The sequence below is a fragment of the Sciurus carolinensis genome, chromosome 7 (genome assembly GCF_902686445.1).
Source record: "Sciurus carolinensis chromosome 7, mSciCar1.2, whole genome shotgun sequence".
Taxonomy (NCBI): Eukaryota; Metazoa; Chordata; class Mammalia; order Rodentia; family Sciuridae; genus Sciurus; species Sciurus carolinensis.
The window spans coordinates 111,968,383-112,111,102 of NC_062219.1; the positions used below are offsets into that span (position 1 = coordinate 111,968,383).

General features: G+C 52.0%; 2 long non-coding RNA genes across 4 annotated transcripts; one reads left to right on the top strand and one right to left on the bottom strand.

The window, feature by feature from the left end:
• The first annotated feature begins 4,817 nt into the window (after positions 1–4,817).
• On the top strand, positions 4,818–21,654 carry LOC124988902 (uncharacterized). Of its 2 annotated transcripts, none has more exons than XR_007109515.1 (4): positions 4,818–5,085; positions 9,101–9,320; positions 17,202–17,309; positions 21,392–21,654. It is a non-coding gene; the product is annotated as an uncharacterized LOC124988902 (long non-coding RNA). The 2 variants fall into 2 exon arrangements; XR_007109516.1 differs by lacking the exon at positions 4,818–5,085 and adding an exon at positions 5,224–5,482.
• A 2,298-nt stretch (positions 21,655–23,952) lies between these two features.
• On the bottom strand, positions 23,953–71,274 carry LOC124989643 (uncharacterized). 2 transcript variants are annotated; one of them, XR_007109598.1, is made up of 3 exons: positions 71,063–71,274; positions 64,715–64,871; positions 23,953–24,126 (listed from the first exon to the last, which is right to left on the bottom strand). It is a non-coding gene; the product is annotated as an uncharacterized LOC124989643 (long non-coding RNA). The 2 variants fall into 2 exon arrangements; XR_007109597.1 differs by lacking the exon at positions 23,953–24,126 and adding an exon at positions 53,508–54,684.
• Positions 71,275–142,720: the final 71,446 nt, after the last annotated feature.

Here is a 142,720-nt window from a genome sequence, read left to right on the forward strand (position 1 = left end):
GCGTGACCCTCCCCACTGGCGTTAAAAGCCGTGCTTTGCATTTTTTGCTTTTTTTTTTGTTTTTGTTTTGGGGCCGGGGACTGAGGACTGCACTTAGCTTTTTAATGTCAGTGTTTCCACTGGCTCACTCATCCGTTTGGCAAATATTTATCAGGCACCTACTATATTCTAGGCCTTGTGTAGGTCAGTGCTGAGGGGCCAGAACCTGGCCCTTTCATTTTTGAGGTGAGAAAAACTTGGAAGAATTGCACACGCAAAAATGATAAGAACCATAATGAGCATTGTCAAGGGGACGGGAAGAACCATAATGAGCGTTGTCAAGGGGGCGGGGTAGGACGTGGGTCAGGTACGGGCATGGAGATCTGAAGGCAGGTAGCTCTGGAGGCTGGCAAGAGCAGCCTAGGAAGAAGGAATGATACGTGCAAAGGCCCTGTGGCAGGGCGAGCAGCATAAACGAGGTTGGAAGTGCTCAGATGAAGCAGGAGGAGGGGCCTGCTGGACCTGCCCTCGTCCTCAGAGAAGGGACAGAATTGGTTTGTATTCCAGGGCGGTGGAGAGGAACCTGGAGGGGGTTGAGAGTGGTACAGGGACCCCAGCTGCAAGGTGTTGTCCTTAGTGGCTGAGGCGCTGGCCTGCAGTGGGGTGACAGAAGGAAGAAGGGGGTGGGGCCAGCTCTAACCCACGGCTTCATTTGGGGTTCCTCTAGCCCTGTGCTAGAGGCTTGTTCTTGTAGCTAACGCCCAGAGCACCCGGGCTCCTCAGCAGTGGCTGGTGGTTGTTTTTAAAATAGCTCTGTAGGGGGAAAACCTTCACGGTACCATCTGCCAGTTTCTGCAGTGTAAATACCCCACCATGGCTGGCTCCAAGCTGCCCACCTCAAGGCCATGAGTGAGAGGTTGGGCAGGAACGTTTATGGTTGTCTAAGCTGGAGCAGGTTGGCTCCAGCCCGCGCCCCCACCCCCTACCCCTGGCCCTCAGCAGTTCTGGGGGAAGGGAATTTACAGGTGGTCTCCCCCTGTATAATTCCTGGTTCCTGTGTATGTGTTGGGGCGGGGAGAACGGAGAGGGTGGGGGCTGGATGCGGAGGGGGCACGGGGACAGCGGGTGGGTAAGGAATTAGTAGTAAGACCACCCCCACCCCAGTCTTCCCCCAGACCCAGGGGATTGTTATCATCCTGCTTCCTGGTTGAAGAAATTGTTGCTGGGTGAGGTGGCACACGCCTGTAATCCAAGCAGCCTGGGAGGCTGAGGCAGGAGGATCACAAGTTCGAGGATAGCCTCAGCAAATTAACGAGGCCCTAAGCAACTCTGTGAGACCGTGTCTCAAAATAAAAAATAAAAAAGGACTGGGGGTGTGGCTCAGTGGTTAAGTGCCTCTGGGTCCAATCCCACATACCAAAAACAAGAACAAAAAATTGTTGTTCTCTAAGTTCTCATTCTAAGGATTCTATTACGCATTGTAATTTAGCCTGGTCTACTTCAGATTAATACTTGATTCTAGTTAATCATAGACTCTCAGCTGCAATCTAGCTCCTGTCCCTGGCCAGTCCTCTGGCCATTTAGATCACGTACATTCCATCCATATAAACATTACAGTGCTGGGTTTATTGCTTTATACTATCTTTCAAGTCTTTCCAAGACTTTTGAAGAAAGGAGAAAATGTCTTTCACATTAACCCACATATCTACCTTCCTGGTGGGCTCCGTTTCTCCTCAGGATTTGAGGGATCCCTGGTGTTCCCATACGGCTCTGATCACTCCCATATTTTATACTATTATTATTATTATATATATCACATCTTTATTTAAGACCAACAATATGGTTTTGCAATTATTATTTTATGCAATTGTTTTTAATTTGTTCTTTTAGATGTATATGACAGTATAACTTATTCCATGAGGACCCCATTCTTGTGGTTGAACATGATGTGGAGTTTCACTGATTTATACATGAAAATACGAAAGTAAAGTGCGATTCATTCTACTATCTTTCCTATTTCCATCTCCCCTCCCTTCCCTTCATTCCTTTTTGCCTAATCCAATGAACTTCTATTCTCCCCTCCCCTTATTTTGTGTTAACATCTGCATATTAGAGAGAAGAGTCAGCCTTTGGTTTTGGGGGATTGGCTTATTTTACTTAACATGACAGTCTCCAGATCCATCCACTTACCAGCAAATACCATGATTTCATTCTTCTTTATGGCTGAGTAATATTCCATTGTGTATATGCACCACATTTTCTTCATCCATTTATCTGTCGTAGGGCACCTACATTTGTTTCATAGCTTAGCTTTTGTGAATTGAGCTGCTATAAACATTGATGTGGCTGTGTAACTGTAGTATGCTGATTTTAAGTCCCTTGGGTATAAACCTAGGAATGGGTAACTGGTCAAATGGTGGTTCCATTCCAAATTTTCTGAGAAGTCTCCATACTGCTTTCCATGTGGTTGCACCAATCTGCAGTCCCACCAGCAATGTGTGAGTGTACCTATTCCCCACATCCTCACCAACACTTACTATTGCTTGTATTCTTGATAATTGTCATTCTGAATGGAGGGATATGGAATCTCAGTGTAGTTTTTAGCAATTGTTTTTAAAACCAGTTAACAGAAAAACATATTTATAGTGTCTTTTATATTTACCTTTTGTGGTAATTCCATTTTTGTTGCTCTATATTCCTTCATGTGGATTCAGTTTGTCTAGTGTTATTCTTTTCAGCCTGAGGAACTTACTTTCGTATCTCTTGTAAGGTGGATTTGCTAACTTGCCTGGATGTGTCTTTATTTGGTTTCATTTTGAAGGAGTCTTCTATTGGCTCTGGACTACTCCTTGGCAGGGTGGGTTGGTTGGTTGGTTTTATTTGGCTTCTTTCAGCACTTTGACCATGACTGTCCAGTTCCTTCTGTCTCATCATTTCTGATGTGAAATCAGCTGTTAATTACACTGTAGTTCCTTTGTATGTAATGCATCAGTTTTTGTCTTGATGTTTTTGAGATTTTCCCAGTCTCTATTTCAACGGTTTTATTATGATGTCAATGGATTTTTTTGCATTTATCCCACTTGGACTTTGGATGTGTAAATTAATGTTTCCCATCAAATTTGGGGACTTTTTGTCCCTTATTTTTTCAAATGTTTTTCTGCTCCTTTCTCTCTTTTCTCTTCTTCTGGAACTTCCATTAAGTATGTTTGATGTTGTTCCACCGGCCTCTGAGGTAGTGTTTAGTTTTCTTTGTTCTTTTTTCTTTCTGTTCTTCAGATTAGTTGATCTCAGCGAATTTAGCTTTAAATCTGCTGATTCTTTGTTCTTCCAGTTCAAAGATGCTGTTGAATTCCCCTAGAGATTTCTTCATTGCAATTATTGTACTTTTCAAACTCCAGAATTTCTAGTTTTTTTTAAATAAATTTTCTCTTTATTGTTATCCTTTAGTTGATGAGTCATTTGATGAGTATTTCGTAAATTCTTTTACATGGTTTTCTGTTAGTTCTTTGAACACATCAAGAGTGTCTGCTTGGAAGTCTTTGTCAAGTTCAACATCTGGGTACCTCAGAGACAATCTCTATCGACTATCCTTTTCTCTCTGAATGAATCCCACTTCCCTCTTTATTTGCATGTCTTGTGGTTTTTATTGTAAACTAGACATTTTAGGTAATACCTGGTGGCAACTTTGAATTCTAATTCACCACCACCACCACCACCACCAGGTCACCCTTACTGAACTTTGCCTGTGTCCGCTGGTTGGCTTTGTCTAGCAAGTCGCCTAGGCTAGTTCTAAGGAATCTCTCTTCCTCACAGTGTGAGGCTACTGCTATCTGCTTAGTTTGTTTTTAGTTCTTGTTTTTATTTTTGAGTCTGGTCTCCCAGCAATTGCTCCTGGGTTGGGGTAGCTTAGTGATGACCCATGATTGATCAGATTGTGCTTAATTAAATACCTTGATCCAGGAAGGCTTCAACCCTCTGCCAATGGATCTGTGTGTGGGTTGGGGAGCACCGTCATACTGTAGGTGGCCCTGATCTTTACTCTGTGTGCTCAGCTAGGGCTGGGTAGACAGCTAAGGCCCTTCCTGTCTTCCTTGTGTGCATGTAGCCTTTTACCCCAGGGATAGATAGGAGCTTAGCAAGGCTCAATATGACTTTCTTATTCCTGGCTATTCCTACTAGCCATCTGGATGATTTTTTACTTCCTCCAACCAGAATTATACTTCAGGCTAGCTGCAATGTTGGCCTTAACATATGTAAATTTTTAAAAGATTTTTATTCTTTTTAGTTATACATGACAATAGCGTGTGTGTTGACCTATCATACATTCATGGAGTAAAACTTGCCATTCTCATGGCTGTACATGATGTGGAGTTTTGCTGGTTGAATATTCATATGTGAGCATAGGAAAGTTCTGTCGGATTCATTCTGTGGTCTTTCCTGTTCCAACATATGTCATTTTAACTAAAGTAATATACCTCTACTGAGCTGGTGCTGAAGTCGTAGTCACTGACTGAGCACACAGGGGGCTGCATGGGACAGGTTAGAGACTGGTTTCCAACCATCAGCTCTGCAAATGCTGAACTCTGGCTCCGACACCCCTTGGGTGGCGTGTAGGGTGGGGGTGCCCGAGAAGAGCCGGTACAGCAGCTGGATTCCCCAGAAGGCAACGCAGGCAGGTGGTGGTCATCCAAGGTGGTTGGACTTGTCTCTTCAGGACACCCAGCCCTGCCTGCTCTGGGCCTCTGCCCCCAGGGACGCAGGCCTGGCAGCCCTATCAGCAGGCCTGGGGTGGGAAGCCAGGTGCCCTCTACACTGGCTCCCAGTCACCAGAAGCCTGCCAGGCACTCAGGAGGAAGGTCTAGCAGAGCCAAGAGGACGATCAATTCCCTCCTGGCAGGGCTGCCCGCGGGCGGAAGGGGGGTCACTCAGGAAGCAGCAGGCTCCTGACCCAGAAGCAAGGGCCACAGAGCCCTGGGACCAGGAGGAGCCCTTAGACCCCCGGGTACTCACTTAGAAGACAAGGAGTCACAGGGCAGCTTCTCCCACAGGTACTGCCCCTGTCCTTGGTGTGGACATGCACAGAGAGGCCTGTGCCTGTCACTGAAGGTCAGTGTGCTCTGCAGTCACCGTGGGGCGAGGGAGGGGGAGGACGGGAGGACTGGGCTGACAGTCACGTACGCTGATGTCACTGGGCACTCCACCGCTCTGCCTCCCTGAGGTATCACCTTCCTCGTGGTCAAGCCTGCAGCTCCAGGGCCAGTCACGTCCCATCCCTGGCATGGCTCTTCAGGCGACTCGCGGCACTACCGCTGGGGCGCCTGGGTCTGGGTGGCGATCACCAGCACTGCCAGCGTCAGCTCTGCCCCCCAGAGGCGGGGAGAGGAGCCTGGGGAGCAGGAGAGCGGCAGGGACAGGTGCCCGGGCCAGGAGCCAAGCTGAGAAGGTGTCCCAGGAGGCCCGGGGGCTTCGCAGCTTGGGAGGCTGAGCCCAGCTCCTACCCCAGGTGAGCCGGGCGCGACTCAGGAGCTCCCGGTCCAAAGGACAGAGGTAGAACCCTGGCTGCCCAGAGCATCCAGCGAGATGGCGAGCAGGCCTCTCTCAGGAGCCCCCTCCAGCCACACACAGCCACTGGCTGGGCAGAGGGGGGCGGCAGTGGTTGAAGCCCCTACTCGTCTCCTCCTCTGTGTAGGGCTCCCGGGTCACCCAGAAGCGTCGCTCGCAGGTCCCTCCCTGCTACTTTGAGCACCCCGCAGGTGCCCCACATGTGACTCCCTGCGAGGCTGGAGAGGGACTGCCATCACTCCAGTGCAGACAGACGCGGCGTCCCTGTGTCTGAGCTCCTCTCGGGGCTGGGTCCAGCAGAGGGAGCTGCCAGCCAGCAGGAACGGAGGCCAGCTGTCCCTGACCTCTGCGATGGCCTTGAGGGGCTCCTGCACCTGCCCAGGTGGGGGATTCACCCGATGGCTGGACATGGAATGCCTAGAAGCCCACGGAGGGACCCGGGTCACGGCATCCCACCCCGCCCTCCAAGGCTGTCCCCACAGAAACCCCTCTGAGGAATCACAAGCTCTGTACCCAGCCAGCTGAGGCTACGGAGTCCTTCCCTGTGTCCCTGGGTCAGGTAGCAATGCAAGGGATGAGACCAGGGAGTGAACTCTGCTCCCTCGTAAGTGGCTCTGTGACTAGGCAGGTTATGTAACATCTCTGGGTCTGTTTTGTCATCTGTAAAGTGGGCAGGAAAGTGCAGGGAACGTGCCCGAGAGGAGCCCAGTTCTCTCCACTCCAGGTCTCCGGTCGTCCCTCCTGGGAACCTCCTGTGCTGAGGCTGGAAGGCTGGGGGTGAGAGGTGACCAAGGCCGGGCAGCAGGGCTACAGCAGGCTTCCTGTGGAGGTGGCATTTGAGTCAGGTCTGGAGAGAAGCTTCCTCACCTCCCAACACACACAGCAAGCAGCAGCCAGAATGAGGTGACACTGAGGAGCAAGGGGCATGAGCTCACTGGCTCTTCCTTTAGCACCACATGCCCTGGCTGCAGGTCAGCCCCCAGCAGGACCTACTGCTACCTCTTGCTACTCCGCATCAGCACTGAGGCCTGGGGTCCCCTCCCCTTCATATTCTACACATTTATTGAGAACTTACTACATGCCAGGTCCTGTTCTGTTTCTAGAGAAATAGTAGTGAGCAGAAGTGACCTCACAGAGCTGGCATTCTAGTGGAGGGTGACAGATGTTAAACAAATTAAGCATATTAGAGGGTGGCCGGTGCTCTGTGGAAACATTTAAAAGGACAAGAGACAGGTATGAGGGGCACAAGGAGATGATATGGCATTTAGAAGGGAAGTCAGAGTAGGCCACACTAAGAAAGTGACATTTGAGTAAAGATGTGTGAGGAGGAGCCATGCGCACTGTGGAGGAGAACAGGCCACACAGAGGAACATCATGTGCAAAGGCTCTGTGGTGGTAGCACAGCTGGTTTGTATGGGGAAAAGCAAGGAAATCAGTGAGAGGCTAGAGTAGGGGGAGATGAGGTCAGAGAGGGAGAAGGGACTAGGTCCTACAGGCCAGGCGACCATTGTCAGGACTTTCGCTACAGAACAAACACACCCATTTCCCTGATGATTGGTAGGAAGTAAAGAAATGCCACCTGCTTTAATAAAGATGAGCCTAGAATTTCCTAGATCAGCACTGGAAACACCCTCCTGACTGACAGGGGTAGCCTGATCCATGCGGCTCTATCTCCTGGGGATCTCTCTCGGATGGCGCCACCCCACAGTGGTCTTGGGGGAGGGAGGGAGGCTGCTCAAGGGAACCCTGGGAACAGCCTGAGGCAGTGGCCTCCTTGATCCTGCATCCTCAGTGCCTCGACTTATTGGGGAAGGAAGGAGAGAAGGAAGGACAGACGCCGGTCCTGTTATTCCCTAAACACCAGAGTCCAGGCTGGGGTGTTTAAAAGGCCCAGGACAATGAGGTCAGAGAGAAGCAGGAAGCAAGGCCTCCCCTAAACCTACTCCTTTCCCACCCTGGGCTGCTTCGGTTGGCTCCTGGGTGACATTCCTGTGGTTGAAGCCATCTACATCCCCTCCCTAATTCACACACCTGAGCCAGCCGGCAACTTCAGAGACGGCAACCACAAGTCCAGATGGCGCCTCCCTCGCCCAGCATCTTGTCCGAGACCCTTCTCTTTCCTCCTGAGCCACTTTGAAAGAGCCATCTCCTTGGGACCCCTCCACCCCATGCACAGGTGGCAGCCGGGTGGACCTACCAAAGGAGCCTAGCCTCGGTTAGTGTCGGACAAGGGCTGCCCCAGGCAGTGGGGGATGTGGCTTGGGTGGGTAGTAGTACTAATAACAACAGCCACGATGGTGGGGGTCATGGTCATCAAACCTCTGTCCAAACCTGTCACCTGCGTGATCTCATGGAGTCCCACCCGAGAGGCCTCCATGAGCTGTCTGAGGGAACTGGGGCTCTGAAAGATCAAGGGACTTTAAGGTGCCCTTCCCCTGGTGGCAGGGTGGCCTTTCCTGCTGCTACTCACCCACCCTGGAACAGTCAAGCAGAAGGGTTCAGCCAGGACACCCCGATCTCCTGCAAGACCCAAGCTCTGTGTGGCAAATTCTAGCCCTGCCCCACAGAGACAGGTTCTGGAGTTGAGGGAGGACAGTAGGAAGGGCAGCAGGTGCTGATGAGATGGAGAAGCCCCCTCCTGTCCCGGCCCCACTGTGGGACATCAGAGTTGGTTACTGGGGCTCAGACCACCCCCAGGGTGAGCTGCTGCTTCTCCAGCCCACCCGCCTGCTCTTCACCACTGGGGGCTGGGAGAGGGGCCATAGTAGGGGCAGGCCCAGCTCCCACCCCAGGCCAAGATATGTCTCCTGCCTACAGAGCCCGGGTCTGGGGTTCCACATGCACAGAGGAGGATTTCCGAGGCTTCCAGAGCTGAGTCCCTGTCTGGAGGGGTCCTGGGGAACTGGCCCTGCCCACTCCGGACCTCAGCCACCCTGTCCACCCTAGGGCAACTGCCTGCCTGAAGGCCCAGCTGGGGGTGCTGAGGACAAGCTGCAGGACGGCCAAAGAGTGCCCTGTAAGCAGGGGCTGAATCAACCCAGCCCTGCAGCTCCTCTCCCCTCGCCTCTGCACACCCAGAGCACCCACCATCCCGAACCCACAGGGAAGGTGCCCCTGTCCTTAGACTTGGGATGCCTGGCAACCTCTCCCCCTCCCCTTGACTTACATCATCCATGCACGTCTGACTCCCAGGAGCAGACAGGCCTGGGACTGCGGGACCTGGACCGGAGTCCCCTCCACACGGGCCTTGATGTGCGGCTATTTCTTCCTACTCTTTCCCTCCTAGGGAAGAGCAAGACCGAACAGGAAAGGAGAGGCGCATAATCCTGGGGCGGGGGCCTGGTGGAACAACAGAAAGAAGCTGGGCTGGGGTGGCACAGACCTGGTTCCCCTCCTGACTCCCCTCCTGACTCTCCCTGATTGCTCTTTTTTCCACGTCCCACCCTTTGAAACTTGACTGATTCTGCTGGGCTGGGGATTGAACATGCTTGCACACTCTAGGCAAGCACTCTACGACTGAGCTACACCCCAGCCCTTTCTCTTTTCCATTTTGAGACAGGGTCCCACTTGACCTTGAACTCGTGATCCTCCTGCCTCGCCCTCCCCAGATGCTGGATTACAGGCATGTGCCACCATGCCGGACTTCGAGAATAGAAGTGATGACAGTTCTAACCCAGAACGTGTCCGTAATAGTTGATTAATATTCACACAAACAAGGCCAAGATGAATGGGGTCCTTGTCCCCGTGAGCATCCTCTGGAATGACTGTGGCCTTATCATGTGAGTACTCTTCGGTGAGCTCAGGGATGATGGGCATCCTGAGAAGCAGTTCCATGGTAAAGGAAGGAACCCATGGCTTTACACTTTGGAATTCACCTAGCGCCAGGAGGGATAGGAGGCTGGGAAATGGAGGCCCTTCCTGAACATCTTGACCAGGCCAGGTAGAGAGAAGAGGGATAACTGAGGGATAATGGCACAGAATAGCTGAAGCAAACCCCATTTTGAAAGTCCATGTTGAAAATCTAGCAAAATCTTGGCCGAATCCTGGTTGATGGCTCACCCTGCAGAGTTGGGGCCTCAGGATAAAGATCTGGATTGGTGCTCTGTCTTTAGCTCTGCTAAAGGATAAAGTATGCCCAGGCTTTCCTCTCAAGGGGACACACCAAAAGCAGAGAAGGGTAAGCCCAAGAAGTCAATTCCAGAAAAGATAAGAGCAAGTGTTAAGATAGAACTGGCCAGAGGGAATTTCACTCCAGGTTTTGAAAGGCCTCTTGCTCATGAGCACAGCAGTCTCAATTGATGTTAAGTAATTTGCCCCAAACCACATAATTACAAATGGTCAGGATAGGATTCCAGCTCCCGCAAGGGCCGGGGGTTTCCTCTCCAGACCCTCTAGCTGCTTCTGCTAGGAGCAAATGACCCTGGGTTCTCCAGGCTTTGTTCTTTCTCACTGGGAGGCAGGGGACGGGAAGGCTCACTTTTGGCCAGGGGGTGAAAAGGTCTGTTTGGATATTCTAGTGGTGCTGGCTCTTGTGACAATAGCAGGGACACACCTCCCACGACAGCTGATAAATGGATACCTGGAATTCTCTAGGGCTGGCTCCAGGGACCTGATCTTCGGCCCCAGACTTCTCAATATTTTTATTAGTGACTTGAATGGAGGCCTGAGGGTCTCCCTCCCCAAGTTTGCAGATGACCTGAAGCTGAGGGACCAGGCCCAACAGCTAATCAGGATTCCAAATTAGGCTGACAATGCCTGGAAGAATAGGCGAAGTCAACAAGAGAGATCAGAGCAGGCACGAATGACAAGTCCATCTCCTGGGTGAAAAAAAATCCAAGTCAAAAGTAATATGGATGTGACCCTATAGAAACCCTGGCTTATGTGCAGCTTATTAGTGGCATTGCCTTGGATACTGGAGGCAACCTAAATGTCCACCAGTGAGGGATCAGTTAAATACTTTGAGTAGATCACACGATGAAAGACGATGGGGCTGATATAAAGAATGAAGCAAGGAGTTATAAACTGATAGGGAAAATTCTCCACCTTATCTGAGTTAAGTTCAAAAGCAAGATGCATGACAGTGTTTGCTGACAGTGTAGACTCTAATTCTCTTTGTCCAAGCGAGAATTTGTGTTAGATTTGTAAATGTATTTAATCTCCAGAAAGATAGACAAGAAACCAAGTGACTCACTTAAGTCTTCACACTGTGTATCTTTTGTGTTGTATGCATTTATGTGTGTATAAAGTGGTGAAAAAGACCTAGAAGTTTGAGTGATCACTGAGAGTTGACTTTTTTTTAAAAAGACTTTAATGTGAGGCTATATTAATAGAGCATAGAGCCTGGCTGTCGAGGGTATATGTCCCGCTATACCCTGTGCTGGTCAACCTGTAGCACGCAGAGGGTGGGGTTTCCCTGAGGGAGCCGTGTTTGAGGAGAAACGCTGGTAACTAGACCAGACCTTGGGGAAGAGCTTGGCTAGAATGAAGCGGGTTGGGCAGAGAACCTTGACAAGCACAGACAGGCGGTAGGCGTGGAAGGTCATTGAGTTTGGGCAATTCAAGGTGCCCAGGCTGGTGAGGTGGGTGAGAACGATGCCAGCCTTCTCTAGTTTGTCAAGGGCTGGCTTTTGGGAGCAGGAGGGGCCTGGTTCTTTTATTTGCTCTGAAGGATGGGACTTGGATCAAAGGTTTGGAAAGTATAGGGAGGTGAATTTTGGCCTCAGCTTGAAGACCTTTCTAATTAGAATGACCTGCAGCTCATCATAAATGAGCTCCCTGGCATCAGATGTATTCAAATAACCACTGATGATCATCTGTCTACAATGCTGGAGAGAGCCTTAACAGAATCACTGGGACCTCTATTTGGGGGCTCACTGAAGGCCTGTTGAAGCTGAATCTCTGTAGTCCAAGTCTATAAATTGCTCTTCTGATTTATTTTTATCTCAGATGCAGAGATAATTGAATTGATTGGCATTCCTTGGTTCCCAGTATACTATCATTGTTGACCTACTCAAACCCTCTTCAGTGTTCCTTTTGTTTCTTTTTCTTCTTCACCTCATCTCTTATTGCCTACTTCTCACCCCAGAACCAGATCCAGACCCTGCATCTTCTTTGTATACTGGTGAGGTTTTCTGCATGTTTTATACTTTACATGAGGGATATTATGCTGTAATTCTCTTGTTTCTTTTTCATTCAATTTTGCTATTAAGATCTATCTTTGTATATTTGGCTTGCTTCCCTTCACCTCTTGGAAGGGACCCACCCCACCTTACTTACCCACTCCCCCAGTTTCTCTCAACTCCCCCACCTCTCCAAATTTTACTACCATGAACACCCTGTACAAATCCTCTTTCATTCCTCCTGGGTCATTTTTCCAGGCTATAGACCCATTTTTGTGGGATTCTGAGATGCACGGCATACACATCCCTTGCTGAAGACAGCCAGATTGCTCTCAGATGGCTGTACTGGCCTGTCCTCTTGCCTTTGGACCCAAAAGTCCCACCTCCCTGCACGGAGCTTGCTCTACCTTTCTAATTTGTGCCATTCAGGTGGATGTGGAGGAACTTAATTGTGTGAAACAGGTGTCTCTCTGGTCACTCGTGAATTTGTGGATCTCTTCATTTTCTTTTCAGCCGTTGAACTTCCTCTCTTACGACGTGCCCACTCATGTATTGGCCTTTTGGTCCCTATTCCATTTCCTTTTTGTTGATTAACAGGAACTTTCTAAGGTATTACTAATCCCTACCAGGTTTTTAGATTGTACCTCTCTTCTCCTAGTCTGAGAATCTTCCTTCTTATCAGATGTGTTAAGGATTATTTGGGTTTGGGAAGCCTGAGGGCAGATAGACGCTGCCTAATTTCTAATTCTTTCACTTTGTACTTTTTAAGGTTCTTGGGCTTCCTGAGGAGTTACCTTGCCATCTCTGTGGGGGAAAACAAAGAAGGCGGGGAGTAAGTGTGGGCGGGGTGTCATTGTGAATGTGGATGAGGAGCTGGAGTTGCCCCTGCATCTCTAGTAGAGCTAGAGATACTGTGAAGATATCTAAGTGACCCACCGTGGCCAGGTTTGTGGATCCACCTGGCAGAGGGGGGAATGTGTAAAACATACTTCATTTGGAAAAGACTAGAACATCTCATGTTCAGAAGACATCATTGACCAACTGAACTTTTCTTAACAATAGAAGCTCATCTCTTTTATCTCTGTGGAAGTTTTAAATTATGACTGCAAATTTTTTGGCAATGCTCCCACTGAGAGAGAGAGGAGGGTTTCTGATTCCTCCCATTGAATCTGGGGTGTGTTGGGCCTGAGTACTTCCTGTGCCCAGTAGAACTCAGCAGAAATGATGCTGTGTGATTTCTGCAACTATTATGTAACAGGTCATGCAATTTCTACCAGGCTTTTCTTGGACACTCACTCTGGGGGAAGCTACCATGTAAGCCATTTAACTCCCTGAGGCTGCCATGCCAGAGAGGACATGTGTAGATGTTCTGGTCAGCAACACTAGCTGAGATCCCAGCCAACGATCAGCACCAGCTGCCAGGCATGTGAGGGAGATCTCTTGGATATCCTGTTCTGATATCTGACAACAACTGCATGAGAGGCCTTGAGTGGCAACTGCCTGGTCAAGCCCTTCCTGAAATTCTGACCCACAAAATCATCAGATGACAAAGTTGCTGTTTGAATCACTAAGTTTGGGGGTAATTTTCTATGCGGCAATAGTAACCACAACAATCTCCTTGAACATAGTAAGCTCACTTCCTTTAAATCTTTGCTCTTTACTCTAATACAGGTAGCCTATGTAGACCTATTTCTATTGTCTATTATTTCTGATGTTTTTAATAGAATGTTGTCTGACTCCTTTTGTGTATAGTTATTTTTGATTATGTGTTGGACATTGTTTTTACATTTTTTTCTTAGAAATAATGTGAAGTCTTGGATGATACCTTCCTTCAGAGAGGATTCACATTTGTGCCTGGAGCACCAACAATACAGGGTTTCCTACTTTCATTTTAAGGATTGAGTGGAAACTGAGCTATTTCTGGTTCACCCTTAACTCCTAGATGTACCCCTTTTTGGAGTCTCTGCTGAGGGAGAGGGAGTTCACTCAGTTTCACCATTTGGCAACCCTGGAGCTTCAGTCCATGCCCTCATGGTCTCATAATGCTGTCAAAAGAATTGCTCAACTTTTTGGGCTCTCAGGTAACTCTTCTCAAATGCTCCCCAGGGCTTGGGGAGACACAAAATTCCAAATTCCACTCTTATCTCTCTAGGTCTTAATCATGGCCCAGAAATTCTTTACTATCTTGTTAGTTCTCTGATGTCCTTGAGCAGATTTTAAAATATTTTGTTCTGCTTTCCTAATTATCCTCAGTGGTATCAGTCTAAATCACTTTATCTGCCATTACTAACTTTTGTATATTTCTTTAAATACCACAAATATAGAGAAAACTGAAATTATGTTCTCTGAAAGTCCTTGTTTGAAAATGTGTCATATACTCTTAAACCTTCTTAAAAAGAAATTGATCTAATCCAATATTCCACTCAAGAGTGCGGTAATAATTAAAACAAAACCATGTCCCTAAGAGCTAGGGTCTATCATTTGCTTTGCCTCTACCCTGAATAACTCAGGATTGCTTTAGTTTTTTACTTCTTGGATATATTTCTTATTGTTTATGTTTTTGCTGCCTGTTGTGTTTCACTTTCAATAAGAATATCTTAAATAACCTTTACCCTATTCTGATTTAATTCTTTTAGTACATATGCAAATTATATAGTCAAGCTAGCTTCAATGGTGTGTAACAGGAGTACATAATCTCTGATTCAGGTGGGAAAAAAAAAAAAGTTCCAAAGTATAATTGTCAAAGCTTTAAAGTATAATCCCTAAACTCATGTCAGACAATTTTCAGGAATGCCTTTGGTCTGCTCAGCAGTCTCTAGATCTGAGACCTGGGTCCAGATAGTAGAGGTGGTTAAGTATGAGGCCCTGGGTAAGTAAAGTGTCGCGACGCCTGCCCTGACTTAGGTACCCCCTGGAAATGGGGAACTTGAGGACATGAACACCACCCTGCAGTAACTCAGGGGCTTTGGCCAGCCCTAGGCCTCAGTCTCTTTGTTTCTTAGGCCCCACCCTGTCTCCTGGCCAAGGAGACTCAAGAAATCCTGGCAGAGAATGATGCTCCCTGCTGCCCAGCGGAGATGACCACTTCATGGAGAGTGGAGAGAGGAAGGAGGAGGAAAATGAAAAGAAAGGTCCTCTTTCAGACTTAAGACGATGTGGAGTGGCTGCTTCACTGCCTGCCAAGAGCTGACTCACCAGTCTGGGACGAGGTACTACAGGTGCACTCGGACCAGCAGACAATAGGCGCCTGTTGCAAACAGCCCCACACCCCAGAAAGACCACCGAGGTCAGGCGAAGACAGCCCCTGAGGGAGCATGGGGGCGGAAGGGTGGGCAGGAGAGGGCCTGGCCTGGAAGCTGTCACTCTCCAGCTCTCCCAGGGCCTGGCTCTGAGCATTCACGGCCACAGAGACCCTGTGATTTCATGACTGAGGGATAGAAGCCCTGGACCAGAGACCAGGAGCCACCACCTTGGAGTGTGGGTCTCCTTCCTCTCCTGGCTCTGACTGCTGTTGTCAGCGTGCCCTGTGACAGTGGAGAAGGCACACACCTTTTCTTTTTTATAGCATCCAGTGTCTTTTAACAAATTCTGCATCTCAATATTTAGTACACACTGACACGTAAGTTATTGGTATCTATTTACTGCTTGAATAAGTTAATATAATAGCATGTTGGATTTATTTTTTCTTTCCTTTTTTTTTTTTTTTTTTCTTGGTACCAGGAATTGAACACAGGGGTGCTTAACCACTGAGCCACATCCCAAACCCTTTTTTTTTTTTTTTTTTTTTTTTTGACACAGGTTATCACTGAGTTGCTTAGGGCATTGCTAATTTGCTGAGGCTGGCTTGGAACTCCCCATCCTCCTGCCTCAGCCTCCCAAGCCTCTGGGATTACAGGTGTGCACCACCATGCGAGGCTCTTTCCACATTTTTTATTGGTGCATAATAGCTGGACATAATGATGGATTCATTGTTATGTATTTGCACAGGCACATAGTATAACAATATAATTTGATCTGTATCGGTCCCCAGTACTTCCCCACTCCCTCCCCACATTCCACCCACTGGTTCCTTTCCTCTACTGAGCTGCCCATGATTTTCATGAAATTCCCACATCCACCCCACCCCAGCCTGCCTTTTCCTTTTTCCTCTCTAGCTTCCACATATGAGAAAAAACACATGACCCTTGACCTTCTGAGTTTGGCTTATTTTGCTTAACATATGGTCTCTAGTTCCATCCATTTTCCTGCAAAAGGCATGATTTCATTTTCCTTTATGGGTGAATAAAACTCCATTGTGTATATATAGCACATTTTAAAAATCTATTCATTCATGGATGGTCACTTAGGCTGATTCCATAGTTTGGCTATTGTGAATTATGCTGCTATAAACGTGGGTATATCACTGTAGTAAGACAACCTTAATTCTTTAGGGTAAATACTGAGGAGTGGTATACCTGGGTCATATGGTGGTTCCATGCCTAGTCTTTTGAGGATCCTCCATACTGATTTCCATAGTGGTGGTACTAATTTACAACCCCACCAACAGTGTAAAATTTGTTCCCTTTTTTCCACATCCTTTCTAGCATGTATATTATTTGGATTCTTAACTGGTGCCAGATGAAATCTCAGTGTCGTTTTGTTTTGCATTTCCCTAATTGCTAATGGTGTTGAACTTGTTTTCAGATTTGTTGGTCATTTGTATTTCTTCTTTTGAGAAGTGTCTGTTTAATTCATCTGCTCATTTATTTATGAGGTTGTTTGAGTTTTGGGTGCTTACTTTTTTGTGTTCTTTGTATATTCTAGATATTAAGCCTCTGTTAGAGGAGTAGCTTGCAAATATTTTCTCCCATTTGTAGGTTTTTTCTTCATATTCCTGTTTCCTTTGCTGTGCAGAAGCTTTTTAATTTGATGTTGTCCCATTTATTAACTCTTGGCAGTATTTCCTGAGATTTAGGGGTCCTGTTGAGAAAGTCCTTGCCTGGCACACACCCTTTCTGAGCCTCATTTTACCCCTCTCTGAGTTAACATCTCATCTACAGTATCTCATTAAATCTTCCACTGGTCTTTGAAGTAGGTGCCATTATTAGTCCCATTTTATAGACGCAAAAACAGGCACAGATGGTCCAATGATGCAGAGCTGAGAGCTGAGTTTCAAAGCCAGAGCTGTGCCAGTCTAGAGTCCATGCCAACTCCTGCTCCGTGCAGCTACTTGGGTCAAACAGGACCTACCACCCTGCATACTGGCAAACGTAATGCCTGCTCTGGGTTCTTGGCAGAGGCAATAATGGTGGGATGCTCTGGAAGCTTCCTGGAGGAGGGGAGACGAGCAGCTCCTGGCAAGGTGGTGGGCTGCATGGGAGGTGAGGGCAGTGGGGGCTGGGAGCTGAGACTTCTGCATTCTGCAAGTTGGGGGTCTGTGTGGAAGGTCTGTGTGGGTCTTTGGGCCGGGGCAGGCCGTTCACGGCTCTGTCCATTGCTAGCTATGAACTTAGGCATGTTTCTGAGATTTTTAGGGCTTCTGTTTTCTCATCCATAAAATAGGAATGATAACACCAGCTCAAGGGGCGCACATTACAGCAAGTCGTGGAGGGATGGCCCACACGGAGCGCTCGGCACCGCCCGGAGCCCTCTCTCTACCTCTCTGTCTGGGTGAGGCCTCACTTTTCTTCTTTCCTCAGAGGCCTCCTTGGCCCGGTGTTGGGCAGTCTGGCATCCCCTCTGGCCCTCCACTCCTTAGAGTCCACACCCCGAGTGGGCCCAGCTCCTTCTCTCCTTCCCCAGGGTGGATGCTCTGCCAGGAGGACTCCATCCTGGTCCCCATGGGCCTCTTTCTCTGCCTTTACCTCACCGAAAGGAGCTGAGGTGCAAAGACCCCAGAGTTCAATGCCTGGAGAGCCAGCCCCGCTCCAGCTGGGTCGATAGCCCTCACTGGAGTCTCCCCACTAGAGCGAGGCTGTGAGGGGCCCACTCTCTTGGGGGCTCCAGGGAGAGTCCAGACGTTTCCAGACCGCACTGCACCCCTGGGGAAGCGGTGGATAAGACAGACAGAGGTCAGGCAGCCTCCCTTCCTCATCTTGCTGCTGTCCAGAGCCTCCTGGGGTTCTTTGCCTGAAGAAAGAAAACTTGCTCTTGGTGTTGAAGGACAGGGCCTTGATAAGGAATTAAGTGAGCAAATCCAGCCTGCATGTTAATCCTTCCTGCTCAGTGGCCCAGGGATCTAGGATGGGTAAAGGCCCGGCTGGGACCAGTCATGTCTAGACCCAGCTATCAAGGCGGCAGACAATTAGCCAATTAGGCTGGAAGGAACCAGGCCTGGTTTCTGGAGCTCTGGGCTGTATCTCCCAAGGCAGCAGTACGCTCTGCAATTGCAGGTTTAGGTGACTAGGAGGAGGCTGTGGGGACATGCTCAGGGCCCCCAGTGTGCCCAAATGAGGCAAACTTTAGCCCTTATCCACTACCCCAACCTGCATCCTGCATCCGAGCCTGCCATGGCAGAGAGTGTGGTACAAAGCCACCACTTGGTGATGGTCAGCTGCTGTCATTATTATTGCTTTTATTGTCTCTACCATGCACTGAGCCTGTGATGTGACATTTTCTCCAGTAAGTCACATTATTTACCCCAGCTTAAGAAGGGGAAAAAATTGAGTGGTGAGTCAATTCCTGGACTCCAAAAGTACACACCTGAAAGCTAATCTCTAAATATTACATGGTGCTGGGTTGGAGCCATTCCAGAAGAGTCCCTAACTCAACCAGACCTGCCCATCAGGGTTCCTGGGGCAAGGAGAGCTCAGGAGTCTGCGTTCCTAAGGACCTCCTGCCATCGCCATCACAGCTTCCCCCCACAGGAGGTCCATGGGTCTGACTCTGAGCAGGTTGAGGCCATGAGGAGAGCACCCCCTCCCCGTGCACATCCCTCCCTGCTCCAATGAACTCTCAGCCACCCAGAGTGAGGGACAGGAAGGGAGGACACATCTTTTCAGCCACTTGCCTCTTTTACCCACTGAGAAACCCTTAGTGGTGTGACCTCTCCCCAGAGGCAGGGTCATGGCAGGGGTGGTGGGCAGCATTCCAGATTGAGGGGCTCCCAAGCGTGGTCTCTGGGCCAGCCTGGCAGACTCTTGTCTGCCTCCACCACAGGGAAGGCCCAAGGAGGGGCCTCCGCTGCTCTGAGCCCCCCTGGATCCCAGGAGAGAGGCGGGCTCTCAGGCCAACAGCTCCTGCACTTGGGCCACCCACCCCACAGGCAGCTGGGAGGGTCTGTTTCTCATTAGCCTCTCTGGGCCTTGAGGAAACCAAGGCTTGAGGCCGGCCAGCGGCCTTGTGGTTTTGGAAGGAAGAGGAGGCCAAATCCTCAAGTTCCTGGGGTCTCTGCTTTCATAAGCCTGTACAGGCAGACACACACGCACACATCTGTGCACACACATGCACACGAACTGGCAGGCACACCTTCAGACAAACACCCACACATGCACAGTGTGCTCAAGGCTGCAGGCCTGAGGGGAGGCCCGGCCCAGGGTACCCTGTAAGGCCTCAGCAGTCAGGGAAGCAGGAGGATCCTGGTCTCAGAAGGCCTCGTCCTCACTGGCCCTCGAGTCTCCCAGCTCTGTCCCTTCCTCTTCAGGCTGTTTGGTGCTGGCGCAGGGGAGGCCATCAGCTCTGGCAAGGCTCTGACAGGTTGTCCTCTCCAACCTGTCCCAGAAGGCTTTCTAGGCCAAAGAGGGAGACTCATGAGGTGTGAGGAGCCTCTTCATGAAACCCCCTCCTTTCTCTGTCCCCTTGGATATGAATCATAGTCCCACATAGTGAGGGCCAGGACTGGTGACCAAGGAGCACATCTCACCAAGGTCGGATCTTGCTGGGTGACCAGGCAGGCACAGATCAGACCTGTTGACCTCAGACCCGAACGTTCCTCCCTCCCTGGTTAGCTTCAGGGCTGGGTCCTTGGCAGCCATCAGAACTCAGTCTTGCTGGGGGCTGGGATCTTGGTGCCCTGGGCCAGGAAGAAAGGGCATCAGGGTCCTAGGACCTTGGACGCAGACCTGGCCTTCTGCCCTGGCCCTGTTGGGGGCCCCTGTGTTGGTCCTGGGGACAGCCATCGCATCCCTACTTCCCCTCCCTCGCTTGCATTTTGGGGCGTATAAGCTGCTACCAGTCCCACAGCTCTGGGCGCTCGTGCTAGGCTGGGCTGACACTGCACGGCCGGGGCGAGCTCGGTGCCAGGCATGCAGTCAGTGCTCAATGCATGCTGAGCTGCAGGTGCACCAATTGGGCTCCAAATTCCTTTCTTTTGTATCTTTTCGGTTCTCCTCTTCTGTGTCCCAGACCTGGGACGTTTCCCAGCACTGCTTAGGTCCCCCCAGGGCCGTGGCTTGAACTTCCAGGGCCCATAGGAGTTAGTCCCCAAATGGTCCCCGAGATGAGGACGATTTTTCACCAGCCTCACTGGACCTCAGGAAAACTGAGGATTGAGGCCCACCAGCAGGGTATTCGATTCACTGGAGACAGTGTTCCTCGGAAAGGCCTGGGGATGCCATTTGGGGGTCAGTAGTTCTTGCTGATTCATGGTCATTATGGGCAGAGCCTCTGCCCTGGCCATGCCTGACACTGGCCTTTTGCTAACTCTCAGGACCTGCCCGTCTTCCTGGGCAGAGGGCTGGCAGCTGAGAGAGTCCTACTGTGGGCCCATTCTGGGTGCTGGGGGGACTTCAGGCCATGCCTGCCCAAAGTTGACAGTCTGAACTGGGAGATGCCCGCTCTCCACAGAGATGGGTCACAGGCAGCAGGCACGGCTCAGGACAACTGAAGCAGACAGGGCCATGGTGCTAACCACTTCCCTCAGAGACGGGGCTGTGTACAGAGGGACAGACAGTTCAAGGGTCCTCCCAGAGGGGCTGGCAGCAGAGGTGGACCTCAGGGTGCCTAGAGAAACATCTCTGTCTCTGGGCTGTGAGGGAAGCAGCTTTGGGTTTAAGAGTTCAGCCCAGACTGTCTGGGTTTGTATTCTGGTCTGATCCTCATAGGCTGAGACCTCAGGCAAGTTATTTAAGACCTGTGTGCTCCATAAAACAGGATGATAATAGTTCTACCCCGTAAAACTGCTTCATGAATTAAATGAGATATTCCAGATCAAACACTCAGAGTAGTGCCTGGTACACAGTAAGCCCTCAGCCGATGGTAGACATTATCGCTGTGAACTGGGGGTGGGGGCAGTAGGCCAAAACTCACCCTAAAGGGTCTTAATTGACTGTTGACATTTGGTTTCCTCCACTGGACTCTGAGTTCCCCAGGTCCTTTATCTCTTATGCCTGGCACATCTCAGGGACTCAAAAGCATGTGCTGAAAGGAGGAACACATGAACGAGTGAACTAGGGAGAACCGGGCATCCAGAGAAGCTTCTGGAAAGAGGCAGCACTTGGGGAAGGACCCCACAGGGGAGGCAAGGATAGCCGAAGTGAAGGCTGGGAGGCCTCTGGCTGGCTGGCATTCACCTGGGCTGTGGTGAGACTCTTGAGGACAGGAGCCCAGGCCGGCCAGAAGGGATCCAGGTGGGAGAAGGCGAGAGAAATGGAGCTGGTCGGAGCCCACCACGGAAGCTGGACAGTTGTGTCCCCTTCTGGGTCGCGAGGGTCTGGGGTTGGCTGAGGGCTACCCACTGAGGTGAGGATTGATGGGAAAGGGCGGGAGGGGCAGCTGGGGCCCTTCAGCCTGAACCCCTTTCCGTCTCCACGCAGGCACCGGGGACCGTTTATGGAGCCTGGCGTTGGGTTGTCACTGGGAGAAAAGCCAGCCTCGCTCCGCAGACCCCTCGGCCAGAGGAGACACAGTGTTGGAGATAAGAAGATTTTAAAGGAATAAACCCCACCAGGAGGCTTGGAAGGGGAAAGGCTGAGCGTTCCTTCGGCCCCTTCTTCTCTTTTCTTTCCTTCTCTTTCTCTTTCCCTCCCACTCTTTCTTCCTCCTTCTTTCCTTCCTTATTAAAATCAGTCTTTCTGAACAACCTGTCTTCTGGTTTTAATCAACAAAAGTCCCCCTTCGGGATACCACCCCGGCTGACACCCGCGGACCTGTGGACTTCATTGGTCTGATGATGTCCGTGGGTCATCCTGTCGAAGCCTCCTCCAGGTCCAAATGGCCTGTCCTCAGGGAGCCCCAGTCGAAGGGGGCGGTAGAGAGATACACCCCAAGTGTCAGCCTGTTCACGGCAGGAGCAGGGGTGTGGAGTGAAGTGGGCCCCAGAATCCAAACCACACAGGGTAAGGGAGAACTTTCCAGAAGCTGTCAGCTAAAGGACACGGGGGAAAGCTGATACCCATGTGGTTTTCGGGAGCCCGCTCCCCCTCTCTGTCCCCAGTCTATCCTAATGAACAGGGAGGGTCACTGGAGTCCAGTCTCCCCTTGAGACAGAGGTGGGTCTGGGTTGGAGAAGCAAGATGCTGGGACAGGCCTGCAGAGTGGCCCTCTGGAGTCTGCGGGTGAGTGACCACAGGAGATAAGCTGTCTTTGATAAGGGGCACTCAGGCCACCTCAAGTAGCAGAGAGCCTGTCGGTGACAAGCTGAGCCTCGCACGGCCCAGGACCTATGTATGGAGGGGAGGTGAGTAGTGGACCGAAGCCCGCAGCCGGGGTGGGGCCGGAGGGGCCAGAGGCCACGAGATGCAGCTGGCTTCTGTGCGTCCCTCCCCATGTGGGAACACCCCCATTCCCTGCCCGGGAGCCTCCCCAGCATATCCTTAGTGGACAGAGATGGTGGGGACAGGACAGGAGGGGGTGGGTTCCCAGCAGCTTCTTGGCTTCCCCCATCACATCATAATCAGTGCGTGCTGACTGGCCACAGGCACGTCTGTGGGATACTGGCGGAAGTTCCCATGGCCTACAGGGAAGTGGGAGGCTCCAGGGAGGGGAAATACGAGACTCAGATGGCTGCGCTGGCTGTGGCCTTTCCACTGCGGAGGAAGACCCCTCTGGGGACCAGATGATAATTAACTTAGTTTGTCTGCAGGCATTTGCAAACACCAACACTGAGACACCCCTCACAGTAAAGAAGGAGAAACTGAGCACAGAGAGGGGAGGGCACGTGCCTGGAGTCACACAGCATTGAGCGTCCCCAACTCTCCCCTCCAGGCAGCACGGAATCTGCAAAAGTCAAACTTCGCCTCTGCATACACTTGGGCGCATGTGTGGGTGCTCATGGGGTGCGCTCTATAGGCATGGTGGCTGCGGCCAGGCCCTGCAAGGAGTCCCAAGTACAGCCCTGTCCAGACCCCCAGCCTTCTGGTCAGCAGAAGCGACCCACATGGGATGGCCCCAGACTTGCAGGCGACACTCTCTCATCACCCCATTAGCTGCTTTCCCAGTGACCGTCCACAGGCGGTTCTCATTCCAGCCTGGCACGCCCCTAGGCCCAGCAGGAACATCCAGGACGTGGCTCCTGATGAGCCTTCATGGCTCACCCGGCTCACAGCAATTTTATAAAGAGCACAGTCTGGTCAGGGGGGCAGATTAGACTCAGGGAACTGCCTCACCCCGTAGTGCCCAAGAGAGACCCATGGTCTCCCTCACTTTCCCTGGCAGAAGAGGGAGCAAAGAGGCATGGGGACAGCCAGCTGTGGGGAGAGGGACCCATGACATAAATGGAAATGCCTGCAGTGAATGTGGATAGAGCACACTGCATGCAAACACATGCAAATATCATGCAAATGCACCCCAGGAGGAAGGGAGGGACCTGTGGAAATCAGGCCCTGGAAAGTCCTGACAACGAAGCCCTTTGGATGAACGGGATCCAAAGGTCCCCAAAGGATCCCAAGACAGAACTTGGGTCCTCCTACTACCTCAGAAACCTAGCCCTCCCACGCCATCTCCTCCCTCTCTCTTGTGGGCTTCTCAGGTAAGGCTGTCGCTGGAGAGAGGTCCAAATGCAGCCTCCCATAGAGCCCCCTCTACCTGTCCCAGGCCACGCCCCTGGATGCCCTCCTCTTCCCATGTCCCAGGTCACGCCCCTGGATGCCCTCCTCTTCCCGGCTGCGGCTGCCCATCCCCCACGGCTGCAGCCTCTACCCGAGTCTACCTTAGTCCCCACAAAGGGGGCCTGAGTGGTCTGCCCATGGAAAGACGGCCTCCCCCAGAGTCCGTGTTGTTCCCAACCCTGCCCAGCACACAAAGGACGCTCAGTAACAGATGAGTGACGGAATAAATGAATGGATAAACACAGATTCAGAGGCACGGTCGTTGCCCTGGGGGACCCTGCGCGCTGGCCTTCCACTTCTTGCTTTCCACTCTCACAGCGGTCCTTCCGGTGGGACTGGAGTATTTGTGCTCTTCCTTCACCTCCTGGAGTGGCTGGGGCTGGGGTGGAGGAGCGGCTGCGTCCCTGTCGCCCCGGGTCCTCTGGTGGAGGGCTCTTGAGTGAGCGGTCTCGTGAGGGTTCTGGGTGTTCGTTTACTCCTCTCACCTCGTGGACTCCGAGGACCTGAATGAAGAGGACAGGCTCAGTCCACGCCAGCACTCGGGGCCTGGCACACAGGGGACACACCAGAGCAGGGGTGGGTGGGTGGGTGAATGGGGACCAGGTGTCTGCCACGGGACTCGGAGGGACTTGACTCCGGGGCGAGGAAGGGGTGATCGGTGAACAAATGAATGCGAGCACACATGACTGAGTCCTGCGGGGGTCTGAGGACCCGGGGCTTTCCCGCCCCAGCCGGAGTAGCCCCACGCACATCCGCCCTGTGCTCAGATCTGAGCGCCTCTCCTGACCTTGGCCTGAGGCAGCTACAGCCCCCAGGCCTCCCCTGCCTCCCCTCTCCTCACTCCTGCCACAGCCTGGCTCCCCTTGGCTCTTCAAGGGACCTCCACCCAACCTGACCAGGAGTTTGAGAGCCCCCATCTTTCTTCACAGATGGAGGTCAAGTTCTGGAGTCAGTCAAACCCGCTGGTATCAAGTCTTCCTTCCGTCACCTGCCAGAGTACAAGAGACTTCCGGTCTTGCTTTTCCCATCTGTAAAATGGGGATGATGCTGACTATTAAGAGGATAAAATGAGATTCCATATTCACTCCTGGAATGGAGCCAGCTGCTAGGCCAGTGCTTCTTGACTAGGGCTGCCCTTCCCTCCCTGTCCCCGCCGTTATCCCTACAGTCCCCATGGGCTCAGGAGCACTACCCTGCTTTCTTGGAACAGGACTACAGCACCAGTTCTCCTAGGGAGTGGAAGTCCTGGAGCTGGTTTGGCAGGAGGTCCTGGCCTGTTGGTGGAAGGAATCGGGATCATTAAGCCAGAAAAGTGTAAGTAACTCGAGAGACAATTGGACCTGGAAATTGGAGAGCTCATGGTCAGACAAGAGATAGGACTTCCCAAGAACAAAGATTGAGGGAGAAACACAATGGCTGAGGCAGAAACCAATGCTCTGTTGCCTGAATTTAGAGGAATTTGAAGGAAAAAATAAAAGATAATTTGAATTCATCTTCTGCTTCCAAGTTTTCAAAGTGTTTGCCTAATTGTATGGCCACCGCGTACTGCTTACAAAATAGGTGGTAAGCGTTGTGAGTTCCCTCCATGCAGAAGAAAGTCCTGAGGGGTCATGGGACTGGTCAAAGATTCCCAGCACAGGTGTCAAGGACGGGGGTCCAGAGCTCTTATGAACGAACACAGATTACTCGCTTTCCCTCACCCTGTCCAAGGGTCAGCAAGTTGGCATATTTTATTTACTTTTTTTTTTTTTGCAGGGCGGGGGGATGGAACCAGGGCCTTATGCCTGCGAGGCGAGCGCTCTACCTCTGAGTTCCACCGCCAAGGTCAGCGTGTCTTGTCAGCATGTCTTCTTAGCCGAGGCTGGAGGCTACTTTCTTTGCTTGGGTAAGGAACAAGTGGGAAATGGGAGGTGGGGGCTCCCCCACACTGGAGAACGCCTGAGTCTGTCCCTTGAGCCGCAGGGAGGTCTGTGGAGGAGATTCTCTCCCGGGCAGGAAAGCAGAATGGGACAGCCAGAAGGGGGCCTGGTCTGGATGGAGCCCGGGCTTCCACCAAAGGCAGACGCCTCTTTGACCCCATCTGGGCGCCCCCTTTCCTTCCCCGTGTGGCCGGCACCCCTCTTCTCCCGGCCGGCCCATCTCCGCCTTGCCCTAGCCTGCAAACAATGCATTGTTGACAATCTGCAGGGGCCAAACACTCGATAACAGGGTCCCGCCACGCCAGACGTCCTGACAGCGGGCAGGGCTCTGCTGTGACGGGGGTGCTTTGAATACATCATCCTGTCAACCGAGTTTATTATTCTTTCGCTCAAGATAAACTACAGCCGCCAACGAGGGGCTGTATAAATTCCAGGCTCAGAAGTCAAGTCGAGCAGGCCCTCCCTGTTGAACACCCCCTCTCACACGCACATGGACACAAATCCTGCTGGGAAAACACCGCGCCCCCCGCCGCAAGCTCTGGGGGCTCGGTAGCCTCTCTCTCACGGGGTGGTCCTGGGAGCAGCTGCAGACATCAGGGGTCCCAAGGCTTAGACCCATGCTTGGGCCACTTGCCTGGCCAGGCCTGAGGCCACTTCCTCTGTGGGCCAGGGAAGGTCTCTCCAGGGGAAACATCTGTCCCCAGGGTCAGGCCCTCTGTCTGCCTGAAGCTTTAGCCCTGCTGTGGGTGGCCAGAGCGCCCACAAGCCGGCGTCCTTTGTCGAGGAGGAGGTGGGCTTTCAGACTCAAACATGGGAGGTCAACCCCAGAGAATGTGGACCCGACGAAGACTTCTGTGGGACGGGGCAGCAGGGAAAAGCCGAGGAATCCCTGTCACCTCCAGAGACGGGCATCCCTGTGCCCAGAGTACAACCCAGCCCTCTCCCCCAGTGCCCCAGCTATTGACAGCTGAGGGGAGGGCCCATGGACTTCATTTCGGCCTTGTCCTGTCTCCCTTGGGGGCTTAGAATTAAAAACAAAACCACACTCAGTGTAGGGACAATAATAGGCAGGCTGGCGACCTTGGGCTTCGGTGATAGACCGTGACAGACTCTCTAGTCCTCCATTTCCTTATCCATAAAATGGGCAAATAACTTCCCTCCTGGTGTCCTCACCCTGCAGGGCAAGTGTGGCCCTCTGCCTAGCACTTGCATGCCCCAGGTGGTCCCCACTCCCTCTCCCTGCTCCTGAGGGGTCTGCTCAAACCCCACTGAATCAAAGGCCTTCACACCTTGCCTTAATTACTTTTCACCATCTATTTTCTTCTCTCTCTCTCTCTTTTTTTTTTTTTTTTGGTCTGAGGTATTCTGTCTTTCCCATTCCCATCTCCCCTCTCTTCCCCCATCTGTCCCCCCATTCCCCTCCCCTTGTCCAATCCTCCAATCTGGTGGAAACCACCCCCCTCCCCGATTGCAAGTCAGTATCCACCTCTCAGAGAGAACATCTGGCCTTTGGTTTTGAGGGAATGGCGTATTTCCCTTAGCATGATACTGTCTAGCTCCATCCATTTACCAGCAAATGCCATCATTTCATTCTTCTTTGTGGCTGAGTAATACTCCCTTGTGTATATGTACCACATTTTCTTTATCCATGCATCAATTGAAGGGCATCTAGGTTAGTTCCACAATCTAGCTATTGTTAATTGAGCTGCTATGAACATTGATGTGGCTGCATCACTGTAGTATGCTGATTTTGAGTCCTTTGGTATAAATCTAGGAGTGGGATAGCTGGGTCAAATGGTGGTTCCATTCCAGGTTTTCTGAGGAATCTCCACACTGCTTTCCAGAGTGGCTGCGCCAACTTCCAGTCCCATCAGCAATGTGTGAGTGTACCCTTTTCCCTCACATCCTCGCCAACATTTGTTGTCGCTTGTATTCTTGATCATTGCCATTCTGACTGAAGTAAGATCATCTATTTTCTATTTACTATTTTCTTGGTCTGCCATCTTGCTTCCCTCACTAGAATGTGACGTCCCTGAAGCCGGGGACTTGGCTCTCTGCCGTATCCCTGGCACCTAGAACAGTGCTGGCATGTGGTAAATGTTATTGGCTGAATAGATAAAAATAAAGCACAAAAAGTGGTGCCAGGTACATAGTAGGTGTCCAATGCACAGAGTAAGGATTTTCATTCCCACATCTTCCTCCATTACACACGGGAAACCAAACATGGGCGCTATTCAAAGTGGAGGAGCAAGGAGAGCAAGAGCTTACAGGCGGAAATTGGCTCGCATGAGCTGTGTGACCTCGGGAAGGTGATCCGTCTCTGAATCCTGCTTTCCTGCCTCACCCCGAGGAACCCCACACCTGTTCTGCTTTGCCATCACTCAGAAGGGTGGCCAGGCAGCCATGTCCCTGCTGTTATTTTGGCTCTCAGCTCAGAAGCAGACGGGACTCAAGGCCAGATGCCCGAGTGAGGTCACGACTTATGGATCTAATGTCATCCTGACACGGGAGTGGAATGGTCACCTGCTTGGTGATGTCAACACAAGGACAGTCACCTCACCAACAGGGGGACATGCTGAGAGCTCCTGACAGGTGAGAAGCCACCTCCAGATGCCCCTTCTGGGTACCACCTCCCCACCTGCGCTTCTGTCCAAAGAAGTTGGAGCTCCCTGCCATAGGTACAGCCCTGCTGGTCTAGCAGACAGGCAGGCCCCAGGTCCACTGTGGGCCCCGGGGATGGTCCACTTGGAGGTCAACATACTTTGTGGGGGATAGCTTCTAGAACATTCTCTCAACCCCACACTAAACAATGGAAAGCCTACAGCGCCTTCAAGAGGCGTCCAGAGCTGCCAGGTCTGGGACCCCCTCCTCAGCTGCCCGCGGTGTGTGTGTTCACATTTCACAAACGAATCAGCAGCGAATGAAAAACTCAGTTCTTCAGCCTTTACTCTGCAGTCACTGGCCTCAGGCAACTGTCTCTTCCCCGTAGTGAGAAAAAACAGCAGCTCAGCAGGAAAGACGTGTGTGGGATGTGTGCAGGGGGTGGCCTCAGTGTGGGACACCCAGGCCCTCCCCAGGGAGTCCGTGGGCCACAGGGACACTGCTCCTGAAGACTTGCTGGGCCAGAGCTTGCTCAGGGGGAGGAGACAGAGAGGTACCTGGCTTCTAGGGGGAGGTGACCTACAAGAACCTAAATTGGCCAGTTGAACTGCTCTCGCTTGGGCACAGGCATGGAGGTGTCAGACGGCCTGCTGGGAAAGGACCAAGGACAGCGGGAAGTGGCTGGAGAGGAAGGAAGGGCCCCGGCTTAGCCTGTGAAACCTGCTAGACCCTCGGGTGGGGTGCCTCTGGTGACTTTCAGCAGGGTAGAGGGAGATTGGCATTTGAGACACCTCCCATGAAAGGGGTCCGAGGGCCTGGGACTGGTGGCCTCCGCGGTAGTGCAGAGCCATGCTGGGGTCCAAGCGAAGGCAGGGCCAGTTGCAATTCCCCCACCCCTCCTAGCTTAGCCACCATGCCTCTCCATCCGCCTCGGTTCTTACTTTGTTTAATGACCCTGAGGCCCAGAGAGAAGGCAGGGTGCTCGGAGTGGCCGAAGGCCACAGATCAGGGCTGCTGCCGTCTCTCTTCTACATGCAGAGCAAAGCTCCCCTCAGGCCAGGACATGCTCAAAGGAAGCATGGCACGGCAGGTGGCCCGACTCTGCTTTTCCTTTCAAGAGAGCCAGGTTCCTTGAACTTGAGGGCAAATCTATGTCCTCGTTCTTCCCCTGCAGAAATAATACAGTTAATGGGATTATTTCCTGCACGTAATAATGGGCTGCTAAGAAAGGTGTGGGACCGTCATGCGAAGGCCAAGCTGGAAGGCCAGAGCTGCCACCAGGAGGAGGAAAGGGTGGGTCCGCACCACTCAGGGAAGCAGGCTCGTCCCTCCGTCCCCCCAGCCTGCCACCCACCTGCCTGACTTTCCCTCTGCCTCGTGGGGCTCTGACTCATGCTGATGGCCAGATTGCAAGGCTGCGAGGCCATCACCCTGGTCTCTGAGGTACCAGTGGGTTCATTTTGGGAAAAGCAGAGTTCACCCTAGACCCAGAGAAGGTCCAAGCTGGATTTTAGAGATTGTAGGGATCATTTCTTTTCTAGTAAATGGCAATACTGAGGTTCAGAGAGGTGGAGATAGATTATGAGTCACACGACCCGTTGTGACAAGGCCTGGTGGGAAAATTGAGGCACAGAGATGGGAAGTGGCTTGCCCTGGTCACAGAGCTAGCTGAGGGGTTGTACTGGGGGAGATCAAGGCCCAGAAAGAAAAAGTGGCTGAGGCTCCCACAGCCGGCAGGTGGCAAAACCTGGGAGCAATCCCAGTCCCTACCCCCCAGCAGCCCCTGGAGAGCTCCTCTGTCATCAGCCCTGAGCTCCTGTCCCCCACCCCCTCCTACATGTGGTCTCCCTTGGCCCCTCTGAGAAGGCGCAGTGGTCCCCTCTGTTTGCCAAGTCTTACTCGTCCCTGACAGGGTCTCTCTACACCCCTCTGCTCAGCTCCTTTAGATCTTATCAGTCCAGCCCAGGAGGGCTCTCACCTGGACCATCCCCAACAGCATCCGTGTGCACAGGTGCACCAGGTAGGTGGAGCCGAAGGACATTCCAGCGGCCGGAGACAATGGCGGGAGTTGAGAGGCCCATCTTTCACACCTCCTGAGTCTTGCAGCAAGTAAATCATTATCCCAGGCTACACAAAGCAATCGTTGAACAAGCCTGTCGCTGCCCTGTGACACGGTAGCAGAGGCTACTAGGGTCCCCGAGTGGCCAGGTGGCAGCTCCCGCGTCCTCAGTCTCCCTCCCTCCCGTCCCCCTCCCCAGCTTTGGGATTGGGTTACCCCATCTAATCCCTGCTCCTCTTTGAGCCCATTGTAATTTATAATCGCGGGCATGATGCAACCTGCTAATTACATTGCTCGATTTTGAGCACATCCTGGCTTCTCTGACTCAGGCGGCAGGGAGGAGGGTGCAGCCGGCGCTGCTTTGTGGCTTATCAGGGCTGGTTATTCAGCTCACAGCCGCTCACGCCTCCCCAGCTCGCCGCCTTTGTTAACCAGGACTTGCATCATGTCCTGCTTTCCATTTCTCTGGAATTTTTTTAACGGCCCTTTTTTATGAGCCGCTCCATCTTGTTAGCTAATGAATGATGGTGGGGGCTGCGATGGGGTTCGCTTTGTGCCTCTATTAAACGTTACATGATTGCAATTATGAGTTAACAAGGGACAGCTAATAAAAAAAATAATCTATTTTGCGGCCTGGGGCAGACATGAGACTCACTGCCTGGTTTCCAGGCTGAATAATTCAGAGCCCCGGGGACCGCGGGCTGGACAAGGAATCTGTACAGGGAATGAGGGACACTCGCAGGCCTGTGGGGGGCTCAGTGAACAGGAGGGCAACAGCTTGATCCCCAGACCTCTTTGGGGGCCTCCCTGCTTGTCCCAGGTGCTCAGGCTCCCCTAGGAAGGCATCTATATGATTGCAGTGGCTTCTCAGCAGCCTGGATGCGTCCACGCTGCCTCCACAACCCCTCTGCACGGCACAGCACAGTGAGCTTTTAAGAAAATGGAGCCCGTCACGCTGCTGCCCACTTGCACTCCCCTTGGTGGCCGCCCAAGATCTCCCTTTCCCCACTGGGCCCTGTTTCAACTTCTCCTTTCAGTTTGTCCTGTTCAGAGTGGGCTGAGGCCCTCAAAGACAGGTGACCCCAAGAGTTAGGCAGAAAGAAGATCTGAGTGGGAGAAGCCTGCAGCTGGCTCTGTCTTCGGACAGACCTGGGGGTGCCAGGGTCATCAGAGGGAATTGGAGGGACACCTGTCTTTTCATTCCTGATCCAAGGAAGCAAAGGGAGGAGGTTGGCTTGGAACCTACCAACAGGACCCCAGCTCCTGCCCTGAAGACTAAACCTGGCCTGTTAACATAGCACACAGCTGCAAAGGAACAGGATTGGCATCCCTTCTGTACAACTGGGGACATGACATAGCTTGTAAGCCAGAGTAACAAGGCAGGAGTCCTGGTAGAGGCAAGTCACACCCGCTCCCTGGACCTTGGTTCCCCCATTTAAGCATTTAGTCCAATATCCTTTCAGCATTGAGCAGCCAACCCAGCCCCACTGAAGCTATGCTCTGCTGCCAGAGGAGCTACTCTTTGCTCGCGTGGCTTTCTTAGGTGTTCAGGAAATACTGCATTAACAAGCTACTGGAACTAAATGCTCTCCAAGTAGCCTCTGGACACTAAGCTTATTATCAGGTGCCTCTCATGTTACCAGGTGTTTCAGTCGGTTTTCCATTGCTATAACAAAATACGGGAGTCTGGGTAATTTATAAAGAAAAGGCCTGTTTAGCTCACAGTTCTGGGGGTTCAAGGTATCTACTTCCCTTTGATGAAGGCCTCCTGTCAGAAGGCATTGCATCAGCAGGACGGAGCGAATGTAGAAGATGGTGAGACAGGAAGCCAGAGAGTCAGGGTCAGGCTTGCTCTTTATAACAAGTCCCTCTCATGGGAACTAACACAACCGTGAGAGCAGCACTCGTCTCTTCCAAGGGCTGTACTCCCAATGACCTAATCACCTTCCAACAGGCCCCACTGCTTAATGGTCCACCACCTCTCACATGGTCACACCAGGGACCAAACACAAGCACCCTTGGGGGACAAACCACATCAAACCCAGAGAAGCCTGGGAAGACCTCTTACGATCAGCATTGTATAACCAAGGCACCTGGGACTCAGAGCCTCGAGCAGCTGTCCCCCCCTCCGTGGGCTCTGAACCAGCAGCTGGTGTGGATCGAGGGTCCCTTTCCTGGGTTTCTCATGCCCTGGCAGCAGCAGGCGGGCGACCGTGGGGAGGGAGCTGGCAGGAGTGTCAGCAGGAGGGACAACAGAGGGAGCACAGTCTGAGGGCACCACCGAAGTGCATCTGCAAATGCTGCGGCTGCACTGTGGGCACTGGGAAGCCACAGCCACCCACGCCTCAGTGGTCTGGGCCAGCCCGGAGCAGGAGGCCGAGCTGGCAGTGGCCAGGCTGCTGAGGGCATGCAGGAGCCGCGGGAAGCGGGAGGGCTAGGCCAGTCTCACCCACAGAAAGCCTCGACCAGGGGCTGGCTGGCTACCTAATTTGCAGGGCCCTTGTTCAGAAACCGTTAAGAATTTCAAGATGGCAACAGCAGAATGTTAAACCAAGGGTAGGGCCCTCCTGAGTGTGGGCCTTTCAGGTTTCACGTCCATGAAGTTGGTCCTGGCCATTGGGTTGTGTGCCCAGCTCAGCTCAGAGGCTCTTGGCATGGTACTTAAGTAATAGGCACCAGCAAATGAAAGTTCAGGCCCCTCACTGCCTGGGCAGGGACCGTGTAACCCACAGTGTGGGACATGGCAGGGAGAGCAGAGGGACAAGGCACCAGGAAGACTCATGCTGTGACCTTTTTGGAGGCTGCGTGGACAAAGACAAACCAGAATGCTGCGGGGATGGCAGGCAGGCTTCGGGATTGGGACCACCTGGCCGCTTGGGGCTGCTGCGCTGCTGGTTCTACTGTGTTAAGGAGGGGCCTGAGCTCTGCCACAGGCACCCAGAGACCCCAAACCTGCAGGGGAGCCCAGGTTCTGCTAGGCATCCAGCTTAGTCTCTGAAGGTGCGTGCAGTGTCACCAGGGAGAAATTTGGCACTTGTTATGAGCCTGCATCCACCAGGCAGACTCTTGACACCGAGGATGACGGTTCACCAGCTCCTGGGCTCCTGGGCCTGCGTGTGCTGCCCCTAATGGGCTGGGCCAATACGTAGGCCCTGCATCGTGGGCACTCAGGAAACACAGTTGAGTGAGCAGGTGTCCTGTGAGAGAACAGTCCCTCTCCCTCACTCGTCCTAGGGCTGGCACCTCGCTCAGAGGCCGAAGCATGGTTGGCACAATGCAGGACACACTCCGCTCCTGAGTGAGGTCTGGTGTGTGCCGGTGAGGGAACGTGCGCACGGAGTGTGCACACCCAGAGCAGATGCACACGCGTTCAGAGGTGTGCCGCGTAGACGGGGCCTACGTGGACAGATCACGCACCTGGGTGGGTGGGGACTTGTGCATGAGATGAATGCGCACGTGCGGGTGTGGGCTGGAGGTGCCCACCCGCCTCAGTGTACACCAGGTGCTGCTCACATGGGAGGACGTGTACGTGAGTGTGCCACTGATGTTCAGCAATTCTCTGCTCCCTGGACTCCTTGTCCAGCTGGTGCCCCTGCCCTTTCAGAAGCCATTCAGTGCCCAGGGCTGGGGAGGTGCAAAGGCCACCTCAGAGGGTTAGGTCTGGACTCTGTCCCTCACTCACTGTATGTCCTTAGGCAGCTCAGGTGAACTCTCTTGGCCTCAGTTTTGTTGTCTGTGAAGGGCTCGTGACAGCACATCCTTCATAGGACACGAGGCACAAACCCTGGTACCTGATAGGAGCCCTGCCGAGACTAGTCATCTTATCCTGGCTGCTGCTGCCATGGGCACCAGGGAGGGTAATGAGAGCAGAGCCTGTGCCCATCCAACATGCTGGGCGAGTTTCAAATAAAAGCCACCCTGGCCACAGAGGGGAAAGGGGTGGGGACAGGTCACCATGGCCCCCGACAGCCCTGGGGAGCTGCTGAGGAATCCTAATTTGGAACACACACATAGTGGGGCATAGAAAGATGGGGCGTAAAGTCTCTAATGCCAGGCAACTCTTTAAAAACTGTCCTCCTGGGACTGTGGTGTGGGCCCCAGGGGCCACCCACCCACTGCAGAGACCTGGTGGCCTCTCAGGCTGAGGTAAATCACCCAAGATTGGCCTCTGGAACGCGGTTGTGTGAAAGGTAACACGCACATTACTGCTACATAAACATAGTGAAGCTATTTACGATGGTCACGGCCTGGTGGGCCCAGGAAGCCCCTGCCCCATGTGTGTTGGGGGTGGGGGTTGCCGCAACTCTGGGTGAGGAGACCAGCTTATTTTGGCAAGAACCAAAGCCTTGGCACCTTCTGATGCCACCAAACCCAAGGGCCCCACTTTGGCCCAAAAGAAGCATCTCCTCACAGGCCAGAAAGCTGTTTTGAAATTATGGAAAATAGAAGAACAACATAATCCTGTCTTATTTTGGCCCTTGTTCTTTGGCACAAGTTTTCAGAGGACACTTTTTAAGTAAGTAGGAACTTTTGCTCCACATCCCAAGAGTGCACAGTGCAGATCTCCATGTGGGATCCAGAGAGGGAAACTGAGGGGAGGCTGCCCAGGGAGCCAGTCCACGGGGAAGAACCTACCTCTGCTCTCCAGAGCCTCAGGCCTGAAGGTGGAGACACAGCTCCTGGCCCCCACTCTTCCTGCCCAGGACAGGAGCAGAGGCAAGTTTTGAGCCCAGGTCCCCTCCCACTTCTGTGGTGGCAGGACTACCCGAAGACGCGAGGCCTCAGGTAAGCTGGGAACAGGCTGCTTAGTGGTCAAAGACCCCAAGGGTGGCAGTGGCATTCGGGCATCCTGCAAAAATGAGAGCTGAGTCCCCACCTGGCTTCATTTCAGGGCAGGGCCGTTCACTGTCCCAAGACAGGTATCAGCCTTGGTCTGTCTTCTTCCTCTGGAACTGTGCCATCAACTGTCGTTTATTTTTTCAAAGGTATCGGTCACAAAGAGGTTGTCAAGGCTGATCAACGCCAGTGGGATGGACTCTGGGGGTGTGGAGGCCCTGTGCTCCTTGAGCCTCCTCCCAGGCCCTCCTAGGCCTCCCTCTGCTCCCCTGATTCTGGGCCACCTCCCTCCATACCCCTGCCCATGTTTGGTCCTACAGTCCCTGGGCCTGGAGTGGTCCCTCACCCCTTCTTACCAGCCACACACTGAGCACCTGTAGATGGGCCTTCCCTGACCTGCTCAGTTCTCAAGGCCTCCTCACTCCTGAGGCCTACACAGCTCTGTCAGGCCTCTCGGGCTCACCTGCATGTCCCCAGCTCCTCAGCTAGTGGTCACCACCATTAATTGAAGGTCTTCACCATGCCAGCCCTGGGGCTTGTGAGCTCACTTACACTCTCCAATTTCTCACCACCACCTGAGCAGTGGGCCTTTGGGGCCATTACAGGGGCAAGGAAACTGAGGCTGAGAGGCTGGGGTGGCTCTCAGGGCCACACAGCTGGTGAGTGGGATGGATTCTGATCTCCACATTCTGTCCATTGCACTATGTGGCCTGAGTGACCACATGCCCCAAGGAACAAGGAGCAACGTGTCCTCTATTAGGTTGGGTTAGAAAGGGGTCAGGTGTGATTTTTCTTTTTAGATAAAAACACACAGAGCTTATTCATGTGAGTGGCGTTATCATTCACTCAGTGAATGACAATGGAAGGAAACACTTACTCTAATCATGCCGCTTAATTCGGTAAAGTTTCGTTCTTCTTTTATATCGTACTAATTCTATCAACAAATGCAAAGTGGAAAAGGTCCCAAAGCATCCTCATCCCTGTCCTATCCCAGTCCCTTCCCCCGCAGCTTCCACAGTGGTGAATCCGCCCTGAAGCACCCACTTCCCCCCTGCCTCTGCCAAAAATGCTTGCTTGATTCACAGGCACTTTTAAAATCAATGAAACTCATCACCTCTGAATATGATCTCTTAAAAATTCAATTTAATATATCCCATTATTCACTCAGCCCGATTTCAAATAGTTTTTCAAAATCATGGGAAATGACTTTATCAACTAGAAGCAGTATTACGTGCAGCTCCTTTTGTTCAGTCCTCCACTGATTTCCAAAGGTTCCTAGGTCAGCATCTTGCCCCTTCCCCCACCTTCAGTGGGATCTTATACTTTTATAACACACTTAGATTCTTTTGTCACGTTCTGTCTCCCATCCTGCAATCTCCCAACTTCCTAAGTGACTTTTTAAAATTTGCATACTTTTATGTCACCTCTTTGTACTGTGAGGTTTTGTGGGTTTTGGCCACCGTAGGGTCATTTATCCACCATCACAGTGTCACAAGGAATGGTTTCAACACCCTAAAAAGTATTCCCTGTGCCTCAACTGTTCAACCCTCTCCAACTTCAAACTCCTGGCAACTACTAATTGGATTGCCATCTCTAAAGCTTTGCCTATTGAGAATGTCATACAAATGAGGTCAGATATTAGGGAGCCTTTCTCTTAGCAATACGCCTTTAAGATTTACCTGTGCTGGGCTGGGGTTGTGGCTCAGTGGTAGAGCACTTGGCTAGCATGTGTGATACACTGGGCTTGCTCCTTGGTACCACATAAATAAATAAATAAATAAATACACACATATAAATAAAATAACATATTGTGTCTATATACAACTAAAAATATTTTTGAAAGAGTAAGGATTCACCTGTGTCTTTGGGTGGCTTGAGAGCTCATTCCTTTTTCTTGCTACCCAGCCTATACACTGTGTGGACCTATAACTGTCTATGTGCCCATCCACCTAACAAATTATATCTCGGTTACCTTTGGCAATTACACTTTTGACAATTTCGAAAAACTTGTTGTCCAAAATGCTGGTGGTTTTGGTGTGGACATAAGTTTTAGAGTCAATTGAATTGCTTTCCTATGGGTGAATGTATTTAGTTTTGTAGGAAACTACACAACTTTCTTCCCAAGTGATCATACCATTTGCAGCCCACCAGCAATGAGTGAAAGTTCCTCTTGCTCTTTATTCTCACTGGCAATTGTATCATCAAATTTTGGGGTTTCAGTCATTCTGAAGGCACTTTTACAAAAGAAAATGGAGCTTTGAAAAGGGAAGTGGTAGAGGACAGAGACATCAAATGCTCCCCAAACCCCAACCTGCTCCCCATTGTCCCCAGACCCCACACTATTAAGTGAGACCATAGGACTAGTTATGGTCAATAGATGGAGGGGAAACACTATCTGTCACTTTGGGGACAAAGCTTTTCAGACCCAGGGCATAGTCTTCCAGCTCTTTCCTGCCCTTATGGCAGCAATCATGGAAGCTGTGTGTTGAAATCTGGCACCTCCAACGTCCAGGGTCCCAAAGTAACCCTGTGGGGCGGAACCTCTGCCAGTCTGCCTTGGCCAGAGTGTGAGTAAACCTCAATGCTAGTGCCCTGGATGTCAGGGTAAGTTGTCACTACAGCCCAGTGTGGCCTCTCCTGTCTCTCAAAGCCAGCTACCGCTCACGCCTTTGGCAGAAGGATCGTATCATCAGAGTTGTCACACAGGCAGTGTGCTGGCCCAGGAAAAGCTGCTTAAAGGAGATCAAGAATTTATTTTTTTGCTTTGCTGGGGAGGGAATCCAGGGTCTCGAGCAGGCTAAGCATATGCTCCGCCACCAAGCGACACCCATGGCAAGAAAAAGATGATTTAAATAATTATCTCACAGGCTCTTTGCCTGTCCTGAGGAGCCTGGCTCTCTGATGAACTGTCTGCTGGCTTCTCTCCCCAGGTGCCAGGTGGAGAATGACAAATAACTGAAACCAACTTTCCCAACAACAGAGCAATCCTTACAGGACGCTAACGACAGACCCTTCCATCTGAGCCAAGTCCTCAAAAATCCCTGTCTGTCCCCCAGGTGCCCCAGTAGTAGTTGCCTATTAAAAGGAGAGGAGTCTCTGAAGCTCAGATCTACCTTCTGCTACATCTTCTCAATCTGGGCCTTGCATTGTCCTGCTGGGACCTTTTTGGATCCCTGCCTGCCTGGGAGACACACCCCCTAGCGGTTAACAGGTCCCTTCCCCAGTGGTGGCCACAGCTACCCTAGTGCCTGTGAGGAACCTGTCTCCTGGCTGCAGTACCTGGGGGAGGCCTGCAGGGCGGGGAGCGAGGCTTTCTCCTGCTGAGTGGCTGTGATGCTTACAGGGCTCAAAACCAAAACCTTGACCTCATTAGCTCAATGTTCTGGTCAGTGGTCTCAGAGAAATGTGATGATGTTAATTATGTGCTGATTTATTTAATCCCTGGTCTTGTAAAATGCTTGCACTTGCCTTCTCCACCTTCCCCCAGGGACTATAAACTCAAGGTGGGGGTGTGGCAGGGGTGGGGTAGGAGGGGGGAGGAGAGCAGACTGGACTCTGGGGTCATGCAGACCTGGATTCACTTCCTGGCTACTGTGACCCTGAGTAAACTTTCTGAGCCCGGGATCAGGTAAGGATTATGGGTTTGGCACTGTGCCTGACACGGAGGAAGCTCTTGGTAAATCGTAGCCATTGTTATTGTTATCGTTAATTATTATTTGAGTCTATCAACTGAAGGAGGATTTCCCATTGCTCCGTCTCTGTATTTGAGAGGCAACTGAGTGTAGACCAGTTGTCCAACAGAACTGTACCGTGAATGGAAGTTACGGGATCTGCACCATCCAACACGGCAGCCACCAGCCACCTATGAATTACGATTGCGTTTTATTTTAATGAACTCAACGTTAAATAGTCACATACATCAAGTGGCACAGGTGTGGAGGGTGAGAGCACATGCTCAGGGATGAGCCACCAGGTCCAATTCTTCCTGGCAGTAAGACCTTGGGCCAGTTCCCCAAGTACTCTGGGCTTCAGGTTCCCCCTGTATTATGTGTGGACATGGTAGAATGGACTTCGTGGGACAACTGTGAGGAATTGCTGTTAGAAAGCACTCCATTTTGGGAGTGTTTAGCCATAACTAAACACTTGTCCGTGATCCCTGCGCATTCTGGGTCCCCCCATGGACATGGCATCTTGGAGGCCGGACTGTTGGCTCCATTTTGAATCTCTCCTGGGCCCCAACCAGCCCAGGAGACCTGGAATGCCTAGAGGAGGATGAAGACAGAGAGGGCCCAGGTTGACAGCCCAGCCCAGGCCACCCCCTCTCCCTACAGTAGTGTGACTGTCACTCTTCTTGAGAAGAGGGTTCTGTAGGAGGCCGGTAAGGCAACCTGAGAGAGGGGGCTCAGGTGGAGGCCTTCCTATTCCTATATCCCAGGGGAGGGAGCTGTCATCACTGAACTGTGTCCCCTCGACTGCTTTTCCAAACACTGGGGTTGATCGATCCACCTGCCTGGTTCAGCCATGAAGCCAGAGGTCAGACAGGCTCTGCTGGAAAGCAGTGGGCTTCTGAGAAATGGATGATGTGGTGCAAAGTCAGGGCCAGGAGCCTGCTCTTTGGAATTCCCCCTTCCCTGGCACCCAGAGGAGGGACCCAAGTCCTTTGGGGCTCAGGGAATGGGTGCAAGTTGCTGTCCTTCCTTTGTCTTCTATACATGAGGCCTGAGGGTAGCAGGGGTGTGAGGGCCACCTTGGGATTTCCAGACCCCCCGACTTCTTGGTGCCCCCGCAGGCACAGACTCAAATTCACCCAAAGAATCAAATAGCTTCATAAGCAAGGACCCTCTGAAGGTCTCTGAAGTCCTCACCTTCATTCTGGCTCACTCCCCACCCGTCCTGGACCCAGCAGGAAATGGCATGTCCTTGAGGGAACACCTCCATCTTCCAGAACTAACCAAGGCCCCTTTTCCCCCAGTTTTGGGGATCCCTACTTTTACAGCCAGAAGAGACCTGCCCTCTAGAGTCACAGAGAATGCCACAGTTAATTATTTGGGACTATCTTTGCTCCACTTTCATTTCAGGGTAAGAGATAGCAGGAAGCACAAAGTCAGACTCCAGGAAGGACGTTAAAGCACAAAGTCAGACTCCAGGAAGGATGCTCTGATGGTAAGAAACACGAGACAGTGGGTCCCAGGAGCCCGTTATATCCAAACCTCTGATCAGGCTGGTGGAGAAGGGCTGCATCAGAGGAGAGGGCTCTCGGATGGAAGAGTGGGAGGATGGGAAATCTGGGATTTAAAAGACTCAGGACACTTGGCTGATAGGATCTCTCAACTTGGAGTGGGATTGATATAGGTGTGATCCCAACCAGGTCACTGGCTCTGACCTTGAGTTAATTGTTTCATGATGCTTCTACTCAATTTCCTCATCTGTGAAATGGGGTTGAAGAGTTTCACCCCCAGGTTGTTCTGAGGGGCAAGGAAGGCCCTGCAGGGGAATGCCCCACCCAGTGTCTGGCATGTGACTGGGAAATAGAGAGGGGACTGAGCCCGAGCAGGCAGGGGAACTGGAGTGCAGAGGGAGGAGAAGGCAGGCAGGCAGGCAGGCAGGCAGGCTGGGTAGGGGATTTCAGTGGGCAGTGCAGAAGGAGATGGCCAGCTGGACACCGCCTGGGCCCTGCTCCAGGTGAGGCTGAGAACCTCCCGCTCGTGTCCCACTGCTGCCCCCACTGCAAGGCACCCTGGCGGGACAGTGAGGGCGCTGGGACTCCTCCTTGATCTGTGTTCTTCTGGAAGGCCCTGTGTGTCCTTGGCCTGGGGACCCTCAGTTGCCAATTCCAGAAAGCCCTGACAGGGGCTGCCCAGAAAGACCTGGTTTTCCCACATAGTTCAGCTCCTTCCGCTGAGGGACCTCAGGCACTCCTTCAAAAGACCCCAGACTGTGGGCCAGCTAGCCTGCCCTCTCCAGCCCCAGTTCTGGGGAATGTTGGGGCTGGGAAGCTGCTGGTGAGCTGGGGGGTGACTGGGAAGAAGGTTTGCCCTGTGATCCACTTTTCCCCAGACTGAACTATAAATTCAAAACCCATCTTCTGCTCATGGAAGGGACAGGAAGGAAGTTGTCTTTGCTGGACTGGCCCATGCATCAGCAGGCCCTGGCTGAGTGGCCTTTGGGGGCCCCCTGCCCTGTGCTCCCACGTGAGTGAGAAGGACTCTAGCCACGGGGTAATAAACATCCTGGCAAAGTCAGCTCAGGCCAGACTCCACACTGCCAAGGAGGAGAAAGGGGAGAGAGCGAGCGCTCCGGAGGCCCAGGGCTACGTGGCCCCGTGGGTGCTTTCCATTCCATTTTTAGGCCTATTGGCTACAGAGGGACAAAGCCCTCATCATGAGTTAGGACGCAGGCCCACCCCCTTAGACTGGGGTTACCTGGGAGCAGGCCTGTGTGCCCCATATCACAGTGCCCGTGGGGGTGGCCACCACGTGGGCGTCTCCATCAGCTATGGCTCACCGCTACTGTCTAAATGAGACCAGGGTCTCACTGCAGTGTCCTGGGTCTGAGGAATTCGCCACCACGCAGGTCACACAGGGGGCTTTTTTATCTTTTCCACAGAGCTGTGGACCCATGGCAGGGCCTCCCTACCTGTTCCTTCTATTCACCTTTGCCAGTCCCCACCACATGGCCTGAGTGAGGGGCTGCGTGGCCCCCGGGGCAGGCCCAGGACTGGGGGGTAGAGAGACACTTGCTCCAGGGACCCCCTCTTATTTTCTCTCTCCTGCCTCTCACTCCCAAGCTGGCCGCTCTGCAGCAACGCAGTGCCCAGTGCCACCCCACCTGGGTATCTAGCTCCCTCCCTGTCTCCATTCCCACAGAGGAGGTCACCCAACCACCCACAGCCAGGTACAGAGGATAAAAATACCCAGTGGAAAAACACATGGCTCCAGGTCAAACATTAACCTGCAGGGCCTGACATGCTGGCCCCAGGTTCCTTCCCAGGCTGCCTGGCCACCAACATATAGCTGGCAGCAGTGTCCTCTCCTCGGCCATCACTGAAATTCTCAGACACTTACCCACATGCTTCCTGCACGAATTCTTTAGAAAGCAAACAAGCTCACCTGAGAACCCCAACCCCAAGGGCACAAGTCGGGACCAGCTCAGCCAGACTGGTGGCTGCAGGGACGTGCCTCCCTCCTGCTCAGCCTGGGGTTCCCCCAAAGCTCTCTGGGGTGCTAGGTCACCCCAGCTTCCTCTAGGGGAGGAGCCCAGCTCAGAGCTCCCCAACTCCTCCAGGTTCCTTTCTACTGCAAAGCTGAGCTCACTTAGACTCTGGAAGGAAGGAAGCCAAGCAGAGGGAAGCAGGGAGTTGGGGGAGGAGAGTCTGACTGGCTGGCATGCAGCCCTCTCATGCTGCGAGGCCGCTGGAGGAGGCACTGGGGCCAGGCCGCAGGTGAGAAGTACCAGCCTGCCCCTGACTTGCCCTCTGTCCAGCTCCGTTGTTCTCTGGGGCCAAGGAGGCCAGGGGGTTACATTTTCCCCCATATGTCCTAATGGCCCTGCCCATACTTGCAGGCAGGTCCCACGGTGGACATCCCATAGCTGCCTGAACCTCAGTGGCTGAGAGGCCCGGCCCCGCCTCCTTTTGTGCCTCTGGGGTCCCGTGCCCAGTGGTTCTAGGAAACACCTGTGTGGCAGCCCTGAACCCGGGCCAAATGTCCCACTTTCTATCAAGGAAGCTTTGCTGTACATCGGGTAGGGTAGGACCCATCTGGGCACATGCAGCTGCCTGTCTCCTGCTGGTTCAAGGGCGATGGCCCACCAGGTGCCTGACAGGTGCCTGACCTGGGTAACTCTCGGCCAGGGAAACCCTCCCAGAGACTTTGATGTCCATGGCAGCACTACAGGCGGAGAATGTGAATATTACTTTTAAGGAGAAGTAGGCGTTTGAGTAGGCCATGCCCTCCTGCTTTGCCAAGAGTTTGCCCAGCTGCCAGGTAGAGATCAGTGCAAGATAGAATCAGAGGCCTGCAACCCGGCCTCTGAGAGACAGGAGGCTCCCCAACGCATGGGAAGCTTGACCCAGGACTGTCTCCCGGCTCCTGGAGGTGTCTCCCTGCAGGATGGTGGTCACTTTGTTAGGACAGGGTTGTGGAGACAGCTCCCAAAGGCTTGGTCTCTGCTGACCCAGTCAGGTGAGGCCTGGGGGTTTGGAAGCCTTTGGTTTGGAACTGTATTCTGCCACTACGTAGCCATATGGTCCTCTATGAATTACTCAGACTCTCTGAACCTCAGTTAGCTTATCTATAAAATGGGGACAACTATGTCCAGCTCTCAAGGCATTCCAAAAGTAAAGTTAGCTGATTTTTATGTAGTACCTGGCACATAGAAGTTATTGTACAGATCACTGGTTTTCTCTCCATTTGGGGCCTCCATTTCCTTATCTGTAAAATGGGCATCATCTCACCCAGCTCACAGGACTAAAGGAGATGATCTTTATATTGTTGTTGCACATGGACATAGGTCTGTAACTGTCAGCATGACTGTCTTCTGTTCCCCTCGGTTTCCTCATCTGGATTTGGTCGTCTTCAAGGACGTTGGCTGGAGGTCCCAACACCTGCTCCCTCCAATAAAAGCACGCACCCTCCTGCCCCACCCCCACTAGGCAAAATGGACATCGTATCTCCCTCGTTATCACACTGACATTTGCTTTGGCTCTGGTAGCAATGACCTGTTGAAGTGAACAAAGGCTGAGGAGGGAGGCAGGAGCTAGGAAGGCCAGGAGCCCTGCTTTAGAGAGGTGTTGGTCCATGGGCTGACCTCAGGCCCGAGGATCAAAGCTGAGCATGCAGGGCGGTGGGTGTGAGCCGGAGGTCAGGACTAAGTTCTCTCGCTGAGGCCCGGGCTGGGGGAGGGGATGTTTGCATCTGGATGCCATCTGGACCAGGGCAAACACCCAGGGGCCACTCGAGGAAATGCCTGAGCGCAAATCAAACCCTGCAAAGAAATCACGAAGCCCTTGAAACGAATGTCTGAGGGAGAGGAATGTGTCTGGGGTGCTGGGAGGCCGGGATGGAACTGGGAAGGGAGGCGGGGCGTGGGGAGGAAGGGACGTGTCTGGGGGTGGGGGGACTCCCTGAGCTTGTGGTTTCATACTCCAAGTAGACAGGGAGGTGGGACCTCTGGGGGGTGATGAAGGCAGGGTTCCCAATTTCAGGAGGCCCTGCATTACCTTAGAATTCTGGGTCTGGCCCCCTGTACCTCCTATCACTTGTCAAACTCCAGCCCCCAAAGTGCAGCTGTCCTTCAGATCAGTGACATTGATAAAGCACCTGCCATGTGCATGGCCCCAGGTTGAGACTCCTAGACTCTCAGAGGTGAGTATCAGCATTGTATGGTGGCCTTGCAGTCCGACAGACCTGGTTCAAATCCCCCTTTCCTTAAAATGGCATTCAGAAAAGCTCATGTGCTGCCGTGAGTCATTTCCTCCGTAGCTGCTAAAGGGCATGACCCCACAGCTTGGGAGGGTGGCCAGAGCTAACCAGCTGGCCAGCTTGAGAGTGTAGGCTCCGGACCAAGACTGGTGGCTTGGGGGACCCTCAAGCCTCTGTGGCCTATGGACAGCACTCACCATTGGTGCAGCCTGTAATGAGGTGGGCGCTACCCCAGCTCGGCCCCAGCCCTGTCCACAGAGCCACCTGATGATGTGGTCCCAAGGAAGGGAACAGGAGACACGCCCTCCCCATCGCTAGGCACCTGCCCATGGCTCTCCAGGCACCAGGCCAGCGTCACGCTGAGTGTGTGCACGTGTGTGCTCATGTCTGTGCTCCTTCCTGTGCATAGTGGGAGTGTATCTGAGCACATTTTTGCATCTGCAGGTGTGCACTTGTGCTTCTATATGTTTGTACAACTATGTGCTTATGTTTATGTGTGTGTTTATTTCTCTGTGGTGGTGGTTCATGCAGATGTGTTTAAATATATAAAATATATGACTCTTTGTATATATTATGCAAGTATGAATTGTGCACTCCCGTGTGTATAGGTATATATTTACATACAGTGTATGTTTTTACGCTGTGCATACGATTCATGTGTCTGTGTGGATGGAGCTTACATGGGTTTTTCTTTGTAAACAAGGTGTATGTGTTTGTATAATGTGTTTCTGTGTTGATGTGTTTGTAGGTGTGATGTATCTGCCCATTAGTGGCATGCATGTGTGTTTTGTGAGCATACCTGTGTGCATATATGAAATGCAATTTATCTATGTGTGTAGATAAAACGTGCCATGTGGAAACGCATGTGCATAATTAGCATGTGTGCATACAGTATGTATTTGCATATTTGTGTGTGTGACATGCATGATACGTATGTGCCTACACCTGTAGGAGGCAGCCCAGAACATTAAGAACAACCCGGGACTTAGAGCTGAAAGAGGGGTTTCAAACCCCTGGCCCCAGGTTGTGAAGTCCACAGCACTGATTTGGCCTTCCTCAGCCTCTGTAGGCCCAGCTGTAATGACACCTACCGGACCCCCTTCCCTGCCTCCTGCCTCTGAGACCTGGACTGAGGAACAGGAGTGAGCTGGTCAGCCTGGGCAGCACTGTCCTGGCAGGCACCAGAGGGCCTGTGGGGTCCAGCTCTGCCTCTGGGATTGCAGAGGATCAGAGCCCAGGGCTGGCCCTTACTCAGCTCATGGTCTTGACACAGAGACAAAACTGAGCCCAGGAAACAGTGAGAGGAGAAGGAGAGACGTAGGGAGGATTGGCATGAAGATGTGCTCCCAAGACATGGAGGGCTAGGTGCACACAGACCCCTCAGTGGGGAGAGCCTGGTTCAAGCCCTAGCTCTGCCACGTGCTTGCTCTGGGATCGTGGGCAAGTCACGGTCACCTCCCCGTGATGTCCCTCTTTGGCATGGGATCAGAGGACTTCCCTGTGCCATCTCTCTTTAGTGAGGGGTCAGCACTGAACTGCATTACTGCGTGGAAAGCACTTAGAACAGTGCCTGGCGCTAGGAAGTCCTCAATAGGTCTTAAGCTCTACGGCATCATCATCCTGAAATGCAAAGCCACTGAATTAGTTCCAAGTACACAGAAAATAATGAACAACGAAAGGCCCATCATCCATTCCCAAGAGAATAAAAAGCTGTGCAAAATTACAACCATAGTTTACTAAATGGCTCCATCCTGGGTGTCAGTGTCTTCTCAAGGTCACGTGTCATTCCCATCTAACCAGAATGGCATGGGGACTGCAGGGTGGGTTGGGGGCATGTGAGTTACAGGCCAGAGCAGCAGGGGACAACAACCAAAAGAATCTGTCACTGCAAGAGAATGCCACCTCTGCTCAGTGAGACTGCTGTCTGTAAGGAACCTGTGCAACACTTGGTATAATAAAGACTAAAAGAAACAAAACTAAATCCATTTGAATGCATCAAGTAGAGACTGTTTTTGTGCCTTGTGGTCAGAGTGTGCCTGAGCTTTAAGTGTTGATACCCATCTCAGCAAAGAACAAGAAGACAACAGCATGGGGTCTCCTGGAACCAGGGGTGCCCAGGAGAGGGGCTTCTCCCTACCCCCATCCCAACCTAGGGACCACTTCAAGCAAGAGCCAAGGGTCCCAGCAGCTCAGCTCTGGTTTTCAAGGAAGCTGAACTAGGGACTGTCATTACTGTAACTGCCCTGCCGACCCAGACCCTCCCCCTGGACTGGCTATACAGTCATCTATTTAAATGGATGGGTAAAAAGACTCGCCATGACCTTGACAAAAACACACATGCATTTTCAGATGTGTGTTCCGAGCCTTTTACCTGTTTGTCCTCACACCAGACCTTCCAACGATCTGCTCGGATTTCCATATTAAAGATGAGGAAACGAGACCCAGAGCGGTTAAGTAACGTCCCAGAGCCATCAGCAGGACAAGCGCCGGAATTCAGGCAGAGGCGTGCACTCAACCACTGATTATTCAGAAAGACCCAAAAAAAGCAGAATGGAGAATGAGATGGCACACCTGGCTGGCTCAGAGGGCTTTAAGGAAGGAAAGGGCGGCAGGGAAGCACCCTGGAGGCAGCTGGCAGCCAGGCCACACTAGATGGCCTTGGTAGACGTGGTCAGGGAGAGGCTGGGTTCCCACGGAGGCAGCCAGGGCCCTAGCAACACAGTCTTGTTTGGGCCACTGCGCAGGGCCAGGTGGTTGATAGGGAAGGCCGAGGCCAAGCCAGGGCCCAGAGGCCTGCAGATGCCGAGCTGCTGACTTCAGCCCCCAAATTGGTCTGGAAAGCCAGGCCTGGTTCCCACCACCAAGTCAGGCGGCGCACTTGCCTGTGCACTCCCCTCACCGTCGGCCACTCAGTCACTCCACAAACACTCACTGCGTGCTCAGGGTGTGACAGAAAGTGCTTCTGGGTCCAGAATATTGGGCTTTGAATCTTGTCCCCTCCGGGTTGTGTAACCTTGCATGGGTAACTCAATGGCTCTTTGCCGGAGTTTCCTGTCTGCAAATGAATATCATAACAGGCTTGATCTCATAGACTTGTTGCGAAGATTAAATGAGTTAACACCTCGGAAGCCCAGTGCCTGTGCTTGATTAATCTAGCTACTGCTATGTGCCCTGTGAGTATCTTTAGGACACTATTAAATTACAGCGTTGTGCTTGAGTTTTACTTGCCTAATCTCTAGAAATGATAAGAGGAATAAGAACGGCCTCTCAGACCTGGTGGGATTTCCATTCTATTACAGGGAGCCTGGACAGACGACTAGTCAACTAAGACATTAAGGAGAGCACTGTGTCCAGCCCTGGGGTGGCTGACCACGACTGTCCAACAGAAGACGGCCCATGGGTGATGGGCTGGGACAGGCCTGGAACACTCCTCCCCCTCTGCTTCCATCGGGGAGAGCCAGGTAAGCCAGACTCATGGACTTCCTTAAAAAAGGGCCGGAGCATCAGAAGGGAGCTGATCAGTCCACGGGCGGCGGAAGGGGCGCTGTGAAGGCTCGGGGGCAGCTCCTCCCAGGCTGGTGAGCAGGACTTGGTGGAGCCAGGCCCACAGGCCCAACTGTGCAGGCTGCTCTTGCTTGTTCTGCTGTTCTTCGGGGTGAGTCAGAGCCTGCTGTCAGATCCCTTGCCTGCCATATGGCCAAGGAAAGTTTCCCGTCCATTAGGTGATAGGAGTGATGTGCCTTGAGATGGCGGTGGTCTTCTGGTGGGTCCACCGCTCAGCAGGGAGTGGGTATTCTGACAGCATTGGCAGGTACCTGCCTGTCCTGGGATGCAGGCCTGGTGCTCCTGCATGAATACCTGGGAAAGGTAGGGTCTTCCTTGCAGTTACCCCACTGGGCACTGAAGAGGAGGGCCTGGCCTCTTGCCTCTGCATACTGCCAGATGTGCCAGCAGATCTTTGCCAGCCGCCCGGGTGCATGCTCTGCTAGCCAGGCTCCCTTCTGTCCCACCTTGGTGCTCTGGATTTTTATTGAGCAACTATTTGGTACCAGACACCATCCTGTGAGGAAGACTTCCCCATTAAGTAGATGAAGGAACAGAGGCTTTGAGAAGTTAGTAAAAGAGCTCGAAAGATGCAAAGTAGGGATTGGAAGTCAAGATACCCAACTCCAGAGCCCGGGACACTAAATAACGGCCCCGTTAATCTTCCCGCTGAGATTCTGACAATCGTAATGACCATTGTGAACATTCATGGCTACTTCCTGTGTGCCGAACATTACTCTAAGAGCTTTACACATCTCAACTCCTTCCATCCTCACGTCACAGATAGTAAAAGCCTGCCCTCGGCCACACAGCTCTGTGGAACACCGTGGGGTTTGAACCCAGGTGGTCTGGCTGCAGAATTTCTCACCTTGGCCACCACTCCACCAACTCCCAGAGAGACTGGAAGACACAGGGAACTGCTATGCCACTCTTCACACACACAGAGACCTGAGATACAGCAGAGTAAAAAAGCCAAGCTGCAGATGGGAGGCCACGGGGAGGCCGCCATTGATATAAGGGAACCATAGAACACAGGCCTGGTGGTCCTTGGAGGTTGAGGGATCCAGGGCGTGACTGAGGGAGTCGGAAGAGTAGCAGGCCCAGGTGTGTGTCGTGGTGGGGCCTGAGCGTGGGTGTGACCTCTGAGCTGTGTCCAGTTCACAGGACAAAGGCTGAGCCTTCTGGGGTGCTAGCTCACGGCAGGTCGAGGGGTCAAGACAGCTGGTTAGAAAATGTCCTTGGGGAGACACGGAAGAAGAGATTCCCACAGCTAAGGCAACTTTCAGCTCCTCACAGAGCTGTCAGTGCCAACCCTTGACCCAGCCTCAGGACCTGGGGAGGACAGGAAATGCCAACAGAGACGGGGCTGGGTCCTGGCCTCCAGGCAGCTTAGCACCCACCTAAGATGCTTGTTAAAACAGCTTCCCAAGACCCTACCCCAGGGACGCTGTCTTGTAAGAAGCCTGACAATGAAATCCTGGAGTATGTGTTCTTTTTTTTGGTGGCAGGGGTGGGGGGACTAGGGATTAAACCCAGGGGCACTTAACCACTGAGCCACATCCCCAGCCCTTTTTTATGTTTTATTGAGAGACAGGATCTTGCTGAGTTGCTTAGGCCTCACTAAGTTGCTGAGGCTGGCTTTGAACTCAGGATCCTCCTGCCTCAGCCTCCCAAGCCGTTGGGATTACAGGCATGTGCCACCACGCCCAGCTCTGGAGTCTATATTCTTGTTTGATTTTAAAATTATTTTCATATATTTTTGAAAAGGTGAAAGAACAGGAAGAAAGAAAGGTAGCAGAAAGACAGTCAGAAAGACCAATCAGCACCGAGGAGACTACAGTGAAAAGTCAGTCTCCCTCCCAATCCCATGTTCCCACTTGGAGGACATCCCCTGGGCCACCAGTGGCCAGTCATTTGCCTTCTTCCTGGAGATGTCCTAGACACACACAAGAGCCACATGGATGTACAGAGTGGCCTCCCTCTTTTTTGTAACTATTGTAAAGAAGATATATTTTTAAAAACTTCTCAGCAAATCTGTGCAAACAGCTAGTTGAGGGAAAGAACTGGTTGGAGAACTTTGGAGCTCAAAGCTTCAAATCTTGGTTCTGATATTTAGGGGTTTACGTGACCTTTGGCATGATCCATGACCACTCCAACCCTCTGCTTTCCTATACATAGGGGAAGGACAATAATGGTAGAGTGTTAATGAAGATTAAAAATAATTTATGGCCAGTGCCTGGTGCACGCTGGGAGATAATAATGTGGCAGGGGGCATTTCACAAACACACAGTAACATGAGAACAATCATAACAAATGTTCCAGCAAATATAAAAGTTTCAAGATGGTCACTGCTGAGGCCGAACGAAGAACCCGAAGAGCAAGGCAGAAGGGGCTGTCCCTGTGGGCAGCAGGTCCCGCATTCTTGTTGTCAGCAAAGTGACTCTCGGTTCCGGATTCTTCAGCAAAGAGGTGACAGGCCCCGTGAGGTACCTTCTAGGTACTTTCCAGCTCTAGGAAATCCTGCGTGGCCGTATTCTCTGAAGGCCCAGCGGGAACGTTCCAGGTAGAACTCACAAGGCTGGTGGCACACGCTTTGGAGGATGATCCATTGTTGGTCTGGGTGGCCGGTGTCACTGAGTCAAGGGCTGCACTCAGACCCAGCCCTCTTCCGGTTCTGGTGGCCCCCACCTGTTAGGGATTGGGGCTTCCTTGGGCACATACCCCTAAATAAATCTTTGAAGAATTGCCTTTTTCAGTCACAAAACTTGTTGGGGGGAAAGAAAAATCTGTGGAATTCCAACAAAGTCAGGGAGGGTGGAGTCAGAGTCGGGCACGGGTTCAAGTCCCAGCTCTGCCGTTTCCTAGAGGCGTCACCTCGGGTGTACCATGTAATTTCCCACGCCTCAGTTTCCTTGTTTGTAAAACAGAGCCTTCCTTAAAGGATCAAGTCATATAATATCTGTTAAGAAACTTGCATGGGACTTGCTGCACAGCGATCATCATCCAAATTCACCATTTCCACCTTCAAAATTAGAGCCCATGGTGGGGTTCTAATTCACTATATTAGCAAATTAACTTTATATCCACTGCTTCTGAGGAGTTGTCCCTGAAGTAGGGACACTATCAAGCAGATTTTTAGTAGAAGGTGAGTTGGCCTCAAAAATAAAAATGGCCAGGCATGGTGGTGCACACCTGTAATCCCAGCGGCTCTGGAGGCTGAGGCAGGAGGATGCTTGAGAGTTCAAAGCCAGCCTCAGAAAAGGTGAGGTGCTAAGCAACTCAGCGAGACCCTGTCTCTAAATAAAATACAAAAAAGGGCTGGGGATGTGGCTCAGTGGTTGAATATCCCTGAGTTCAATCCCCGGTACCCAATAAATAAATAAAAATAAAAAATAAAATAAAAATGGACTCTAATTGGGCAGTTTTAAAATTGAGCACCTACTGTGTACCAAATCTGGTCTCAGGCTTTGGGGACAAAGCAACATAGAAGGCAGAGCAGCATCCCCAGCCTGATGGAGGGTCAACTCTAGTGAATTATGGCAGGAGCCGAGTCCCAATGTGGTAAAGGTACTTTCCCGGACCCAGACAGACCCCTTTCCCTGCCCTTCTCCACTGTGAGATTAGGACAGGCTTCTCCTGGCCCTGGAAAAGAGTCGCTAGCCAGTACCAAAGGTCTCACCTCACTGACCCTGTGGGCTCCTAATCTGGCTCTGACCCACAAGACTCACACGGGCCTGGCACGGCCTGGCAAGGTGTCGTAGACACTACAGAGCACCCACCCTGCCTTGGTCTCTGTCCAGGCCTAGAGTGCTGCTTTGCCATGGCCCAGCACGTTTGGTAGCCTTGTCCCTTGAGTCCCTGAGCTATGTCTACTCTTCCCTTGCTCTCTCCTCCTCCAGGACCCTGGGGAAATGGGATGCCTCCTCATTTCTGAAGCAGTGGCCAACCAATTCAGGACTGAACCTACCGACGCCCAGCTCTCCTGAAGCGAGGCCAGGGTTCTGTTCCCTTCTGTGGGACATCCTCCTTCTCCCAGTAACTGCCCTTGATCTTCTGACAGTTTGCTCTGCCCGCTGTTCCCAGGAGCGTGTGGAGGCCTGGCTGCCAAAGCAGCTGCTTCCCCATCTCAGGAAAAGGGCAGTTTAAGAACTGACACTTTATCTCTCGTCCCTCCCTGGGAGCTATTAGGCAAGTGAGGTGTTTACTTTCTGAAGCCCTCCCTGTTTAGCTACAGGATTAGTTCTAGCCCATTTACTCACCGCATCCACTGGCCACATGCTGGAACCAGAAAAGCACATCTCCCTTGCATAAAAAATGTTTAATAATGATAGTTGGGTTTGGCCAGAAAATGCCAGTGAGCCTTTAAAGTTCAGTTATACTGCCCACTCTGACCTCCACGGCACACAGCAGGCCGCTGAGCCACAGAGGTGCCTCCCTATACCCCCTGCCCACCGGTAGCAGCAGGTCCACAGGACAGTGCTGTCCCCTCCCCTTCAGACTGGGGCTCCCTGAGGACAGGGCCGTGTCTCCCCATTCCCACTTCACGTGGGTCTCCCTCCTTCAGCTCTACCTGTCCTGGGCCCAGCCTCCTGGCTCATTTACAAAGGCCAGACCTGTGTCAGTGCTGGCAGATGTCACAGATAACCCCACTTGGCCCTTTAGGAATTAGTCTAAAATATACGATTGTATTTCAGGAGACGTAAGGGTGTTTCTGAAACCTTGGGGCCCAAGACAGTTATAACATATGTCCATTTTAGACTTTGGAAAATAGGGCGCTATAATTGGAAAAGTTAGCACAGCCCTAAGTACAGGGAGCCGGTCCCTTTACATCTCAAATACCAGGTATTTAGGTGGCTTTCTTGGAACCTGGCATTAAGGACACGTGTGAGTGGGTCAGACGCATTTCTGAGGAGTGAGTGGGAGTGGCCCAGGAGCGCTCAGGCAGGGCAGGCGGTGCCATCTCTGAGCCCCACGGCCTGGCACGTGGACCCCAGACTCACCTCCCTTCTTGCTCCTCTCTTCTGACCACGGTTCTCCGGGAGCACATGGTAAGCTCAGAATGGCTGCTGTGTCTTAAAGCATGTCAGACCCGGCTTCCTCCAGGGACGGAAAATAGGTCCCTGCTATCTCCCGAGCATGGCAGCTGTGCCCTTGGGTGTTGGCGCCAGACTGTCCAAGTTCAAATCTTACCATTCCCATTCAGGCAAGTTACCTAACCTCTCTGGGCTTCTATTTCCACATCTATAAAATGGGATGAAAGTTATAATACCTACTTCCCAGGGTTGTTGAGATGATTAATAATCATGTACATAAAGCATTTCACACAGTGCCTGGCACATAGTAAGAACTCAATAAATGTTAGCTACTATAATTATATTTTAAAGGGTTAAAAAATATTCCCAAAGCAGCGCTTCAGCAGACCCGGACTCTCTGCAGACCCCTCCCCCGCCCACCTGGCCCTCCTGCTCTGACCCGGATGAGTCCTCCACTCACATTCCTCCGTTCATTTCTTTATTTCTCCACCTGGTCCTGCATACTTATACAGGTGAGCACTGCTGATCCCTCACTGAGGCCGTCAGTCCTCGTCCTCTGAATACTGCCCTCAAGCCCCTCTATGAGGGACAGGGCGCCTCAGCAGCATTAGAGAGCAAGTGTGACCAGCAGAACCCACAGCCATTCCCGGAGCTCCAAGTCAGAGCAATAAGCCAAGCCACAGTCACCCGGCAGGGTTGTGAGGCTGCTGCCCCTTCTGTGCTTCCAGAGCTACAGCAAGTACCCGGATAGCTTCGTGGTATCAGGCGTAGGAAGACCTGCTTGCCATTTTGAAGTAGAAAGAAGCACGATGGAGTTTTTCAGACAGCAACAGGGCCCGTGTCCATCCATGTGTGTTTCAGTTATCCAATGCTGCGTAACAAACCACCCCGAAAGTTAGTAGCTTAAAACAGCCATTTATTTGATCATGATTCTGTAAATCAGACAAGGTGGGGCAAGGATGGCTCGTCTTTGTTCCATGAGGCTCGGACTGGAAGTTCCACTTCCAAGCGGCTTTGCTCAAGTGCTGGCAAGTCGGTGCAGGCTGGGGTTGAGGGAAGGCCTCTGTTCTCCCCTGGGTTCTTACCTGGGTGGCCCCTCCTTATGGTGAGGTTGGGCTTCTCCAGATTGACACTTGGTTTCAGAGAAGAAAGATCCCAAGAGTGAGTGTTCCAAGATGACAGGTCCCACTGGGCAAGAGCTTACCAAGCCTTGCCACCATTGTGCTTGCTAATGTCCCGTTGGTCCAGGCAAGTTGCATGAGCAAGTTCAAAGTCATTGTGGGAAGGGACCATACAACGGTGTGTATACCACCCAAAGATCACCAAAGTCCACTGATACGTGGAGTCCCTGCCCCTGCTGTAACCAGACATATCCATGTCAGCCCAGAAGTGACTGCTCCATGGAGACAAGCAAAGGTGAGTATATCGATTCAGTTTCTGGGACAAAGAAACCCCAAAATACAGAAACTTCAACAAGATAAAAGTTGATCTCTCTCACACACATTCCAGTATGATCCAGGGATGACATGGAGACGTCATCAGGTCAGGGCTCCGGTCTCCTTCAATCTTGTAGCTCCACCTCCCAATGACAGCTTTCATCTCATGGTCCTAAATGACTGCTCCCGCTCCTGCTATCACGTTTGCATCCCTGCCAACAGCACAGGGAAAAATGAAAGAGTCCTCCCTTCTCAAAAGTCCATTGGCTAGCACCTAGTCACCACTACATCTAACTGCAAGGGCAGCAGGGAAATGTAGCGGTGGAGAGCTTTGTCTCCAACTAAAACTTCCATTTCCAAGAGAAAGGACACAAAGGAACACAGGGTGGTCCTGGCCACAGGAAACAAATGGCAACCTCAGGACATTGTGTCTGCCAATCTTCAGAATTGGGAATAGCTATATTCCTCACATTAGGAGCAGAGATTTTTAAAAAACAGCCCAGAACCATGGCTCCTATAAGGAGCCAGGACTTCCCTCAATCCTAGGGGACCAGCAGAGAGGACCAGCATTTGCTACAGCTTCTATCAGCTTCATTGCCCATGGGTGGCTCCTGAGCATATCCAGGGCACGGAGGAAGAGGGTCCCCTGAAAGACCATCTAAGTTCCAATGAGGACTCCAGAAATCAACTACCAGGCCAAAGCACTGGACAAGTTCCGGCTCCCAGGGACTGGATGTAGATCTGGACAGCAGAGGCCAAGGTCGTGGGTGGCATCCCACAGGCAAACCTGAACCCTGGCTTCAGAGAGCTCTCCTGGCCACCCCTTCCACCCACAGCTGGGAACAGCTGGCTGGGAAAGGGGGTGGCCCAGTGTAAAGTCATCTGGCTACTGAATAAAGGCTGACCTGAGGGTTGCGTGCCATCTCTGCCCACAGGGACGTTTCCGGCCTCAGCGTTGACTGCCTGAGACTCTCCTCTCTCCCAGGACCTGGAGGGGCTGCCACTGTCAGCTGTGTGATACTTTGTAACACATCACTTACCAGGCTTTCCTCTCCTTGATGGGAGGCTCCTTGCTTTGGAGCTAAAGTAGTGGATACTTTGTCACCCATAGGACCTGGGGACAGCGGGCAGGACAGGATCCTGCCCTTTTAAAAGAAATATGGGCTGGGTGTGGTGGCACACACCTGTAATCCCAGCGGCTCTGAAGGCTGAGGCAGGAGGATCTCAAGTTCAAAGCCAGCCTCAGCAAAAGTGAGGTGCTAAGCAACTCAGTGAGACCCTGTCTCTAAATAAAATATAAAACAGGGCGGGGCTGTGTGTGACTCAGTGGTCAAGTGCCCCTGAGTTCAATCCCCAGTACCAAAAAAGAAAGAAAAAAGAAATAAGGAAGATTCTCACAAAGAGAACAGGTAGGGCAAACCTGTCTGCGCTGGGAAGTGAGGTGCACCCACAGTCAACCCAGAACAGGGATGAGGTAAAATCCTCCGGCCGACAAGGAGCAGAAGGTATCATCAAGAAGCCCACCATCTGAGCGGCACCTGTGGCTCCCGAAAACTCTGAGAGGTTGGTTCATTCCCGAAAAGGGGCCAGACGCGCGAGGACGCACTCAGAGATTCTCCTGCCTAGAGGTCGGGGCTAAAGTCTAGTCCAAGTAACAGGACAGAGAAGGCGGCTCCTCCGAAACACTCATTAGGAAGCCAACCAAAGCGTCCTGGGCTTTCAGGACAAAGGAAAAGGGTGCCCTAAGGACCTCATCCTCCTGCACCTCTCAGCACACGTGGGCTGTGCACAAGTAAAGAAAGACGCTCAAGGAAGCACGGTCAGCCCGACCGACCACCCCAAAAAATGACAAATGCAATAAGTTAGTAGTACACCAGTTGCATCCTCTTAAAAATTTTTTTAGCAAAGTGCAATAAATGCTGGGACATCAGGTAGCTGTCCATCTGCCCTCAGGGCGCAACTTCCTCCCCTATGCACCCTGCTTGTCCCCGCCCCTTCGCAGCTGATTGGCCCTGACTTACAGGGTTCCAATTCATTGGCTTGGCTCAACCAATCAGTTTCTCCCACTTCACGGATGCGCTCAGAGACACAGAAATGATAGGCTGGCCTGTGGACATGGATTTGGGACTTCTCTTTGGGACTTCCCACGCCACACACGCACAGACTGGTGTGGGTCATGTGCACATGTTTGAGGTGAGGTAGGTCAGTCGAATGGGAACCTGTTGTCACCGGTTACCAACTTTACATCTTTGAACAAGTTACTTAGCCTTCCCATGCCTCAGTTTCTTCATCTGTAAAATGGAGATAATTATAATTCTTATCCCAGAGAGTAGCAGAGAAAATTAAGACAACCGATATAGACAATTGGCACAGTGCCTATGAGAAAGTAAGGAGGAAACTGTGAATGGTTATTGTTATAAGATGATGTATGCCCAGAGCTGACAGCTCTTTAGGTAAAAAAAAAAAAAAAAAAGAGGGGGCGGGGTGGGGAGCAGAGAAACAGAGATGAAGCAGAGAAGCTGAAAGAGAGCAGGCCCCTGGGAGCTGGAGGCAGCTGTTTTAGCTCCCGTGGGCTCCTGGCTCTGACTTCCCTGGAGCCTGACTGTAAGTGCTCAGTGTGGGCTGTAGCCTTACGTTACACCCTCCTCCGTTTACTTTTGAAGCAGTTTGGCAAACCACATCAAACAGCACAAAAACAGCTTTACCCGCCAAGCTGGGCACTTATCTTACAGAAATAATTAATAAGAAGGAAAAAGCCACATGCCCAAAGATGTCCATGGCAGCCTTATTTATATTAATGGCAAACTGGAAGCCATCAAATGTCCTGCCATCAGGGAGCAGAAAGTGTCTTGGATGGAATATTATGCAGCCATTAAGAATGATAAATATGAAGACCACACAGCTACACAAGAGTGTTTATGAAATAATAAGTGAAAAAGAGCAGAATACAAAATTATAGCAGACTCATGACATTGGGTTAAAGAAATGCGCATGTATGTGGACAGGACTGTCTGGGATCTCCAAAAATGATAAAAACAAGCTTATTCTTTGGCTATCTTCTCTCCCAGGCTCTTTAGAGGGAGGGGTTCCCCTTCCCAGACACCCCAGAGGCACCCTGTTCCAGAAAGGAGAAAAATGAAGGCCCTTCAGACTCCCCATCCCCACGCCCGGCTCCTGCCAGCCCCCACCCGCCTCTCTGGGGAGAGGATGCTCAGGCCTCGGGCCACTGGTATTTTTAGCCATGTCTCTTGCAGTCCAGAGTTCTAGGGTAAAAATAGCTGGGGCGGAGGGCACAGCACTAACTTTGCCATTTTCTGCCCCCCCTCCCCAGGACCAGGCGCCTTCTGGTCTTGGAGCCACAGCTTTCTGCTGCTTGCCTCTGGCTCTATCCCATCTCTGAGGTCTCAGTGGCCAGAAAAGAATGTTCTGGTATGTACATCTTGGAGCCTTGGAGCTCATGAGGGCCAAGTGTTCCATTTTATGGATGAGGAAACTGAGACCAGATCGGGGAAGGAACATGTCGGGAAGTAAGTGGCCCAAACAGTCCCATTCTCACCCACACCCCCTCTCCAGCACCCCCTTGGCCGCGCCCCCAAGCCCCCTGACTCCTCCCACTCCGATGGGGGAGGAAGACCCAAGTGATAGACCCGGATGTCAGCATCAGGTGAGATGGAGCCGGTGACCGGAAATCATGAGATGTGTCTTAGACTGCTGGCCCTAGAGTTTGTTGGCTGTGGGATCAGGGGCAGTTTGCTTTCTACCCTAAACTGCCATTTCTGGGTCTGTAAAATGAAGGAACTGGACAAAACCAGCTCTAATAACTTTTAAGTAAATGGGCTGTATCCTCCATCCCAAGCTAGAGGCCAGACCTGTAAGCTTTCTCCATTTTCATCTACCACATCAGCCCTGTCATCTTCCCAGGAACCTGCTGTGGGTCTCAGCTAACCAGGTGCCCACCTCGAGGGCTATCTGTGGCTGACGCTGCCTCTCAGGCGAGCTTCCCCCAGCTCCAGGCGAAAACTGGAGCCTAGAGCTCATCTGTTGGAACACCTTCTTAAGAAATGCATGCTAATTTTAACGCTAGCTGAAGCCAAATTTAATTAAGGAAGTAAATCTGCTAGCAAAAATAAATCCTACAAGTGTAGTTTTAAGGCAAAATACATGGGACTTGAAGATAGTCAGCTGCTAGAAGCCTGGTATTCCCTGCCACCCCTACAGAACGTTTAGAGTTATCCTGGCAAGTGACCCAGGAGGCTGAGGCAGGAGGATGGCAAGTTTGAGGCCAGCCTTGGCAACTTAGCAAGACCCTGCCTTAAAATAAAAACAGAAATGTGCTGGGGAAGTAGCTTAGTGGTAGAGAGTCCCTGGGTTCAATCCCAGTACTACATACAAACCAAAGTTATCCTGGAAAGAAAATACCTGAATGTATCCCGAATGCAGAGTGTGGTGCAATTTTATGTGCTTCCCATGTGACCCCTGTCTTAGTCCATTTTTTCTGTTGCTATAACTGAATTCCTGAGACTGGGTGATTTATAAATAAATTCATTTCTTATAGTTCTACAGCCTGGTAAGTCCACAGTCAGGGGGCCTTATCTGCTGCTAGTGGAAACCCTCGGCAGCATCTCAAGCACATTCAAGAGGCAGATCCGAACGGGCTGTTATAACAGACTCACTCTCTAGACACCCCATTCATCTATTCATGGATTAAGCCACTCATGAGGGCAGAGGCCTCATGACCCAATCACCTAGCCCCACCTCTTAATAACTCACAAGGGGATTCAATTTCACCATGAGTTTTGGTGGGGACTTTCAAACCATAGCCGTCCCCAACTCTGTCTTCCTGGACCTCACTTATGTGACACGTGTGGCTGTGGGCCAGCGATCTCAGTCCACAGTTCTGCTTCCTGACCTGATTCTTTGTCAGTCACTGCATCCCACCCAGCTCACAGATCAGCAGGAAGGAATCAGACGAGAAGTCACAACCCTGGCAGCGGCTGAGAAGCTAGGTGGGAGTAGGTGGCCAGCCTGCTGGTTCTTCTGGAGTGTGTGTAGTAAGGTGCGTGCCTGTACGTGCCTGTATATGTGTGTCTAAGCCCACGTGTGCCAAGAAGGGTCCCAGGATGCTTCATGTTCCCAGCACAGGGACTCTAAGCATCTGAAGTCTGCCACCAGTTAAGGACATCTTCTTAACTCTTTCCAATATTTCAAACGTTACCTGGAAATCCTACCCGTTCCCCTACTTAGTCGCAGCACAGCCTCTGATTCAAATGTCAAATCTCTGCCCTTAGCTGGCACTTCTCGGGAAACATTGATTATCTCAGGAACAGGCAACTCTCATTAATAAGATGGGGAAATGGATCAGAGCTTAATAAACTCGGCATATTCGGTAGACAAAACACAGAACCCAGGCAGGGACACTAATCCTGGAAGTCCTGGGACTGAGGGGGATGGACACCCCAGATCAAGGCCTCTGGAGAATTCTGAGTCAGAAGGCAGAGGTCTCGGGAGCTGCAGAGGCTGGAGAGAGCCCTGCATGCTGCCTGAGTCCTCAGGCCACATCAGACGCCCTTCCTTGTCTGAAACTAGAGTGGAGCCAGGCCTGGGTGGCCTGCAGCGAGCTCTGCTGGGACCAGCCGGTTGGCCTGTCCTCCTGCTGTTCCCCATCCGGGAAGCCACAGGCAGAGTCGTGCACTTGGCCTGGCACAAAAGAGGGTGAGAAATGAACAGGGTTGTCCTCCTCTAGCCAACTCTCTGGCGCATGTCCCTGGGGCAGGACAGTGGCTTGTGCTCGGGAGGGGCCGTGAGGGTACAGCTGGGATTCCCACCGCGGGCGCTCTGGTCCACGGAGTTCCTGCAGGCCTCCTGGCATCGTCTTGGGGCTCCTGAGCCCTCCCTGAAAACCAGGAGGCTCCCAAATACGAGTCCACATGTGCAGGTTGAGCACATAAAAGCTCCAAAAGTCACTTCGAGAGGGCGTGGCTCTGCTTCTGGCCCACACCAAATCCCCCAAGCCCCTTCACAAGGGTTTCGTACTATTACACACCCTCCCTATTGATCTTGAAAACAGCCTGGTTCATGGTCAGTCACTGCAGGTGCCTGTGGCAGAGGGGACCCCCATGAGGGTGCAGAGACAGACCTCAACCTTGGGTTTCCCCTCAGCTGCAGGCTCAGGAGACCAAATAGAGCCCCTCTCAGCATCCCCCATGTCCGCCAGCCCTCCCCTTTCTCTCCCCCTCCCTCCCCCACTCCTCTACCTGTAGGAACACCAATGCAGATGGCTCCTTTTATGTCTCTAGGGATCAAAGGGTTGGCTTTGGAAGAAAGACATGCTGCCTGAAAGCCACCCTAGCCAGAGCCCGGTCTGCACAAAGCACTTTCCTGCTTCTCCTGAGCCTCTCCCACCCAGCAGTGGGAGCCTGCACCTGACCAGCCTGTCCCCCTCCTGTTCCCCAGCGTCCCCACCACACACACACATCTCACATCGGCAGGGCCTTTGCCTCACGTTCCCTTGAAGCACATGCTTCTTGGCTTCTGTTGGGCAATTTGTCTGTGGAGCGTGTGGGCCCCGCTGGGTTAGGCACTATTATGTCTCAGAATAATGAGAAAGAGACAAAGAGAGACAGAGAGAATGACAGAGAGACGACAGTGCCTGAGCTGGAGGGACACTCAGACAGAGGAAAAGAGAAGCGGGTGGACAGAGGGACAGGAAAAACAGACAGGGAGACCTAACAGGCCACAGAGGAAACTGAAACGGGGGCAGGAGGCCCAGAGAGAAACAGAGGAAGCCAGCGAAGACCGGGAGGTGAAGAGGGGGTTGAGGCACACGGGGTGGATTTTTAAAAATACAGCTCAAAAATGAAGAAGAGCAAGCTAAATTGGGAAAAGAGGGAGACACTAGGATGTGGAGGTGGCCCAGGAGCAGCAGAGGGGCTTTCCCCAGCCAGGTGCAGGCATTAGGCCACAGCCTGGGGAAGGGCCTGTCCACGTGGCTCTGGGTCCCCCTGCTCTGCGTGACCAGGGTTCCATGGACTCTGGCTCCCCTCAGTCCTCACCCTCACTCCCAGCTGCCGACTACCCTCTAGGTTCTCGCCTACCCTCTGGGCCCGCCCACCCAGCTCCCACCCAGCTCCCAACCAACTCCCGGCCTGGACGAGACTCCAGGCAGCCTCTGGGATAAAGGCCTGGAGGCGGGAGGGGTCAGGTGCACCTCCGTCAGGATCTATGGCCCCGCCCACTGTAGAGTGGGGACTCCACTCTCCAGCACTGTGGACCCCCACTCCAGCACTGACAGCCCCAGGGGAGGTGGCAAGGGGGCAGTCAATCCCAGGATGAGTTCTCCACACCTCGCCCCTTCCCTTCTGCCATGTCCCAGGCGGCCCAGCTGATCCATACCGCTGACCCCCACTTACACCTGGCCTGGCCCTTCTCTAAAATGGAAGGAGCGAGACTCTGTTCCCACCCGCCACCAACTGGCTGGGTGACTGGGGTTCATCGCTTCTTCCCTCTGAGCCCATTTTCCTTTTCTGTGAAGTAGGAAATAATCGCAGCACCTGCTCAGAAGGTGGCGTGCACATTAGATAGGACAGAGGGACCTTGTGCCCAGCACAGGCCCTGACACAGAGCAAGTGAGGGGCTGAGTGGTACCCATCACAGCTGTGACCAGTGGCAGTAGCAGTGGCCATGCTGGTGGCTGATGAGGAAGAAGCGTTCCAGCCCTGTGTGACTCATGGAGACTTGGTAAGCGTGAGAGGATGGGAAAGGCGTCCCACCGGCGATGCCTGGATCAGAGCTGGCTCCTCCACCGAGGCCTAGCCAAGACCCTGCCAGTTGGGCAGCTTCTCCAGGAGGCGTAGCGGGCTCAGTACTTTTAGGGGCCCATGAAAAATTTGTTTTAAGTCAGAAGGAAAAACTGATCTTTTACGTCAAAGAAAATGTTTTCTTACACAGTATGCATGTATTTGTTTTTATTCCAACAAGTTGTAAAATGTAATTTGAAAAAAAAATTTTAAGGGAGGCAGGGACCCCCAATAGCAAGTCATACCAGGACTGCTCAGCCACTTCTGCTGGCTAGTGAGGAGCAGAACAAATGCACTCCTGGTGGCCTTAACAGACACAGCCCGACCGGAGGAGGCAAAGCCCTTTTGGGGAAGTGAGCCTGGGGAATGGTGGGACAGAGAGGGGGATGTGAGCAGAGAGCAAATCCAAGAGTCGTAGCCCCTGCTCTTGGGGAGGCCCCAGGCCAACAGGCAAACAGTCTGATAGCTAGAGACCACTCACGGATCCGGCAGGGAGCTCCAGTCTGAGCAGACACAGCCCTGTCTCCTCAGGAGCCGGCGTCCAAGGGGTATATGTTCCTCTCCTCAGGGAGCCCTCAACTCATAGAAAGAGAAAATCCAAAAATTAGAGGAGGCAGCTGGCATCCCCTAAGGAACCATACAGATAACTGTATGGCCAATAGAGAAGCCCAGAGAGTTCCCGGTTGCTCTCTCAGGGAGAGAGGCATCTTAGGGGACTTGGAGCCCCTGGCACAGAACAGGGAGAGACATGGAATCTGGCATTACAGGAGGAGACGCTGGCACTGCTGTCAGAGGCAGGAGCCAAATGAAGAGGGAGGGTTATGGGTCTGGGTACAGCAGGGTCTCAATGTCCCATCAACCCCTCGAGGCCTTGCCCAGACCTATGGCCTCCACAGACCATGGTTGTCCCTAGGGTGTCTCTGTCAGAGCTGCACAGGGACACAGGAGTCACCCCTAGTGCGGTCAGGTAACCACACTCCCCAGGTACCCCCCCCCCCAGCCAGGGCCCCTACAGAATTAAATTACCATATTGGAAATAGCAAAGTAAACACCAATAGGTAAAGTGCAAATTAAAGTCGCTTCTCCCAGATCCCTTATTTATAGACCTGAGCTCAGCAGCCGCGCCCTCCTGGGCAGGAGCTGGAGGAGCAGAGCAGGGCACCTGCCCTCACCTTCCTGCTTTGAGGACATGGGCCTTCTTTCTGGCAAGGATGAGGGTAGAGAATTCTGGTCACCCCACCGCCTGGACTCCCAGGGTTCTACTACTTGAGGGTCTCAGTGAAGGTTTGACTTGGCACAGGGGAAGATGATAGCCTTGGAGTTGGCGGGGGCAGGAATCCGTTCGAGGAGTCAGGCTCCATGGGACTGATGTCGGGTTGGAGGGACTCCCGTGGAACAGGGGATACCAAGAGCTCATCCCTGCGTAGCAGTCGCTGTTCTGAGCGCTGTGTCCTTAACTTCCTCTCCACAAGACGCCTCTTATCTGACCCCTTTCAGGTTCTGAGGATGCTGTGGGGACACTGAGGCACAGGGTGGTGACCACACTTCTCTCAAGTGTGCCATCAGAGATTCGAACCCTCAGTCTGTTCTCTTAACTGCCATGCTATGCCATTTGCCTCTTGGGGGCTTCTCCAAGTGAATCAGAGCCAACTCAGCAGTCCCGTGCCTGCCTGCCTGGCACTTTCCTGGTCTCCTGTGGTTTCACCTAGGGAAGTGCTGGGCTCCATGCCTCGCCCAGCATCGGGCAGGTGGACCACCTCAGAAAGGCCTCCTCAGGGCTCATGGCCTTCCCCAGGCCTGAGTGCACCTCCCTCCCCACCCCTGGCCCACGCCACATGGATGAGGACAGTCGACTGAGGCCGTGAGACTGTGCGCTCCTGCACGCAATGCCAGCATGCGACACCAGCCGGCAGGGGCGGAGCCTGACCTTGGCCTCATTGGCACGGTGCTGTAACCACGGCGCACAAGGCCACGGATGGTTAGCCACAGGTTCATTAGCGGAGGGAAGATGCCGGGCCGGGGCCAGGAAACCACACTTGGCCCAATTTGCTCATCCCACCAGACCTGGGAAGGCTGTCACCATCTTGGAGGCAGGGAGCCAGGAACAGAAGCTGCGGGCTTGGCAAGACGGGGAACGGGAAGGAGAAATGGCCACATTTTGTCAAGACGAGAAAGGGCTTGCCAAAGCCTTATGCTCTCAGCCCCACGTCTGAGAGCAGTTTCCAGTTAAAAAACCAAGGGACACCACCAGCCTGACCCTTCACAAATATCTCCCACCACTGGGCAAACACCACATGCTAAAAATAATCCCCACCCTGAGTGCGTTGACTGGAAGCACTGGCCGAGGGCAGGCAGCCCAGGGTTGGGGCTCGGCTTTGCTCCCTCTGGACACACACCTGTCAGGGGCCTCACCTCTGTTGCTGGATTAACCAACAAGGCTTCTTACCTATTTGGTGAGGAGAAGACTCCAGCAGTTAACGATCAGGAGGAGCAGTTGGGCTGGGAAGAACCTGGATCTGCCTCCCCCAGCTGTGCCACCGTAGAGAGGTCACTTTCCCCCTGGAGGGCTCATCTTCTCCCTCTGCACAGTGGGGACAGCAATTCTGCCCAGTCAGAGAACAGAGACCATATGAAGAATAAGGGCCCTGGGCTGCCCTTCCCCTCAGGCCTATAGGGACAAGAAAGCCTGGCTGAGTCTGGTGTTTTCTATGGGTCCAGGGTGGCACTAGGTCCTGCCCTAGAGCGATTATTTTGGCCTTCATGATGACCTTGATTGGCAGGTATTACGACCAGCTCTATCTCACAATTGAGGAGACTAAGGCACAGAGGTGTGGGCACTTGCCCAAAGTCACATCTTGACTAACGCGAAACTTGAACCCAGGCCTTCTGGCTCCAGAGTTTTAACCTCTCCAGAAACCATATGACATATGTCATTGGAAGGGTGGAATTGAAAAACGGGTGTTGTGTGTCATCCCCAAAGACCCCCAAGAACCCACCTCTCCTCAAATACATTCTGCTGACAGCTGGAGGGCAGAGTGAAGGCGGGCAACCCCTCATGCCCCTCCATCTCTGCCCCTCCCTGGGGCAGCCAGGCAGAGCTGGGAAAGCCACCGGCCAGCTAGCAGGATAACCCATGTGTGGAACGTGCCCTGGTCACAGTGCCCTGGTGGGGTGGGGGTAATGGGCTGCCAGCCATGTGGTCCCCAGCCCACGCACTGTCTGGCCGTCTGGGGGGTGGGATGGGGGACCCATAAATAGCAGGCCTCTCACCGGTGTTGGGAATAGAAACCCAATCCAAACAGTGTGGTGAGTTCGGGCTTTCCAGAGCAGCCGCAACCCCCAGGGGCCTGGAGGCGACTCAAGGGCCCCCTTCGAGTCTCCTAAGGATCAGGTCATCTTGGGGAGAAAGCCCAACTGGTCCCAATTCCAGAATCCTTCATAGCTTGGGAAGGAACACCAGGAATTGGCAGAAATACAACAGGTAATATTTATTGAGCACCTGGTGCTGTTCTAAGTGCTTTATGTGGATTATCTCAAGGAACTTCACCACAGATGGATGAACAGGACTATCATTCTGCCCATTTTGCAGATGAAATCAAGTCAGAGAAGGGCAAAATCACATGATGGAAGTCACACGGTAAAAGGTAAGATGGAAACCAGGCCCTGGTTGCTGCCCTTTCTCAGACCTGGGGATACAGACCAGTCACACTGGGAGCTGCCCCTGAAGTCATCTTGCTGTGGGGGAGCCCAGCACCCAAGGAGAAGATAAGGCAAGTGTTAAAGGCCTGGGCTTTGGAAGCTACTGGGCCGTTTTGCCACGGGGAATGTGGAGCTTCCTCCCACTGTGCAGATCCCTGAGGAGTTAGGGTCCCAGGACCCCACTAGGGCTGATCTGTTCCTGGGCCCCCTCAGTTCTTCAGTGGGATCATAGAGGAAGTGAGGGGTCCTAGGGCCATTGAGACAGGTGCCTGGGAGCCCAGGGAGACAAGTTTTGAGGGTCTCACCCCCCTGCCACCCACTCAGGGGACCTTCTAGGATCCTTAGACCCAGAGAGGAAGTTCATGGTCAACTGTCGATGCCCTTTTGAGATGCAGACAGGCTCAGATACCACCTCTTTGCATACAGACCCCACCAGACTTGAGACTGTATTCGTGTTGGCCTGTTCCTGGTGGCTGCCCTCCCTCAGGGACCCTCCTCAGGACACGCATGAGCACTGTTTGCTGGCCTGGTAAAGGCCTTCATTTATCTCCTCCTTCCAGGCTGCATTGCCAGTGACCAGTGAAGACATGGAAAAACCTGACCAACTGTCCAAATGTCTCTGAGTTCTCGGAATGAGGAAGCCTATGTATATGTGGGGCACCAGCAGGTGACAGCTTGTGGCCTGGATTCTGAGAGCACAGGTAAATGTGCCCACCACTCCCCTGGAAGGACAGAAGGGGTGGAAAGACCCCTGCCAGGCAGGCACCCTGGGCATTCTCAGAGCAGAAGCCCAGGCAGCTCTAGGCATGGCCGGGGTTGAAGGCTGTCAGCAGCTGGGCCAGCAGGGGAGCGAGGCTTTCTCAGAACTGGCTTTGAGGAAGAGGCTGCAGCCCAGCAGATCTCCCTCAGTCCAGGTGCCCAGCCTGCCCTCCCTCCTCTCCCGGGATGGCTCTCCACCCTGTTGAGGCTCGTCTGTCCAAGGGAGTAGGCTGTGGCGGGCTTGGGGCTCCCTCCCTGCTCCCATATTCTAGACAGAAGGGTATAGTGAGGGAAGGGAGGTCTGGGCCCTGCTTATTATCCCAACCTCTGGCTTCAACTGTCATGGTCCCCCGGGCCAAGTTGGGCTAGTGGTGGCACAGAGAGCAGAAAGTCATTTCCTTCTCCCCTTCGTCCACATGCCTGGCACATAGAAGATGCTCAGTAAGTAGTATTTTGAGTGCATGTGTGTTCAGGGGATCCAGGAGGCATTTTGGAGGAAACTGCAGACATGGAGTCCAGAGTCTGCCAAATTCTTCTGGGCTTCAAACTTAGGCCAAGAGAAAAAGGGCCTTGCTTCCCCCAGGCTTCAGAATCAAGAGAAAGGAAGTGAGGATGAAGTGGCTACAGATGGAGCAGCCCAAGAACCAGGCTGTGCTTAGAATATGAGGCAGATGTAGCTCCACACTGAACTGAGCTGAAATGGGGCACAGGAGACCAGGCCTGGGGCCCAGCTCTCTTGAGGTCACTGAACCCCTCAGCTTCCAGGGGCTGTGCAGCTTCCAGTCAGGCTGCACAGGACAGCAGAGCCCAGGACTGGAGGACCTTGCTGTCACCCCTTGGCCCAGCCCCTGGGTGCCCAATGGGTAGAGCCTTTGACTCATGTCTTGACCCTGATTTATTATCCAGAATGTATTTACGGAGCACAGGCCACCTGCCCCAGGGATGTAGGGCCAGATCTAGCAGTGAACAGGGAGCCAGGTTGCTGCCATGATAGGGTTGACGTCTTAGTGAAGTAAGGCAGGATGTGTGTGTGTGTCTCTCTCTCTCTCTCTCTCTCTCTCTCTCTCTCTCTCTCTCTCACACACACACTAACAAGGTAAAGGGAACAGAGAAGCCCGTGTAGGTGACACTGGCAAGGGGACCCAAAGCAAGTGCAGGGAGACACACAGGTGTCTGGGGGGAAAGCCTTCCAGCAGAGGGAACAGCCAACACCACGGCCCTGACACTGAGCCCCTTTGAAGAACAGCAAAGACAGACATGCAGAGGGACAGAGTGGGCTAGCGAGGGCACTGGTAGCAGGAGGGAAGAGGACAGGCCTGTGGGAATGCCAGGCTTGCTCTGCTGCTGTGCTGGGAAGAGACCAAGGAGGTGAGGGCTGAGCAGGAAGACTAAAGAGGGACTGTGTGACCTTGCACCTGAAACTTGGCCTCTGAACTTGAGTCCTCAGCTGTGAAAAGTGGTTCCAGAAGCAGAGGCCTCACGGGGTCATTGAGAGTTTTACCTTCAATGAAAGGATCAGTCTGAGAGGGGGATGACTCAGTCCTTGATAGGTGATAATGTTCTTTCTGTCACCTTAATGTAGGAACTCTCTAGACACACCCTGACAGGGATGTCCTGCCCCTGCTTGAATTCTCCTGGTCACAGGAGCTCTCCAGAGAGGTCTGGGCTTCTCTCAGAAGCCACTTGTACAGGGCCTGCTATTTTCTCCAATGTGTTCTCTAACAGCCAGGCAGGAAGTCCCCAGGGGGACACTAAAGGGCCATGACCAGGATTTGCCAGTGACTGGGGCAGCTGCTGACAAGCTGTGTGTCCTGATTTAAGGTTCTGGCCAGAGGCCGGCCTAGGGCAGTACTGGCCTGCAGAGTGGGGTGGACAGCAGGGCTCCTCATGGGGGTAGGGAAGAGGTGGCAAGTGCAGGGTGTCTGGGGGAGAGGGGAGGGGGGCATGTGGGTGTCACATCATCACAGCTTCTCTCCATCCCACTTCCAGTGTTCTGGGAGGACCCAGGGAAGCCTGTGCTGGCTGGAACTGCCAAGCCTCCACCTCTGTGCTCAGGCAGCCTGAGCCCCTGGTTCTTCCCACCGGTTCCTTATGTCACGGATGACCCACTGTCAGTCTTGGTCCCTTTGTGCTGCTCTAACAAAATACCTGAGACTGCTAACTTATAAAAAAACAGAAATTTCTTGGCTTATGGTTCTGGAGACTGAGAAGTTCAACAGCATGGTGCTGGGGGTGCCTTCTTACTGCGTCATCCCATGGTGGAAGGCAAAGGGCAAGAGAGGACAAGAGCAGAGGAACACAAGGGGCTGGACTTGCCTTTTTAACAAACCCACTTCCAGGATAGCAACCTTAGTCCACTCCTAAGACCAGAGCCCACACGTCCCCAACACTTCCCATCAGGTCCCACCTCTCAACAAGTCTGCGTTGGGGGTTGTTTCTGACACATGAACTTTGGGGGACCCATTCCAACCACGTTACTGTCCTATAAAAATATATTAGACTTGGTGTCTGACAGGGCCTTGCAGACCCCAGAGTGACTCTTGTCTTAGATCAGATGCACTCTGTGGCTGACGACAAGGACAGAATGGGACTACCCTTGACCAAGTTCCTGCTCTTGCCAGGGCCTGGGCAGAGGCTTCGCTCATTCATCCCTCCCAAGAGCTCTCTCTGGAGGATAAGCTTAGTGCTGCCCCCAGAGCCCTTCATCAGCCCTAGGTACCTCCCCCCATTTCTGTGACTTTCCCTCCTGTCACTTCCTTGGGTGACTGCCCTCAGGTTGTGGGAGCTGCTTTACCTGCAGAGCCAGAAGTGCCTGGAAGTTTTCATTTCCCCAAGTGGCCCTTAGCCAATGACTGGGGCACAGGAGCATGAGGTCCCAGCTTCCTTGCCTCTGTTTGGTACAACCTCAAGGCACCCTGGAGTCCTCCCACAGGACTATGCTGAAGCCATGAATTCCTCTGAAATTCATGCACCTTGCTTGCTTCTTCTTTCCATCCTACCTCCCCTACCCCACTCCTGGTTCCCCAGGAGCTCTCCCAAATCACTTAGCCATGCATTCTCATCTCTGGCTCTGCTTCTGGCAACCTGTCCTAAGACACCTATCCAGGTGATAATACAATTAGTAACAGTAGTGATGAAAATACCTAGTATTTATTGAGTATCTACTACATGCAAAATATTGTCCGAAGTGTTTTACAGTATTCACTTCCTTAATCCTCACAAGATCCCAGGGAAGTAGTAACTCCCATTATCCTCATTTCACAGGCGAAGGGACTGAGGTAAGAGAGGAAAAGTCAGTTGCCATAGAGATACTATTGCCATCCTTATAGGGGTTCGTGGCAGAGTCGGGATTCTCACTTGGTACCCTTTCCAGAAAGGCAGGAGCGTGCACACACACACACACACACACACACACACACTTCTAAGACATGGCCTCCTGGCTTGTGGGTGAAGTTGCAGCAGATGCCATGCCTGGTATTACGTAGGCATTGGCAGTGTCCCCTGAAACAGCAGAGTTGCAGACCCAGGGCAGGCCGCCCCACCAAGCCATGATTTGTTTGTCCTCATGTGTTCATCAAATAAAGGTCAATCCCAGAGATATTTCTCATCCAGTTCCTCTAAGTCAAATGGATTGGGCTCAGGGTGGTCCTGTGCGTGAGGGCCACCCTTGGGGCTACAGATGTTCGGCCATTCCTGGGAACAACCTATGCTCACAAAAAACCTATTGAATAAATACATGAATTATTTCAAGGCCCCAACCCAGTCAGCCTCCACAGAACCAGTTTTTTGGCAGAGAAAGTCAGATGTGCACACACACACATATGGTCGTTAAATTGAATCAACAATAATAAAAATACTGTTCCCAATAACTTCTGAACAAACAAAATCAAAATCAAATCCAGCACTGTGATTAAGGGCCAGGCATCCCACTTTGCCAGATGCCCCAGAGACCCCCACACCCTGCCACCTAGACATGTAGGACAGAAACCCTAGCATTCAGAAATGCACTGTCTACCGAGGCTGGGCCTTAATGACACTGGGCAGCATCCTGGCCCTGAGGACTCCAGGAGAAGGGAGTGTCCAGCACAGGGCAGCTACGTTTTAAGTTATCAGCTGAACAGCCAAGGGCCTTGAGTGGCCAGCCCTGCTCCACCCCCATCCCAACTCAGCAGGTCACTCTGGACCACGGCTGCTCCCAGGGGCTCCGGCTCCAGGCCTGTACCCTTTCAGCCCCACCACCAGGAAGGCTGCAGCCCCAGCTGAGCCCACCAGACAGTTCAGCGAGAGAATGTCAGAATCCCTGTGGGCGCTTTCTGCCATCTTTGAAGGCCCTTACCCTGTGCGTGCAGGCAGCCCTTCTTGTCTGGTGGAGGATGTCAATGTACCCTTTGTCACAAATCCCTTTCAGAAGCAAAGCTATTCAGACGGGCGGCAAACTTTGAGACGATTCATTACCAGGCCGGGCAGCAGCCAGCCGGCGGACTCCGTCCTCCCTGGCTCCATCCTCCCTGGGGAGGGGTGGCACCCGGGGAGCCAGTCTGGGTGGGAGCCAGGAGCTGCAACCCCAAAGAGGCCCCGAGGAGCCCCACTCCTCCTCTGAGGGCTTCCTGTGGAGGAGAGGGGCATGGCCGGCAGGGCCTTGTGGCTTCCGGCGATATCCTCTAAGAAGGTGTCAGCTCAGCAGAGAGCCTGGGTGGAGGCCCGCTTTCCGAGGTGGGTATGTTCATTTCGTCGGGGCTGCAGATACCTAGGAGGGTCTAGTTCCCCATCACCCTGCGGCTAGGGCAGCTGGCAGAGGCGAGGGGCCCTGTGTCCAGTCTAGTGCCAGGGACAGAATGGACCATCTCCAGGAGCTACAGAATAAACAGGGCAGGTGACCACTCCCCACTTAGGACAGTGACCCCCAGAAGATCCGCTGGGGCCATTGCCCCCGGGACTGGGGAATCCTGTGCTCCTGGCCCCTGCTGAGCCACTTCGCCCCACTGGCTCCTGGCCTGGGATTGCCCTCCCCATCTATCCTCCTCATTTTTCCTTCTCATTCCATTTCTTCCATCTCTTCTCCTTTCCAGCCATTCAATAAACTTCTGTTTTTTGTTTGTTTGTTTTGGTTTGGTTTGGGGTTTTTTGCATTCATACACTAGCCCATGTGCTGGGTCCTGGGAAACAAAACCAATAAGAAACCATCCCTGTCCCAGGCAACGGAGTGACAGATAGTGACCGTGGTGGAAGCAAGTCCCAGGAAGGGGAAGAGGGGTGTGCCAGGGTCTCTAGAGTCACAGTTTCCTGCCTGGGAAGGGCGAAAGGCTGCCCAGAGGAGGGGCCGCTGAGACGAATTTTGAGAAATCAGGTGGGATTACCAAATGGAGAAGGTGAGGACATTGGGAAGACATTGCCTCTGAGGGAACAGCATGTGTAAAAGCAGACAGGCCAGGCACAGTGGTGCACACCTGTAACCCAGCAGCTCAGGAGGCTGAGGCAGGAGGATCGAAGGTTCGAAGGCAGCCTCAGTGACTTATCGAGGTTACAAGCAACCTATTGAGACCCTGTCTCAAAATAAAAAATAAAAAGGGCTGGGGATGGTGCCCAGTGGTTAAGCACCTCTGGGTTCAATCTCTGGTGAGAGAGAGAGAGAGAGAGAGAGGGAGAAAGAGAAAGAAAGATGGATGGAAGGAAGGAAGGAAGGAAGGAAGGAAGGAAGGAAGGAAACTAGTTAGAGTCTGGGGTGGGATGGAGTGGTGGGGGAGGCTCAGGACAAGGGTCCAGCGTGACTGAAGTGGAGCTGTATCAGGGTCTTCTTCACCTCCCCCACCCTCCCCCATGGCCCACTGCTCTGTCTCTTTCCCTGACTTGTAGCAGAATATCACAGGAGGAGGGGGTTGGGGGTGTCTAGAGTCTGTGCCCAGCTCCACCACCTGCAGTTGGTGCAACCAGTCTCTGCCCAGTATGGCCTCCAGGTCCCCAGCAGCAGCCAATGGGACCACTTCCTGGATTTTATACAAGGCCACCAGGGAAGAGAGTCGCTCTGTAAGCCCATAAAGGCAGGCGCTAACTGAATCATGGCGAAAGTTAAGTGAGATAGCGTACCTGTGATAGCAAATGTTTCCTTCAGTGCCTCCCACTAGTACGCGTTCAATTAATGTGACCTTCTGTTTCTGTTTTCTTTTTCTGACCACAAAGAAAACTGAGGACCCTTAAAGTCAGTCTCAGCCCTGCCCCTGACACCCTCCTGCACACCTAAGGGAACCCAGGTTAGTCCAGGCTCCTCGTGGTCTCCCGGGACACTAAGTCGTTCCTACAGTGTCCTGAGCTGGTACGTGCCCCACCGAGCTTCTCCACAGGGACGGGTGGCACTTCCAAGCCCTGGGCTCTTCCCTGTGCAAACCGCAGCCCTGAGGGCTCTTGAGCCCTCTGCAGACCAGTGCTTTGCTGTGGCCACTCGGGACAGCCCGGCTGGAAAGCAGCCCTGCTGGCTTGCCTGCCCTTCACCTGATGGACGGGCTGAGTGAAGACCCCTGGTCACCCCCACCTCAAAGTCCTGCTCCCCAGCTCTGCCTTCTGCAGGCTCACTCTGTGTTGCTCCCCACCTCAGCCTAGCACAGGAGCCACCACGGGCCACGCCAGGCCTCTGGGGTCACTCTGCCCAAACCACTGCATGTTTCAGAGTAACCTCTGCTGTTCCCGTGGGAGTGGGACAACCAGGAAAGGCCTTGAAAACCAACCTGGAAGGCTTTTCAAACAAAAGAGTGTGATTTCCTTCAGGGGAGGGAGGAAAGTTAAAAAAAAAATACCCCCCTCGGTCCTCCTGTGGCTCCAGCGCCTGGATGGCCGTCTTGGGTGCATTTAGTGGTTTGACAGCTGTGGGCGGATTTTAAAATCTGCTGTCCAGGCAGAGAGACAAAGGAGGCTGGGATGGGGCCAGGGGAGACCTCAGAGGACAGGGGTATTCATCTTGTTAAAAATAGCCCACCCTGTTGCTATTTCTATTGAGCTTGGCAAACAGAGCTGTATGATTTTCCCTTTTTTTCAGTCATGCTTTGCTTGGACCATCTGATAAAAATAGTAGATAACAAGCTCAAAAAAAAAAAAAAAAGCTGGGCTATTTTTACATGTAAGCCCCACTTGGAGTGGACCTGAAGTGGGGTGGCCAGGGACTAGTGATGGACACCAAGGGGAGCAGCCTGGATGTCATTGGACAGGACCACAGAGAACCAGGGAAAGGAGGGTTTGCCGTCACCCTGTGTCCACAGCTCAGGGTCCATGAACAGAAGCTGGGCCCTCCTGACCTACTGTGGACCTCAGGGTTGCCCAGGCCCTGCTGGCCGCAGCTCCCACCCCAGCCTTCAGCACCCTCCTCCCCTGCCTGCTCCTCAGTGCCCACTGACCCAGAGGCCACCAGGATGCTGGGCCTGTTAGGAAGCCAGCAGTGGGCATAAGTAGCAGCACCAGACAGAGGAGAAGAGCCTTCTGAGGGACACCTAGAGCAGGGCCGCTGGGGGAGGCTCCTGAGCAGAGGGGAGGCCTGGGGGACCACGGGGAGGCCGTGGCCAAGGCCTCCTTCTCTTTGGAGCTTGGGGAAGGCACCCCACTCACACACCGACTTCTACTGTGACCCCAGGGGGTCCAGTGGGGCCTGTGGTGCCACCAGATGAAATTTTCAAAACTTGAGCTCTTGGGTCAAGGCGCCTGGAGACTGAGTCCAGACAGGCAGAAGTCGTGTGTCCCATCGGACTTCCTGCGGTTGGGGGCGTCTTCCCAGGGGCCCAAACCCACAGCCCCAGCCAGCCTGAAGGCAGAGGACCCGCAGAGGAACCCTGAGGCAGTCGGGCTCGCCGCTGTCGGTCTCTGCTCCTACCCTTCTCTCACCCTGTGGCCTCGCCTGCTGGGTCAGTCTCCGCAGGGGATACAGGAGACCACGCTGGCTCCCCACGGACAGCCTCGCCAGGTCAGCAGGGCGACCCACGCTGACTTAAGCGGTGGTGAGACCGATCCCAGGAGATGACCCTGAGGACACCGAAGCCGCAGAGTCGCCTCCCCCCCCGTGGGCCTGGGCTCCCGGCAGCCTGTGACCAACCCAGAAACACACCTGGTCCCCTCTAACTCCTGTGACCCTGAGCTGGGCCTCCTCCAGGTAACTGGGCAACAGAGGTACCAAGGAGACAGCTTCAGGGACAGGTGCAAGCTGGCCTCTGCCACCCTGAGGTGGTCAGAGCCACTCAGAGCACCAACTGGTCCCAGCACTGGATGGGGAGGGATGGAGGGTTCTAGAGGGACTTGCAACGGGGCGTGGAGCTTGGGGAAGCCGCTTCCTCTCTCTGGCTCTTGACTTCTCCATATCGCTCTGTGTGGGGGACAGGTAAAACCCCAGGTGCCAGCTCATGGCTTTGCTTGGACCATCGGGAGAAGCGGGTCCCCTCGCGGATGCAGCAGAGCTGACCAAGGCCTCTAGGCTGATGCCCGGCTGGAAAGCAAACGCCCCACCTGCCCCTGAAGCCACCTTGTCTCCAGGGTAGACATGGCCTGTCCACACAGGCCAGTCCTGCCCTCACAGTGGCCACCAGCACCCACCTGACACCAGAGCTTCCTCCTTAGCCCTCCCTCCCGGGGGTTTGTCCTCCATCATTACCTGTGACAGCCAGTCCCTGAGGTCACAGGCTTATGGGAGCAGCAGGCTGCGCCTCCCGCTGTCCCCTCCCCCTGCGTTGTTCCTGGGCACTGTTGACTTTGCGGAGCAGCTGGAAGCCCAAGGTGGGGGGCGGCGGTGAGCTGGGCCCAGCGACTGGACTGGCGGGGCCGGTTCCTCAGCTGAGACCTCAGCACAGGTAAAAGGCAAACAAATAAACAGGAGGCAGGAGGCGAAAGGGCACCTCTGCCCAGGGCACAGAGCGGGAGGCAGGCCAGGGGCAGGCAGCGCCCCTGAGCCCCAAGACACCAGGAGATTCAAACATGTCTAAACCTCCCTCCCCACCGAGCCCATGACCCCCTAGATCACAGTTTTTCTGGGTTCAGTGTATGCCACCTTGAATATGTGAAAGGTTTATGACTAAGAATTGTCACCAGAGGGGCTTAATAGTTAAGGGCATGTGTGTCAGGCATTGTGCTTCTGCCTCATGTCAGCATCACAAAAACACCACGTAAGTAGGTATGATTATCGATCTTGTTTTCCAAATGAGAAAACAGAGAGGTTCACTAACTTGCCCACTGTCACACAGCTAGAGAGCAGCAGATCTGGGATCTGAATGCTTTCTATCCACTACTTCTCACATAGTCCTTGCTATAACCCTATCCAAGCCACCTCCATCTCTTGCCTGGACTGCTGTGAGGCCTGCTCTAAGGCCTCCTGCCTCCACCTTCACCTTATTCCCTGTACTGAATTCTACATGTATCAACTCAAGTGAGTCTACTAAGGTGTAAATCAGAGCATGTTCTTCCTGTGCTCTCCTGGTTCTGGTTGTACAGGGACCCACGGGATCTACTCCCTTGCTTCCCACCCCACTCCATTGACATTAGGGCTTCTGCTTGCCCCCGCCTTCGACTCTAACTACACTGGCCTTGTTCCTTGTTCCTTTCATACAACAAACATGCACTCAGGGCCCTTGCACTAACTGCTCCTGCCATCTAAAAGGCTCTGCCCTGTATCCTATATCCACATGATCAGCTTCCTCATGTCTCTACTGAAATGTCACTTCTTCCAAGAGGCCTTCCCTGTCTCTCCTGAATAACAGCCTCCATCTGTTGTCTATTCTCCACCTCGCTTACCCTGCTTCATGTTTCTTTGGAGAAACTATGGTACTAGTCTGTGTTTTTACATGTGTATCTGGTTTTTTATCGTCTCTACCTACCAGAGTGTGAGTTCCCTGATGGCAGGGTTTTTCATCTGTTTTGTTCATCACTGTACCCCCAGAGCCTACAATGGTGGCTCACATACAGTAGGTACTTAATAGTTGTTGAGTGAATGAATTGAAGAATGATGGATTCTAGGGCTGCAGCTTCCATACAGCCTGCTGCTCCCAGCCTCTGTGCCTTCCCTCACTTCTCCTTGTGGTTGCCCATTACATCTACCTCCTTCCACAGTATAGGGGCCCTCAGGGTGAGGACTGACTTCACTTCCTGTTTATTCCATTACCTACCCCCAACCTGCTGGGACCCCTTTCCCTAGCAGCATCAAGTGTTGCCCTGAGTGCTTGGAAAGTGATTAAGAAAAGCCTACAGAGCCAGACGCAGAGGCGCACACCTGTAACCCCGGGAGGCTGAGGCGGGAGGATTGCATGCTCAAGGCCGGCCTTGGCAACTTAACAAGACTATACCTAAAAAAAAAGAAAGGATAGGGGTGTGGCCCAGAGGTACAGGGCCCCTGGGTTCAACCCCTAATAGCGGGGGAGGCGGGAGGAAGAAAAGAAAGAAGCAAAGGAAGAAAAGCCTGCAGATCACAAGGTTTTGCATGCCACTCACTCTACTCCCCAGTTGGAGTCTGCCAGCTGCTGAGGAGAAGACTCCCACCCAGACGTGAGCAGTGGAGTCCTACTGTGTACCAGGCACTGCGTCGGGCACTGGCAGGTCCTGGGGAGCAGTGGCTACTTAGCAAAGCTGCGTGGTCTTATCCTTGAGCCCACACTCCACGGTAGTCAGCTAGACTCCTGACGGCCCTTCCTGGGCAGGCTGCCCTGGTTCGCCAGTTGGTGCTCCCTGGTGCCAAGAGCAGCTCCCAGCTCCTCTCTGGGGATAAGCCCTGTGCCTTGTCAGCTGGGACCTGAGAAGAGCATCTGGACCCTCTGGGCCTTGGTTTCCTGGTCTGTAAAGTGGGAACCCAGGACGAGCTTTCGCTTCCCCTTAAACAAACCTTGATTTGTACAAAGGCTCCCTCAGGAAACTCTCTTTCCCTTTCACAAAGGGGTTCACCACAGATCGCTTTACAGAGCCAGCGACTTGGTATGAGTTTGCATATGGATGTGATTTACAGGACGCAATTCTGATCAGGGCTGGTTCTCAGACCTGAGTACACGTCATATCCTCTCCTGCTCTCCCGCCCAGGTCTCTGAGGAACTGTGGGAGAGGGCTAATGTCTCAAGACAGGAGCTTTGGCAGACTCTTTGCATGAAATTAGTGACCTGATCCCTCTTGAACCTGCTCTGGGGACAGATGCCAGGCCCTGGTCCATGGTTGGGCCATGGGAAGTGTACCCAGCAGCCGCTCAGAGGGCTTTCGCAGAGGCTTACTCCACAGCCGGGGTGTTAGAACTGATACGCCCAATTTACAGAAGAGGAAACTGAGGTCTGGAGAGGTGGGTTTATAAGTGTCAGAACCAAAGATCACACCTAGCTCTCCTGGCTCCAGGAGGATGCTGGCCCCGGGAGACCTCCCCCTGGCCTCTATACTTAAATGTGGACTTGCATTTTCAGGAGAGGTGGCAGGTTTTCTCTCCAGGATCCTTATTCCCACAGAAGTGATCCGCAAGCAGACGAGGAGTCAGAGGTTTAAACTTCAGCAAGAAAACCGGGCACTCTGGAAAGGCCACATGGCAGGGCAGTGGTTGAAAGCAGGACTCCAGCCAGGCCCCCCGGTTTCAATCCCAGCTTGACTGCCCATCTGCTTTCGGACATCACTACATCTCTGTGCCTCAGTTTTCTCTTCTGAAAAATGGAACAATGAGAGTACCCATGTCCTAGGATTAGGAGATAACCGTTGGGCGAGTGGATAAAAGTCTCCAACAGTCCAGGGCACCAAGAAAGGCAGCACTAGAGGAGCAATAAGTTTATCGACCAGCAGAATTGCCAGCACTGCCTCTGGCCCATGGTGATCCGGAACCAGAGCTCTCACGTTGGAGAGAATGGGAGAGATTCCTGCAAATTCCTTCCCACCCTTCAGAGTCCATTCAACCACTACCCCCTCCCCCAGGGACTTGTTTTTTCTGTTTAGGGCTCTTACAGGAGCTAGCGTCCCTTGAGTGGGACATTTCTGAGCCCCTAGTATTCACCAGGCGCTCCTAGGTGCTCTGGCCTTTATCTCACTTCCTGTCTACAGGAACACTGGGAGGCGATGCACTTACCTCCTTTTCAATGGTAAAGAAACTGGGCTCAGGTGGTGGGAGAGGTCACAGGCTTAGGAAGAGACTAAGCCAGAGCTCAAACCCACTTGGCACTCAGCACACCAGGTCTAGTTCACGTTCGCCTCCCCCGCCCAGCTGACAGCACCTCTGAATTTTTAACCTGGGTTGGTGACACAGCAGTTTTCAGGGAGAGGGGGTGTCAACTGCTCATCGCTCATCAAGAAGACTTTTTTGGGTTCTTAACCAAAAGGTTAAGACCTCTCATCCCTCATTTCTTTAAGTCCCCAGAGCCCAGCAACAAGCCAGATACCCACAGGTACTTCCATGAGTTTTTTGAATGAATAAGAAATGCAGGAACCGAGGAAGGAGCAAGCGAGGCCAGCGCCAAGTGACCGTGGGAATGTGAAAGACTCGGGACCTCCTCTCATTCTCTATTACTCAGGGAGGAAATGGACGCCAGGGCAGTGGGCCCGAGGGTCAGGGGCACTCCGCTGGAGGGTACGTGAGGCCGTTGACATTTGCCTCCTGCGACTGGGAGCGGCCGAGTTGACACTGCCTGGCCCTGGCAGAGCCTCGCCCGGGCAGCCAGCTCTCCAGGCCGGTGCCTCTCCGAGGAGGCCCCTCTCTGCATCACTAGAGCGGGGCCGAGCACCCCTTCACAGGTGCCTGACCCTCTGGCCTGGGAGGGGAGGCGAGGAGGAGCTGCTGGGGATGGGATAGCCTGCATCTGTACTCCTGGGCCAGTGGGAGCCTGGCACACAGTAGTTGCTTAATAGATGGTTGACGAATGGTAAGGAGCTCAGCCCAGCTTTCAGCCCCAATGGGCCTGTGAGTGCCCAAAAACCAGGACCATGAAAGGGGCTCCTTCCCTGTACCCCACCAACTGGAGGAAAAAGCCCTGATGTCCAGAGTCAGCCACCCTGTTCGGGAGAAGGCAGAGGATCCGGATCCCGGATCCCAGTCAGTGTGGGCTTTCCCCAGCCCTGAGCCACTGTCCACAAACATTCCCCTTGGGGGTTACGCCTCCCTTCCCGCTAGTACTGGAAGCTGCAACTTCCCCATCAAGGGCCCCAAGGAGAAAATGACCAGTGGTGTAGGGGGCAGAGGCCAGAGCCCTGGTCACTCCCTGAGCTGGCGTCTCATGGGGGCCGGCTGGCTGGAGACACCTCCCTTCTCCCCACACAGAGCTGGCAGGACAGTCGGCTCGTCCTTCTTCAGCCACAGTCTGCAGAAAGATTGTTCCCCTTGGAGTCACCGGCCACCAGCCAGTCTACTGGGGACATCCCTAAGGGAAGGGATGGGCGGGAGAGAGGGGTGGACACCCAGGCTGGCGCACTGTGGCCGGCCACACTGCTGCACTGACTAGTGGTTTTCATGTCTGGTTCCCTGTGGCCTAAATGGCCAAGTCGTCACTGGGAAGCAGAGTCCTGCCCAGACTGGAACTCACAGTTCAAGCTCCCAAGGGCCCAAGAGAGGAAGAAGTCTCTGGAACCTGAACAGGGCAACTGATGTCACTTAGCATTAGGAACAGTGAGGAGGTCACTAGATGCACCAAGGAGCTGAGCCAGAGTGATCAGGATCCAGAGAGGGCACCTTGACTATGGGAGCCCTGGAGGAGGTGGAGCCAAATCAGGAAGGAGAAGGTCGGGGAAAGGCTGGGAAGCTGGTGACTGACAGGCGCTCTTCCACCCCCTTCCACTTCTCTCCTGTTCCTCTGCACCCCACCTGCTCTCCCAGGCTCTCCTGCTTCTGAGCCTTTGTTCGTGTTCTCCCCACCGGAAGTGCTCTTGCGAGCCCGCCTGCGGTCAAGGCCAGCTCCCAGGTGAGGCCTTGTGCCAGTCTCCGTGGTTCTCCCTAGCTAGTCTCCAGAACTCTCGGAGATCGTTGTTCACAGGCCCTTTTCCTCCTGCCTCTTTGGCCTCCCACATGTTCACTCCTTCATGCCCGTGACCTACAGACATTATTTAAAAGGTCACTGTGTCAGGTGCCAGGGGATCCTGAGCAGTTAGATGGGGTTCCTGTGCTCAAGTAGCTGGTGACTTGGGAGAGAGGCAGACAGTAAATAACCCTACCACAGCGGCGTGGTATTAGAATTTCATCCCGAAGCATTTAGATGAATACCTACTATGTGCTGGGCACTCTGCTAAGCCTGTGAAATGCGCACTTTTTGTTGTTGTTCTTTTTAATTATACATGACAGTAGAATGTATTTTAGCAAATTATATATACATAGACTATAACTTATTCTAATTAGGATCCCTCTCTTGTGGTTGTACATGATGCGGAGTTACCCTGGTGGGGACTCAAATACAAGGCTAGGAAAGTTATGACCAATTAATTCTACAGTCTTTTCTCTTCCCCTCCTCCCTCCCTTCCCTTCATTTCCTTTTGTCTAATCCAATGGATTTCTATTATTCCCCTTCCCAACTTGATTAGGGTTAGCATCCACAAATCAGAGAGAATATTCAGCCTTTGGTTTTGGGGGTTTGGTTTATTTCACTTGGTATGATATTCTCTAGTTCCATTCATTTACCAGCAAATGCCATACTTTCATTATTCTTTAAAACTGAGTAGTATTCTATTGTGTATTGTTATGGTTTGGATGTGACATGTCCCAAAAGCTCACATGTGAGACAATGCAGGAAGGTTCAGAGAAGAAATGATTGGGTTGTAAAAGTCTTAACACAATCAGTGAATTAATTCCTGATGGGATTAATTGAAGTGGTAGGGTGTGGTTGGAGGAGATGGGAATTGGGGCGTGGCTATGGGGTATGTATTTTGTATTTGGAGAGTGGGGTTTCTCTCTGCTCCCTGGTAATGCAAGATGCTTCCCTCTGCCATGATCTTCTGCCATGATCTTTGCCTCACCTCCAGCCCTGAGAAATGGAACCCGCCTTCTGTGGACTAAGACCTCTGAAACTGTGAGCCCTCGAATATACCTTTCCTCCTCTATAATTGTGCATGGTCAGATCATTAGTTGCAGCAGTGAAGAAGCTGACTAAAACATGTATATATACCACATTTTCTTTATCCATTCATCTACTGAAGGGCATCGAGGTTGGTTCCAAAGCTTGGCTATTGTGAGTTGGGCTGCTATGAACACTGATGTGACTTCATCACTGTAGTAGGCTGATTTTAAGTCCTTCAGGCATAAACCGAGGAGTGGGATAGCTGGGTCAAATGGTGAGAAATGCTTACTTTTGAAACACAGTGCTGACCTGAGGTAAGTGAAGAATCCAGGACAACGAGGAGAATAAGAGTTTGATGGAAATGGGCTCAGGAGCTTTGGGAGCTCAGACTCAGGGCACAGTGGCAATACCTTAGCTGAGGGTCCTAGGATGCAAGTCTCCTCCAAGACAGGAAGTTGGGAAAGGGGTTTGCAGGCTCAAGGAAGAGCTCTGCTAAGGTACAGCCTTGGCAAGTCTGGGCTTGCAGGCTCAGGGTGTGTGAGCTGGAGACAGGGATGGGGCTGGGGTGTCGCAGGGGAGGTGGGCTGGGCTGGAGTGCAGGGCCAGCAAGGAGCTGGGTATCCTGATGCTGTTCTCCCCCCTCTCTGTTCTTTGGGGCTGGCCCCCGTGGGCTGCAATACCCTGGCTCTTCTGTCCTCTGGCTTCCTAAGGAGGCACTAGCCTTAATCTGAGGATGCAGGCAGACAGAGGCTCCCAGCAACCTTGCTGGTCCCCAGTTTGGCAGTAGGTATGCCTGTCCATCTATCTCACAGCCCCTGGCCGGTGGCCCCTCTCCTTCAGCTCAGCCTTCACTGGGTCCCAGTGACAACCATGCCTGGTCCGTCTGGGCCTACAGGCTGCCCTTGCTCCTGCGGTGTTGCTCCTCACGTTGGTGCTCTGGACCTGCTCACGCCTGGGAAACAGACACGCCACAGGGAGCCTCAGAGGCCTGTGGGGACCTCGGCCCACAGGACTTTGCTCTGAGCCTTGGCGGAGTGCTGGACAGGCCTGGGGTAGAGAAGGAATCTGAGGAAGGGAGCGAGTTTCTGCACTCGGTGGGGTGGGAAAGCAGAGGCATGTCCTCTAGGCAGAGCCGAAGGCCTGGCAAGGCCCGAGGTGGGAGAATGTGAGGGCGTGGGCCCCATGGCTGGTGACCGAGCTTGGGAGGCGGGGGCAGAGGGCACAGGGCGTGGGAAGAAGGGAAGACAGAGGGGAAAGGGCTTCACCGCATGCTAGGAAGTTTGTCTCGATCCTACAGGGGGTGGGAACCTCGGAGCTTTGAAAGCATGACACGTGTGCTTTAAACAACTCCCTGGTGACCTGTAGTGGGTGGACTGGGAGAGGGGGCTGGGTGAGAAGCAAGAGAACCCAGGAGGAGCCATGGAGGAAGCCAGCTTGGGAGGCCCCGGGGGAGGCATGGAGGGCAGAACTGGGGGGACCTTGTGGGTGAGGATTGTCTGCCAATAGGGCTCTGGAGTGTGGCCAGGCTGGCGTCACTGGGGAGCTAGGCCTGGCCAGAGGAAGAGGGGGACAGCTGGGGAAGGGAGGGGTCCGGGAGATGTGTGAGGGCTGCAGACAAGGGCTGTCGGGTGTGCGGGAGGTGAAGGTGGCAGCGGGAGCCAGGTAAGTGGCGAGGTCCCAGGGTTCTGTCTCCAGCGCAGGCAGAAGAAAAGGCTTAGAAGTGCAAAGAAAACCAGAAGGCAGGGGGTGTCCTGGGAGCCCAGGGAAGGGTGTCCTGCTAGTCTACAAAGAAGCCAGGTCAGTCTATAGGGGAGCAACCCTCCAAGCCCCAGGGCAAAGGTCCCACAATGCCCTCGGAACGCCAGTCGGTTGGAAAAGGTTCATTTCTGTGAAGCAGAGAATCTCAGATCTTTTTGCAGGAATAGGACAAATGGCTATTGAAGTATTATTTTATTTAACTCTCATACCAAGTGCCTGAGAGAGCTGGAGAAACTCCCCACCAGCACCCAGCTGGTGACTGGAAAGGCTGGCATTTGAACAGGCAGTGTGATGCGGGACTGGCATGGTCTTAAGTCCCTGAGAGGGCCACCAAGTCTTCTCTGTGGCAATGGCCCGTGACCGTGATTGTGCACCACTCGCTGCCCTCTCCCTGGGGGGGGCCCACCCCTTTCCTCCCAGGACAGCCTCTTCCCACCAGTTTGCAGCTCCCTCTTCCCTGTTAGTTAGTACTAATCCTGGGCGCCATGGTGACCCCGTCTCTGCTCCCTTCCACTCCTGTGTCTTCATCCTTGAGCTGGGATTCAGGGTCTCCCTTCATCCTTCTTTCCAACCCTCAGTTTCAGAACAACTCAAGCATTAGAGACGACCTCATGGGAATTTAGAAGCAGGCCCTGCTTCAAATAAATTCAGTATGTGAACAAAGATGCAAGAAGGACAACTTCCTGGCTTCTCGTCCTTTCCAAAGTTGCCCATTGTGGCTCAGGGCCTGGATGCCTGATGGGGCCAAGGGCGCCCCTAAGCCTTGTGACTGTGGGACTCCAGCAATTCCTCTGCAAGGCCCTAAAAGCTTCCCAAGGCTGCAAGGCCTCCTTCCTCCCTTGTCCCACGGGCACCCCCGCAAGGAGAGCACTACGGTCAGAGGCGCTCACTGCACACATTGCCAGCCCCAGTATTGGGAGCTGCGGACTTGTTTCAGACTGAATTATGAGCCTGTTGCACGGTAGCTGAGGAGCCGAGGAGGAAAAGGATTTATTGGCCGCATTAAATCATGTGCTTATTGTTAAGTGAGCTGGGAGGGGGAGGTGCTCCCAAGTCGCTCGTGGCGCCTGTCCTTCCCCCTCCACGTGTCCCACCAAAGTGCCCACCCTCTCATCCACAAAGACTGCCTCCGGGGCCCTGTCCGTTTCCTTTAGAGGCCCAGCCCCCGTGCAGTGGTGGGCAAAGGCTACTTTGTCCCCATCGTACAGATAAGGAGACCTGAGGTCTCAGGGAGGGGAGGCATTTGCCTTCCATCCCCAGCGAGAAGCAAAATGGAACATCCGGGCTCTTGACCAGGTGCCCCCACCCCCTGCTGGGTTTCCTAAACACTATTACACTTGTGAACACTCTGGGTGCTTTTTGGAGAAGAGCTCTTGAACTTTACATATAAAAAGGCATCCGGTCCATCGCAGGCAGAGTTGAGTTCTCCCCGGAAGATCTCAGGCTGCAGGGGAGTCTTGATCACCCAGGGGCCTGACTAGGGATCGGGAGGAACCCAGGGCTCCCTCCGACCCCCCACCCCCCATGCTGGTGAGATTCAGGGGGACAGGTCCACCCACCAGTGTGAAACGCTAACCCTAGGAGCAGTCCCACGCCCCTGCCCTCACCTCCAGTCCACTCCTTCCACATCCACGTCTGCGTTCTGTGTCCCAGGCAGCCACTCTCTCTGTCTCTGTTGCTATGCTCACATTACTGGCCGGTCCCCTCCCAACCCGCTGTCTCTAGGTATCCCCCACTTGCCCTCCCTCAAGATAGCCTGGTCAGACCCAGTCCTGAACTGGGACTTCCACAGCGCAACTGTTGAGCTGGGGCCTGTGGAGGCCGGGGGTGGGGTCTTGACCAGGGTGCCCAGCTACCTGCAGGCAGCTCTTTGCACTGGTGTTGGTCCAACCTGCTGCCCCTGCCAAGAATTCGGAGGCGTCTTTGGCTTTGCTTAGTTCGTTTTTTCACAGCTGAGAAACTGGAGGAGGGCTGAGGCAAGACCAGTGAAGCGTGGCCCCTTGGCATGGAAGCCCTTCTGCCCACCAGGAATGCACTGCCAGCCAGACTGCACCCCACGGCCCCATTCAAGTCCTCACGAAGGACCCAATTTCAGCTAAATGGCACTGCAGGTATTAAGTGTTTTTCAGTTCTGGTCTCATGGGGTGCCCATCCATGCCAGCGTGGAGAGACTGAGGGAAGGATTATTTACCCATTTTTCAGAGACCGAGACTAAAGCTTAGACAGCAGACTTGAGGTCACTGCTGGAGACAGTGGCCCAGCAGGGACAGGCACCCAGAAGTCTTCATTCCTATCTGGGGCTTACCCTCCCTGCCTGGGCTGAGATAAGGATTCTGCCCAGTTCTGCAGAACCTGGCAGACACACCGGGACCACCCTGATCTCATCGGGGGTCACTCGACTTTTACTTTTTCAGTACTGGGGATCAAACTCAGAGCACTCTTCCACTGAGCTACATCCCGGCCCTTCTTATTTTTTATTTTGAGACAGGGTCTCACTAAGATGCCCAGGCTGGCCTCAAACTTAAGATCCTCCTACCTCAGCCTCCTGAGTCCCCAGGATTACAGGCATGTGCCACCGCGCCTGGCTAGGGCTCACTTTCTGTTCATCTAGAGAGAGTTCCTTTGTCACAGATGCTCACCCCTTCCTCCACCTAACAGGGATGAGCTGCAGAGTCACAAATGTCCCCCACAAAGACATTAAAATCCCCCACTCCCACCCGGGAGGAACTAGGAGGGGCCCATTGGTCCGTTGGCTTATCCCTCTGTCTAGGGACACATTAGAGGATTCTTTGCTTTCTAAGAGGTATGGTTGTTTCCAGAGAGTCAGTCCTGTCCTCCCACCTGCCACTCTCAAGAGCCCTGGCTGGGTACAGTGAGTCCCTCCCAGGAAAAGCAGCTCTTTGGCTGAAGAAGCCAGATGTGGGATGGGGAGAGGGACTGAGGGTCTCCCAGTCTCCTGTGGGAGGGGAGAAAGTGAAGCAGGAGGCAGGGGAGAGCTTTTGACCCAGAGCCTGGTGTTGCCAGCATCCACAGGAGAGCTTCCCATCCCCTCTCAAGCCAGGCCAAGACTGGAAATGGAGGGAGGGAGCTGCATGCTCTGTCTGGGGGGCACTGGGACAGGCTTCGTGTCTCTCATTTCCACCCCACCTTGCAGGAAGGTGAATGAGAACCTGTCCATGGGAGCACTGAGGCTTAAACAGTGACTTTTCCTCAAGGTCAGGGTCAAAATGACAGTTGCAGAACTCATAACCAGACTCCGTGACACCCAGTCCAGAACTCTTTCTTCCCCACCAGATTCTAACTCTTTGAGAGTTGTGACAATTTAGTCCCCACTGTATCTAGGACTGATCTCAGGGCTGAATAGTATAATAATGGGGCTGGGCGAATATCATTGCCCCAGGGACTTTCAGGACTCCAGTTTCTCTTACTTAGAAAACGGTAACAATCCCTAGGGCGGACCAGCCTGGGGGCAGTGTGCAGATCTGGCTTTGTGAGGCCCCTTCCAACCCTGGGACCTTGACCTAGACCTCCAAACAGTCATTGGTGCCACCTGGGCTCAAGAAAACCTTGATGTCCCATCAAGATGGCCTTCCAGCATCGCTGATCCATGGCTGGGGACCACATCCTCTACTTTCCACCCTGGGACTGCTCCAGATATCTCAGGAGATTTAGCAAAACATTCCCTGAAGCCTATAGCTCTAATTCATTTTATGTTTTGTGAGGAAGTCCCACAAATAAATGAAGAACATGTGTTGAATCACAGGGAAGTGGCTTGTCAGCTTCGGCTCAGCCTGGCTCCCCCAGTCACACGAGCGTGGGCAAACCTCTTCTGTCTCAGCCTGGGTGTCCAGCTCAGTGAGATGGAAGCGGTGGGCCCTGCCTGGCTGGCCACGCAGGACTGCTGTGAGGACAGATGAATCTGTGTATGAAAGACACCTCTAGAAACGGGGGAGAGGTGCAGAAAGGCAATTTGCATTTATTATACTTATATTCTTGTCATTTCTCTTCATTATTTTAATGCCCCCAAAGATTCAGGGGACATTTCTCTGGTTGAAGAGTTTATGGGACTCCCACCTTCACTTCTGCATAGAAAGGGTTTACATCTGCCCAGTGGACCACAGGAAATGGGTGAGCTGCTTAGAACAGAGTCTCGTGGTCAGTGAACACTGGCTGAGGGACTGAGCAGGGAAGGAAGGATCGCAGCTGTGTACCACGCTAAATTTTGAGGCGGTGACATGTGGGCAGGACTCTTTTTATAGCCCCTGGGTCAGCAAATAAAACTCCTCAAAGGTAGATGTTGAATTTGACTCTGATACAAAGTTCTTCTAAGAACTGGGGGGAGGGAAGGGTCACAGAGACACAAACCTTTAGGAATTCTGAACTATTCCAGGAAACAATTCAGATGACAGTTTTAGGCAAAGAGGGTGGGGGAGGGGAGGGCACTGAAACACAGTTCTGTCCCGCCTCCCCCTCCCCCTTTCCCCTCTCCTGTCCAGCTCCTGCTCTCTGCCCCTGACACCCTCTGGTGCAGTCAGAACCTGGCCTTGGTTTGGGGAGAGTTGGGGGAACCGTGGGAAAAACAATCAAACCTTGGTCAGCGGGATAATTAGCTGTTCCTCTGTGACCATGGCCTCCCTGTCCTCTCCGCCTCACTGCCACCCCCTACCCACCCCTGCAGGACAAGGGTTTCTGAATACCAGGGTAACATGACCTCATTAATGTTCATGGGAAGTCCGACAGAAGCCTGAATAGTTGTAAATTGCCCTGTGTGAGAAAAGGTGAAAGAGTTTGTCCTGTGTCTACTGCATGTGTGTGCATGTATACTTGTATGTGTGCATGAAAGACCTGAAGGTGCTCCATGTGTGTACACTAGGGTCCAAGGGTGTCCTACATGTGTCCATCTATGGGTTGTATGCATGTGTGCTCAGACCATACTGCAAATTAGTGAATTTCATATGCATGTGCGCATACATATATGAGCTGAATGTGTATACTTCGTATCTGTGAATGTGCATATGTATACACTTAAAAATATCTCTGCAGCAATTTGTGCCTTTGCATAAATGTATGTGCATTTTTATCAGAGTATGCATTTATAACATTTAGCCGCCTATGTGTACATGTGTTATACATACATGCATGTACACACATATAGTCTGTCAATGTGCTCTGTGGGTATTTGGGCATCTCTGTAAATTGTGTGAGAGGTGGCAGCAGGGTCAGAGCTAAATATACCAAATGGTGTAGTGACAAGGAGCTTGGGCTCTGTGGCCAGACTTCACGGGCTCAAATCCCATTTCTGCCATTTCCTTGCTATATACATAGCTTTGAGCAAGCTGTGTGACTTCTCTGGGCCTTAGCTATTTCATCTTTTTTTGTTTGCATGGTGGGTGGACAGGGTATTGAACTTAGGGGCACTAGGCCACTGCACCACATCCCCAACCCTTTTTTGTATTTTATTTAGAGACAGGGCCTCACTGAGTTGCTTAGTGCCTCACTTTTGCTGAGGCTGACTTTGAACTCACGATCCTCCTGCCTCAGTCTCCCAAGCCACTCAGATTACAGGCATGTGCCACCGTACCCGGAAGCTATTTCATCTTTAAAACAGAAATAATAATCCATATGTCCCATATGAGGACAAAACAGCAATTAATAAGAAGCGTTTAAAAGGATGCCTGGCACCCAATAAAATGTTGGTTATTATTATCATCAGTAGATCTGTGTGCGTGTGTAAATGTGTGTGCTCTATGTAAACCTGGGTGTCTAGGTATGTGTGCATGGGGACACACTGCCCATGTCTATGTCTCAGCGGGCACATGACTGTGCCCACTGGTTCGTAAATGTAGTACCCACACCCTATGGCGTCACGTGTCCTTCCATTCACCCATCCTGGTTTGCTGACACTCCCCCAGTGCAGGACAGCTGGGCAGCTGCACATTCCTGGCCCTGGGGGCTCAGTGAAGGGGCCACACTGGCCGTGGGAGGTGACTCCAGCACATGCACCTGCCCACGCCATGGCTCACGTGGGCGCACTGCCCTGGAGAGCTGGGAACCTGGGAAGCCTGCTCCCTTCTGCCAGTCCCGGCAACTTCAGTCAGTCTCCAAGTTCTGCCAGCTCCAACTCTAAATCTCTCAATTTGTCAGTTCCCCCTCTGTCTCCTCTCAGGACAGGAATGGCCTCTTGTCAATTCTAATCCACTCTTCACACAGCAGCGAAAGCGATCTTTTAGAAATGCAAATCTCATCACCTCGCTCCCTTGCCTGCTTAAACCCCTTTAATAGCTTTGCATTGCTCTCTGGATAAGGCCTGAAATCCCTCCCTGGCTGATGAGGGCCGGCCCAGCCACCCCAGCCAGACCCACCCTCAGCTGCTCCCAGCTCCTGCTCAGCATGTCCTGCTTTTCCCTCTGAGCCACCTTCTGCCCCTGTGCCTGGAATGCTCCTCTCTGCCTCCTTCAGGTCTCCCCTTTGGGGAGTCCCCCAGATTCCCCCCAGTTTCATGCTTTTGTGGCCCCCTATAATAAATCTCTCCCCTGCCCTCTTGCACAACCATTTTAATAATTGTGTCACCATAATGTCCTTGAATCCCCAAGCACCATGAGCTTCTGAGGTGTCTAGCCACTGCTGTGCTCCTGGTGTGCACAGGCCCTGGTCCAGGATTGGCCAGGCACCTGCTGTGCATCCTCGGTTGTGCTGGGTACTGGAGCTCAAAAGCCCAGCTCTCAAGAAGCATGCGGCCTCTGGGGAGAGACCCCAGGCACCGAGGACACAGTGCTAGATCGGTAACTGCACTGATGGAAGTGAGGTGGGGCCCAGGGGCTTCCAGGAAGTACTGGCAGGGTGGGGTCTTAAGAAAGATGAAGTAAGCCAGGAAAGGAACTCCAGAGAGCAGGAAGGATCAAAGACTCAAGGGAGGACATAGAATGCTGTAAGTAGGACATAGAAGGAACTACAAGGTCATGGGGACCAGAACTTGGGCTCTTGAACACCTGCTCATATTTGAAAAAATAAATAAATAAATAAAACTGATCAAGTCAGGTGTGGTTATGCAAGCCTGTAATCCCAGCATCTCAGGAGGCAGGAGGATCACAAGTTCGAGGACAGCCTCAGCAACTTAGCAAGGCCCCAAGCAACTTAGCAAGACCCTGCCTCAAAATAAAAAATAAAAAGGGCTGGGGATGTAGCTCAGTGGTTTAGTGCCCCTGGGTTCAATCCCTGGTACCAAAAAAGTATATAAATAAATAAAATAGTAAAAAATTTAAAATTGATCAGATACTCATGGACCTGAGATTCCAAAGTCCCAACTGTGATGGGAACACTCCTGTCCATCAGGTGTCATGTGGCTGAGGAGGCTTCCCTGATGCCTGATGGAACTAGCCCAAGGACCCCTTGGGATGGTCACTGGATCCCCCAAATTCCCACTTTATTAGCAGGAAGAGAACACAGAGAGAGGAGAGGTGATTTCCCTTCAGATCCACAGCTCAGCCAAGTAAAAGATGAGAGGCTGAACTCAATTCTGAGCTTGTGACCCAGAGGTCAGGGGGCAGGGGTCAAGTAGCTCCTTCCCCAAGAAGGTTCCAGTTGCCTCTGGGTGGAGGGGACAGCCCTTCCCATAGGCCCCAGGCAGGAACTCAAGGCAGCAGATTAGCTCTGAGAGGAGGCCCAGGCGGGGACTGAAGGGATGGAGGCCAACGTGAGAAGCAGGGAGTTTTAATTCCCCCCTTTCAGTTGCTCTTGCTAATTCAGGTCCCAAGGGGCTTGCTGAGTTTGTCCTGGACACAGCCACTTAATCTTATAATACCTCCCAGCAAAGCCCCTTTGTTCTCCTTCTTGCATAAGGTGGTAGGAGCTGGGCTGCACCCCCACGCAATACCTCCCTCAGGGCTCAGGCACAGCCTTGCTGGTGGCTGTGGAAGCACCTCCAATGCCCTGGGCCCCCCAGGAACTTCCCAGAGGGGGATATCTAAGGCAGCTAGCTGCTCACAAAGACACACCCCTGGATCTGCAATCCCCCTACTGCAGATCAGAGCCTGGCTTCACGTGGGCCTCCACACAGAGAGGACCACCAAGCTGTGGCTTTTACGCATCTTGGAAATAGTGAGGCCTTGGCTATCTCAGAGACTTTTCCAGCAAGTGAGGCCATGTCCTCCGAGCACCCAGGAGCATCTGGATTGGGGTCTCCCTCTCCTCCTTCTTGGCTCCGAGAGTAAGGGCCAGCTTTGTGGACATGCATGTAACTTGTGCTGATACGCAAGGGCTGGTGCCTAGAAGGCCCTGTGCTTGCCCCCATCTTGAAATTCTGAGTAACTTCCGAATCATGGTCTGGCATTTTCATTTAACAGGGAACCCTGCGAATTAGGCAGTTGGTCCTGCCTAGGGTTTTGGAGCAGGCCTAGGAGGCAGCCAGCTGGGAACCCAAGAACACCCAGGTTCCTGTCCTAGCTCAACCCTGGCTGGATAAATGCTCTTAGGCTAGTTTTGGTCCTCCCTCTAAAACTCAGTTTCCCCAAGACACATCAGTTCAACTGACATCCACTGAGTACTAAACCCACTGCCTGGACCACCCCAAAGGCCAAGCTTGGCAGGGGCCTATGTAAAATGGAGATCATTGAAAGGTTAGTGACAAGAGGGGACAAAAAAGGAGAAGGGGGTCTATCAGTGTTTGCCCACTTATACTTTTGCAAGAGGTTGTTATGTGGAACGTGGATAAAATAGAGGTAAGGTGCCTGTCCTGGGCCTCTGCTGCCCTTCCCTCCCAAAGGGCTCTGAAGGCCAGGCAGGGGGAGGGAAGGTGAGCGCATCCACCTCCCCATTACTCCTCTTGAAGGCACCCCCACTCCAAGCAAGACAATGCTAATGCCATCCTTGCCTTTGCTAGGGGGAGGAATAGGTTTACGCTTGGGGACATGGAGGGGTTCACTGCTGCTGTGGTGCTGGCCAGGGAAGCCCTCTCCACCCTCTCAGGTTCTGAAAGGATCCAGAGCCATCCCAGAATATGACCAATTCCATAGACTGTACCCCCGCCCCAGTCCCAAAATGCTATGGTTCCATGTTCTCTCAACCCCTGGTCTACACCCTCTTCTCAATGAGCAGCATATTATCCCAGAAGCCAGAGAAGAAGCCCTGGAGGAAATGGTGCCCACTCCTTTAGCAGCGCTGGCTGTCTGTACCTTGGGGTGGGGCCTAGCTCTGCACTTGCCTGGTCTCTCTAGGTCCCTGAAGCAGGGCTGGGAGTCTGTACAGCATGGAAGCTTCCTGGGGGTAGGAGTGCATCTGCTCCCTCCTCCGCCTCCGCTCCACACAGTTTGATGGACAGGAGTCCTGCTGGATCTTGGGGCTCTTGAGAGTTATTATCCAAATACTACCTGTGGGACAGCTATATCCTAGCTTCCCAGGAAAAAGAGACCAGGCCGGCCTGTGAGTACCAGTAGGGACTAGTATCCTACCCATCTGGTTCACCATTAAATCCCAACTCCTTGCATAGTGCCTGGATAATAGTAGGCAACCTACAATATTTGTTAAACAGATGAATGAATTGTTTTCATTCTTCACTTTCATTGAATGCATGAATGAAGAGCAACTGGAAGCTTCCAGGTCAGATCCAGAAATATCTTTCTCAGTCTTGCATAGGTGATGTTTAACCAAACATAGCTGTTCTCTTGCCTGAGGTTCACTCTTTGGAGTTGGAGCTGCTACTGGATGAATGGAGGTGGACATGGAGCACGTCCACTCCGTGTCCATCTCTCCAGGATCTCTAGGTAACAACAACTTCAACTCTTAGAATACTAACACAGAGGGTGCCCTGGCATCACAGCCATGGGGCTCAGCTAAGGTGACTGAGACCTAGAGAGGGGAAGGGGCCTGCCCTAGATCCCACAGTGACTTGGTGGGGGCACGAGAACTCAGATCCCTGACTCTGCCCTTTGCGCTTTCCATCCCACCGGGCCCAGATGAGTCCAGGTTCTCCACTGGCCAGGCCAGCCTGGACTGGGACCTGGGCCCTGATCGCCTCAAGCACTGACTGCCTGGCCACCTGCTGGCCAGAATGTTTGGAATTGCCAGGAGGTAGGTTTATGGTTTGTTTGGAATCAAATGGCCTTGCACAACCCTGAGGTCTGTAGGAAGCTGGTCAGGCCCCTTTCTTCTCCAATGCTGCTCGGGGCCAGAGGGCTGGCCAGCCACGGGGCATATGGGGCCAAGGCACCAGGTCAGGTCGAGAAACCCAGTGCCTGGCTGTTTATGGTGGGGATAGCTCCCCAGGCACTGTTATCAGACCTCACACAGGCAGAACATCACAGCGAGCTACTCAGGCAGCCATGGGGGTGGCAGCCAGGCCCCGGAGCAGGGAGATCAGGCTCTGGTCCCCAACTGCATCCTTGGAATGAGCTCTGGCCGCTGACCTCCCGGGCTGCACTCCCTCACCTCTCTGCCATCCGTCATCAGTATTATTTGATCGCTACCATTCTACAGAGGATTGGGAGGCTCAGGCAGTGTGGGTGCCTTGCCAGAATTCAAACAGTGAGGGATCCAAAGCCAGGTCTGTCTTGGAAGTGTTCTCCTTTCTCAAAACTTCACAGATGAGTGGCTGGTGGCACTGTCCAGTTCTCATGGCAGGCAGCCTTCCTGAGCTCCCTGCTGAGAAAGACGCAAGGAAGACACAACCACCACGGGAAAGCACACCAGGTGCTGATGTTGCCAAATGCTGCCAAGTCAGCCATCTCACTAGGTCATTCCCTTCCAGCTGAAACCTGTGGCTCCCCATTACCCCAGCTCCCCTCAGCCGTTACTGCAATGTCACTCCTGTAGGCTTCTACAGCCTCGGCTGGCAGGCTCCCTGCCTTGAACCTCAGGATCTGGCCCCTGGACGCTGGCCATGCTGCTTCTAGCCTCCAAGCTCTTTGTCCAGACCATTCTCTGGGCCCAAACTCCCCAGCTTCCTCCTGCCCTCTCTAACTTCAGACCTAGAAAAATCTTGCCTCTCTCATGGAGATTTCCCTGCCTTCTCCACTGCCCCCACAACTGAATCAGGGGCTCCTGCCCATCCTGAGCCCTTGGTATGCTTGCTAAAGAAAAATACCTGTTTTCATGCCTGCCCGTCAGCACTTGGGCCCAGCACTGTACAGGGAGCCCGATGGGCGCTCAACGAGTGTTTGTTGAATGAATGAAATGAAGAGAAGGCCTCTGAAGGGGAGGGTGTGTCCAGGAGAGCTGGGAAAGTCCCTCGGGTTGGAGAAACCCAGGGAATCCCATACCTCTCTTGAAATACTTGGCCTTGAACCAACCAGGAAAATTGAACTGGAATAAATGTAAAATCTTCCTATTAATATCAGAGGGGTCTGTGACCAGGTGGCCCACAGCATAGCACAGAGGAATGAAAGGTCAACTCCAGCTCTCCCTGAAGAGGATCTGGAATCGCAGGACCAACCAGAAGGCTATATCCCCCATGAGCCAGCCTGTCCCTACCTCTGAGCAGTGGAACACCTCAAGTTCCTGCTCCTTGGGCAGCCCCAGAAGTCCATTCACTCTGCAAAGGAAGAAAGGAAATGTGAAATAAAGGTTTATAGAAACTCCCAAAGGCACGGCACATAGCGGTGAGCCCCAGAAGGGGGAGTTGTCCTTTACAGCCTTCCTGCCTTCGGTGACGTCCTCAAGATGACTGAGCGCGTCAGCACCAGGATTCTTCGCCAAGGGGCACGTGGAGGGCAGAAAAATATACTGTCTGCAAAGCGTAACCAATACTGTAATATTTAGAAAAGGAAAACACACACATCCTTTGTTAAACATGCCAACGGCAGACAGGTTTGTGGCTGGTGGAACTTCATGGGGGAGAGAGGGACAAAGCACAGGGCCATGGTTTAAATCAAGCCGAGCAGGACAATGACTGAGAGACAGTTGGTAAGTTATTGATAACAGTGGCTGTCACACATTGCTTTCTTCTTTGCCATTGTATGAACACAACATTTTTACATGCATTCTTTTCTTTTGCCTCATTTAATGCATTAATCATGCTTTGCTTTATACCTCTGTTCTCAGGCTAATCTTTTGCGTGCTTGCCTGAATTCTACCTTGCCAATCACATGCAAAGGCTTTCAGAGGGTTAGACAGGTAAGTTTCATGAATTCTTGCAACAAGACAAGTAACCTTTTGGTTAAACATGAGGCAGAAACTCACTGTTACTTGCTTACAATGTCTTCTTGTTTTTCTCTTTTTTCTGTTTTTGGTACCAGGAATTGAACCCAAGGATGCTTAGCCATTGAACCACATCCCCAGCCCTTTTTTATATTTTATTAGAGACAGGGTCTCACTGAGTTTAGGGAACTCAGTCCTTTTTAACCCAATGAGCCCTTTGAGGACAGCTTCCCAAAGTATGGTCCTGAAACCTCAGGCAGAATTGCCTGGGGACTCTATTGAAAGTGCAGATTCCTGGACACCCCTGCTCCCCCCCACCCCCCCGCCAGCACCTTCCTGCTCCTGAGTCCCTGGGAGCCAGGCCCAAGAACCAGCCTTTTTCATAAACTTCTGGGGTGATTTCTGTGTGCACTCAAGTTGAGAGTCTCTGGCCACAAGCATGGCAGGTATTCAGGAAATGTTTGCAGAATGAGCTGTTGGTGAATGAGTTTCAAGAGGTGCCTGTAAACAGAAGAACCATTGGTGGAGGTGGCCCTTATTCTTCCCAGCCACAGCATTGGGCCTGCTGCCTCTGAGCCACTCGTCAGTCCCTGCCTAGGCACCACGTTCCATGCCCATGGGCCTTATGCTCATGTTGCTGGTTACTGCTGAGGCAGGAGCCGAGTTATGAGTGGTGAGGCCCCGCTACCCAAGTTACTCTTGCAGGTAGGTACTCAAAGCGGGTGGTCAGAGGCTCAGCAAACTCTTTCCCCTCCAAACTGCAAACTGTTTCCTTTACCTTATGCCCAGGTGGCCTAGGTCAACTCCTGTGGCTAAGTTATAGGTTCAGTTCCAGTGTAAAACACACACCTACCCCTTAGTGCCCATTGATGGTTACTTCTGTAACCTGATCCTTGATCCTGTACAAAGACTGACTTCTAATCCTATGTACTGTCTGATCCCTGGTTTGGGGTGCAAATTGATTTTGAAGCCTGAATACAAACTGATTCCTTACTGGGTCTATACTGGGTATAGACTTAGCCCTGGCCCTGGGTACAAACTTATTCTACCTAGCCAAAATCTAATCCCCTCTGCCCAGAAAACAGGCTGATTCATTACCCTGGTCAGAAGCTGATCCTAAAGTCTGACCTCAGCTACCCCACTAATCCTTGCCACAGATGGACCCAACTCTGCAGATTGTCCATAGCCCTGTCCACAGACTGACCCCTGGGGCTGGTCTAAGAGCACATGGGGAAATTAGAAATGGATATTCTACCAATAGAGGCCAGAGATTTGGCAACTTAGCTCTTCTACACCAGAGCTGGGGCCTTGGGAACCTAGGGTGCTAAGACTTCGTGACCTTGGCCAGGCTCTAGTTGTCTGGTTCCTTCTGCCCCCTCTCTGGCTGCCCCTACCCAAGAGCCCTGCCCAGCCCCCACCCCACCTGCTGGCACAGTCAGATAGAGACACTTGAAAGGGACGATGACCAGCCTGCCAGCAGGAACGTGCAGGGATCATTAGGACAGGGGCCTGACACACTGTGGTCTGTCTATACCCAAGCCCTGCTACCTGCTGCTCCCCGGGGCAGACCCCAGGCAGAAGCAAAGAAGAGCAAGATCAGAGTATGGTCCCAGCAGGGTCATGTGCACTATCCAGATGGGTGACCAGGGCTCGGCCTTCTCCCTGCCCGCACACAGACAGGGGCCCCAGGTGTTCCGTGAACAGGATGGGAGGGCAACGGCTGGACGTAGCTGCTGTCTGGCCCTTCTTCGGGTCACCCCACTTTCCAGCCAATTGCAGGAGCCCCCCTCGGGACTTCAAGGGACGGAGTGGAGACACCATCCTACAGTCCATTTTAGCAGTTGCCCCATTCTGGTCAAGGGGAGCATCCAGGAGCTTCCGTCTAAGGAATTCCCAGTCTGCGCTCCTGGTTTGATAGTGGAGACCCAGGCCCTGCTCTAAACCACTGGCCAGGCGGAAGGAAAGGCCGACTGGAGGAGATAGGGCGATCCAGGTGGTCTGCCTGGGGGAAGACCCAGCCCACACACACCTACGCTCTGGCTCTGCCACCACCCCAGCCCCGGAATGTTCAGGGCTGAAACCATTTCCCTCTCTGCTGCCCAGCCCCAGCAGGCCTGAGGCCTGTGTTCCCTTCCCCTGGGGAGTTGAGGAAGGGTGGGGGTGGGACAGGCCTCCCAGGCATTCCTCCCGCATTCCTGGGGCCATGCCCTCCTTCCTCCCTGCCTCAGCCTGGTCATAAACTATTTCAGGCTTGCAAAATCTGGTCCACTGTTCTCCTGCTCATAGCCCACGGGGGAGGCCTGGGCCCCAGCTGGGAAAGCCACAGCACCCACAGAGCCCAGAGGGTCCTGGTCAACTGGGACAGAGGAAGCTGGGTAACCTCTCAGGCCACCAACCATACAGAAGAGAGGGTGGGGACTGATAGCCACAGAACCCTACTTCCCACACACTGCCCAGGGAAAATGAGAAGGAGCTGGGAAGACAGACCAGCCATGTTGAGGGACCAACAGTGGACTGAAGACATCAGACAGATTCTCTCATATCAGGCTCAGCTCCCTTCCCACACCTGCCCCAGGCCCTGGCTCATGTCATCACCCCCACTTTACAGATGAGAAAACTGAGCCTCCAACCAAAATTCTTCTCGGGCCACATGTATTGTCTCCCCACTCTGACCCTATGCATCACAGGGTCTGGAGCCCTCTGCCCTCCACACTCATCCATCAGCAAATGTTCATGTCCTTCCTTCCCCATCCCACCAGGACAGCATTCCCCAGACATCCAGTGTCCTGACTCTCCATGGTACCCATTTACCATTCCTGGGAGGACTCTTACCCAGCTCCTCCCTCCCTGGAAGTGATCTTTTGGGGCCAGAGCCAGTGATGCCTAAGGCAGGAGAACCCTCTCATTTCCAGGCAGCTGGATCCCGGAGAAAAAAAGACACAAAGTCAGCTGGTCCATGGTCTGACACTCCCCTGTGTCACCAGGATCTAGAGTGGAGAGGGCACATCAGGGAGTTGACCTATGAGTGACTGAATGAACGAATGGGTTGGATGCCTCTTGTTTTAGATGCTAACAATATAACAACAAATAAAGTGGGGGAAATAATTCCTGCCCTGTGAAGCTTGGTTCTAGTCGAAGCAGGGGGGAGAAGATAAACAGCACAGACAACGAGGAGTAGTGCTTGCTATGAAAAAGTAAAGCTGCCGGCGCAGCGGTGCTCGCCTGTAACCCCAGAGGCTAGGGAGGCTGAGGCAGAGGAGCACAAGTTCAGAGCCAGCCTCAGCAATTTAGTGAGGCCCTAAGCAACTCGGTGAGACCCTATCTCTAAGTAAAATATAAAATAGAGCTGAGGATGTGGCACAGTGAGCACCTTTGGGTTCAATCCCTAGTACAAAAAAAAAAAAATTAATTAAAACAAAATGGAGCTATACTTGGTAGCACATGCCTGTAATCCTAGCAACTTGGGAGGCTGAGGCAGGAGGATAGCAAGTTCAAGGCCAACCTCAACAACTCAGTGAAACCCTATCTCAAAATAAATAATAAAAAGGTCTGAGGGTCAGTCACAGTGATGCATGCCTGTAATCCTAGTGGCTCAGGAGGCTGAGGCAGCAGGATCTTGAGTTCAAAGCCAGTATCAGCAAAAGCAAGGCCCTAAGCAACTCAGTGATACCCTATCTCTACATAAAATACAAAATACGGTTGGGGGGTGGTTCAGTGGTCAAATGCCCCCAAGTTCAATCTTTGGTTCCCCAAAAAATAAATAAATAAAGCTGGTGGGATTTGTGGAAGGACCTGTGGAGGTGGGGGTGAAGGATTGCCCATCAGAAGTGTCCTTGGGTGCATATGAAGTCAAAGGATGAATATAGATGATTCTGGAACAAGTTCTAGTCCAAGTGTGGCTTCTAACTGTGTAATCGTGAGCAGGTCATACGCCCTTTCTGGGCCCCAGTGTCCTCACCTGTTAAGTGAGGCAGGGGACTGGAAGGTCTTGGGATCTAGCCCTAGCCTTGGCCTTCAAGGACCCCAGCCACATCATACCTCTGTGAATTTAATTGAGGAATTACCGGCAGCTTAGAAGGAGCTCTGAAGGAGCCACTCTCTGCCCCAGCTATTCCCTGAGGTTCCACTTTTTTCTGTTAATGTCACAGTATCTGCATGTAGGTGAGTGAATTTGCACATTAGACCCCCAAACTCCCAAGGACGGCAAATCACATAAATGTCAACAATTAGCACAAATGACTTGACTTGTATTCAGGCTTCTTCCAGAGCACAGGGGAGCCAGTGGCAGAATTCTCTGGAGGCCTGGGGGCCCAGCCCTGCCTTCTTTCCTCTCCTGCTTCCCCCATGCCTGCCAGCCTGTTCCCTAACCCCTGGTTGGACACCCCCAACCCCAGGTTGCCCTACAAATGCCCATGGATACATTTCAGCACAGACTCCTGAGTCACGACTTTATGTAAGCCCCTAAAAGCTGTTTCTCCACATTGCCCTGCCCTGTAAGCTTCCAGGGCAGCAATCTTCAGGGCTTCCAGCAGCCTGGGGGGTCCCAGGGCACCTCCCCTTCCAGACCCCCCACCCCAGCCCATGCCAGGCCAATCCTAGAGACTCCAACCTCTAATACCTCCTAAGATCAGTAAACACTGCGGCTTCCCCTCACCATGGCTGTCTGGCTAGATCTGCAGAACACACACCCTCCTTCAGGGCTTGTGCACACTCACACAGGCTGAGGTGCGTGAAGACTCCCCCTAATGATTTGTAGCGGGGAGAAACCAACGTTCACAGAGTGCTTCACATATACCCAGCTCCTCTGGGCCTCCCCACCCCTAGGAGCCATATTTGAGCACTCCTGTTTTTTAAAAAAGGTATTTTTCTTTTTAATCAACACACGACAATTGTATGTATTGATGGGACATGGTGTGGCATTTCAGTATAGGTGTACAACGTATAATGATCAGATCAGGGTAACTGTTTATCTAACACCTCAGGCATTTATCATTTCTCTAGGTTGGGGAACATTCAAAATTGTCTCTACAACTCTTTAGAAATACTCAATTAGTGGTTGTCAACTACCTACTACCTACCTACCCTACTGTGCAATGGAAACTTGGAGGTCCTCCTTCCTATCCTCTCTACCTGTTAGCCACCCTCTCTCCGTCGCTCCTTCCCCACACCCTTCCCAGGTTCTGGTAAGCACTAGTTCTTTGAGGTCAATATTTTAGCTTCCACATACAAGGAGCATTCCCATTTTATAGAAGAGGAGACAGAGCTTCTCAGTCACACCCGCCCCCCAGTGAACGGCAGACCCAAAAGTCCTGCCTGGGTTGGGTGACTTCTGTCCCTGAACAGATCCTTGTTGCAGGAGGAGTTCTGAACCCGGGTCAGAATGGCTTCTCCTGCCTGCTAATTTCCCCTCCTGAGTCCTCAGTTTCCTCATAGAGGAAATGGGAATCATGATACCTCTTTCCTCTGCGTAGGATTAAACCAGATGGCCCTTGAGGGTATCTTCCAATTTCCATGTCACAGGAACAACAAGCTTGAGCCCAAGATCACCTGCCATGAACCTGCCATCTACTCCATGAACCTGGCCAGAACCTCCTGGGATGGCCTTCTTGCCTTACCTCCCCATCAGGTGGGGCTCAGAGGAGGCCTTATGGACAGGCCTTGAGTGTGACCCCCTGCTGACTTACAGCTTCCCCTGCTGCTGACCTCAGCTCCCATGGGTTTGTGGTGGGAAGGGAAGCCTCTCAGGGAAACAGTTTTGCTAAGTCCAGCCAGGAAAGAAAGACCTCAGCTGAGCTGTTGGGGCAGATTTGGTAAATGCTCCAAATACCCTTGGGAACAGCAGGGGGTGATCGGAAAGCGAGGCCTCCACCAGGCAGCCTCCACCCTCCCCAGACACCCCAAACCACAGTCACATCTCTACCCCAGCTCTGGACCTTCCACTGGTTGCCTGGGCTGCTCCACCTGTCATGCCCATCCCCATCTTTCCTCTACCACCCATCTCCTGCACCACCTTCCCCCCAAAACTGTCGCCATCTTCTATGCGCCATCCAATCATCAAATCCACTCTGTTGGGCTTGATGGGGTGGGGCTCAGCGGTAGAACACTCGGGTCTGGCCCACAGCACAAAAAGAAGAGGAAAAGCCATCACCCCACCCTCCTCTTCCACCCTCACGTGCACCCCTATCGCCAGCACCGCGCATCCACCCGAACCCAAGAGGTCATGATCTGGTGATTTTTTTCAGAGCCAAGGAACAAACCCAGCGTCTTGCAAAACACTAGGCAAACACTGCCACTGAGCTAAATCCCCAACCCCCCAAGAGGTCACTATCTAATCCATAATCTATCTCACCCCCAGCCTGAATTCTTTACAGAGCAATAAACTTCGACTGGAATGACATCCAGACCACAAATCTGGGACCCAATAACACTTTCAGGCAACAGCATTCTGTCTATTGCTCAATTGGTTTCCCTTCCAACAAGGCCTACCAGGGCCTTCTGCAGATACTCAAAGGAGGTAGATAGTCCCTTAATAATCATCTGTCCCCAGGTGGCTAAAGCTGGCCCAGCTGGATGCAGCCTCATCTCTATAATCTTTCTGCGCAAACACTAAGCCACCTACCTGGCTTGTTTAAACACACACTTTGCCAGGTGCTGAAGAACAATTAAAAGTGATCACGGTAGATCTGCCTCCTGATCAATCTTACCTGTCTTAAGATCAGATAAGTCTGTAGAGGAATCTGTTTTCAAATATGTCATTTCTGACAGTAGGTACACTGGATTTCCCCACCAAGACCAGCTGGGGTGAATGGAGTTCATACCCCAGGTAATGGGAGAGCTTGCCTTAGCCTTCATTCAGCCTGCTGTTGGCAGTTTGGCTAGAAATTATTCAGGAACCTCTTGATTACCATTCAGCTATGGTAGAGTGTCAAACCGTAGAAAGAAAGAAATCTAAGTTGGAGACCAAACACTTGTGTTGGAATCCTGGATCCACCATTTGACTTCTGGGCCTTAGTTTCTGCAACTATAAAATGGGAATGAGATTATCTCCCACATAGGGTTAGCTTGAGTGTTGAGTGTGTAAAGAATTCTGGCGCAGTGAGGCACACCTGTAATTCCAGCAACTCAGAAGTCCAAGGCAAGAGGATTGCAAGTTTGAGGCCAGCCCTCAAGTTTTTATTTAGACCCCTGTCTAAAATAAAAAGGGCTGGGGATGAAGCTCAGTGGTAAAATGTCCCAGGGTTCAATCCCCAGTACCACCAAAGAAAACAAAATAAATAACAAATGCACACACATACACACACACACACAAACAACAACAACAACAAACCCTCTAGTGTGACTGCATGATTGAGCAGAATCCAAGAATTATTCTGGAACATTACCAAAAAAGTTGCACTTACTATCTTGTCTGATCGACGTAACTTCCAAAATTAAAATTAAGTTTATGACTGACACTGCAGTTAAAACAGCTTAGGAACTTCTGTCATGAAACCACACATTTCTTTTTATGCTCAGAAGCCATCTTCAGCTTTGATCACTTTTATCTTTATGATAAGCTGGAGACAGGATGTTGTATCTGCTCTTCCCTGTGTCTTACCCTACCCTTTGGTCAAGGGCAACTGAAGTATGAACTTCCTACCATCATTGTCAAAATCACTCTGATCTGAATGTTTCTGGAAGGAAACAGATGTCCTCTGCCCTTCCTGTCCCCATCAGACAGGAGAGAGGACTCTGACTGATCACCAGGAGGACAGACCAAAGCCTTAGAGCAGTTCTCCAGGAGTGGTACCCAGACTAGCAGACTGAGCATCATCTTGGACCTGTTGGACAAGCAGATTCTCAGGTCCCACCCCACACCTACTGAATGAAAAACTCAGACTCTGCACTTAGCCCTGCTTCACTCAAGTTTGAGAACTGCTGCTTTAGAAACCTTCTACCATGGACAGAGGAGCCATTAAGGTATAGCCAGGTCTAAGGAAGTCATTTTAGTGTGGAAAAGAAGGAAAGAGGACATCATTGGCTCAGGCCTGGGACCCCTCATCCCCACTATTAGAAATGTATGGAAAGGGAGATCAGGGGTCTGTAAACAATTGGGTCTCTTGGAAATTGGGGGACTGAGTGGGAGGCAGGGAAGAGATAGCACGCCTAGTGGCTGCTCAGGCCTCCTCACTAACCAGGGGGTCCCAGCAGCCTCCCATAGCTGCCTTGACCTCTGCTGGCAGGATCTTCCGGGTTCTCCAGGCCTTTAGTGATGCTGGAATTCCCAGATAGGTTTGGCATAGCCCAGGGCCATTTCCTTGTCAGGGACCTAAGCAGAGGGTCTGGGTTTAGGGTGATCAGGCCTTGACTGTATTAGAACCCAATACACTGCCCTGTGTTCTGTCCCTCCTATCCCCTCCCCTTGTGCCTGGTGCTGTACTAGGAGTTGGAACCACAGTTGAAGGGACGCGAAGTCACAATTCCTGCCCTCAGAAAGCCCAGCAAGATGTCAGGAAAATGGATACCAAAGCCTATTGTTTCCACAAAGCACGTGCCTGTCATTGTTCTGTGCTCTGTGAACATCATAGGAACTAATGAGATAGTCACCCTCAAAAGCGATACAACCAGGGGAGTGGACTGTGAACACAGGGGGAGGCCAGGGGGCTAGGGCCAGCATGCCACAGTTTAGAGAGGGAGGTGGCTGAGAATAGGGTCGGCAAGTTTCCCAAAGGGTGTAACCTGCTGCTGATTTGGAAACAGATGACATGGAAGCAAGGAGAATGTAATCTCCTCTGTCTCTGTCTCTATCACTGGTCTCATTCCTCCTACCCTTTATTCTTCCCATACAATAGGGGACTCCACAAATGAGCAAGCAGCCTCTCCTTATGCCACAATATGAGCTTATCATTAAAATCCTATTGGGATAATTAGCAGATGTCTTAATTAGGCAGAAGAATGGATAAGCAAATTATTGTATAGTCAAGCATTACAATACTAGTCACCAACACAAAGGAACAATCCACTGAAGAGGCATCTTCAAGGTCTGGTGCTCTATGAAAGAAGTCAGATAGAAGAAACTATGCCTTGGATGACTCCATGTATATAAAATTTCTGGAAAAGGCACAACTACCTGGAGAAGAATCAGTAGTTGCCTGAGACTAGGGGCCAGAGGAGGGACTGACTACAAATGGCAAGAGGGAAACTTGGGGGGTCACAGAAGTGTCTAAATCTGGTTTGTGCTGATGCTTGCACACTGCATAAATTTACTTAATCATTGAATGTATACTTAAACTGTGCCAATGTTATGATGTCAATTTTACCTCCATAAAGAGGAATGACAATTTTTAAAAAAAGGCAGTCGATGCATGGACAGAAGACAGGTGGTTAGCCATGCAAAGCATTGATTAAAATAAACATTCATTGTGTGATTAGCTCGTGGGTCAGCATTGCACTCATATAATTTTCAACTTCACAGTATTTTGCAATTTTTCATGATAAAATGCTGGGGGAGGGGCTGGGGTTGTGGTTCAGAGTGGGAGAGCGCTTGCCTAGCATGCCTGAGGCACTGGGTTCAATCCTCAGCACCACATAAAAATAAATAAATAAAATAAAGGTATTGCATCCATTTACAACCAAAAAAAATTTTTTTTAATATTGGGGGAAAGTTTTTTAAAGCTGGAAGCAGAAATATGATCAAAGGATCTATAGTTTAGAAAGGTAATTTTGGCAACCTAAATGGTGAAGTGAAAACCACCAACAATGGTGCTGGTAAGAACCCAGAGAAACTGAAACCCTCGTACATTCCTACTGGGAGCGTGGATTGATACAGTCACTTCCAGAAAACCGGAAGCATCTGCCCCATGACACAGTTGTTCTCCTTCTAGGTTTATAATAGAAACCTGTACATTTGCACACCATGGGGCAAAGATAAGAGTGTTACAACAGCATTATTCACCCAGCCCTGAACAGGGACCAACCCAATGATTGTCCATAGAAAGAATTAAAAATTGTACATTCCTAGAGTGGGACACTCAACAGCAATGGGAATGAATGAACCAAACACAGCATGAGTGAATTTTTAAATGGTGAATGAAAGAAACTGGACACGATCAAGTACATGCAGTGTGATTCTGTTTATCCTGTGTTCCAAAGTCAGGCAATACTAACTGTCAGCACTTGAAGGCCAGAGAGTGCCTGCCTTTGGTGGGAGTGACAACTGGGAAGGGACTCCAGGCAAGGGTTCTGGAAAGTTGGCAATGCTCCATTTCTCGACCTGGAAGGAGCTGCACAAACACATCACTGAGCTACATACTTCTGAGTTAGGTACTTTGCCGCATGTATCTTTTAATCGGGGGGAAAAAAGTGTATTAAACAATTAGAAAAAAAGAAACCTATTTGACCCTCACTCAAGGACAACCTCACCTTGAACTTGGACCTCAGAGGAGCTTCTAGAAAGGAAAGGAGTTTCCCTCTGCCACTCTGAGCAACCTGGACAATCTCCAGACCAAATCTCACGCAGGCAAAGTCCTTGGCATTTGTCAGAACTGCAAGGTCATAGGAGAGGAAAGAGGCATTGGAGGCTTTGATGCCAGGCTATTCCAGGGAGCCCACAAAAGTCCTAGAAAGTTTGGCATGCCACTCTACAGCAGAGTGAATCATAAAGGAGCACGCGGGCCCGGGCCTGTAGGAGATCGGGGCATGAGCGAGCAGTGTGAACAGAACCTTAAGAATTGGTGAAAGACAAAACAGGCTCGCTCTCCGGCTCAAAGTTGCCACCTTCAAACAATCTCTGCCTTGTTGCTGTTGTCTAAAAGGGCTTTAATGAAAATCTGCTTAAATTAACTCCATAGGAGCCCCTTTTGTATAAGGAACACTCGCCCTCTGATGAGGTTTCCATTCACAGAGGACAGGGTCTCAAGGCAGAGTCTACCTTTCTCTTTATCAATCAACTCCAATTGTCCACAAAGAGAAGCAGGGAGATCAGTTTATAGGTTATTCATAGCAGGAAGTCACATTCCAGGTCACACAGTCAGGCTTCCCATGATCCCAGTTAATTGAGTACCGGCACTGTCTGTAGGCCTGGCCATTTTAAGTGTGATAAAATGTTAAAAATGCGAATAGAAATTGCAAGCCCCAGGCTCAGGAATGAGATGGTGACAAGCCAGCACAATCTAAAGTATTATCATTATTGACCAACAATTTTGATGTGCTATCAGGCCCCAGAAAAGGCAGCCACCAATAGTGGCCTGTCGTGAGCTTATTTGGAGAATGAAAGAATATGCGGGGGGTGTTGGCAGACTTTGACTGGCTGTAGACCACTCCAGTCACCAGATGGGCTGGCTTCTCCCAGTGAACATCCGAGTGACTCAGCTAGGTATAGGGGAGAGAGACGAAGCGATCACCCAAGGAACTCCACGACAGGTTTCTGTACCCAAAGTCATTTGAGTAATGCTGTGTGCAAATGAAATCCACACGACACTGGGGAAACAGGCTCAGATGCAGCTGGTGGCAGAGTGACTACGACTATCCTTATGAAGGGGTGACCTATAGTAGCTCTCAAAATTAAAAATGCACATGGCCTTTGACCCAGCAATTCCACTCCCTGAAATTTTTTCTGAAAATACACTCCCACGGGGACCAAATGACGTGTGGACAAAGATATTTGTTTGTGGCATTGTTTATAATAATAAGAGCCTGGAAACAACCCAACCCTTTTGAAAGGGGTCTGCTAAAATAATCTTGGGAGTCCTACCTAACATTTATTGAGTGCTGACTGCATACCAGGCTCTATTCCAAGCCCTTTGAAAGTATTTTCTTGTTGAATCGTCACAAAACCCTTTGGGATGAATGCTTGCTTTTCTCCCTGACCCGCAAATGAAGAAACTGATTCACTAAGACATTAGGACATTAAGCAGGGTGTGGTGGCACATGCCTGTAATCCCAGTGGCTCAGGAGACTAAGGCAGGAGGATCACGAGTTCAAAGCCAACCTCAGCAACTTAGCAAGGTCCTGTCTCTAAATAAAATACAAAAAATGGCTGGGGATGTGGCTCAGTGGTTAAGCGCCCCTGATTTCAATCCCCCATACCAAAAAAAAAAATGTGGTTCATACTGGAGCAGGAATCCAAAGTCTAGAAGTCTGCCTCCAAAGCCCATGCTCTGAATCACCCCATTCTACAAATAACTGCAAATGTTTATCTACATTTGAACCATCTCTTGGATGGAATACACTGGAGTCGAGAAAAAGAATGAGACAAATGGTCTCCAGATTATGTTTAAGTGAGAGAGAAAAGGTGCAGAATAGTGGAATGGAATACCGCCATTTGTGTGGGAGAAAAGTTTATAAATATATATATATATATTTTAGACTATCTTTAGCAGGATACACAGGAAACTGGTAACTCAGGGGCCTCCAAGAAAGGGAACTGAGTGGTGGCTGGAAGAGAGGACGGGAGAGAGACTTACATTTCTGTTTGAATTTGGTTTTAGTTTTTTATTTGTTTTGAGGTCATTTTAAATATAAAGAAAAGTTGCAAGAATAAGAACCACCAACACCCTTCACACAGATTCATTAATTTCATTGTGGGTACAGTTTTTGACTGTGTCCCTGTAGTACCTCTTTGAAATACAAATTAAGACAAAGTTAAACAAGTATCTTTTCTACTTCAGAGATTCCGGGATAGCCAGCAGGGGGATGTCCACCTTGAGACCCCCTGGTTCTCTGGACAGGCACTTCCTCACCGAGAAGGATGTGCCCGCACCAAGGGTCTTAAAGAAGCGTTCTCAGGAAGTTTCCTGAACCACAGAATAAAGCCAGAAGCAGCTGTGTCTCGCTCAGGGGAGGAGGAGTCAGGGACAGGCTGACTTGGGCCACAGGGCTCCTACCTCCCAAGTGGGTTCTCTGTAGCTGGGACCATGGCAAGTGGGAAGGAAGGCCCGTGTGAGAGAGGTCCAGATAGTGCCCGCAAGCCATCCCTGTCCCCCTAGTTCCTTCTACGTGTTCAGGCCCTGGGACCACCGGGCTTGCAGCCCAAGATGGGCTGAGGTCACTCACCCTATGAAGCAGACACTGGAAGGAATCCCAGGGCAAGTACATGAAAGGCAGGGTCCGGTTCTTGCCATCATTAAAGGTACTGACACCCTGAGCTCTTGCTACTTACTCACCCCACGGCCTGTCACCAGTCTAGCCCCCAGGACTCTGCTGTAACCATTTGCCCTGGGTTTTCTGGTGCCTTGGGAGGGTCACCAGTTCTGTTCCACGTGCATCATTTCTTCCTGACCTCCCTTCACATGGGATCTCTCTGAGGACGAGGCCATGTCTCCCCCAGACTGGGGCCCCTTCAGTCAAGGATCTCAGAGAGCAAAGTGTTGGGCTCAACCCTTCTTGTCCTCCCTTTAGGTGCCGAGGCCAAGGTTCCGAGCAGGTCCCCTATTTCACACACCCTGAGTCTGGGTGTATGTGACCCCTGAGGCCCTCTGCTTGCCTGAAAGGGTGGCTAAAGGCCTGCCCTGACACCAGCCGCCTGTGGCAGGTCATTGCATAACAGCAGCCTGGCCACAGGTTTCCGATGATTCAGCACTGAGGCCTACCCAGCACTCCAACCTCAGTGGCTGGACTTAGAATGGGCCTCCTCCAAATCAACAGACAGGAGGCTCAAGGGTCCCGCCTCACCCAGGCAATGTGGGGCAGCCCCGACACCCTGGGGAGAGAGCTGCAGCACTTGGGCCTGCCCTGGCTGCCCAGGCCCGGCCTCTCCAGGTGTTCAGACTGGGTGCAGGTGCCTGGACCTGGTTGCAGCCTGGGCCCAGGCCTGGGCCAGGGAGTCACCCTACTCTTGGGAGTCCATCGTTGGGGCTTAGACCTCTTGAGCAGGGTTGTGGCCCAGGAGGAGGGGGACCAGGGAAGGGATTCCAGGGACAGGCCCTGGGACTGGGGGGTCGGCTGGGTAGTTCTTTTTCAGACCACTAGATGTCACTTCCATTTCAAAGGAACCCACTGGTAGGAATTTTCCCCAGTCAGGCCCCCCCACCTCACCTGCTCTAAGTCTTAAAGACACAGACCACAAGAAAACTTCTCTTTCCCTGAAGACCAGGACACTGGAAACCTGGCCAGCAGCTGCCCCTAAGCCCGAGCTAAAGCTTCCAGGAGCTCCTTAACAACCCAGGCCATCACTGCAGAAAACCAGGAGGTGCAGAACCATCTCCCCATCCCCCTCCCACCCTCTGGGATAGCATGGGGATGGTTTTTCTGAAACAGGAAGCAGAACATGTAATAAAACTACTGTAAGTACATTTGGGGACAATATTTGAAACAGAGGACATATACCCCATATGCTTGTCAAGGCCAGGAACTCCTTCCTATTCACCAGGGGCCATGTTGTCCATCCTCCTGGCTTTAGACCTTCACCAAGAAGGTCTAGGGGCTCTACTTTTCTCCAGCCGTATCCTGGATGCTCCATCAACATCTCCTGGCTGCCTGGTGCTCATTATTACATTTATGACACATTTTCTTTATTCTACTCTAGTCCCCCAGCAATCTCTGTGAGGTAAGTGTAATTTAACCCCATTTTACAGATGAAGAAACAGATGTGGAGAAAGTTAGGTGAGAAAGTTCTTCCACCAGTCTGTGCTGCTGCCCTCTCTTGTCTTCACAGGTAGGACCCTCTTTGAAATGGAGCCTCAGGTCAGCGGGCTCAGTTGATTTACAACTCTGGTGACTGTTAAGGACCCACTTCCTCAGTTACTTCATACAAGACTTTACCCAGTGGTTTCCAAATTTGGTTGCCTGTTAGAATCACCAGAGGAGTTTTTAAAAATCCTGCTGTCCAGTCACCCCAGACCAGTTAGTTCAGAATTCGGGAGACTGGAGGAGACTGGGTGTTGATGTGTTTTTAAAGATGCCCAGGTGATTCCAATGAGTAGACAATTGTGGGGAGCACTCTTTAGCCACTCCCTTGCCACCCCCCCCCCCCACCATAACCACCTGACCCAGAGGCCCGAGTGGGAGAGAATAAGCTGGGTGCTCTTAGTGATTATTTGATTCATATTTCAGACTGGGATACCCAGTCACAAATACCTCACAGGATACAAGACAGGAGGATGGCATTATTGCTTCCCCACAGAGGGAGGACAGACATTCAGAGAAGCGAATGGCAAAGAAGCTGCCCAGAACAGCCCAGCCCCTGAGATAGCAGAACCCAGACTAACTCCCACATCTTTCAAGTGGTCAGACAGATGCTCCTGCCTCTTCTCCATCATGCCTCTGCCACAAGGTCATCTTCCAGGGCCATTAGCTTCACACACAGAAAATAGTTCCTGGTCAGCACCTGACCCCTGGCATAGACACTGACCTGCAGCCAGACACAACCACAGCTAACCCTTTATCGCCCAGATCGCCCTGCCCTGGCCACTGATGACCCCTGATTGAGACCACAGCCTGTTCCTAATGCCAGTTACTGTCCCACTCAAGTTCAGTATTGGTCAGAATGTGGAGGCTGGACACCCCAATCACACCACCAGTCAGTAACTCTACACCGTGTGATAATCACCACTACTAATAAAGGAAACCCGGGGGACCTGTGTGCTGGTGGGAGTTTAAGAGCTTCATATCCATGATTTTGAAAGGATTTCCAGTACTCCTCTATGAACTGTCAGGTCGCAGGCTTCCTCAAAGCCCGAGGCCCTCCAGCCGCCTCGCTCCTCGTCTCCATGTGCCCCGGGCTCGCCCTTTCCTGCTGTCCTGTCACACGTATGCACGCACGCACACTCCCCACTGCTCCTTCTGTTCCCCAGGCCTAGATGTCCTTCCTCCCTCCCACATGCTTTCTCCAGGATCCCAAGGCCTCCCTCCCCAGGAAGTCTGCGGGGCCCCCAAGGATCTCCGAATCTCCCCTTGTCCCGGCTTACCCACCCCCTCCCTTAGAGTCACCAGCCCAAGAGAACCAGCAGCCACCCAGCCGTCCTCTTCTGCCTCACCAGGTGAGGGCTGTACAGCCAACACATCCTGGGAAGTGAAGCCTGGATGGGGGACGCTCGCCCACACACGCACTCACATACGCACGTACTCGCCAAGTGTGTTTATAGAGTCCTGGGCATCTGTAAACTTGGCTGGCTCTGCTGCCCCCAGGAGAGGAAGGACCATAAACACCTCCTGCTCCCACCGTTTGCCTCCACCAACAGAGTCACCTCCCAGGACTTGGACACCCCACCATATTAGGGGGAACTGGCTGTGCTTACCAACTTTCCTCTGGGTGAATCGTGCCCAACCTCCTCCTCTCCTCTCCCCAACACCAGGGACGGCCCCGGGAGCTTCCCAGGGTTCTCCCAACCTTCCCCCAGTCCTCTGCCCTGGAAAAGCCTCACCCCCATCTCTCCTGTCATTCAGACCTCACTACCCTGAGAGGCAACTCAGTCCCTCTGAGACACCTGCACTGATCTTAATATGCAGCAGGTACTTCGTGGAAGGGGCTTTGAAATTTAAAAAGGAACCTGTAGGATAGGACCTAATATTTACACTAGAAGTCCATTCCGCTGGGCTAAGCATGGTTCTCTCCTCAGGAAGGGTCTTCTCTCAGGTCCTGTGTGTAGGTACCAGTGGTACATGGGTGGTGCCTTCCTGGGCACGGATCCTGGCTGCAAGCAATGCACTACCCGCTGCAGGGAGGAGGTCACGGCCTCCCTGGCTGCGCTTCTCTAGCCTGCCTCTGGCTCCAGTACATACTTAGTGGTTTCTCCTTCTAATCAAGTTCTTTTTTAATTGGGAAATCACACACTTGACCTTGCCACTTTGAAATGTTGCCATAACCTTAAAGACAGAGAGAGAGAGAGAGAGAGAGAGAGAGAGAGAAGTTCTATCTAAAGTGTGATAAAATCAGGTTAGCTATAGAAGGAACTTCCAAGACTTGCCTGCATTACCAGGTATAGGGAATCGTAAAGCCAAACCACAGAACATCTCTTCTGGCAAATCTTTAAATTGCAAGAAGAATATTCCTTCCTTAAAAGCCAAATCTGACTTGACTGGATGTTAGTGGCCTTTTATTATTATTAAAAGGACAGCGAGTGTGACCTTTCGCAGAGCCAGGAAGGTGGTGGCAAGGCGAGTTGATGGAGTTCCCAGTGGCAAATGATAGAGAGCTGAGGGGCCCAGGGCCGCGCCCCCACCTCCTCCATTGTCTCCTGTTCCCCTTAATGAAGGCTCAGACCAGAGCAGCCAATGAGGCTTGGAAAATCCGCCTGTTGTGTGAGGGGATTTTCCATAAATCTCCCTCATTCAGGCAGCGAGAGCCCCGTGCCCTGTGGAGGGGAGACAGCCTGGTCCTGGGGACCCTCTTTAAAAACAGGTCCTTTCTGGCCAGTTCCCTGCTCCTCTGGGCCCATCAGCTGCCTGGGAGCTTTTGGGGAGGTGGTGAGAAACACCCCAAGCCTTCCAGGAACCACCTCCAAGGAAATTAACTTCTGCCCCTTCAGGCCTAGAAATGAACCTGGACTCACCCATGGCCTGGCAGCTCGGCAGGCTGTTCTGCATAAACATTGTCTGCCGCCCGTTCAAGGGCCCCCTCGTGAAACTTTATAGACTGCTCTGTGGCATACGGTAGCCACGAGCCACATGTGGCTATTTAAATTTAAATTCATTAAAATAAGGTTTTAAAAATCCAGGAACTCAGATGCACAGTTTCGGTGCTTGGGACCCACATGTGGCTGGTGTCTCCTGTTTCCCACAATGCACAGCTAAAGCAAGTCCACCCTGGCAGCTTGTCCTTACTGGACAGCACTGCTTACAGCTGAGGCTAAGCAGAGCAGCCTGAGACCCTGAGGAGATCTGAAATGCAGGCTTCGAGGAGGCCATAGAAGTCTTATGTAAGCAGTGCAGAGAGCTCTAGGGACTCAGAGAGCCCCAGTCAGAGGGGAAATCACAGCCCTGTCCTCAGGGAGCGCCCAGCTCCAAGAGGGTTAAATAATTCCTGGGCCAGATCTTGTTTTCCTGAGCAGGTGAGGGGGAAAGGATCCAGCTGTCACTTAGCAGGCTCATTAGCGATGTCTGCTGGGGCCTTACCCTCCCCGGGGGTAATTATTAACAGGCCTCAGGTGTGAGAGAGCATGCAGCCTAGGTCCCACCCTCCCATTCAGCCGCCTGGGCCAGCTGGGCATCCTGGGGAGGTCCAGAGCTGAGAGTCCACGCAGAGAGAGCCCCCAGCCTGAGTAGTGGTACTACAGGGATCTGGCCGTGCTGCCTGTCCCACCCTGCGGTCCCCCACCTCGAGCCAAGCTTTGCTCCATGTTCAATCAGAGGAACCTTCAACCAGGGGACAGGGTTGCCCATCACCTCCCAATTAAAGAATGGAAACTGTTCAAAATTGGGGGTCATCTCTAGAGCCTCACTGGGCCCCCAAACCTAGGCCCATCAGCAGAAATTTTCCACATTTGCTGAGATTTCTGTTTGCCTTCCCCATTAGCTCAACAAGCATGGATGGAAAGATGACTAAGGTAATTAGTGACTGACGGTAGCTGGGACAGAGGGGCCAGGCCAGAAGGGGGTGGCAGGGGCTGGAGCGTGGCTGGAGAGGCTGTGAGTCAGAAAGCATGAGCGCTACCGGGCTTGCACCAGGCCTGGACCTCAGACCAAAGAGAAGGTGGCTCAGAGCAGACCTCCCCAGTCAGCGGAAAGGGACAGCGAGAACAAGGGATTGCTCCAGACTGAGAGGCAGCACAAGCCCTGGGTGGCTCGGGGGGCCTGAGAGAGAAGCCTCTTGTGCCCTCAGAGGGTTTGGCAAGAGAGAAACCCCCCGCCTGAGCCTCTTGCCTATGGATGAGAAGGGAGGGTGGGGGAGGGGACAGCCAGGTCTCAACTTTCTTCTGTAGCAGGCTGGCTCTCATCCACAGCCACTTCAGTAGGCTCCCAAATATTTTCATCATATACTTGTATTAATAAAAAGTCTGTGGGCTGGAGACGTCGCTCAGTGGTGGATGGCTTGCCTGGCTAGTGTGAGGTCCCAGAACTGCAAAATAAATACATAAATACATAATTTTTAAGTCTGTAACATATGCCCCACTGTATGTATATTTATTTACAAATAATTTACATGTACTAACATACTAATAAGTTACATGCATTATTTTAAAATATACCCCCAAAAGAGACATTTTTTGAAGGATGAAAGGAAAAAATAAATACAAGTAAGATTCCAATGCCTTCCGAAGTACCAATGGGCCAGTCTTGCCCACCCTACTTTGGAGACCGCTGATAGACTTCAAGTGTGGGTGACACATTTCTAACTAAGCTCATTAAATGAGCAAATCTTCCTGTGTTTGCAAATTCAACATCAGCCAGTCCTCCCTTGTTAACATTAAGATTAGTTGCTATCTCAAAATTAGTTTGAACTTGAGCTGACCCTTCTGCCGGGATAGAGATGGTGGTGGAGCTGGCGCGTCAGCTGACAGCAGGCTCGGGGTGCCCTGCTCCCACCCCCAGGGCGACTTCGCCCATTCTGTTCCCTCTAGGCAGATGCTCTGCCCTGCCCCTCCTTGGTACACTGGCAACTGTTCATCCTTTAAAACTCTGCTCTTCCCCGGGACTTTTTCTCCGAATCCCAGGCTGGTCAACGTCCCATCTCTGAGCTTGCACAATCCAATATGGACACCTCCACTCTGGCATTGACCCTGCTGCCCTGGATTGGTGTGCTTAACCCTTGCCATCCCCACTAGACTCTGGGTTCCTCCCGGGCAGGGGAGGATTTTGGCTATTCTGGTACCCCAGCTATTAGCACGTGCAGACCCGGACAGCCCACCCACCTCCTCTTGGAACTCAGAGCTCACCCAGGTTGGGGGGGTGGACAGTTCATAAGAGCCAGGAGATGGCACCCTGTGCCCAGGATCCCTCAACCCAGGACTAGAGAATTCGATAGTTAACACCTGACTCCCTTACTCCCTGGGTGGAGAACAAGTGCTGTATGTAGTCTCCCGGAGGTCCCCAATGGCCCAGTGGCCCACAATAGTCACCTGTTCAATAGCACATTTTACGGGCTGCTTCCCTTCCCTGCCTCATTTTTGCACTCCTTAACTACACCTCCCAAACACACTAATGCTTAAATCCGGATTTCAGAGGGAATCAGCCCAAGACATTGGCATATACTAGGTGCTCAATAAAAGCTAATTAACGAAGCTCTACTGAGAAACTTTTATTCCAGTCATCGAGGGGTCCAGCGGGGGAAAGTTCACTGGACGGTAGCAGCAGAAAACAGTTTCTGAGAAGATGGATCGAGCTGGGTGGCTCAGGGTGGGCGGGGCTAGAACTGACAAACGGAAATAGAGATGAAATTCCCGGTAGAAGGAAGAGCATGAGCAAGGCAGGGGGCTGGTGTGAGGGCAGGCCACCCATCAGGCACCAAGGACGCACTGAGCGCACATCCTACCCGTGCTCCGCCATTCGTTCCTGAGTTCCCTCTTTCCCTGAGTCCAGATCTCTGGCAGTCAGTCTGGGCGCTTGGCATCCTGGAGGAGGGGCTTCTAAAAACTTCTGTGCACCAGCAGAGAAGCGAACCCCCGAGCTTGCCCTCGGGAGCCACTCTCCTTAATATCTTTCCCAACAGGCAAAGGGATTAGGCTGACTTCTGGGAAATCCAAGGATGCTGCCGCAGGCCCCCCTCCTTGGGTCTAGAGAAGAGAGGGAGGCAGAAGGAAAAAGGGATTTCCCCAGCCTCTGCTGATCATCAGGTACAATTACAAGCAGGCAGAAGACAAATCTGGGCATGCGGAGAGCAGGACCGTGAGTCCCTTCATCCACCTGGGCCTCTGGCGGTCCTGCCTGAGTTGGCAACGAGGCTGTGGTGGCAGGAGCAGCTTGGCCAGAGAGGACACCTGGGCTCATTCTGGGGCTGCAGGCTGAGCCCCACCCTGTATTATTCAGCTGGGAGAGGCCTGCTGATAGGAGGGCCTGGGAGCCCAGATACCCTGCGCCCCTTCTGGCTATGCCACCAGCCAGCTGGGGAATCTTGAGTGAGTTTGTTTTTTTTAACCTGGGACTCAGTTTCCCTAGCTATACTTCATAATACAGGGACTGGATGTTACCTTAGATTCTTTTAGCTCTGGTTTTTTATATTCTAAGTCTGAGAAGCTACTTTCTGCCCCATCAGCCCAGAGATTCTAAAATGCCAACCCAGAAGTCTCCAACTAAGTTGCTCTTGGTCCCAGCTTGGGGCAAGGGCACTCTTGCCTGGCCCTGAGCATCAGAGCGCGTGCTCTTGAATATGACCAGACCTGTAAAGAAGTGTAAAGTCTGTGGCAATGCACAAGGAAGGTGGCCCAGGGACAGGAGCCTGCACAGAGCCCCCTGGCCTCAGCAATGCCAGGCCCACACACAGGCTCAGGAAAGAGCGAGAATTGCACAGAGCAGGAGGGGTTGACGCAGGACAAAGCGCGTGACGGTAACCTTCTTTTCTCCTTCAGCAGGGTCTCTGGCCTGAGGGACACCCGATGGTGTGATTGGTGCCTCCCAGCCTGAGATTCTTCCACTCCACAGGGGGCAGCCTGGAAGAATGGCAGTCTTAGGGAGAGGGGGGTAGATCTCAGGGAACTCACCCCTGGTGTGAGATCCCAGGTGGTGCTGTCCAAGCACAGTGCTCCAACCTGATGGGCAGACCCACCACCGTCATAGGCAAGAAGAAGGCAACGTGGCTCTTCTAAGCACCACTGGATCTAGAGATTACTTGGGTGGTCCCTGTCTGAGTCTCTCTTTAGGCAGTCATCCATGGTTTCAATCAAATAAGATCAGGACAGGCCCCGCGCCGACAGCTTGATCTTAGGGAATCCTTTGCTCCCTAACAGAATGCCACATTTCTTACACCCCAGTCAGACACTCTGTAAATAAAATCATATCCAAACTAGAACTAGAATAAGATGCAATTTTTCACCTATCAGATTGGCAAAAATCCAAAAAACAAAAATTGATAGCATACTTTCTTGGCCAGGTTATGGGGAAATAATCACCCTTACCCATCGCTGTTGGAAGTTTAATTGTTCAAATCTCAGTGGAGAACAAACTGGCAATATGTGTCAAGATTACAAATGCATACACATATCAAGATCACACACACATATACCCTTTGAGTAACAATCCCAGGTGTAGGAATTGATTCTACGGCTAGCCTAGTAGCCTAGAATGTATGAAAAGATGCATGCATAAATGAAATTATTTACTGCAGTATTGTTTGCAAAAGCTAAAGAGAGAAATGACCTATGTAAACTTGACTGAATAAATGATAGGCGAATCAGCTATGCAGTGGAATAGTATACAGCTGTTAAAAAGGACCAGCACATTCTTTGTGTAGGTTTAAGAAAAGTCCTTCAAGACAGAATAAACTGAAAGACAAAAGACAGAGCCATGTGTAAAGTACATTACCTTTTTTTGTGCAGAAAAAGAAGAATATGTGTGTGTGTGTGTGTTTATATATATATACTTTTTTTTTTTTTTTAATGGAAATTTTAAAAGTCATGCCTTCCCTCACGGAGACAGGAGGTGAAAAAAACCCTCAAAGTCCTGGAATGAACTTGCCCTGCCAACTTCTTCACCTTTGAGTAAGAAGTAAATGAGGTAATGGGTGAAAGTGAAGAGCTCTGGACTCTGCCAGGAACAAGCAAAAAGGCATAACTAAACCCTCACTGGAATTAACTCTGTTCTGAGGCCTCCACCCTCACCCTCCAGGGTGTCCTCGCTTCCTAGCTAACCTCAGGAAATGAGTTTAAGCACACTGCCCCTGTTACTACTGTCCTAACCAATGAGGAAAGAGCAGGGGTGGAGCTTAATATGTAAGTGAGGCATTGGGTTCAGTAAAAGCAAATTACTCCCCATCCTCCTTTAAAGGGGCCTGGGTGGGGAGTGGGGAGACCATGTGTTCTGGTGGTCAGCGCGGCTGTTCACACCACAGGCAGATTTCGTTTCAGCAGGAGACCTCACCGTGGTGTGTGCCATCCATTTGAAATGTCTCTTGTATTTAAACTGCAAACTGATTTTCCTTTTTGAGTTGTGTCTGAGCTGAAAGAGAAAGGTGTTTTGCACCTTGGAGTATGTTTACACATGTGAACCTAATTTTAAGTTAGCACTGGGGTCGACTGGGTATTATTTTCCCTTTAAATGAGACCCTAGACATTATTCATGGTCAAGAAAAATCTGAGTTTTCAAGCATCTGAGAAGTATTTTTTCCTTTTTGTATCTGCATAGGCACACAGTAGGTGCTTAAGCAATGTTTGCTGAAATAGTGATCCAGTGTGAGCAGGAAGCAGAGGAGGTCCTGCCGCTAGGCCCTTAATGGCAGCAGTAAGGAGCTCCTGGCCCCTTCCCCTGGGGGCAGAGGGGGCAGGGGCCCAGAGGTGTGCCGCACACCCTCTTTCCTCCTGGTGCCCTCTGTCTCCTGCCTGAGGATGGGGGTGAGGATGGCGACAGACCACTGCCAATGTCAGGTGTGGTCCCCCAAGTAGATGGGAGCACGTTCCTAAGATAGGGGTGCAATGGCTGGAATGTGAGGGGCCACAGGCAGTGATGGGCCGCGCCAGCCAAAGAGCTGAACAAATATTGACCCTCACCTGGGCAGCCTCTTGAAAACCCTCTGCAGGATGCCGCTCGCTGTTACCCTATCTCCAGCCACCCTCAGGCGGGTGCTTCCAACGGGAGGGTGGGGGACGAGGGCTGCTGACTCCAGCCGCACTCCAGTCTCCAAATCCTGTCCAGACCCCGGGGTCCTTCTCTGCCAATAGAGAAAGAAAAGGGGAAAGCCAGCTCTTCCCAGGGCAGGGGACACCTGCAGCCCACTGGCCTCCCACTGGCAGCGAAGCCTGGGCCCGGGCCCCTCCAGCTCTGCTGAGGGAAGCACCTTCTGCTCAGAAGGAAACAGCCCCAGGAGCCCCAGCCTGCCCCACCCCAGCACACCCTCACCTTCCTGGATCAATGACCTCAGGAACTCCAGGAACGATAGGAGGCCTCCCAGTTATCCCTCTGTCTCTCCGAGACTCCCTGAACACCACCCCTGGCAGGCCTCCTGGCTTCAACCTCAGTCCCACCAGCCCCCCCGAGAGCTCCACACCACCTCCAACACTGACCCTCCCTCCCCCAGCCTCACCCAGGCCGAAGTCTGAATGGCAGGTACGGAGTGTGTCCTGGGGGTTATGGAGGAAGCTCGGTCTCCCCCACGACTTCAGGTCATGAATTCTCTGGTTCCAGGAGAGCCTGGAGGAGGTAAGGAACTGACACCTTCCAGGGACCAGGGACAATCACTCAGGGAAGCAATCAAGTGTTGACACGCTGTGCGGGCTGAGAACTGAGGTTTCCTGGGAAGGGGAGCCAGGAGGAGACGGAAGTGGGTCCTTCAGAACCTGGGGAATCCCTTCGTTGATTTCACCTGCTTCACAGGAGTTAGGTTGGGGACCACACTAAGAAAAGAGCTGGGAGGCCGGGCACACACCTATAACCCCAGAGGCTCAGGAGGCTGAGGCAGGAGGACTGCAAGTTCAAAGCCAGCCTCAGCAACTTAGCAAGGCCCTAAGCAACTCGGCGAAATTCTTTCTCAGAACAAAACATAAAAAAATGACTGGGGTTGTGTCTCAGTGGTTAAGCACCCCTGGGTTCAATCCCTTGTACAAAAAAAAAAAGAACTGGGACTTCTCCCCTCAAATTGGGGCTCCCGAGGACATGGCCCTGTCCCCCTCAGACTGAGACTCCCTGAGGATGGGGCTGTTTCCTTCTCAGGCTGGTGGCCATCTGAGTAATAGAAGGTTGTTTTCCTCAGAGTCTGGAAACCAGGAGACAAATGTAGAAGTTTAAGACCAATTCCACGTCATGACCAGGAACAGTGTATGTTTTTCTTTTTGTCACTTAAATTGATTATGGGAAGTCAAGCCTACACACACATCCTGGATATCAAATCAATGTCAACTAGATGTACAAGCTCATATAGTCTGAGAGATATAGCTTCAACTACCAGGAAAAAGAAGTAAACAGTTAAAATTTCATCTCACCCATTTTTAAAATTCGATAATATGTACACATAGTTCAAACATTGCAGCATTAAACCCTGCGAATTTTCATTCTCAATACCTCCACCGCCCTCCACCCCGTGGAATCAAGGTCTGCCCAGTATTTGTTTATGCAAATACAAATGGCATTCTTACTTTCCCTTCTCAGAACTTTCTGATAGCTGGAACTTGTCCATTCGAAAGCCCAGGTTTGTTTGCAGTTGTGGTGAGGACCCCTCTGACACTTCCGCCCCTCCTGGGGTGCCGTGACAACCACAGAGCTGCTGGCTGTGAGGAAGGAGGCAGCCAGTGTAACGGCCCAGCGTGCCAAGTACCTATAGGTTTGGGGTTTTTAAAGACGTCATCTGAACCCAATCTGTTTCTCATGCCCTTAAAGTTGGCCAAGCTGCACCTGTGGGCAGTAGATTTGGAGAGAAGAGTTCTTCAGGTGAAGAGGGTGGGCTGTGACAGGGGGACCTGCAGAAGTGGGGTGAGGCATTGCAAACGTGGCAGCAAGTGGCCCTTCTGAGGTCTGTGGGCTCTGAGCCTCTCCTGGCCAGGCGTCCAGGTCCTGGGAACAAAAGTCATGCCAGTGTTTCCTGGGCAGCTCTGGTGCTGCAGCCTCGGAGGCCGGGTTTAAAGCCCTATCTAAGGTACACAGCATTATCTCCATTCCTTCCCACCGGGGGAGCCCAGGCCTCCCGGAGGGCCTGGCTCCCACCGCTTCGTTAATATTTACCGCAGCTGGAAAACAGCAGCCGCACACGGGCTTCAGCCGCCTTCCCACACAGAAATGCACACGCAGCAGATGGCCTCGGTAGGTCCCCGGCGGCCCCTTCACAGCCAGCAAGCCCGGGTCACGCAGACGGACGGCCTCGACGCCCTGTACACCCACTGGCCACCCGGGCTTCTTCAAGCACGAGGGGCAACCGCAAGGAAGAGCAGCAGCCCAAACCCCAGCGTCCAACACCCACGGCGGCTGCACCCTCGAAACATGGCTGGTACAAATGGAGATGCGACCTGGCTGCAGAACGCGCTCCAGAGTGTGAGGCCTTGGTGTGAAAATTAACATTTACTATCTCACGAGTTTCTCATACGTGGATCGCCTAGTGAAATGATGATATTTTGCATGTTAGGTAAAATAAATTTACAAACATTTTTAAAATTAAGTTCATCAGTTTGTGTGTGTGAGTGTGTGTGTGTGTGTGTGTGTGTGTGTGTGTGTGGTGATGGGGTTGCCAGGGCTTTGTGTGTGCTAAGCAAGCACTCTACCCCAGCCCTACATTTTACCTTTTAAATGTGACTCCTAGAAAAATTTAAGCACAGATATGACTCACATTTTAGTTCTATTGCAAAGGACTGTCCCAGAGTGTTATAGGAAGTACATCTTGGAGGCTCTGGCCCTGGCCTTCTGCCTGACCCAGGATAGGGGTTCACCACCTATTGTATCCCAGGCTCCTGCCATCAGACCAAGAGCTCTCGGAGACCATGCTGGTCTCCCCTCTCTCCAAGTTTCTCTTGAGTGCCCACAAGTTTGCAAGAAAGGAGACGTGGTCATGTGGAGAACCACCCAGCCATGCCCTCTGCCCAGTCAGTGACAGGGTAGCTCAGGCAAGGCGAAGCCCCCAGTCCTGTGGCCCACCAGTGTAAACCTCTTCTGATCGATTGATGATCAGACCAGAAGTTGATTGTGTAGGTGGCCTTATGAGGAGGCATTTTTCCCCAAGACTTGAGATTCAGGCATTAAGCAAGGTATGGAACATGCCGGGGTCAGAAACAGTTTGGAATGCTAACGAATTACAAGATGTCATGGAGAATCCACAAACAAATATAAAAAAGTTATATGGCACAGTCTGTCTTCTTCCAGCTTCCACTCCATCGACCCGGTTCCACCCCTTTTATTTATTTATTTTTGCCATGCTGGAGGTGGAACCCAGGGCCTCCAGCTTGTAAGGCAAGCGCTCTGTGGCTGTGCTTCATCCCTAGTGCTTGTGCTTCCATTGTTAAAACTCAAACCACACTGGTCCTTCCTCCCTAGGAGAGTCCCCAGACAATGGAACCTCCCCCCAGGCCCACGCTTTCCTGAGTCCCACCTTCCAGCTCTCTACCCATTCCTGGGAAGGCCTCATTGCCTACCTCCTGGGTCTCCCACTTCCCTCTTCCAGCTGAACCTGGTTCCCCCTGTGTGCACTCGCTGCTGGGAAGCCCAGCAGGTCAATCACCTTCCTCACTCTGGATATGACATGTCCATTAACCCCACCTATAATTGCCCTGCTCTTGGGATTGCTACACGTCACTGCTGACACACAGGGAGTTGTCAGCAAGTCTCCAGGTCTTTTGTCGTAAGTGCCTCTACCCCCTCCCACTTATGCAGTTGGCGCTCGGGAGCCCAGTGCCTGGCCTGGAAAATGCCTCTTTATCCCACTGGACCCATCACTGTCCCTGTCACAGTTCTGGGCGCTGACTCTCCCACTGGCGCGTCACCTTCTCTTCCTTGGGGTCAGGGTGATAGCTAGGCCCTTACACAAATCATTAGCCAGCCGTGGGCCCACTCCCACCACCTGCAGAGTGCTCTGGTCAGGATACCAGACCTGAGACCAATTTTCAGTCCTGGTCCCACTTGGCCTTTTGGCACCATTTGTCACAGTTAGTCCCCTCTTTTACCCAATGATTTTCTCACTTGGTTTTCAAGTCATTGCCTTCTCCTGTTTTTTCCCCACCTCCCGCCCACTCCTTTTCAGTCTCCCTTGCTGGTTCTTTCTCCGACCCCAAGTCTTTAACAGTGGGATGCCCCACAGCGAGTCCTGAGTCCTCGGACATCTCTTCCTCGTCTTCACTCACTACCTTGGTGAAAACACCATTAGCACAAATATAGGAAAAGAGACCCTCTCAGACATTCAAGATAAAGACATAAACGGGCATAAGTTCCATGTAATGTGATGGTATCTATCAAGATTAAACATGACCCGGGTGCACTGGCACATGCCTGTAATCCCAGCGACTTGGGAGACTGAGGCAGGAGAATCTGGAGTTCAGAGCCAGTCTCAACAATTTAGTGAGGAACTTAGTGAGACCCTGTCTCAAAATAAAACATTTAAAAAGAAAGGATTAGGGATGTGGTTCAATGGTTAAGTACCCCTGGGTTCAATCCCTGGTACCAAACAAACAAGCAAAAGATCAAAAATGCACATATTCTTTGACCCAATTACTCTATCTCTGAATATTTATTCTATAGAAACACATAGACATATATATACACCAAATATGAGGGAAGTGACATATATATGGTTATTCATTCTGGAATACTCTGTAAGAGAGAGAAAGGTTGGTTGAATAAATAATGGGACATCTATACCATGGTACCCTCCTGGCATCAAAGCATGAGGCAGTTCTGCATGTGCTGCTATCTAAGAATCCCCAAAACACACATTAGAGGAATAGAAAGTCAGATATAAAATAGGCTGTGACTTGTCTTAAAAGAAAAGGTAGGGGAGATCCAAGATGGCGGACTAGAGGGAGGCTGCATTCCTTGTCGCTCTATAACTTGGGTTTCAAGCAGAGGATATCTGTTTCTTGATTGCTCACTGTCTGGTGTCAACCATCCCGCCATTTGCCTGCCTCTTGCCTGTCCATCGCCTGCCTTTCACTTACCCATCTCCCACCACCCGAGGTTCATCTCCCGATCATCCAACTGCAGTCAGCAAACTGATCGCCGACCGCCAGTGGAGCACCAGCTGCCTGCTGTTGCCTGGAAGTTCACTGTCATAGTACCTGCAGGTTTGGTTACACGTGGCTGCCGCCATTTTGAGACAACAGCCAGGACCTGTAGGACCCCCAGCCTGACTGGCTGAGCCCCATCTCCAGGATTCCTCAGCCCGACCGATCACTCCCTGCCTCTGGGGCCCTCACATCAACTGACTGCTCTCCAGGACCTCCAGCCGACCACACCCACACCCAGAGCTGCAGCTCCCCACTTGCCATCACATTTGGAAAGGAGAGGGGCCATCTTGGATAATCCTGGAAGCGGAAGCTCCGATCCTTAGGTGGGCAAAGCCCATCCTGAGACGCCTGCTGGAGACTGGAAGCTCATTGTCAGGTACCTCTCATGCATCAGGCTACTGAACTCTGGGAGGTTTGAATACTATATGACTGTTATAGTGTAGATATTCTTTTTTCTCCTTATCGAAAAATTTTAAGTTTTTATTTCTTTACTTTTATTGCTCTTTTCCTTTTGTTTACCTGTTCCCTCAGAGTCTCCTTCTCCCTTTTCGCATGCTAACAACCAACTTCTTTTGATTACACTCTCACTCTTTCTATGATCTAGAACTTCTATCTATTCTTTTCTTATCCCATTAACAGTTACATCCTACACCCCTCCGCAACCTCTTTGTCCTCCATTAGAAACTGCAGCAAATATAATCTGTTATACTGAAGATAATAATTGAACTCATTCTGTTTATTATGACAATATTGTTAAGAATAGGTAGGTAGATGAGAAAGAAAGAATGTCACTCCAACCACGTTCCAGAAGAGGAGCCCGAGGGAGGTGTTTTCACTTTTATACTTATTTGTACTTTTTGGGTTGAATTCCACAGCATTTCTTATCAGCCACAGAGATCCCATGCAGACTCCCGGTGGATTCCAATCATAGAAGCTCACTAGCCATTCCTGTCCTGATCCACAAGGCTCCTGGCTAGGACAGCCCTCAGCTGCAAAGCTGCACATTTCAACCTCCCCCTCATTTTCAAAGTCTGAACCACACCTTCCTTTCATTAGGCACCATTGTCCTGAGCTTCGTCAGAGAGGACCAAGTGTACCCTGCGGTCTTCTGTTTGCCTGAAATGTCATTTTATAGTGAGGGTCCCCTTGATTGCTCCAGGCCTGGCTGGTATGAGGGACTCCTCTGGGGTTCCCTGGGCCTCTCTCTCCTCTACTGATGTGGCCCTCTCTAGGCCTGAAGGGGGACAGCAAGAGCCCCATATTTCTTCATTCTCCATTGCATTTACCAGTAGGTCCAACTGCAGACTCTTTCTCCCTTGATTTTTTTTTTTTTTTTTTTTTTTTGGTACCAGGGATTGAAACCAGAGGCACTTAACCACTGAGCCACATCCCCAGTCCTTTTTTGCATTTTACTTAGAGACAGGGTCTCACTGAGTTGCTGAGACTGGCTTTGAACTTGAGATCCTCCTGCCTCAGCCTCCCAAGCTGCTGGAATTACAAGTGTGTGCCACCACACCTGACTTTCCTCCCGTGGTCTTGACCAGCTCTGATGGATGCTTGAGTTGCTCCAGCCTCTCCCAAGCCTCAGCCTCTTTCTTTCCCAGATGCCATCTTTCCAGGCCCACAGCCCCATCCCCTATCTGTCCTTTCTTCCCAGTTCAAGCCTCCTGAACACAGCAATCTGGCAGAGAGCTCTCCCGCCCCACATGGCCGCCTCCCCTCTTTCTTCATCCTGGACACAGAACATCCTGTGTGTGATTGCACAGCCTAATGTACATTTTTTTGGTGCTTCCCAGTCCTCTTGAGACATCTGTCCCTCCCAGAGTTTCGTGCTGTGGAATCCTGCCTATCTTGTCACTGAAATATTGGCAACCTGACTTTGGAAAGTCTCACCCCAGCCTCTCAGCAACTTTCATCTGGAAGGCTCCTTGCTCCTGCCTACGCTTCTCACGGCCTCTCCCAGCCTTGAGTAATCTGCCTAAAATGCATGGATAGTTGAGCCTCTCCTCTTCTGGAACCCATTAAGACCCTGCAGGATAAAATCCAAGGGTGGCAACATGGCTTTCAAAGCCCACCATGGGCTGGTTTTTCTCCACCTCTCCAGTTCCCTCTCTCAGCCTCTCTCTCTCTCTCTCTCTCTCCTCTCTCTCTCTCTCTCTCTCTCTCTGTCTCTGTCTCTCTCTCTCTCTCTCTCTCTCTCTCTCTCTCTCTCTCTCTCTCTCCCCCTCAGTCCCTTAACTAAATATCTAATTGCATCCACTTCTCTGGACACACCGTATTATCTCATGTGTCTCTGCTTCTGTTCCTGTTGTCCTTCTCTCTAGGATGACTTTCCAATCAGCCTGTTGGGGCTGCTCAAGACCTCAATGAGGGGTCACCTTGAAACCATCCCTGACCCCACCACCACATGGCAGACACCACTCATTCTACCTAATGGCCATCCAGGCCAGCCCGTCTCCTGGCCACCAGAACTCCTGCCTTTTCAGGTGACAATGTGTCCAGGCCCAGGTGGTGGATCGAGCTTCCTCTAAGCTCTCATGAGCATCCTGATCCTACCTGCTAGTCGCCCACCTTCCCAGTCTCCCTGGAGCATTTCCTCAGCTGTGGCCTATGAGGCCGGAGAAGCAGTTTTCCCAGGGGACTTCTGGGAAACACTTTTCTGTCCTGATAAATTTAGAGTTCCTTGGCCTTTTTCTTTTATGCCTTGAATAAAATTGTCAGAGTCACCATAGCAGCTATCTTGAGACCAGGAGGCAACAAGCCCGCAGACAAAAAGTTAACGTTTTGAGGATGGCAGAGCAGAAAGACCGAAAAGGCCTGAGCTTTGATAACATCATTGATGTTATCCTCCCGCCAAATCTGGAACCCTCTCCCTCCAGACTTCCTGCTGTGTGAACGTGATAAATGTCTTTATTGCTCAAGTCACTGTCTGTTGGCGATTCTGTTACTGGAGACCACATGCTTTCCCTGCTGATAGAGCAGGTCATATGAAAACGATCCTGGAGTCTGTTAGCCTGACGAGACAACGTGGAGGGAAGGGTGTGTTGTTCCTTTCTGCAGCCCCAGAGACTAAGATGAAGGCAACAAATGACGGTTCCAGTGAACTAAACGAGTCCCTTCCTTCTCTGACTCTTATGAGTAAGGGCACAGGTTTCACCTTTATCCTAGTTTCCCCTGTCACTCCTTCCTGCACCCACTACCCCCACCTTTGGAGAGAGGAAGTGGCCCCCAACACCAGTTAACAACTGGTCAGGTGCTCTGCTCTGGCTAGTCCTCACAGACAAGGTCCCCCACCAGTACCGAGCTTCAAGAACGCACACCTGTGTCCCACCACCCTAGGACCAGACGTGGGACACACCCTGTTAACCCAGAACACAGACCAATGCCTCCCAATCTCTGGATCCAGATTTCGACTGTTCCAAGGAATCTTACCTTCACTGTCTTTAAAGTTCCTTGAAGGTTCAGACCCACCTCCAGGCCTAGCCCAGGGTAGACTCCCTTCCAGGGCTTGGCTTGGGAAATATGTTAAGATCCAGAATGAACATTCACCTCCATCCCCTAGTCCGGCTCATTAAATAATAGATCTAATTATTTAAGGAACAAAATATGCTTTTCAAACGTAGTCAATGCTGAGCACTTAAACTGCTGGTAGCGTTTCAGATTGATGTCTGAGGGCTGCAAATATATCTACTGAACCCTGAACAAAGAACTGCAAGGCATCACCCGGGGACGGCTCTCCACACTGCCTGCATTGTCATCCAGTAACTGACCTTGCCGGGGACTTAATGGGATAACCCTTCGATCCCGGCTGAAGCCCACTGACCAAGGCCTCTCTCATCGGGGGCTCGAGCCAGGCCCACCCCCATATTCTCCTATGCCTGCCCATTTCTGCTTCCGCCAGTCAAACCAAGTGTGTCCCAAGGACCATTGCTTCTGTCCCCCAACCTGTCTGCCAGTTGCACTTGTTATTGTCATTGCATGCTTTAATAAAATGTGACACAAAACAATGACAATGAAATAGGACTGTGAAAAGAAGGAGTTTCCTTTTCTTAAAACTCCAAGCTGAATACTGTGGAACAGTTTGGTAACAGCAAACCGCTGAAAAAATTGAGTTAGGCAGAAAAGAGACAGACCGTAAAGAGGAGAGGGGGCAGGCGGGGTGGGAGGTCTGTTCTGATTGGTTCTTCAGAGCCATGAAGTTGTTGCTTCACTTTAATAAACCAAAACTGGAACCAGGAGAAGCCAGAGTGTCATCCATTGGTTTATGCAAGACAACGCTCTGGGGCTCAGCAGGGTCAGCACACAGGGGAAGACGGCCTCGGCCATGGACCAAAAGACTGGCAAATGTTAACACAGACGTAGGTCTGCCCCTAAAATGCAGTATTTACACTGTGCAGGTTTTTTATTTTTTATGATCTCCCCCTTTATTTTTATCATTTTTTGTTTGCTTGTTTGTTTTGTTGTGTGTGTGTGTGTGTGTGTGTGTGTGTGTGTGTGTGTGGTGCTGGGCATTAAGCCCAGGGCCTAGCACATGCTAGGCAAGCACTCTACCATTGAACTTCAGCCTCAGCCCTTATGCTCCTCTTTCTAGTCAGCCAACTCCCGCCTTAGTGGCATTGGCTAGGAGGGCTTCACTGCTGAAAGCCTGAATCCTACAGCTAAGGTTTGATCTCTCCGAGCCTCCGTTTCCTTGTGGATTATCATCTGCCCCACCTCAGAGGGCCGAGAAGATTAACTGGGATGTGAAGGGGTTTGCAAGGTGCCAAGCACCAGTAAGCACCCACCTCTCCACTTCCACAACTGGCGTCGCCATCCAACCAATTAAGCAAGCTAGAAATCTCAGAACCGTCCCCAGCACATCTCTCTCCACTCAACTCTTTCTTACCCAGTCTACCACTGAAATCCTGCCAAGTCTACTGCCCCCAAATCTCCTGACTCTGTCCTTGGAGCTCGGTTCCCATGCAACCTCCTCAAACCAAGACACTCTCCCTCTCTCACCTGAGGTCCCTTTAGGCTCCAGCCTCTTCCAGCAATAAGAGGGGTGTTTGAATAATGTGAATCTGATAACGCCACTCCTTTGCTTAAAACTCTTTAATGACTTTAAAAACTCCTTAATGACTTTCAAAACTCCTTCAAATAACGGAGAAAGTCCTAAACACACAAACACACACCTGGCACTCCAGTGGCACCAGCCACCTGTCAGAATGCACTCTACCCCTTCCTGCCTCAGGACCTTTGTACATACTGTCCCTACTAGAACAGCCCTCACCCATTCTTGACCTAATTAATTCCTACTCATCCTGGAGTCCCCACTTCAATGCCCTTTTCTCAGAAATGCTTTCCCTTTCGTTTATGCCAATATATACACCCTCTATGTGAGAGTTGCCATTGTTCTAGGTACTGAGCATACAACTGTGAACAAGACAGACAAAATACCTGCCCTCACAAAAGTTAGATCCTATGGGCTGGGGTGTGGCTCAGTGGTAGACATTAGTCCAGTAGGCACAAGGCCCTGGGTTCCATCCACAGGACACCACATACAGATTATATCCTAGTAGAGAAGAAAGATAATAAATGATTAAATAAACATTATTTTCAGACAGTGGCCATAAAAGCATCTGATCAAAAGGATTTGTTTTATTATTAGAAGAAACAGTCATTACAAAAAGTAATTTATATTTTTAATTGTTTAAGAAAATTAGATTTCAACAGTATATCAAAAGCATGCATTTCTGCTTGCTAGCAACTATTGAAACTTAGTTCTAGAATTGTGTGTGTGTGTGTGTGTGTGTGTGTGTGTTTGCATCATTTTGAAAATATGACTCTGCTGTATCCCCCTAATTAAAAAATAAACTAGAATTCAATTACACTGCTCACACATACCTCAAAACTGACATGGAGACTTGGTGAAAGGTCTACACATATTTGTGTACACACAAAGACACACAAGTACACACACAAGAGATAGACCAGATGTGAAACATTCAAACATTCTCTCTCCCCACCCCACCCCGCTTCCCACCCCGTCTCACACACACACACACACAGTCATAAACATATAGAAACAAGGGCGGGGTGTTAGCACCCCCATGCACATCCCACCCCATGCCCGCCAGGACCCCACCTGCCACAACCTGACCCTGCCTGCTGGAGGTACAGTTGCTGAGGGTGGCAAGTCTCCCTCCTCTCAAGACGTCATCATTCAGATGATAATCAGCAGCTGGGGTGGCAACCGAGGCCCTAAATTCTGCCCCCACTCCTCACAGTTACCCAGCAACCTGAGCCCTGGCAGAGGCTGAGGTTAAATTAAAATAAAGAGAGATCAAGGTACGTTGTAATTTTGCGGTCATTCTCTACTCTGACCTCTACTCGCCCCCCAAGTCCCAAGCCCAGTATCACACTCAAACATGTCCCCTCTCGGCACAGACCGGCCACTTGCCTACTCTCCCCCAAGCACCCACACTCCACCGGCCCTCCTCTCCCCCACGAACCCCCTCACAGCTAACACTGGGTCTGCTGGATTGGAAGGTCACAGGCACAGGGTGTCCCCGTGCTTTGCGAAATCCCCACCTTCACACTCCTACCCCCACACCCCCAAACCACCCTCCTACACAAGCCCGCCCCACAATGCACACAGATGCAGGTCAGTCGCCAACTTCTCGGAAGATGGGACATTTGGGTGTGAACCCTGGTTCCCAGCGCCCTCTACACCACAGTCCCCACCAACACGCCCTGCCCTCTCCCCACCGCTACCCAAAAGGCGTGACTCATTGCACCTATATCCAGAGCCAGCCACGCAGGACAGAGTAGTACCCCTCCCCCGGTCCCAGGCCAGCCTCCGACCACTGACACCTGACACCACCGGCCACACTGACCAGAGCATCTAGGGAAAGGCCAAAGTCTTCAAGGACAAGGTCCCTCCTGTGTGGGGCAGGGCAAGTCACAGGACCTGAGGTGACGTCAGGAGACTCGGGACATCAGGAACCTGAGGAGGGCTGAGCCCTGGGCAGAGGGCATGGTTAAATGCCTGGGTCTGAGTGGGCCTGGCACCCCCAGGGCACAGCTACACTGGCAGCAGTGGCCAGTGACTGGAGGGCAGTGGGGCAGCCCTCAGAGGTATCAGCTGTTGCGAGTGGACATGGAGAGGGATAGGGGTGTCCCTCTGCCCTCACCCCGGGACTTGACTCCTAGTTGCCTCTGCAGTAACCACAATGCCAAGGAGCCAATCAGAGAGGCTCTGGAGGAAGACAAGGCCAGCTCCCTTCCAAAACGCCTCGAGTGTCATGTCTCTGTCCCACCCCTGCCCAGTACCGAGGGAACAGCTGAGGTCTCTGCGTGGGAGCAGAACGCTCTGAACCTCTGTGATTTCATGACTTGGGGCAGGAGAATCTGAGGAGAAAGAAAAGGAAGAACAGCAATGGTCCTGCAGCCCCCACCCTCTTCACCTGCCACCCCCACCTGAGTCCACACCCAGAGAAGTGACCACTCACATGCACAAGGTGTGGCCAGATCTGAAGTTCCAGATCTGTCAATGCTGCCGCCTGCCCAGCCCCTATCCCAGCCCAGAGCCAAGATCTGTTTATGAAGGGCTGAGAATCAGCAGTTTGTCCTCCTGGAGGCCTCTTGCAGGGCTGGGGACAGATAGTCCCCACCGTGCAGCAGGACACCAGAGAACAATGCTAAAGTGGCTGGAGCTACGACAGCAGAAACTCAAGGTGGACCGAGGAGGGACTGTCTACTTGGCAAAAGACAACTTAATTCGAGCAACAAGTCAGGACTGAGTGCCAACTCTGCATCAGCCAGGGCCACAGAGATGCAGGAAATGTGTTCTCTGCCCCCAAAGAGTTGACACAATAATGAAGTCATAACAATAACAGCCAGACCCAGTGCAGCGTTTATGATGTGCTGAGCCCTGTTGTCAGGGTTTTACAAGTCATTTGATCCACACAACCAACCTTCTAAGCTAGATATTATTATCATGCCTATGTCAAAGACGGCAAAGACATGGAGGCATAGAAGAATTGAGTAATTTGCCTGAGGCTGCACACAGGGAACCAGGTTATGAACTGGTGTTCTGCCCTCTTGCCTTCACCTCCTGTCTAGCAGTGGTAGATGATCACACACCCATTCTCCGTGGTGCTGGGAACCCCTAAGTAATCTATTTTCAAACTTAGGCCAAATTCACCCATTTACCAAACACAGGCTGAATTCCTGTGTTCCTGGACCTGGGCTGGAAATACAGACATCAGTGAGGCTGGGTCCTGGCCCCTAAGAAGCTCTCTGCCTGGTGAGTGACATCATCCAAGTAAACAGATGTCACGCAAAGGAAAGCAGGTCTAGAGAGAGCAGAGGCACAAGACACTTTGGAACCACAGGGGAAGGAACCACAGACAGCTCAAGAACCAGGGCCATTCGTGAAAATTACAAGTTCTTGCACATGGAAAGACACCATCAACTGAGCAGAAAGGCCAACTACAGAACCAGAGAATATGCTTGCAAATTAAATATCTGATAAAGGATTGATTTCCAGAACATTCTTATTAAGCTTTTAAAACTCAATAAGAAAACAACAAACAACTGATTCAAAGTGAATAAAGGACTCAAGTAAACATTTTCCAAAGAAGATATACAAAAGGCCAATAAGCACACGAAAAGGCTCGGCAGGCTGAGGCAGGAGGATTGTGAGTTCAAAGCCAGCTTCAGCAACTTCGGGAGGCCCTAAGCAACTTAAGGAGACCCTGTCTCTAAATCAAATATAAAAAAGGAGTGGAATGTGGCTCAGAGGTTAAGCACCCGGGGTTCAATCCCTGGTACCAAAGTAAACAGATAAAAATTTTTTAAAAAAATTACCACATGATCCAGCAATTCTATTTATATATCTATATCTACACACACACACACACACACACACACACACACATATATATCCAGAAATAGAATATATGTATATATATCCCCCAAAGAATTGAAAGCAAGGTCTCAAAGAGACATTTGTACAACTATGTCCATAGCAGCAATATTCACCATATCCAAAAGGTAGACATGACCCGAGTGCCCATCGAGGGGTGCACAAATAAGCAAAATGTGATATATCCATAGAATGAAAGGTTACTCGGCCTCAGAAAGCAATAAAATTCTGATACAGGATACAACTCGATACACCCGGAGGGCATTATGATAAGGGAGATCAGACCACCACAAAAAGACAAATGCCAAATGATTCCTTTTATACAAAATAGATTAGTCAAAACCATCTAGTAGTTGCCAGAGGCTTGCGGGGAGCAGTAAGAAGCTGATGTTCCATGGGCACAGAGCTTCGTTTGGTTTTGCAAGATGAAGAGTCCTGGAGTCGGACGGTGGCGAGGATTGCACAACAGTGTCAGCGTGCTTTCTACCCCTGGAACTGTACCCTGAAACATGGGTGAGATAGCAAGTTTTGTTTTGTGTATTTTACCACAATCAAAAGACTTAAGAAGCAAGGGACAAAGCCAGACTCAAAGGAGAAAGCTCCCAAGGGCAAGGACAGACAGAGGCAATGGTGAAAGCAGCCAAGTGCGTGTGAGGGCAGAGCTGGCCTCGGCTACCAAGTCTGGCTTTGGATGTGTCACTTCCCTATTGAGGGCTCAGCTTCCTCATCTGTCTAGTGAAATCAATAAAACCTGCTCTGACAAACCCAGCATAGTCAATGCTGGAAGAGCCATGAGCGTGTGGCCCTATCAGACAGGTGGCTACCGCTAAAAAGTCACAGCTGGGAACCAGATAGACCTCTTCAGATTTGAACACCTGAAACAACAGAAGGGCTGAGATTCAGCGAAGAGCTCCGCAGAGCCGAAGCAGAAAGGGGATTACACAAACCCAGGATACCGCCTTCCCAGGAGAAGCCATCCCCTGCCCACGGCAGCTTTCCTATGAGGTCTTCTCATCCATCCCTCTGCCTCCTCCAGGCTGCCAGAGTCCCTACTCTGCCTCAGAGAGTCCCCAGGCTGCAGGGCTCTACAGCCTCCAACAGACACAGGGCCCAAGGCAGTGGCCCCCAATTCAGCCAGGTCAAGCTCAGGGTCACTAGATTCTCACCACGAGAAGGAGGGGACATGGGCTGGGTGGGATAAAATTTGAAAGTGTTCTGAAGGAGCAGCTGAGCCAGACTGGTGGGGACATGGCAGGGACACAACCCATCACTCAGCAGCCAAAGCACAGGACTCTGACAAGACACAGAGCAGGGTCGGTTCCCTGCACCTCTTACTGTGTCTGATGGAGCAGTTAGGTAAGCTTTCTGCGCTTCCTTCCTACTCTGGCAAAGGGAGTCTCAGAACCTAATGAAGGGGCTCTTGCCATCACTATCTGTACTTGTCCCCTGCTCCCCAGGGCTGGGAGGTGGTCAGCAATGAAGGATAGAAGAAAGACTGTCAGGTTGGCATGGGGGGCTGCGGGGTACCTTCTGCGTCTGGAGAATGCACATGTATATGGGGGACAATGAAGAGGCCCAGCCCAGGCCTGGCCTCCTCGGATCCTGAGATGTCCTCTGCATCTCACATTTGGCTAGGAGAGTCTTCCCTCCGGTGGGAATCCTAAGCCTAAGCAAGATCTTTCTTCTCCCTAATTGCTCTCCTGTCAGAGTTGGGGGCAGCACCCTAGACTTTACCCTCCCTCTTGGGCTCACAAGTTCCCTGGGCCATTTGCCATTAAAGACACAGGTTCTTCCTCATGGCACAAAGCCAACCAGGGAGGAAGCAGCCCCTGTGAGGATGTATTCAAAGGAAGCCTCCAGCCTTCTGTAAGGCTGGGTCACCCTTTTGTCACCACCTCTCACCCATTCACCCACCCGGCTCACACACACCAACATCTGGGTCTCTTAGTAATCATTAACCCTGCAAGAGGTGCTGGCCCTTTAAGTTGTCCTGGGAAGAGATGAAAAAATCACCCCCACTGGACTTTGTGCCTGAAACTGGCGGCAAACAAGACCTGTGTGAAGGCTGTATGAGAGCTGCCCGGGCAGGCTGTGGTAGGAGGCCCTGCCCAGACAGCACCTCTACAAATCGGGCTCTTCCTGCCTGCCACCTTGGGTGAACGGCTACTCTGCTGTGCACACAGGTGTCCAGGAGCATGCTCTCTGACAGGCATCCTCTCTGCCCCGATTGTTAGCCTTTGTTCACACCCGACCTCTTTCCAACAGGTTTCTCATTCTGGGCCACCCTTGCAATGCCCATCTGTGTCTGTGTGAGGAGGGGGACCTTGGAAAGGATCAGCCCAGCTGTGCCCAGCATCCAGCCCAGGGTCCAAGGCACTCGCCCAGCAAAGATGACGCTGGCTCCACGGGAGGTAGCAGATCTGTGGGAGAAAGCACAGGGCAGGGAGTCAGAACCCCTGGGTTACTGCAGGGCCTCCAGAGCACTTAGGCCTATTTCTGAGTCCAGGCTGTCTGCCTGGGAGGGACAGGCCCTCTCACAGCTAGCTGGCATCTGCAGCTCTCAGGTCACAGTGGTGGGGCAGGGGTGCAGATGTGGGTGATGGTTGTCCTCTCCCTTCTCCCTGTGAGCACATCTGGGGCTAACATCAGGCGTATCTTAGGCTAAGTGAAAGGGACAAAGTTCTTAAACACCGAAAGGGCGATTGTGGAAGAATCCCTAGATGTGCCCCCATCTAGAGTTGGCTTTTCCTGACTGCCCCAATCTTTGGTTTCAGTGCTGAGCAGTTGCTCTGATACGTACCCCACTCCCTCAATGATTGTTGACGTACCTGAGGCCAGAAACTGAATCACCTCTGACCCAGAGCCAGAATGAGCACAGCGCCTGGAGTGCCAAAGGCATGCAGCAAATGTCTTTTAGGTGAATAAATGAATGAACATTGGTGGCTTTAAACTGTCAGCTCTACACATGGAAGGAAGTCCCAAGTCTGAGGCATCATGCACTAGTCCAGTCAAGGGCCCAAGTCCTTTCAACAAAACGTGGGCGACCTTGAGAAACGATCTGACCATCCTGGCTTCCTTTGGCCCAGATCCCATAGGTTAGTTGGTTGGCGAGCATCCATTTAGGGACCTGCTGTGTGCAGGCCACTGGGTAGGGTGTCAGAGGGTCACAGGGGAAATTTAGAAGACCCAGACTCTCTGCCTTCGCTTATGGTTGAATGTACCCATCTGGAATTATCTGAAAGCAATAGCAAGGAAAAATCAGGACAGGATGGGCAGGTCAAAGGTAGGATCAGAAAGATACAAGGAACAAGGTGAACATTATCTCAGGAGACTTCCAGGAGAAGGCGTGCTCTAATCTACAGACTCAGGACCTTAATCCCGTCCAGCCATTCATTGAAATAAATGTTAAAATTTAGGCCATGAGAATACAATAGCAAATAATTGCAACCCTTCCCTTGACTTGCTTACAGCCTCCCTGAGGGCCAGCATCTAAATCCAGGGGGCCACACAGTGGGAGATAAGACCTGATAGATACCGTCTACATGCCAGAAGCGGAGGAATGAAGAATAACTCAGTAGGGTCAATCTTGAAAGAATTCTCCTCCAAAATCTGCCCACAGATCTGCACTTCTACAGGAGCAGCAGATACAGGTAGCCAGAGAAGAGGCCAGAGGAGCCTGCAGGTATCTGACAGGTAAACAAGGTTAATGGTGACCTGTTGTTTTTCCAGGTTCTTGGTGACCTCACCTTTGACCAACAATTTCCTGGCACTGGCTCAGTCTGCCAAGGGGGGAAGAGGGGGAGGAAGAAGAGGGTAAACAGCAGGTAAGGCCAAAGGTGGACCTAGAAGGCAAGGGGCACATTCCAAAATGTCTCCCCAGCCTGAGGCCTGCAGCGGAGCCCAAAGTCCAATAGGAAACCCACACCTGCATTCCAGCCATCGAAAATACCATAAATTCTTGATTACCCACCAATTATCCACAAGAAAGGATGCTTTGGGCTGCCTGGAAAAACTTCTCTTTCCCCAATCTGCAGCCCAGCCTGCTGCCTCCATCCCGGCTCCCCAGGTGCCCCCTTGTGCAGAGGCCTGGACTCTGAGGAGTTCCACCTGGGCATGACCTGGCCTCCCACCACCCACTCCTCTTTTCCAATATCAGTAACAGCTCTTAGGAGACGTTGGCCCTCTCCACAGCACTCAGCCCCGACAGCCCCGAGGAGAAAGAGGAGAACGAGGCCTCGCTAGCTGGCCATCCTGTGGCACTGCAAGGAGAAGCCCTGAAGTTCCTCAGCTGGAAGTCAGGTTCCTGGCTCACTCTGCCACCCACAGGTTGTGTGACCGTGGACAAGTCACCAAACCTCAGTTTTGCCATCTGTAAAACAGACATGTCTATGAGGAACGCACATGGGACTTTTAAAAAGAGATAATGTAGATGAAATAAATTAGGCCTCATTATTCTAAATGCTGGGTGTTATTAGAGATCACCCAAACTTTTAATTTTGCCGATGAGGAAACTAAGGTTTAGAAAAGACATGAAAAGATTGGGGGACTCTCTCTCCTCCCCTTCCTCTTACTCCTCTTATGACTTACCTTCTTAGCTCAGCCTGGCCTGCTGAATATGGGTCCCTAAGCTTTGGGGAACCCGGGTCCCTTTGAGAATCTGACAAAACCCAAGGATTTGTCTCCTCCAAACACATTGACCTGCATACCCCAATGGGGTTCATGTGCCCCAGATCGGGGAACCTTGCTCTATGACAGAGCAGAAAAGAAAGAGGCTTAAGGTCATAGCCCCAAGGAAGCAGAAAATGACAAGAAGGGAAGCCTGAATTTCAAAAAGCAAACCTCACTCAGAGTCCCCCAAAGCCCAGTCCCCAACCCCCTGGGAAGAAAGTCCCATGTGACCCACTGCAAACTCCTCATTTCTCTGCCCTTTCCCCCCACCTGTCATCTCTCAATCCGTCTAAACCCCTCGCCTCCAGCTTTCTCCTGAACCGGTGATTTCCGTTCCCGTCTTCGAAAGTCAAACAGAATCTCAGAGACCATCTCTCTTTATCTTTGCAGATGAGAACTGTAAGCAACCAAAGGTATGCTGACTTGCTGGAGGTCTCCCAGATAACCAGGACAGGAGTCAAGCTGCACAAACCAGCTCAGCCCCACAGGATCATGCTGAGGACCTACTGTGTGTTCGTTCCATGCCCTGCTGGGAGGGGAGGGCCACCAAGAACAGATAACCTGTCACTAGATTGGCTGAGCACATCTAAAATCCTTGGAATGAAAGTGCAAACAGGGCCACCATGCTCCTGATTGTGTAAGAGCGGTTGCAAAATCTCTAGAAGTTCAGCAAAGGCAGAGCCGGATCATTCATTCACTCACTCATTCATTCAACAAATATTTATTGAATTTCAAGTACTACACAATAAGATAATCACCCAGACAAGGGTCCTGCCTTCCTGAAACCCTGGAGAGGGGAAAAGAGACTCTAAACAAATGCATAGACTTTAACTAAAGATAAATACCACGGGGATAAGAAAAAGGGAACCTGCAAGCAACTTGGTGATGTCAGTTACATTGGGTGGGGGTCAAGAGGTGATATTGGAATTGAGTCCTGAAAGAGGATGAGATGGCATCCATGCAGAGGTGTGGAGGTAAAATGTTCCTGAAGGAAGGGACAGAAAGGGCAAAGTCCCTAAGGCAGACATAAAATTAATTGGTTCAAAAGGGAGCCATCACCATGTGAAGGGCAGTGGAGCCTTCCGGCAGGCCAGAGGGAGGGTCAGCAGCAGAGGCCTGGCTCTTGGGCAGGAGAGTAGGACAGACTGCATGCAGTGTGAAGGGAGGGCGGAGGCAGACAGGACGCAGGGTGGTGTCTAAGCTGTTCCACCGGCTGGGAAGAGCAAGAATTGGAGAGACCAGAGGGGCCCTGGGAAGCCACAGAGCCCAGGCCAGAGGGTGGAGAGAAGACAAAGAGGGATGGAAATATTTTTGAAGCAGAATTGTTGATGGCTTTGCATGCGGGGGTTGGAGCAAAAGGAGTGGTCCCACGTGAGTGCCCAGTGCCAGCCTCCAGCTGCTGGCAGATGGCAGTGCCATTGACAGGCATAGGAAAGCCGTGGTTTGCCAGGGAATCCAAGGCTTTGGTTTCTGATATGCAATTTGTATATGGGGGAAATCTCAATATCCTTGGCTCACAAAACCTGTCCCATCTGAAGGGACCATAAAACTGTATCCTCTTGACAACAGAAGATAGAGCCACCCAACAATTTCGAAGGAGGCCGTGGAGGAAAATGAGGCCTCTAAAAACATCCGAAATGTTCAAAGTGTAACAATCCCAAGTACAATTCCCCAAGTGCTTTCCTGGCCCATGTGGCAGGGGAGCGGGCAGCAGGGCACCTGTCACTGGGTTGCAGTTCTGTGACTCCTGTGTCCCCTCTTGTCCCATCTCCATGTGATGGGGAGAGTGGCCATTGAATTTTGGTGTGGTTCTTTTTTATAAGTCAAGAGTTCCTTTTTATTGGAGGAAAGTCCCGTCTGGAATCATCTATGAAACCACCCTCTCAGCTCCACACTCTGAGGGCATCATGGGCATTGGGCCCTGCAGCTGGCACTCCCACTGGCACCTGCAATTGCAGGGTGACACTGGCCATCTGCCCTGTTTCTGTGGTGCAAACTCCAGTGGGAAATGCAGCCCATGCCTGTCTCCAGGGATTCTAGGAGAGCAAACCCAGACTGCCTCCAGCTCGGGTCCTGTGGGATCTCCCCAGGCTCCAAGGCCTTCAGCCTCCACTGGCCTCCATCTCAGCCCAGCCTCAGTCCTGCCTTTTTCCTGGGCCTCCCCTGACCACTGCCGTATTCTCCCTCTTTTCTCTCCCCATCCTGGTTCCTCTGTTTGGTCCTTCTTCCCGTCTGACTGGAAATGGCCTAAACGTTTTCCTCCTTGCTGGCCTAGACACCCCCTCCAGGAAGCCCCCAGTGAGTGAGCCTGATGTCATCACCCACCTGGTAGCACAGTGGCCAGTCCTCTCTCTGGATATTGACATGTGGTCTTCCTGGTGTGTGTGTGTGTGTGTGTGCGTGTGTGTGAGTGTAATAGACCGGAAGGAGCACATCTCCTGCTCAGACTGGAGGATCTTAAGAGGGTCAAAATGAGCATGGACGCCTTTCCGTGTCTTTCTTCAGGAGTCACCCTCCTAAGGGTCTGTTCTTGGTCCTGTCTTCCCTGACCTCGGCCTCATGTCCCTTCCACCTACACAACCAAGGACCTTCTCTGAGTCAGACAAGCACAGGGGGCACACCTGTGAGCGAGACATCCGTGACCCCAGCTCCCAGGGAACTGTCATTGCAGGCGGGGAATCAGCTCCTAAGCAGGGAGTGGACGGGGGACGGGAGGGCAGGCATGTGGTGGAGGCAGAGACAGAGAGAAAAGATTGTTGAGCAGCAGCAACAGGTGCCGTTTCATTGCTCAACTTGCAGAGCACGCATCCTCAGACGCTGTTCCAGGGAGCAAGATACATCAGTCAGCGGCAGGGATGCCAGCACGGTGCGACTAGCATTCCAGTCGAGACACCCGCACAGGATAAATCGGTCCATTTTAAAACGTGAGAATATGAGAACGTGTTTAGAAGAAAAAGATAAAATAGTATAAGGTAAAGGGGATGGCAAGTGGGGAAAGAATATTGTCGCTGTAAATAGGATGCTCAGGGCAGGCTGCGTGGAGGGTGATGTGTAAGCAAAGACTTGAAGAAGATGAGAGTGTGAGTGCTGCAGATATCTGGAGACAGAACATTCCAGGCCAAAGGGAAAGGTTATAGAAAGACCCTGGGGCAGGAACAGGCAAGCTGTGTTGGAGTCAGAACATTCCAGGCTGATGGGAGAGGCTGTGCAAAGACCCTGGGGCAGGAGCATGCAGGCTTGTTGGAGTCAGAGAATTACAGATCCAGGCGAAAGGTATGCAGAGATTCTGGGGCAGGGGCTTGCCGGTTATGTTTGAAGAGCACACTTACTGTTCCTGGAAAAAGATCAAATCAGACTTTGAAAGTCACTGGAAGAACTTTGACTTTGAGGCTGGGCACAGTGCATACCTGTAAGCCCAGCAGCTCAGGAGGCTGAGGCAAGAGGATCTTGAGTTCAAAGCCAGCCTCAGCAACTTAGCAAGGCCCTAAACAACTCAGCAAGACCCTGTCTCTAAATAAAATATAAAAAGTGCTGAGGATGTGGCTCAGTGGTAAGGCACCCCTGGGTTCAATCCCTGGTACCCCCACCCCTGCAAAAAGAATTTTGCCCACCATTGAACCTCACCTCCCAATCTCTGTCCCTGGTCTCCTCATCCTTCCTCCTTCCCCATCTTCCTCCTTTCCCTCCCCTCCTCCTCCATCTTCAGCCTCATCCCACAGAGATAGGGTCCTGTCTCGGAGAGCTCTCGGAAGGCGGTTGAGAGAAGCAGAGGACGCGCACAGCGGCTCTTCACCCTTGTGGTCTGGAGGGCCGCAGATTACAGTGTCTGGGCCCGCTGTGGCTCTGTAATCATCACCGTGGCCCAGGACCCTGGGGCATGCCCCTGCTGGGCCAGGACTCTCTATCCTCAGCCAACCCCTTTCCAACCCCCAACTCAGAGAGCGGTTGGAGAGACAGAGCAAGGGACCCTCCCTGGGCCTTGCACTCTGCCCAGCCTCAAGCCCAAGGAGGACAGGGCTAGAGGGGACCCATGTGCAGAGGACCGACTCGGGCCCAAGCAAACGGCACCTTCCAGTTCGTGTGGTAAGATCTGAACCCAGGACGCTGTCCACACCACTGACCACTTCATCTTCTGGTCCAGGACTTGGGGATCAAGCAGCAGGTCAGTGGGCCCTTCCTCAGGCCAAAAAGAGCGTTGTCTGGCCAGACACTGAGTTACAGGGTAGGAGCAGAGGTGGTTTGCTGCTGAACACTGGCTTCCAGAGGGTCAGGGAAACGTCCCAGTGCAGGGTGACCCCAGCCTGCCTCTCTGGACAGTAAGGATGGGTCAGCCTAGCTCTGCAACAACCCTCCCAGGAACGGCTCAGAGGCACAGGCTCCAGGGGCAGGTAAGCCACAGGCCTCTCGTCAGCCCCGCCTCAGGCTTGAGCCTGCAAATGGGACCCCTCTTGTCTTCTAGGAAAGGAGTCTCCAGTGTCAGCCTCCTGGGTCACCTGTCAGGAGAGATCTGGATCCCTTTGGCTGTCATATGCCACGCGTGGCTATGGCCTCCAGCACCTGAGTCATGTGTGATTCATCGCCCTCTGCCCTGGGACCAAGAGGGTTGAGCCAGGTGGACTCGGCCCTGGATGGGATAAGGCCAGTCTGATGTCCCTAGTACAGGTCTGTCCCTCCCGGCTCCACCCCACACTGAGACATAGAAATAGCCAGATCCTTCACCAAGGACACCCAAGTGGACACAGCTGCTCCTGGAAGACCCCAGTCCACCCCATGTGTGCGCATACACCCTCGAGGTGCCTCCCACTCACCTGGGCTGGGAAACCCCCAATCCCCCAGTTTGGGATTTAGGCTCTGCTATGAATTTTGGGAGTTCACAAGACCCC